Below are 144,179 nucleotides of genomic sequence, written 5' to 3'. Positions count from 1 at the left end.
TGTGAATTTTGGGGAAACCACAAATGGGGTCTCTCAGGGTCACAGAGGCGGATTTCAAATCGATCTGCACAGATATAAATGAATCAGACAACAATGATCATGCCGAGACGTATTCACTGAGCAGAAGCAAGGTTCTGGCTCATGTATTAAGAATCTCATGATTATACAGTCCAACATTTGACCTTGAAACGGGAACAAGGAGTAAAAGATAAAGCTTCACAAAGCTATAACATGGGTGATGATGGTGTGACCTGTAGTGTGTAATCAAAGGAATTATTATGCAAGTAGAAAAGTGTTGTATTACTTATTACCTCCAAGATTTGAGTTATTCTACTCTATAATCATATGTTGCCTATCCTATAACTTGTAAACATGTTCTTTATTCGAATAAAATCTGATTTACACAAAAGATAAAGCCCCAGTTTCACATCCCAGCTGGTGAGAACCAACATGTTATGAATACAATCAGTGTGTTATGAATACTTCTTTGTTCATTGTACATTTTGGCTTATTCATCTTGGTTAAGACATTCCTGAGCGCACATCTTAAAATCATATTATGGCGTCTATGCGATTGTCATACAGACATACAGATAATTATGCAATGACATCTATGCTTCAATTATATACACACACAGATTATCTTATTACATCTGGACAAACGGCCTACAGCCCAGGCCTTACCCCCACACTATGACTATGAATGAACAGTCTGGGGTATCTGCTGAATGACCCTTACTGCCAAATGGGTGTGGCTAGCGGCGTGGTTAATTCGCCATAGCATGCAGAATTTCTCTCTCTTTCTGTTCTTAAAAAGCTGGGAGGTATGCTTTAGTATGGAGCCTGTCTAATTGTCCATGGGTGGCATATAACGTACCAACACTTTGGAGTTTGCAAAGAAACCTTACCTGGGCACAATGATGATGATGATGATCTGGGGCTGGAAGGAACACACTGTCCTAAAATGAAATCTATAATGGCCTCCTCTCCCCAGAAGTTATATACCCAGTGTTTATACAGGAGGTTAATCAGTCATGATGGCAAACATTACATACATACAAACTCCCGTAATGTTGGGATCAAGGTCGCTCTGTTCTAACAAATATTTCTTACAAATCGGGTTTTGGTCACTTTCGGTTTTGCGAGTGTTCATCATTTTCTATCGATTGTAGGGTGGAAATATTTTTGACACCATTAATCAAATTGCCGGATACATTAGAGGCTGAATAGGTTTCCTTGAAATGCACAAGATCCCTGGGTCTTATCTTACCACTGATTATTCAATCCTGGGGCCTCCACTGTTCCTCCTGCCACTTATTGGCAACCTCCCACCTTTCCAAATTGAGCACCGATGCAAATTTCTTTGACCACTGGAGGCCTAACAATGGCTTCCAGATCTGCTTAGTACAGAAACCTATTAGTCTGCCTGTCAGCAGAAAAGAGACAGGCAAATATTAGTGATCAACAGGTTGCGAAGCCCATCAGATTGGCTTACTCTGGCTTACATGTTGGAGCCAAGTTTGGAACCATCCCTTCCTTCAATATTTTTACAGTTGACCCTTAATGGACTAAAAGATCCGTCCCCTTAAGGGATGCCTCCTTTTCCAAGTCAGCTTCCACAGCCCCAAGGCTGCATTTGGACACATGGTGTCACGGGTGACAGACAGTCCTGTGGTGTCTGGCTATAGAAGGTCGCAGCGTTTGGCTGCACAAACTGCTCCCTGACCTTCTATTATTCCAGTTCAGTGTATATGGTATCTTATGTATCTCCTCTGCTTGGGGTTTATCCCTTTCCCTTTAGAACCCTACGGAGTTCCTCACCCGGAGTGATTTTCATCAGCACTTTTCTTGGTGTCTTTATATACCCTCATTTCCCCTTTCTTTGTCCTGGTTATAGCTCTAATACCCTTTGTCACAAACCACCGGGGGGGTCACTCAGAAATCCCCCGCGCTGGCTACCAGTACGTCACAATCGGGGGGTAACAAGTGGGGGTCACCCCTCCTTTATACCTCCCGACCGACAGACAGAGCACGTGACGCGCTCTCTAGCGCCCCTCTTATAGTCAGGCCAATTATGGAATTGCCCGACAATAAGCAAGGAGGCCGCTATACTACTTATGCCGATTATTGAAGGGTCCCCGGTGAGAGTAAGGTATATATTCCCCCGACCTCCGCGGGCGGAATATATAAAATCTCCCCGAATCTCACTGGCCTCCCCACAATAATCCTTGGCACAATTCGCTGCCACCAACCGATTTACGGTAACTATTAGCCGAACACACAGACGTGGGATTCAAGATCGAGATAACAGAACAGCCCAAGATTAATTATATAATTTAATCAGCCTAAAGCACACTAGAACTACAATATATACAATAGGGAATCTACAGAATATACAGTTATGTCAGAGTACAGTTACAGATAAAGCATGTTTTACAAACAGGTATGCAATTAAATCAGTTACCTTGTGCGTCTGGCCACAGGGGGGCGCTGTAGACCAGGTTTCTAGGAACTCCCACAGATGTTTCCTGCATGTGACCCCCAGCGAAAGAACACTGGAAAATGGCCGAAGTAGGGTTATCAACCTGGGCAAATCCAGGTCCCCTCCTACCTTCGTGACCTCACAGGGAGCACTGCTCCACCCCTGGCTTGAGTTATGGACAATATCCCAACATGGAATATGGGCCATAACTTTGCCTGGGAGCGTCGTAGGCGGACGCCAATGCTCTCATTGTGACAGTTATGAATTTAGCCACAGAACGAGGGGACTCATGACCTGTCTGCCAGTTCCCCATTGGCTGATATCACGCCTGGGGCATTTCCCAATGTCCTGCTCCCATAAAAAGGGTGTGCCGGCATCGTCCGCATGCGGAGACACCATTTTTATGGTTGCCATATTTATCGGAAATATGGCTTGCGAGATATGAACCATTTTTTACTGGAGTCGTTCTGTCTGGCTATTTCCATAGCCTTGCTAACTAGCTAGCAGCCCCCACTACAGGGTCACGGCAGGGAGTCATCCTGTGTCCATTGTCCCTAAGCCACCTAATTTCCATATCACAGGACATGGCCATGGAGGTGTAACACCTTCACAGATGCTGGACATTGAGAACAAGAAGGGAGGGGGCACTGCCAGGGAGTGATGAGCGATTATGACTGGAGTCATAATTCATCTTCATATCCCGGGATTTGCCTCACACCTCCCCCCTTTTGAGGGCGCTAGGGGGCAGCACACTCCGGTGTTCCCCCGTGCGCCCGTCCGCGACCTCTCCTTGTCGGGACAGCCCGTCTGCGTTACCGTGGTCACGGCCCCTTTTGTGGCGAATGGTGAAGTTGTATTGCTGGAGCGCAAGGCTCCATCGCAACAATCGCCCATTCGTCCCAGAGACGGTGTGCAACCAGCTGAGGGGATTGTGGTCCGTCTCCACGATGAAGTGGCGCCCGTATAGATAGGGTTGCAGACGCTGCAGGGCCCACACTATGGCCAGGCACTCCTTCTCCATTGTGGAATAGGCCACTTCCCTCGGTAACAGCTTCCGGCTCAGGTACAAGACTGGGTGCTCTTGGCTCGCAGAGTCCACCTGGCTGAGCACCGCACCGAGGCCGAAGTCACTGGCGTCGGTCTGTACTACAAACGGCCGCGTGAAGTCGGCTGCCTGTAGCACGGGCGGGCTGGACAGGGCGTCCTTTAGGGCCCGGAAGGCTGTCTCGCAGTCCATTGTCCAATCGACTGCAGAGGGCAGCTTCTTCTTGGTGAGGTCCGTCAAGGGCTTTGCCAGGCTACTATAGCATGGAACAAACCTCCTATAGTACCCAGCGGTCCCCAAGAAGGACATCACCTGCTTCTTGGTCCTGGGGGTGGGCCAGGATGCGATGGCTTCCACTTTCTCAGGCTCGGGCTTCAGTGTTCTCCCACCTACCCGGTGACCGAGGTACTGGACCTCGCTCATGGCCAGCTGACACTTTCCCGGCTTGATGGTCAAACCTGCCCGGTGGATCCGCCTGAGCACCTGTGCTAGATGCTCTAGGTGGTCCTCCCAGGTGGGACTGAAGACGGCAATGTCATCCAGGTACGCGGCCGCGTACCCTTCAAGTCCCTTGAGCAGGGTGTTGACCATCCGCTGGAAAGTGGCAGGGGCATTCCTCATCCCGAATGGCATCACCGTGGACTCGTACAGTCCAAATGGGGTAATAAAGGCAGAGCGTTCCCTGGCCTTGCGAGTCAGGGGGATCTGCCAATATCCCCGGCTCAGATCCATGATGGTCAGGTACTGAGCCCCGGCCAACTGATCGAGCAGGTCATCGATGCGTGGCATTGGGTACGCATCGGCGACCGTGACCGCATTGAGCCCCCTGTAGTCCACGCAGAACCGAGTGGTTCGGTCCTTCTTAGGGACGAGGACTACAGGCGAGGCCCAAGCGCTGTTGGATGCCTGGATCACCCCCAGCTTCAGCATCTCGTCAATCTCCTGGCGCATGTGTTGCTGCACCTCCAGGGAGACCCGATATGCTGAACGCCGGATCGGGGGATGATCCCCAGTGTCCACGTGATGGACAGCCAAGTCAGTCCTTCCGGGCTGGTTGGTAAACAACCCCCGGAAGGGGAGGAGGGTGGCCCACAGCTGGGACCGTTGGTCTTCCAAGAGCTGGTGGCCAACCTCCACATCCTCAATGGATCCGCCTGCCCTAACCTGGGCTAGCATATCCAAGAGGGTTTCCGCTTCTCCCTCCTCGGGCAGGTTGCACACGGGGAGCGCACATGCCTCCCGCTCATGATGTGCCTTCATCATGTTCACATGGAAGGGCTTCCGCCTTCCACGGGCAGGGTCCAGGGTGACCAGGTACGTTACAGGGTTGAGCTGCTGGTACACGAGGTATGGGCCTTCCCAGGCTGCCTGAAGCTTGTCCTGTGGTACGGGGACCAGTACCCACACCTTTTGACCCACTTGGTAGGTCCTCTCACAAGCGTTCTGGTCGTACCAACGCTTCTGATCGGCCTGGGCTTGAGCCATATTGTCGTGTACCAGTTGCGTCAAGGCCTGCATTTTGTCCCGGAAGCGCATGACATACTCGATAACCGACACTCCAGGGGTGGCCAAATCCCCTTCCCAAGCCTCTTTCACCAGAGCCAGGGGGCCCCGCACACGTCGCCCGTACAGGAGCTCAAACGGTGAGAATCCTGTTGAGGCCTGTGGAACCTCCCGGTAAGCAAATAACAGGTGTGGGAGATACCGCTCCCAGTCACGCCCATGGGCGTCGACCAACATCTTAAGCATCTGCTTTAAGGTGCCATTGAACCGCTCGCACAGGCCATTAGTCTGTGGATGGTACGGGCTGGCCACCAGATGTCGCACCTGGACTTGCTTACAGAGGGCCTCCATCAGCTGGGACATGAATTGGGTCCCCCGGTCAGTGAGCATTTCCTGGGGAAAACCCACTCGGGAGAAAATCTCCAGCAATGCGGTGGCCACCTTGTCAGCCCGAATGGACGACAAGGCCACTGCTTCTGGGTACCGGGTGGCATAGTCCACTACCGTCAGTATGAAGCGTTTCCCGGAGCTGCTGGGGATGGCCAGCGGGCCGACCAGATCCACAGCCACCCTCCTGAAAGGCTCATCGATGATTGGCAGAGATACCAGTGGGGCTTTGGGGCGTGGCCCCGCCTTCCCCACTCTCTGACAGGTTTCACACGAACGGCAGTAGGCAGCCACATCGGCCCCCATTTTTGGCCAGTAGAAATGCTGGTTTAACCTGGCCTTGGTCTTAGCGATCCCTAGGTGTCCGGCCATCGGAATCTCATGTGCGATCCGCAACAACTCCGTCCGGAACGGATAGGGTACCACCAACTGTCGGTCCCTGGGCCACGCCTCCGGTGAACCCTGCTGGACCGTGGCCCGGTACAGCCGTCCTTGGTCCCAGACCACTCGCTCCGGGTCCGAGTCCGAGGGAGGCTGTGCCGCCTGCTCCTTAAGAGCTTTCAGTCTGTCGTCAGCTTCTAACGCTGCCTGAAACCCCTGACTAGATGTGGCCAGAATCGACGAGACTGTCACATCTTCAGTCAGTACCCCGGGACCTGTGTCCTGGCCTCCACCTGACTCGGCTGCCACTCGGTCAGAAGGGGAAGAGCTATCGGACCTCCGGGAGGCCCCTTGGCTTCCAGCACTCCCACTGCGGGTGACAGCGGCCACAGCCGCTGCGACCGTGGGTCGTGCCTGCTCCTCCTCCGTTCCTGACCAAGTCGCCGGTTCAGGCAGACCTACCTGGCTTCCTGACACCCCGGTTGTGGGGGAACCATGCACCGAGATCTTACCTGGGAGCACTTCCGCTCCTGGACCGGCCCCAATCTCACCTGCCTGTTCCCCTCCTGCAGCAACAGAACCCCGCTGTGAAATCTCTGGGGACCCCACATTTGCTGTGGTAGCCCCCACCCCACACACTGGTCCTCCCCCTGCAGCACCCTGCTCTCTGCTTATCCCTGCAGAGGGCAACAGATCCCAGCTCACAGGCTGGTTACTTGTAGAGGCATTGTCACACCTTTCTCTGACCCCCTCCCCTGTCACAGCTGCAGCTGAGTGTGTGTCTATGGTGTCTATGCAAGCAGAAATATCAGAGTTCACTCCCTCCTCCCTTACATCATTCATAGATAACACATTAACATTGTCCGGAGGCATGTCAGTACTGGCTGAAGGTTCAGCCCTTGGTTGGGGCCCAAACTGGGAGGTTATCTGCCCCAAATCTGTCCCAAGTAGCACGTTTGCAGGGATCCGATCAGTTACCCCCACCTCCCTCACCCCTCGCCCTGCGCCCCAGTCCACATAAATGTCAGCAACAGGCAGCGCCGGGTCAGTGCCTCCAATCCCGGAGACAGCGAGGGTTTTTCCAGGGATCAAGTCTTGGGGGGACACCATCTCCGGCCGCACCAGAGTCACCTCTGAGGCGCTGTCTCGCAGTCCTATGGTCACAGACCGGCCGACGGTGACAGGTTGGAAGCTGTCCAGGGACCTACCACCACCCCCACCCACACAATACACCTTGGGCGGCCCTTGGGACGGGGACGGAGCCGGGGCCTTGGGACGCTGAGGGCACATGGCCTTGAAGTGTCCAGGTAGGTTGCACTGGTGGCACCGTCTTGGTTCTGCCACGGGCCTGGAGAGGGGAGTTGAGGGGGACACCCCCTGCAGTCTAGGGGCAGGTGGGGCAGTCGCAGAAGTCATCTTACCCCCTCTCCAGGTGCTGCTGGTGGCTGCTCTCCTGGCTTCAGGAGCCCGATTGTTGGTGTAGTCATCGGCCAGGGCAGCTGTAGCCGTGGACCCCTTTGGCTTCTGGTCTCGGATGAACTGGCGGAGATCCTCAGGGCAGTTCCACAAGAGTTGCTCCGTGATGACCAAGTCCAGGATCTCTGGTGCGGTGGAAAGCTGCAGGCCTTGGGTCCAGTGGTCGGCAGCTCGGGCAAGTGCCCGCCGGTGGTCAGCCCAGGAGTCCTTTGGTCCCTTCTGCAGGGTCCGGAACTTCTTGCGGTAGGACTCCGGAGTGAGGTTGTACTGTTGGATCAGGGCCCGCTTGATGGTGTCGTAGCCCTGATCTGCCTCAGCAGGCAAGTCCCCAAGGATATCCAGGGCCTTACCCCTTAAACGGGGGGTCAGGTATTTGGCCCACTGGTCCTTGTCCAGATGGTGCTGCAGGCAAGTCCGTTCAAAAGCAGTCAAGAAAGAGTCCAAGTCTCCATCCTTCTCCAGCACTGGGAAGTCCTCAACACGGACCTTTGGAAGTTTGGTGTCTCGAAGGTCACGTGTGGCTGATGAGGGCCGGAGCTGAGCTAGCTGCAGCTGGTAGTCACGGTCTGCCTGTCGCTCTCGCTCTCGCTCTTCACGCGCTGCCTGCCGCTCTCGCTCCGCAGCCTCACGCTCTGCGTGCCGCTCCGCAGCCTCAGCGTCACGCGCTGCCTGCCGCTCTGCCCTGCGCTCTGCCAGGAGTTCCTTGTAGCCCTCCTGGTCTCCAGCCTGGAGAAGGGCCATAGCCATTTGAAGAAGGCTATCCGAGCCTCCCAGGCTCGGTGGAATGGCACGTGGTGATCTGCGGCCCGCTGCGGAGCCTGGTGATTCACTGTCCATTGCAGAGCGGAGGGCTGGCATCTGGCTCGTTGAGGACCCTTGGGTGAGCTGCTCCTCATCTTGTCCAGCAGTGCCAGGTTGTGCAATGTCCTCTGCAGAGCTGTTTTCTGGCGTCGAGCTCCTGGAGGACTCGTGGGCAACCTCCTCATTGCTGTCCACAGCACCGTCCTCCCTCTCTTCGGCTCCTGCCTTAGCATTGGCCAGTTGCATAGCTCTGCTCCTGGTGCCATCAGCCATTCTTGCAGACTTTTGGTCACTGACACAGAACTGACACCTGATGCCTCCACACACCTTACAGTATCTGCACTCTGACACTCTAGTGTTGAGCTAGTCTGAAGACCCCAGCAGCCACAGCTGCTGCAGGCAGTCTTTAGTGTCTGGGAGTATGGGTCTCACACTCACACACACTATTATCTCGATCCCACCGCTATGCCACCAATATGTCACAAACCACCGGGGGGGGTCACTCAGAAATCCCCCGCGCTGGCTACCAGTACGTCACAATCGGGGGGTAACAAGTGGGGGTCACCCCTCCTTTATACCTCCCGACCGACAGACAGAGCACGTGACGCGCTCTCTAGCGCCCCTCTTATAGTCAGGCCAATTATGGAATTGCCCGACAATAAGCAAGGAGGCCGCTATACTACTTATGCCGATTATTGAAGGGTCCCCGGTGAGAGTAAGGTATATATTCCCCCGACCTCCGCGGGCGGAATATATAAAATCTCCCCGAATCTCACTGGCCTCCCCACAATAATCCTTGGCACAATTCGCTGCCACCAACCGATTTACGGTAACTATTAGCCGAACACACAGACGTGGGATTCAAGATCGAGATAACAGAACAGCCCAAGATTAATTATATAATTTAATCAGCCTAAAGCACACTAGAACTACAATATATACAATAGGGAATCTACAGAATATACAGTTATGTCAGAGTACAGTTACAGATAAAGCATGTTTTACAAACAGGTATGCAATTCAATCAGTTACCTTGTGCGTCTGGCCACAGGGGGGCGCTGTAGACCAGGTTTCTAGGAACTCCCACAGATGTTTCCTGCATGTGACCCCCAGCGAAAGAACACTGGAAAATGGCCGAAGTAGGGTTATCAACCTGGGCAAATCCAGGTCCCCTCCTACCTTCGTGACCTCACAGGGAGCACTGCTCCACCCCTGGCTTGAGTTATGGACAATATCCCAACATGGAATATGGGCCATAACTTTGCCTGGGAGCGTCGTAGGCGGACGCCAATGCTCTCATTGTGACAGTTATGAATTTAGCCACAGAACGAGGGGACTCATGACCTGTCTGCCAGTTCCCCATTGGCTGATATCACGCCTGGGGCATTTCCCAATGTCCTGCTCCCATAAAAAGGGTGTGCCGGCATCGTCCGCATGCGGAGACACCATTTTTATGGTTGCCATATTTATCGGAAATATGGCTTGCGAGATATGAACCATTTTTTACTGGAGTCGTTCTGTCTGGCTATTTCCATAGCCTTGCTAACTAGCTAGCAGCCCCCACTACAGGGTCACGGCAGGGAGTCATCCTGTGTCCATTGTCCCTAAGCCACCTAATTTCCATATCACAGGACATGGCCATGGAGGTGTAAGTGGAACACTGTGACAGGAAGGGAGGGGGCACTGCCAGGGAGTGATGAGGGATTATGACTGGAGTCATAATTCATCTTCATATCCCGGGATTTGCCTCACACCCTTAAAAAGTCTTCAGTGCAAGCAGTCGGCTTGTATACATCTGGAGTAACTTTGTTGTTTTTGCAGTTCCTCTCCCTGAGTCATCTGGAGATAACTTATTTGTTACTTCCCTCTGTTTGTTATCCCTAAGTCTTCTTTAACACTTAGTGGGGTTGACTAAGCACTCATCCCATCTGCTCTCTATCTAGGACCTATTTCAGGGTCAGCTAGGGTCAGGGAACCGGCTTGGCGCATAGATGTAGAACCTACCTAGGGTGGAGAGGGAAGCTAGGGCCCAGTGGAAACTTTAGTAAGGGGGTCACAAAATCTCCCCCTTCACTGGACACAGGGTTTCCTTTCCCTTTCTCCGTTCGCTTAGTACTTCCCCGTACCTAGAGTGACACCTGAACTCTGTAAAATAAATTTCACATATAAGCTGCATCACAAAGGAATAATATGTACTTGCCAAATTTTCCACGGTGTGCAAAGATTCCTTTTTTTTTTTTAAATCCCACCTCCTCCATGCCCCCCTGAACCTGTATTTGAACCCCTGGGCTGTATCATATGACATTGTGTATAAGATTGGCCAGCTCTTCTGAGAATCCATAATGTTCCCTCTTTTTTTTGCTGCATATTCCAGGAGAGTTAGCAAATATGGACTAATGTGCAGGAATAAAGTAACAGAGCCTCCTAGGATTGAGCTGCAGTACCAGATGTGGCCACGCGACTATTGAGGTCACTGTATCAGGTACTGCTTTAAGGGGCTAGTCGTATCTTCATAAATGGATATAGTCAGAGCTTGTAAATACAAGCAATTTGCTGCCATTTTTGAGATACTAATTTTGTTTACAGCTTGTTGCCTTGGAGACCGACCACTGTTGTTGGATATCAGAACATGAGCAGTGCTCTTTGCTATCGAGCTTGTAAATCCTGTTTGGAAGCTGTCGAGGATCACTGGATCGTACTGATACCTCCTAATACCCGCCAGCTTCAGCACAGCGCTTACAAGCTAGTCAGCAGCAGTGGTCGGTCTCCTAGGCAACGAGCCATAAACAAAAGTATGAATATCTCAGGAATGACTGTAAACTGTAACAAGCAGTAAATTGCAAAAGTGCTTGTTTATAAGCTCTATCCTACAATATCAAGCTATGAAGGTGGAATTAACCCTTTACTACATGTAAATGAGCACCGCTACTCTGTTATGCTGCAATATTGGGTTCCCAGAGGAAGGTCTCCTATGACTACTCATAATTATATACTATCACTGTAAAATCCCTTTAAATCTTTTTATAAATTGCGTTCATTTCTCTCCAGAGTGTCACGCCTCCTCCTTTCTACATGGTGAGCGCAGAACCGGATTTATTCGACACTTACACGAAGTTGCCACTAGATGGCGCATTAGCACACTAGTTTGGCCCAGCGCGGACACTGTAGCCGGTTGCTATGGAGATGAGAACTCCGGAAAATGCTGCTGCACGGGAACGGGACGACACCCGGCGAGGAGGAGACCGTGTGGCACAGTGAGAGACTGTCCCAGGTGATCACAATGCCCGCAACGCTTTCCTCAGTCATTATATAAAACTCAGCAAGCGCGTTGCAAGCTATGGCAAATAGGTGTTCACCATAGCAACCAATCAGATTGCTGCTCTCATATATTACAAGTAGATAAAAATGAAAGGAGCAAGCTGATTGGTTGTTACAGCATTGTCATTTTTTTTTCTCAACCAACTTTATGTACACCTTCCAGGCTAACTGCAATAATTACCGATAGCAACCAATCAGATTGCTGCTCTCATACATTAAATAAAAGTAGATAAAAATGAAAGGAGCAAGCCGATTGGTTGTTACAATAGTATCATTTTTTTCCCCTCAATCAACTTTATGTACAAGTTTTTCTGTATACATTTCCAGCCTAACTGCAATAATTACCCATGTTATCAAGAGCAACCAATCAGATTGCTGCTCTCATATATTACAAGTCGATAAAAATGAAACGAGCAAGCTGATTGGTTGTTACAGCATTGTCATTTTTTTTTCTCAACCAACTTTATGTACACGTTCTAGGGCTAGGCTAACTGCAATAATTACCATTATGTTACCGATAACAACCAATCAGATTGCTGCTCTCATACATTACAAGTAGATAAAAAAATGAAAGAAGCAAGCTGATTGGTTGTTACAGTATGGTCTTTTTTTCTCAACCAACTTTAGGTACAAGTTCCAGGATAACTGCAATTATTAGTATTATGTTACCGATAGCAACCAATCAGATTGCTGTTTTCATAATTCAGAAGCAAAAAAAGGAATGAGAGGTGCTGTCTGGTTATATTATTGTCATTTTTTTTTTCAATCAACTTTATATGTAAACGGTTTACTGTGCATATTTAGTATAACAAATGGCCGAGTAAAAGAAAATGTGAATGAACTGAGGTGGCAAATAAAATCAGTGAAATACTTCTGTCATAATATATTGTCAGCATAAGAGTGCAGCACAGTGACAACATTTTGCCTAGTGCCGCCATATAGTGCATAAATACATATCCACCCAGCATACATACACGCCATGTACCCGTATTCAGACCGGACATACACAATAAGTCCTTGGTTCATTTTATTGCCATAAGATGCAGATTTTGGTGCAGAAAATTTAGTGCGCACATGACCTTATACCATTTTGACACTGATTGGGGCGCATGACAATGAGAGTGCACTTATGCAGCAAATACACCAACAATTCAGAAGACATCCGCAAGAAAATTCGGCACCAAATAGTTTGGGTTTAGCGCGGCTTTTCCTGTAGAAGCTACATAATCATTAGCCAGGCAAATAGGCGCTGCAGACGATCAGCAGACACCAGCTGCAGCGTTCACATCTTGTTCAAAGCGAGAGAAACCGTGTGGCCAGCTCCGTTCACACAAACGCCCTTTGGGGCACATTGTGTTATTATTATAGCGGTATCAGTTATATTCTTTCTTTTTTGCAGGTTCCTTTTAGAGTCTTAAAGGCACATAACGGGGCTGTCACCTCCTGCCACTTCTGTTTTGAGGATACAAAACTTCTGACAAGTTCTCATGATACAACAGCAAAACTGTGGGTAGGTGACCCCTGGGGTATGTGCTTGTCCTGCAAATTTGGGGACGGTGGTTCCATGACCCTAAATATGTGGGTAGGTGACCCCTGGGGTATATGCTTGACCTGCAAATTTGGGGACAGTGGTTCCATGACCCCAAAACTGTGGGAAGGTGACCCCTGGGGTATGTGCTTGACCTGCAGATTTGGGGACGGTAGTTCCATGACCCTAAAACTGTGTGTAGGTGACCCCTGGGGTATTTGCTTAACCTGCAAATTTGGGGACGGTGGTTCCATGACCCTAAATATGTGGGTAGGTGACCCCTGGGATATGTGCTTGACCTGTAAATTTGGGGACGGTGGTTCCATGACCCTAAAACTGTGTGTAGATGGCCCCTGGGATATTTGCTTAACCTGCAAATTTGGGGACGGTGGTTCCATGACCATAAATCTGTGGGTAGGTGACCCCTGGAGTATTTGCTTGACCTGTAAATTTGGGGACGGTGGTTCCATGACCCTAAAACTGTGTGTAGGTGGCCCCTTGGGAATTTGCTTAACCTGCAAATTCGGGGATGGTGGTTCCATGACCATAAATCTGTGGGTAGGTGACCCCTGGGGTATGTTCGTGACCTGCAGATTTGGGGACGGTGGTTTCATGACTGTAATACTGTGGGTAGGTGATCCCTGGTGTATGTGCTTGAGCTGCAAATTTGGGGACGGTGGTTTCATGACCCTAACACTGTGGGTAGGTGACTCCTTGGGTATGTACTTGACCTATAAATTTGGGGACAGTGCTTCCATGACTCTAAAACCGTGGGTAGGTGACCCCTGGGGTATGTGCTTGACCTGTAAATTTGGGGACGGTGGTTCCATGACCCTAAAACTGTGTGTAGATGGCCCCTGGGATATTTGCTTAACCTGCAAATTTGGGGACGGTGGTTCCATGACCATAAATCTGTGGGTAGGTGACCCCTGGAGTGTTTGCTTGACCTGTAAATTTGGGGACGGTGGTTCCATGACCCTAAAACTGTGTGTAGGTGGCCCCTTGGGAATTTGCTTAACCTGCAAATTCGGGGATGGTGGTTCCATGACCATAAATCTGTGGGTAGGTGACCCCTGGGGTATGTTCGTGACCTGCAGATTTGGGGACGGTGGTTTCATGACCCTAATACTGTGGGTAGGTGATCCCTGGTGTATGTGCTTGAGCTGCAAATTTGGGGACGGTGGTTTCATGACCCTAACACTGTGGGTAGGTGACTCCTTGGGTATGTGCTTGACCTGTACATTTGGGGACAGTGGTTCCATAACCATAATATTATTGTAGCCTGAACACCTACTGCAATCTGATAAGATAAGGTATTGCACTCGCACCAGTGTTAAGCGGGCTTTACACACTGCGATATCGGTCCCGATATCGCTAGTGTGGGTACCCGCCCCCATCTGTTGCGCGACACGGGCAAATTTCTGCCCGTGCCGCACAACATCGCCCAGACCCGTCACACATACTTACCTGCCCGACGACGTCGCTGTGACCAGCGAACCACCTCCTTTCTAAGGGGGCGGTCCGTGCGGCGTCACAGCGACGTCACTGAGCGGCCGCCCAATAGCAGCGGAGGGGCGGAGCTGAGCGGGACGTAACATCCCGCCCACCTCCTTCCTTCCACATAGCGGCCGGGAGGCAGGTAAGAAGAAGAGGTTCCTCGTTCCTGCGGTGTCACACGGAGCGATGTGTGCTGCCGCAGGAACGAGGAACAACCTCGTTACTGCTGCAGTAACGTTTTTTGAGAATGGACCCCCATGTCACCGATGAGAGATTTTGCACGTTTTTGCAACGATGGAAAATCGCTCATCGGTGTCACACACAGCAACATCGCTAATGCGGCCGGATGTGCGTCACCAATTCCGTGACCCCAACGAGTTCGCATTAGCGATGTCGTAGCGTGTAAAGCCCCCTTTACTCAATAAGTCAGTGCTGATCCACCATTTTTTTTCCTCATCGGTATTCGAGCTAAGGAAAAAATTGTAGCATGGCCACGTAAAATGCCAATGCAAGTCTATGGGTGTGATAAAAGAAACTGGACGCCACACGTACCCTCCTGTCCCTCCTGTGCCATACAATTTTTACGGATACATTTTACCAACGTAATGGGACTGATTTTTTTTTATACGCAGCTGTGCACGATGCCGATATCTTGTTTAGGTAGCCCATTTCCTTGTGCCCTATTACACCATGTTGATGTAATAGACAGCTGACCTATTGAGCTGCCCTCGATCTGCTGGATGATAGTGGCCACCATGCCATCTAATGTTAAGGTTGGTATCACCACTTGGGGTACTTTCCCAAAATTAGGGTTCACAGCGTTTTGGAAGCAGCATGTTTCAGCTGCATCCAGAAGCTGCGTTGTACAGCGCAAGCACAGTTGATGCGATTTGTAGACATTCTATGCCTACTTTACGTCTGCGGCCCGCAGCGTAAACTGACCTGTGGTGCGGCTTCCCAAGCCACAGCATGTCAATTCTTTGCTGTAGAATCGCAAGCTTTCTGCATACAGAGTACAGAGAGAGACAGCAGCGCCCCGAACCCTGATCGTGGTCACGAGCAGCTGCGGCGGAGACTCCTGGCACAGCAGGTCAGCAGCCGCCGCGTCCATGAAATAGTGAGTCCTGATCATGGGCAGGAGCCGCTGTGATCTCTGGCGGAGGAGACCCGCGGCCCCGCAGGTAAGGACCCCCCCGTGTCCAGGACGCAGCGTTTCCTGATTGTGTGCACATACCCTTATAGGGAAAACTGCAACTATGCAGAGGCGCCATAACAGAATGCGATTCTTCCTGACTTAACTTTTTTTTGTTGTTTCCTTTTTTATGTAGGATTTCTCCACCTGTTCCCCGATCTGTGATTTTAAAGATGAGCACAGCGGTCCTATCTCCGAGTGCAATCCGACAGCTGACAGCACCAGGTGACAATTTTCTTATCAGGCCCGGTTTCACACAACCAACATTCACGGTCCGAATATGAGCTAACTGGCGCTCTCGCGACCTGGACTTTGCTAACTCATATATGCATATAAAGCTGGGGTTAGGACACCCTGGCCCATACTTGGATCATGAATGTTGGATATATATACAGTGCCTACAAGTAGTATTCAACCCCCTGCAGATTTAGCAGGTTTACACATTCGGAATAACTTGGCATTGGTACATTTGGACTGTAGATCAGCCTGGAAGTGTGAAATGCAGCAAAAAAGAATGTTATTTTTTTTTTTTTTTTTAAATTGTGAAACGTTTATTCAGAGGGTCATTTATTATTCAACCCCTCAAACCACCAGAATTCTGTTTGGTTCCCCTAAAGTATTAAGAAGTATTTCAGGCACAAAGAACAATGAGCTTCACATGTTTGGATTAATTATCTCTTTTTCCAGCCTTTTCTGACTAATTAAGACCCTCCCCAAACTTGTGAACAGCACTCATACATGGTCAACATGGGAAAGACAAAAGAGCATTCCAAGGCCATCAGAGACAAGATCGTGGAGGGTCACAAGGCTGGCAAGGGGTACAAAACCCTTTCCAAGGAGTTGGGCCTACCTGTCTCCACTGTTGGGAGCATCATCCGGAAGTGGAAGGCTTATGGAACTACTGTTAGTCTTCCACGGCCTGGACAGCCTTTGAAAGTTTCCTCCTGTGCCGAGGCCAGGCTTGTCCGAAGAGTCAAGGCTAACCCAAGGACAACAAGGAAGGAGCTCCGGGAAGATCTCATGGCAGTGGGGACATTGGTTTCAGTCAATACCATAAGTAACGTACTCCACCGCAATGGTCTCCGTTCCAGACGAGCCCGTAAGGTACCTTTACTTTCAAAGCGTCATGTCAAGGCTCGTCTACAGATTGCTCATGATCACTTGGAGGACTCTGAGACAGACTGGTTCAAGGTTCTCTGGTCTGATGAGACCAAGATCGAGATCTTTGGTGCCAACCACACACGTGACGTTTGGAGACTGGATGGCACTGCATACGACCCCAAGAATACCATCCCTACAGTCAAGCATGGTGGTGGCAGCATCATGCTGTGGGGCTCTTTCTCAGCCAAGGGGCCTGGCCATCTGGTCCGCATCCATGGGAAGATGGATAGCACGGCCTACCTGGAGATTTTGGCCAAGAACCTCCACTCCTCCATCAAGGATCTTAAGATGGGTCATCATTTCATCTTCCAACAAGACAACGACCCAAAGCACACAGCCAAGAAAACCAAGGCCTGGTTCAAGAGGGAAAAAATCAAGGTGTTGCAGTGGCCTAGTCAGTCTCCTGACCTTAACCCAATTGAAAACTTGTGGAAGGAGCTCAAGATTAAAGTAAACATGAGACACCCAAAGAACCTAGATAACTTGGAGAAGATCTGCATGAAGGAGTGGGCCAAGATAACTCCAGAGACCTGTGCCGGCCTGATCAGGTCTTATAAAAGACGATTATTAGCTGTAATTGCAAACAAGGGTTATTCCACAAAATATTAAACCTAGGGGTTGAATAATAATTGACCCACACTTTTATGTTGAAAATTTATTAAAATTTAACTGAGCAACATAACTTGTTGGTTTGTAAGATTTATGCATCTGTTAATAAATCCTGCTCTTGTTTGAAGTTTGCAGCCTCTAACTTATTTGCATCTTATCAAACCTGCTAAATCTGCAGGGGGTTGAATACTACTTGTAGGCACTGTATATATATATATATATATATATTATATATATATATATATATATATATACCACAGCGCTTTACATACATCAGCAACACTGTCCCCATTAGGACTCACAAGCTAAATTTGTCTCAATGAGATAATATCCATTTTTAATGAAGCCACCATGATGATGTTATCCGTTGGGCCCTTACATGCTGGCCATTCAAATGAATTGCTGACTGTGCCTGCTGGGATCCAAACATAGGTGCAAATGGCACTATAGGGATCAATTCTCCCTATTATGGGTAATGTTCCCTTCTTCTTCTGCTGTTTTAATAATTTTCCTCCGAATACCTGTCCTCTAGGATGGTGACATCATCTTATGACAAAACTGTGAAGCTTTGGGATTTGCAGACCGGGAAAGTGCTGGTATGTAATGAACGCCATTCTCCATCTGTACATATATTCTGCATACGATGTGTCATAAATAATCTAATATTCTGTTATCAGTGGTCGGTGAGCCTGGATGGCCTTGTCACATCATGCAACGTTTCTGGAGATGGAAAGCGCGTAGTGTGCAGCGTGGATGTAGACAATGGCGTCTGTATCATTGATAGCACGTCCGCTTCCAAAGTGATGAATGTTAAAGGTAAGCCGGGTCATTAAAGGGTTGTTCCTAAGTTAGTAAGTTATCCCTGGACATATTGCTAGGAATAGTGGAGTCCTGAGTCAGGCTATCTCCAAGAGAGTGATCATGAGCCTATCCGCTCCATCTGCAGACCTGTTCTTGGGATCGCTGGGCTTCCAGTGCTCCGACCCCAATGATCAATATTCATAGTTGTATATCACACTTACAAGGAATATCGCCAGTTTCTGCAAAGCCCCCACCGCCCCAAGAGCCTAAATAGTAAGTAAAAAGTTGAGATGTCTCCATTGCAACCCACCATATCTCTGCTGTCAAACTCTGATTTGCCTCTGAGATTGACTGGAGAATGTAATTAGGTGATTTAGGGGCCCTTTGCACACTACGATATCGCAAGCCGATGCTGCGATGCCGAGCGCGATAGTCCCCGCCCCCGTCGCACCTGCGATATCATGGTGATAGCTGCCGTAGCGAACATTATCACTACGGCAGCTTCACATGCACGTACCTGCCCTGCGACGTCGCTCTGGTTCGCACCGCCTCCTTATTAAGGGGGTGGGTCGTGCGGCGTCATAGCGACGTCACACGGCAGGCGGCCAATAGAAGCGGAGGGTCGGAGATGAGCGGGACATAAACATCCCGCCCACCTCCTTCCTTCCGCATAGCCGGCATGAGTCGCAGGTAGGTGATGTTCCTCGCTCCTGCGGCTTCATACACAGCGATGTGCGCTGCCGCAGGAGCGAGGAACAACATCGTAACATCGGTATTTCCCAATTCATGGAAATGACCGACGCTACACCAATGATACGATTACGACGATTTTGCGCTCGTTAATCGTATCATAAAGGATTTGCACACTACGATATCGAGAGCGGCGCCGGATGTGCGTCACTTTCGATTTTACCCCACCGACATCGCAGCTGCGATGTCGTAGTGTGCAAAGTGCCCCTTAGGGTTAAGAAGACCGATAGGGGATAACTTACTAATTTACGAGGTGACATGGGAGTGTCTTAGTACTGGGATCCCAAACAATTCCTGAGAATAAAGGCCGCTTTACACGCAACGATATCGCTAACGAGATATTGTTGGGGTCACGGAATTCGTGACACACATCCGTTCTCGTTAGCGACGTCGTTGCGTGTGACACCTACGAGCGACCGCTAACGATCAAAATTACTTACCAAATCGTTGATCGTTGACACGTCGTTCATTTTCAAAATGGCGTTCCTCGTTCTGGACGCAGGTTGTTCGTCGTTTCTGTGGCAGCACACATCGCTACGTGTGACACCCCGGGAACGACAAACAACAGCGTACCTGCGTCCTCCGGCAACGAGGTGGGAGTGACGTACATGCGTCTGCTCTCCGCCCCTCCGCTTCAATTGGTGTCCTGCATGGGGACGTCGCTGTGACGCCGCACGAACCGCCCTCTTAAAAAAGAGGTTCTTCGGCGGCCACAGCGACGTCGTTAGGTAAGTTAGTGTGACGCATACCAGCGATATTGTGTGCCACGGGCAGTGATTTGCCCGTGACGCACAAATGACGATGTCACTACGTGTAAAGCGGCTTTAAGGCTCTGCAGAGCCCACTGTGACCGGAGCAGAGATTGAGCATGTGAACCTCTACTCCATTAATTGGCCATGGGGCAGCCGTAGAAATTGGAGATCAGCGCTCTGCGGTCCAACACCCAGCCATCAATACGTGGAGTATAACTTTTAATTGTGACTGTAATTTTGGTCCGTGAAGCTTCCCCAGTCCTCAAAGGACTACACACAGGCAGCACCTGCACCCTGTATAGTTAGCAAAACTCACATGTATGCACTTTCAAACTCACAGGGGCACAAGGCAGACGAGTGCACACAATTCCACACGGCGTCTAGTCATGTCTGTTTCCTCTGGCATAGATGTGCAAAGTCACTGATAGACATAGACTTTTTTTCCATGTGTTCAAATATAAAGCCAAATCATTCTTCCCTTCTTTCAGACCATCACTCGTCCACCGTAACAAGATGCTGTTTTGATCCGGAAAGTCGGAGAATTTGTTCTGTGTCATCCGACAGATCTGTGAAATTGTTGGATATAACTGCAAAACGTACAACTATCCAAATAAAACGGTAAGGAATGGTAATGAGCAGGCACTACCATGCTCAGGTGATCAGTGCTCGTAACTAGTGATGAGCGGGCACTACCATGCTCAGGTGATCAGTACTCGTAACTAGTGATGAGCGGGCACTACCATGCTCAGGTGCTCCGTACTCGTAACTAGTGATGAGCGGGCACTACCATGCTCGGGTGCTCAGTACTGGTAACTAGTGATGAGTGGGCACTACCATGCTCGTGGGCTCAGTACTCGTAACTAGTGATGAGCGGGCACTACCATGCTCAGGTGATCAGTACTCGTAACTAGTGATGAGCGGGCACTACCTTGCTCAGGTGCTCCGTACTCGTAACTAGTGATGAGCGGGCACTACCATGCTCGGGTGCTCAGTACTGGTAACTAGTGATGAGCGGGCACTACCATGCTCAGGTGCTCCGTACTCGTAACTAGTGATGAGCAGGCACTACCATGCTCGGGTGCTCAGTACTGGTAACTAGTGATGAGCGGGCACTACCATGCTCAGGTGCTCAGTACTGGTAACTAGTGATGAGCGGGCACTACCATGCTCGGGTGCTCGGTACTGGTAACTAGTGATCAGCGAGCACTACCATGCTCAGCTGCTCAGTACTTGTAACTAGTGATGAGCGGGCACTACCATGCTCAGGTGCTCAGTACTGGTAACTAGTGATGAGCGGGCACTACCATGCTTAGGTGCTCAGTACTGGTAACTAGTGATCAGCGAGCACTACCATGCTCGGGTGCTCAGTACTGGTAACTAGTGATGAGTGGGCACTACCATGCTCAGGTGCTCAGTACTTGTAACTAGTGATGAGCGAGCACTACCATGCTCAGGTGCTCAGTACTGGTAACCAGTGATGAGCGGGCACTACCATGCTCGGGTGCTCAGTACTGGTAACTAGTGATGAGCGGGCACTACCATGCTCGGGTGCTCTGTACTGGTAACTAGTGATGAGCGGGCACTACCATGCTCGGGTGCTCAGTTCTGGTAACTAGTGATGAGCGAGCACTACCATGCTCGGGTGCTCTGTACTGGTAACTAGTGATGAGCGGGCACTAGCATGCTCGGGTGCTCAGTACTGGTAACTAGTGATGAGCGGGCACTACCATGCTCGGGTGCTCTGTACTGGTAACTAGTGATGAGCGGGCACTAGCATGCTCGGGTGCTCAGTACTCGTATCTAGTGATGAGCGGGCACTACCATGCTCGGGTGCTCAGTACTCGTATCTAGTGATGAGCGGGCACTACCATGCTCGGGTGCTCAGTACTCGTATCTAGTGATGAGCGGGCACTACCATGCTCGGGTGCTCAGTACTCGTAACTAGTGATGAGTGGGCACTACCATGCTCGGGTGCTCAGTACTCGTATCTAGTGATGAGCGGGCACTACCATGCTCGGGTGCTCTGTACTCATAACTAGTGATGAGCGGGCACTACCATGCTCGGGTGCTCAGTACTCGTATCTAGTGATGAGCGGGCACTACCATGCTCGGGTGCTCAGTACTCGTAACTAGTGATGAGTGGGCACTACCATGCTCGGGTGCTCAGTACTCGTATCTAGTGATGAGCGGGCACTACCATGCTCGGGTGCTCTGTACTCATAACTAGTGATGAGCGGGCACTACCATGCTCGGGTGCTCAGTACTCGTATCTAGTGATGAGCGGGCACTACCATGCTCGGGTGCTCTGTACTCATAACTAGTGATGAGTGGGCACTACCATGCTCGGGTGCTCAGTACTCGTAACTAGTGATGAGCGGGCACTACCATGCTCGGGTGCTCAGTACTCGTAACTAGTGATGAGCGGGCACTACCATGCTCGGGTGCTCAGTACTCGTAACTAGTGATGAGCGGGCACTACCATGCTCGGGTGCTCAGTACTCGTAACTAGTGATGAGCGGGCACTACCATGCTCGGGTGCTCAGTACTCGTATCTAGTGATGAGCGGGCACTACCATGCTCGGGTGCTCAGTACTCGTAACTAGTGATGAGTGGGCACTACCATGCTCGGGTGCTCAGTACTCGTATCTAGTGATGAGCGGGCACTACCATGCTCGGGTGCTCTGTACTCATAACTAGTGATGAGCGGGCACTACCATGCTCGGGTGCTCAGTACTCGTATCTAGTGATGAGCGGGCACTACCATGCTCGGGTGCTCTGTACTCATAACTAGTGATGAGTGGGCACTACCATGCTCGGGTGCTCAGTACTCGTAACTAGTGATGAGCGGGCACTACCATGCTCGGGTGCTCAGTACTCGTATCTAGTGATGAGCGGGCACTACCATGCTCGGGTGCTCAGTACTCGTATCTAGTGATGAGCGGGCACTACCATGCTCGGGTGCTCAGTACTGGTAACTAGTGATGAGTGGGCACTACCATGCTCGGGTGCTCAGTACTCATAACTAGTGATGAGTGGGCACTACCATGCTCGGGTGCTCAGTACTCGTATCTAGTGATGAGCGGGCACTACCATGCTCGGGTATATAGAACGGGACCATTATTCTATCATCACTTTATTTCAGGGCGCACGACAATGTTATTTCGGACTGCGGCTTCAGCGTCAGCGGTCGCTCGTTGTGCACAGCATCTTGGGATAAAAGCTTAAAAGTCTGGGATGTGAACACTGGAGAATTCCGCCATAAAGGACCAGATCATCTCCGAAACGCTCACACGGGCTCCGTCAGCTGCTGCGTCTTCTCACAGGATGGTGAGTCATGTGGGGAAAGCCAAATATGTTGGGCTCTGTTCACACTTCAGGGAATTAATTTCATCAGGTTCACTCTGATAGATACAAGTCAAAGCATGATAATGGATCCCAGCGGATCACAATGGATCTGTCATATCCCTACCCTGGATTCTTCTAAAATCAGAAGCCATGACACCCTATGTGGTCAGAGGCTTAAATGGGTTTTCCTGTTTTGGAAAACCCTGTCCCTGAGCTTCAGATTGTTTAAAACCCACCAAAAGAGTGCACTTTACTCACCCTCCCCAGGTCCAGTCCTGAGACTTCACCGCTGCTCCCAGGGTTTTTTATTGTCTGTAGTACTAAGGTCACATCAGCCAATCAGAGAGATTTTAGGGCACTTTTTAAGCTGTGGATGTTGGATATTAATCTGATTTTCTCGGGTAGCGCATTCCAGACAAGTGGTGCAGCACAAGAAAAGTCTTAGCGATGGAAATGGGATGTTTCTATTATATGGACAATCCACAAAGAGATGATCGGAGTCAGGAGTTATGGTAGTGCCACACAAGGAAATAACAATAACTGGTTTGGTAATATTAAAGTAGAGCGTTTCTCATTATTTAGTAGTATGAACCCTGAAAAAACAAGAGGTGCAAATACTGAGCAGAGGCTCCGTGAGACGCTTACCGTGATGTTATTCTGTCTCCTCAGCGTCCGTCCTTCTCTCCGGAGGATACGACAAAACCATTGTACTGTGGGACGTGCAGTCCAACCGCAAGAAGCTCGTGCTGAAGGTCAGTGCTTATAATGCTGTCACCTGCAGCTATCACCGTATCATCTATCCGTCCGTCTGTCCCTCTATCTATCTGTCTGTCTGTCCGTCCATCCCTCTATCCGTCCGTCCGTCCATCCATCCATCCCTCTATCTATCTGTCCGTCCGTCTATCTCTGTGTCTCTCTCTCTTTCTCTCTGTGTCTCTGTCTGTATCATTCTGTGTCTCTGTCTGTATCATTCTCTCTTTCTCTGTTTGTCTGTCTCTTTCTCTCTCTGTGTCTCTGTCTCTTTGTGTGTCTGTGTCTCTTTGTGTGTCTGTGTCTCTTTCTCTCTGTGTGTGTGTGTCTCCCCTCTCTCTCTGTGTCTCTGTCTGTATAATTCTCTCTGTCTCTTTGTGTGTCTGTGTCTCTTTCTCTCTGTGTGTGTGTGTGTCTCCCCTCTCTCTCTGTGTCTCTGTCTTTCTGTCTCTCTGTGTCTCTCTCTCTCTCTCTGTCCCTTTCTTTCTCTCTGTGTTTCTCTCTGTTTCTCTCTGCCTCTCTCTTTCTGTCTCTGTGTCTTTCTCTCTGTCTCTTTCTTTCTGTCTCTCTCTATGTGTCTGTCTCGCTCTCTCTGTCTCTCTCTGTTACTGTCTGTCTTTTCTGTCTGTCTGTCTCTTTCTTTCTGTCTCTCTCTGTGTCTCTGTCTCTCTGTGTGTCTCTGTCTCTGTGTGTGTGTCTCTCTGTTTCTCTGTGTGTCTGTCTATGTCTCTCTGTGTGTCTCTGTGTCTCTCCCTCTCTATGTGTGTCCCTGTCTCTCTCTCTGTCTCTGTCCCTTTCCCTCTCTCTGTGTCTGTGTCTCTGTCTTTCTCTGCCTCTCTCTTTCTGTCTCTGTGTCTCTCTTTGTGTCTGTCTATGTCTCTATGTGTCTCTCTGTCTCTCTCTGTCTCTATGTGTCTCTCTGTCTCTCTCTGTCTCTATGTGTCTCTATGTGTCTCTCTGTGTCTCTGTTTGTGTCTTTCTCTGTGTCTCTTTTTCTCTCTCTCTATCTGTCTTTCTCTCTCTCGCTGTCTCTCTGTCTCTGTCTCTCTCTGTGTCTCTGTGTGTGTCTCTGTCTCTTTCTCTCTCTTTTTTTCTCTCTCTCTATCTGTCTTTCTCTCTCTCGCTGTCTCTCTGTCTCTGTCTCTCTCTGTCTCTGTATCCATCCATCATCTATCTTGTACCTGTAGCAGGAGGAAGAATCTGTACATTTTTGTTCCAAAACTCCTTTAATAATGAATCCTGTTGTCCCCTCATTAGGGTCACAGTGATTGGGTGCTGGATGTTGCACTGAGCGCCAATAAAAAGTGGATCATGTCTTCTTCTAAGGTAACACGCTGCCGCTTCTTCTTCGGCCATTCTGGCGGTATGTGGATTAGTGTATAGCGGTACCCGTGGACTATATTGTGCTCCACACGTGGCTGATTTTGGAGCCTGAGCCATGGACGTCCCCTGTGAGGACAGATGGCAGTGCCCATGTGCCCGTGTGTTACCGACTCTTCATCCTCACAGGACTCTGCGCTGCGACTGTGGAATATAGAGAATTACGAGGAAATCCCCGCCGTCATTGAAAACAAGAAAGCCATCGGCTCCCGGCTGTGTCGGGTAAAGACTCCTGTCAATCACTGAGAATTTAATAATGTACCGTCCCTTCATGTACATACATTGTGGGGGTGGGGGGCGGCGCGGGCCACGTCCACAGAATGTTCTGTTTCTTTACTAACGTGTTTTTTTGCTTCTTTTTCAGTGTGAACAGTGCCAGAAGCCGTTCCCTATCATGCACCGGGACAATGCAGACGTCATCACCAAATGCTTCTTCTGCCGCCTCTCTACCCCCCCGTGTAGCAGTGAGCCCCCGCTGCCCGCTGCCCCCCCCGACAGCCCCTGCGCCCCGTGATACCACGGCTAGATTACATGTCCTTTATAATGCCTCTTATCACTGCAGGAATAAAGGTCAAAGGCTCAAAAATGACAAAATAGAGATCTGTGTGTTACGTCTTCTATCTGGTGCATGTATTACTGTGCACACGTATCAGCCTATGTATATGCGAGGAGGGCGTGTATATGCCACGGGTGGGCAAACCAACACTATATCATGAAATACTTCTCAGAAAGTTTATCATCACACCGCTCCTGTTATTTACTCAGTCCTCGTACCTTGATCAGCAGCTCCCCACACACAGCATGATGCCCCCACAACCCCCCACCCAACACAGTATAATGTCCCCACATACCCCCGTACAGTGTAATGTCCCCATAACACCCCACACAGTATAATGTCCTCACAACTCCCCCACGCATAGCATAATGCCTCCACAACTCCCCCTCGCACAGTACAATGCCCCCACAATCCCCCACCCAACACAGTATAATGTCCCCACATACCCCCCGTACAGTATAATGTCCCCACAACCCCCCACCCAACACAGTATAATGTCCCCACATACCCCCCTACAGTATGATGCCCCCACAACCCCCCACCCAACACAGTATAATGTCCCCACATACCCCCGTACAGTATAATGTCCCCATAACACCCCACCCAACACAGTATAATGTCCCCACATACCCCCGTACAGTATAATGTCCCCACAACCCCCCACCCAACACAGTATAATGTCCCCACATACCCCCCTACAGTATGATGCCCCCACAACCCCCCACCCAACACAGTATAATGTCCCCACATACCCCCGTACAGTATAATGTCCCCATAACACCCCACACAGTATAATGTCCTCACAACTCCCCCACACATAGCATAATGCCTCCACAACTCCCCCTCACACAGTACAATGCCCCCACAACCCCCCACCCAACAAAGTATAATGTCCCCACATACCCCCGACAGTATAATGTCCTCACAACTCCCCACCCAACACAGTATAATGTCCCCACATACCCCCGACAGTATAATGTCCCCATAACACCCCACACAGTATAATGTTCTCACAACTCCCCCACGCATAGTATAATGCCCCCACAACCACCCACGCACAGTATAATGTCCCCACAACCACCCACGCACAGTATAATGCCCCATTAATCACCCCACCCATAGTATAATACCCCCATAATCACCCCACCCATAGTATAATGACCCCACAACCCTCTCACACATAGTACAATGTGCCCACAATTCCCTCACACACAGTATAATGTCCCCACAATCACCCCACAAACACAATATTATGTCCCCACAACCTCTGTACCCTATATGTTGTCTTTACAACCCCCTACACTTAGTATGTTGTCCCCACAACCCCCACACACAGCATGATGTCCCCATAACACCCATACAGCATGATGTAACCACAATCTCCCTCACACAGCATGATGTCTTCTTAATCCCCCACACATTATAATGACCCCACAACCCCCACACACAGCATGATGTCTGCATAACCCCCCACACAGTATAATGTCCCCACAACCCCCACACACAGTACAATGTCCCCACACACAGTATAATGCCTCCACAACCCCTGCACCTTATATAATGTCCCTACAACTGTCCACACTTAGTATGTTGTCCCCACAACCGACCCTCACTCAGCATGTAGTCCCCACAATCCCTGTCAGACATCATAATGTTATAGCAACTCCGACACACAGTATGATGTCCTAACAACAATCCACACACAATATGATGTCCCCACACCCCCCACACAGTATGATGTCCCCACAACTCTGACACACAGTATAGAGTCCCCACAACCCCCCCCCATACACAGCATGATGTCCCCATAACCCCCTTAGACATAGCAGGATGTTCCCATAACCCCCCACACATTGTATGGTGACCCCGCATAGCTCTCCACACAATATGATGTGCCACAGTTCCCCACATGCTTTGGCCACGTACCCACATGGCTTCACAAACCATACACACACACAGTATTGACTGACAGTAAAAAACAAAAAACAAACAGGCATCATCTAGTCTCAGTCGCACAGTCTCAGTCGCACAGTCTCAGTCGCACAGTCTCAGTCGCACAGTCTCAGTCGCACAGGCTGCATGGTGGAGCGGGATGCTGAAGGATCCCTGTTCCACCAGTGAGTCAGATACTGTTGAAGTAGAGAACCCGGACTTGGTGATCGTGGTCCTCCTCAGCAGCGGGCTGCCCCAACTTCCAGGTCAGGACCATTTGCGACCTATGGGTCAGGACCATTGCCGGCCTAGCCATCTACCAAATGCCAGAGAGGGCGCTCTTCTCAAGAAACGGCTACTTTTAACAACTGTAGCAGAGTGTAAGGCCATCGGCTTCATTATTACTGTGCAGGGCACAGAGGGGGCATTATTACTGTGCAGGACACACAGGGGGCATTATTACTGTGCAGGGCACACGGGGCATTATTACTGTGCAGGGCACAGAGGGGGCATTATTACTGTGCAGGGCACAGAGGGGGCATTATTACTGTGCAGGGCATAAAGGGGCATTATTACTGTGCAGGGCACAAAAGGGACATTATTACTGTGCAGGGCACAGAGGAGGCATTATTACTGTGCAGGACACACAGGGGGCATTATTACTGTGCAGGACACAGAGGGGGCATTATTACTGTGCAGAACACACAGGGGGCATTATTACTGTGCAGGACACAGAGGGGGCATTATTACTGTGCAGGACACACAGGGGGCATTATTACTGTGCAGGGCACACAGGGGGCATTATTACTGTGCAGGACACAGAGGGGACATTATTACTGTGCAGGGCACAAAAGGGACATTATTACTGTGCAGGGCACACAGGGGGCATTATTACTGTGCAAGGCACACAGGGGGCATTATTACTGTGCAGGACACAGAGGGGGCATTATTACTGTGCAGGACACACAGGGGGCATTATTACTGTGCAGGGCACACAGGGGGCATTATTACTGTGCAGGGCACACAGGGGGCATTATTACTGTGCAGGACACAGAGGGGACATTATTACTGTGCAGGGCACAAAAGGGACATTATTACTGTGCAGGGCACACAGGGGGCATTATTACTGTGCAAGGCACACAGGGGGCATTATTACTGTGCAGGACACAGAGGAGGCATTATTACTGTGCAGGACACACAGGGGGCATTATTACTGTGCAGGGCACACAGGGGGCATTATTACTGTGCAGGGCACACAGGGGGCATTATTACTGTGCAGGGCACACAGGGGACATTATTACTGTGCAGGGCACAAAGAAGGGAATTTTGTTACTTACCGTAAATTCCTTTTCTTCTAGCTCCAATTGGGAGACCCAGCCGATTGGGTGTATAGCTACTGCCTCCGGAGGCCACACAAAGTATTACACTAAAAAGTGTAAGGCCCCTCCCCTTCTGCCTATACACCCCCCGTGGGATCACGGCTGCTCAGTTTTAGTGCAAAAGCAAGAAGGAGGAAAGCCAATAACTGGTTAAACAAATTCAATCCGAAGGAACATCGGAGAACTGAAACCATTCAACATGAACAACATGTGTACCCGAACAAACCAAAAATCCCGAAGGAAACAGGGGCGGGTGCTGGGTCTCCCAATTGGAGCTAGAAGAAAAGGAATTTACGGTAAGTAACAAAATTCCCTTCTTCGGCGCTCCATTGGGAGACCCAGACGATTGGGACGTCCAAAAGCAGTCCCTGGGTGGGTAAATTAATACCTCAAGTTTGGACTGTAAAAACAGCCCTTCCCTACATGGAGGCAACCGCCGCCTGCAGGACTCTTCTACTTAGGCTGGCATCCGCCTAAGCGTAGGCATGCACCTGATAACGCTTGGTGAAGGTGTGCAGACTCGCCCAGGTAGCCGCCTGGCACACCTGCTGAGCCGTAGCCTGGTGCCGTAATGCCCAGGACGCACCCACGGCTCTGGTAGAATGGGCCTTCAGCCCTGATGGAACCGGAAGCCCCGCAGAACGGTAGGCTTCAAGGATTGGTTCCTTGATCCATCGAGCCAGGGTGGATTTGGCAGCCTGCGACCCCTTGCGCTGACCAGTGACAAGGACAAAGAGTGCATCCGATCGGCGCAGGGGCGCCGTGCGGGAAATGTAGATTCTGAGTGCTCTTCACCAGATCCAACAATGCAAATCCATTTCATATCGATGAAATGGATAAGGACAAAAGGAAGGTAAGGAGATATCCTGATTGTGATGAAAAGGGGATACCACCTTAGGGAGAAACTCCGGAATCGGGCGCAGCACTACCTTGTCTTGGTGAAACACCAGGAAAGGAGCTTTGGATGACCGCGCTGCTAGCTCGGACACTCTCCGAAGAGACGTGACCGCTACCAGAAAAGCCACTTTCTGTGAAAGTCGAGAAAGTGAAACATCCCTCAGAGGCTCGAAGGGCGGCTTCTGGAGAGCAATTAGTACCCTGTTCAGATCCCATGGGTCTAACGGCCTCAGTACGGAGGGACAATGTGACAAACCCCCTGCAGGAACGTGCGTACCTGAGGAAGTCGTGCTAGGCGCTTCTGAAAGAATACAGACAGCGCTGGAACTTGTCCTTTAAGGGAGCCGAGCAACAAACCTGTTTCCCAACCAGATTGCAGGAAGGAAAGAAAAGTAGGCAATGCAAATGGCCAGGGAGACACTCCCTGAGCAGAGCCCTAAGGTAAGAATATCTTCCACGTCCAGTGGTAGATCTTGGCAGACGTCGGCTTCCTAGCCCGTCACATGGTGGCAATGACGTCATGAGATAATCCTGAAGACGCTAGGATCCAGGACTCAATGGCCACACAGTCAGGTTCAGGGCCGTAGGATTCAGATGGAAAACGGCCCTTGGGACAGTAAGTTTGGCCGGTCTGGTAGTGCCCACGGCTGGCCGACCGTGAGATGCCACAGATCCGGGTACCACGACCTCCTCTGCCAGTCTGGGGTGACGAGGATGGCGCGGCGGCAATCGGAGCTGATCTTGCGTAGCACTCTGGGCAACAGTGCCAGAGGTGGAAACACATAGGGTAGCTGGAACTGCGACCCATCCTGAACTAAGGCGCCTGCCGCCAGAGCTCGTTGATCGTAAGACCACACCATGAAACTTGTGACCTTGGTGTTGTGCCTAGACGCCATTAGGTCGACGTCCGGCCTCCCCCGAAGGCCCCAGATTTCCTGAAACACGTCTGGGTGCAGAGACCATTCCCCTGCGTCCATACCCTGGCGACTGAGGAAGTCTGCTTCCCAGTTTTCTACGCCCGGGATGTGAACTGCGGATATGGTGGATGCTCTGTCTTCCACCCACATCAGAGTCCGCCGGACTTCTTGGGAGGCTTGCCGACTGCGTATTCTGCCTTGGTGGTTGATGTATGCTACCGCTGTGGAGTTGTCCGACTGAACTCGGATCTGTTTGCATTCCAGCCACTGCTGGAAGGCTTGCAGGGCAAGATACACTGCTTAGATTTCCAGCACATTGATCTGAAGGGTGGACTCCTGCTGAGTCCACGTACCCTGAGCCCTGTGGTGGAGAAAGACTATTCTCCACCCTGACAGACTCACGTCTGTCGTGACCACCGTCCAGGATGGGGGTAGGAAGGACCTTCCTTTTGACAATGAGGTGGGAAGAAGTCACCACTGAAGAGAGTCTTTGACCGTCTGAGAAAGGGAGACGTTCCTGTCTAGGGACGTCGACTTCCCATCGCTTTGGCGGAGAATGTCCCATTGAAGTGGACGCAGATGAAACTGCGCGAAAGGGACTGCCTCCATTGCTGCTACCATCTTCGCTAGGAAGTGCATGAGGCGTCTTAAGGGGTGTGACTGGCCTTGAAGGAGAGACTGCACCCCCGTCTGTAGTGAACGCTGTTTGTCCAGCGGAAGCTTCACTATCGCTGAGAGAGTATAAAACTCTATGCCAAGATATGTCAGTGATTGGGTCGGTGTCAGATTTAACTTTGAAAAGTTGATGATCCACCCGAAACTCTGGAGAGTCTCCAGCGCAACGTTCAGGCTGCGTTGGCATGCCTCTTGAGAGGGTGCCTTGACAAGTAGATCGTCCAAGTAAGGGATCACAGAGTGACCCTGAGAGTGCAGGACAGCTACCACTGCTGCCATGACCTTAGTGAAGACCCGTGGGGCTGTCGCCAGACCTAAGGGCAGGTCTACGAACTGAAGATGCTCGTCTTCTATAACGAATCGCAGCAAACGCTGGTGCTCTGGAGCAATCGGCACGTGGAGATAAGCATCCTGATGTCTCTTGATGCTAGGAAATCTCCTTGAGACCTTGAGGCAATGACGGAGCGGAGGGATTCCATCCGGAACCGCCTGGTTTACACTGCTTTTTGAGCAGTTTTAGGTCTAGAACGGAACGGAAGAGCCGTCCTTTTTTGGCACCACAACCAGATTGGAGTAAAAACCGTGACCTTGTTCCTGAAGAGGAACAGGGATTACCACTCCTTCTGCCTGCAGAAGAGCATCGGCTCGGTCGAGAGGTGGGGAAGTTCTGAAGAATCGAGCCGGAGGACGAGAACAAAACTCTATCCTGTACACGTGAGACAAAATGTCTCTCACCCACCGGTCTTTGACCTGTGGCAGCTAAATGCCGCCAAAGCGGGAGAGTCTGCCACCGACCGCGGATGTGGAGAGAGAGGGCTGAAAGTCATGAGGAAACCGCCTTGGTAGCGGTTCCTCCGGCTGCCTTCTTTGGGCGTGATTGAGCCCGCCAGGAGTCTGAGCCCCTCTGAGCCTTTTGAGTCCTTTTGGACTAGGAAAATTGGGACCAGCCCGAGCCTGGAAAGGACCGAAACATCGACTGTCCTTCCTTGGGTTTTGTTTGATCTGGGCTGGTGTAAGGAAGAATCCTTACCCTTGGCCTGTTTAATGATTTCATCCAATCGCTCAGCCAACAGTCTGTCACCAGATAATGGCAAACTGGTTAAGCCCTTTTTGGAAGCAGGAGCTGCCTTCCATTCCCTTAACCCCAAGGGTCTGCGCAAAACCACGGAGTTGGCGTACGCCACCGGCGTACGGCTCGTAGAGTCCAGGACAGCATGAATAGCGTAAGTCGCAATGCATGCGAGGTTAAGGACGCCACCTGCGGCACAGATGTACGTGTGACAGTGTTTATCTGCGCAAGACCAGCTGAAATAGCTTGGAGTGCCCATACGGCTGCGAATGCCGGAGCAAACGACACGCCGATAGCTTCACAGACAGATTTCAACCAGAGGTCCATCTGTCTGTCAATGGCATCTTTAAGTGAAGTCCCATCTTCCACTGCAACTATGGAGGATGGCTCGGCGGAGAAAAGCTTGTCTGGATAAGCGTAGTGTTTCTGGACTGCTCCTCTGAGTCAGAGAGGCCCAAAAAGTACTGAATTTACGCTTGGGATACCTGAAATGGAATTTCTCCTGCTGAAGCTGCCTCCTCCACTGGAGGGGCTGAGGGAGAAATATCCACCAGTGTATTGATGGGCGCTATGAGATCATTCACCATGGCGTCCCATTAGGAGCATCCAGAATGAAAGCGGTCTCAGGATCAGAAACCTGATCAGCTACCTCATCATACAGAGAACCTCTCGCTGAGACCCTGACCAGTGTGTGAAGTCGAGGGTCTCTCCCAGCGAGCTCGCTTAGGCTGTCTGGGACTGTCGTCCGTGTCAGAGCCTTCAGTCTGGGATGTATGGGACCCCCTTGGAGCACGGATTAGTTCCAACTGAGGGAGACCGGGGAGCCTTGATTCAACAATGCCCATGGTCTGAGTCACCGCCCTGGACTGCAAAGTTGCTCGAATTTTGTTCATAGTCAAAGACATTTTATCAGCAAAAAAACTGCAAACTCTGTCCTCTGGACAGTTTCACAGGTGGCCCTCTCTGGGCCACCACTAGCAGAGACTCTACCCATTAGGGGTTAGTGGAACCTGCCGGTAAAACAGCCTCACGTGCGGTACAGACAGCATAGAAAGCCTGTGCCTTGGCCCCCTTGCTCTATGCTGACGACATGCTGTTGTCTCCTCAGAGCTATCTAGGGGTATATCGCCAAGAAGCGACCGTACAGCCACAAGTCTCAGCCGCGCCGCAGCCTCCAGCGCGGCAGTTTCCCACAGATAAACTCACTCAGCTAAGCTGCAGTGAGTATAGTCCAAGCGCGCAGCGCTGTTGTCCTCGGCGCACTAACACGCCCAGCAATGCTGGCGTGTGTCTGTGTATGGTCTTGCAAATATAAGTACAAGGATAAAGTACACAAAAAAACACTGTGGCAATAGTGGGGTCAGCACCAAGGTGCTGCTTACCGCCCGCATAAGCGGGTAAGTGGTCGCCAGAATCCCTTTGCTGGGTCTCCCAGAGCCTGTGTCCGTTCTCCAGCTTAGATTGCCTGCAGGAATGGCTGCCGGCGTCCTGTGAAGAGGGGCGGGCCGTGGGCGTGCCCCAGACAAGAGCGGGAAACTGGCGTCCCCCTGTGCCCAGTGAGAGAGCTGGAGTATGTAAATAAGACTCCAGCCCTCGGCGCTGATCATTGTACAGCGTCTCGCCCCTTCCCTGACTGGCAGGGTTGGGGGCGGGAACGAAACGTAACTAGGCCGCAAAAGCCGGGGACTAGATTTATAAGCGCTGCCGTCGTAAAAGCACGGCAGCGCGAAAGTCCCCGGCGCACCACAAGTCTCAGCCGCGCCGCAGCTCCAGCAGCGGCTGGCGCGGTAGTTCCCGACACATAAACTCACTCAGCAAAGCTGCAGTGAGTAAAGACCAAGCGCGCAGCGCTACTGTCCCCGGCGCACTAACACACCCAGCAACGCTGGAGTGTGTCTGTGCATAGACTGTACGGGGACACAGAGTACCTTAACGTTGCAGGGCCTGTCCCTGACGATACTCCGCTCCATTCCAGCAGGATCTCCGGGTCTGTGGATGGAGCCCGGCCTCAGAGCCTGGAGGCCGGTAAGATCCCACTTCACCAGAGCCCTCAGGGGGATGGGGAAGGAAAGCAGCATGTGGGCTCCAGCCTCCGTACCCGCAATGGGTACCTCAACCTTAACAAACACCGCCGACAAGAGTGGGGTGAGAAGGGAGCATGCTGGGGGCCCTAGTATGGGCCCTCTTTTCTTCCATCCGACATAGTCAGCAGCTGCTGCTGACTAAAACAGTGGAGCTATGCGTGGATGTCTGACCTCCTTCGCACAAAGCTTGAAAACTGAGCAGCCGTGATCCCACGGGGGGTGTATAGCCAGAAGGGGAGGGGCCTTACACTTTTTAGTGTAATACTTTGTGTGGCCTCCGGAGGCAGTAGCTATACACCCAATCGGCTGGGTCTCCCAATGGAGCACCGAAGAAAGGGACATTATTACTGTGCAGGGCACACAGGGGGCATTATTACTGTGCAAGGCACACAGGGGGCATTATTACTGTGCAGGACACAGAGGAGGCATTATTACTGTGCAGGACACAGAGGGGACATTATTACTGTGCAGGACACACAGGGGGCATTATTACTGTGCAAGGCACACAGGGGGCATTATTACTGTGCAGGACACAGAGGGGGCATTATTACTGTGCAGGGCACACAGGGGGCATTATTACTGTGCAGGGCACACAGGGGGCATTATTACTGTGCAGGACACAGAGGGGACATTATTACTGTGCAGGGCACAAAAGGGACATTATTACTGTGCAGGGCACACAGGGGGCATTATTACTGTGCAAGGCACACAGGGGGCATTATTACTGTGCAGGACACAGAGGAGGCATTATTACTGTGCAGGACACACAGGGGGCATTATTACTGTGCAGGGCACACAGGGGGCATTATTACTGTGCAGGGCACACAGGGGACATTATTACTGTGCAGGGCACAAAAGGGACATTATTACTGTGCAGGGCACACAGGGGGCATTATTACTGTGCAAGGCACACAGGGGGCATTATTACTGTGCAGGACACAGAGGAGGCATTATTACTGTGCAGGACACAGAGGGGACATTATTACTGTGCAGGACACACAGGGGGCATTATTACTGTGCAAGGCACACAGGGGGCATTATTACTGTGCAGGACACAGATGGGGCATTATTACTGTGCAGGACACACAGGGGGCATTATTACTGTGCAGGGCACAGAGGAGGCATTATTACTGTGCAGGGCACACAGGGGGCATTATTACTGTGCAGGACACACAGGGGGCATTATTACTGTGCAGGGCACAAAGGGGCATTATTACTGTGCAGGGCACAGAGGAGGCATTATTACTGTGCAGGGCACACAGGGGGCATTATTACTGTGCAGGGCACACAGGGGGCATTATTACTGTGCAGGGCACAGAGGGGGCATTATTACTGTGCAGGGCACACAGGGGGGCATTATTACTGTGCAGGGCACAGAGGGGGCATTATTACTGTGCAGGGCACAGAGGGGGCATTATTACTGTGCAGGGCACATAGGGGGGCATTATTACTGTGCAGGACACAGAGGGGGCATTATTACTGTGCAGGGCACAGAGGGGGCATTATTACTGTGCAGGGCACAGAGGGGGCATTATTACTGTGCAGGGCACAGAGGGGGCATTATTACTGTGCAGGGCATAAAGGGGCATTATTACTGTGCAGGGCACAGAGGGGGCATTATTACTGTGCAGGGCACAGAGGGGGCATTATTACTGTGCAGGGCACACAGGGGGGCATTATTACTGTGCAGGGCACAGAGGGGGCATTATTACTGTGCAGGACACAGAGGAGGCATTATTACTGTGCAGGACACAGAGGGGACATTATTACTGTGCAGGACACACAGGGGGCATTATTACTGTGCAAGGCACACAGGGGGCATTATTACTGTGCAGGACACAGAGGGGGCATTATTACTGTGCAGGACACACAGGGGGCATTATTACTGTGCAGGGCACAGAGGAGGCATTATTACTGTGCAGGGCACACAGGGGGCATTATTACTGTGCAGGACACACAGGGGGCATTATTACTGTGCAGGGCACAAAGGGGCATTATTACTGTGCAGGGCACAGAGGAGGCATTATTACTGTGCAGGGCACACAGGGGGCATTATTACTGTGCAGGGCACACAGGGGGGCATTATTACTGTGCAGGGCACAGAGGGGGCATTATTACTGTGCAGGACACAGAGGAGGCATTATTACTGTGCAGGACACAGAGGGGACATTATTACTGTGCAGGACACACAGGGGGCATTATTACTGTGCAAGGCACACAGGGGGCATTATTACTGTGCAGGACACAGAGGGGGCATTATTACTGTGCAGGACACACAGGGGGCATTATTACTGTGCAGGGCACAGAGGAGGCATTATTACTGTGCAGGGCACACAGGGGGCATTATTACTGTGCAGGACACACAGGGGGCATTATTACTGTGCAGGGCACAAAGGGGCATTATTACTGTGCAGGGCACAGAGGAGGCATTATTACTGTGCAGGGCACACAGGGGGCATTATTACTGTGCAGGGCACACAGGGGGCATTATTACTGTGCAGGGCACAGAGGGGGCATTATTACTGTGCAGGGCACACAGGGGGGCATTATTACTGTGCAGGGCACAGAGGGGGCATTATTACTGTGCAGGGCACAGAGGGGGCATTATTACTGTGCAGGGCACACAGGGGGGCATTATTACTGTGCAGGGCACAGAGGGGGCATTATTACTGTGCAGGGCACAGAGGGGGCATTATTACTGTGCAGGGCACAGAGGGGGCATTATTACTGTGCAGGGCACAGAGGGGGCATTATTACTGTGCAGGGCATAAAGGGGCATTATTACTGTGCAGGGCACAGAGGGGGCATTATTACTGTGCAGGGCACACAGGGGGGCATTATTACTGTGCAGGACACAGAGGGGGCATTATTAGTGTTATATCATCAGTATGGTATATATAATGCTCAGTATGATGGCATTACTCGGCCACTATGTGGCGGTAATATTTATATACCTGTAAATCTGCACACAAAAATATTCTATAGTCAGTTCCAATTTAAAAAATATTCTGGATAATAAAATAAAATACTAACAATTAAAAAAACAACATTATAAGAAAAAAAAATAAAAATAAATAAAGCAGCCAATTACCAGCAGTGTCGTCCTCGGGTGGTGGAGCTGAGGGGGGCTGTTTTGAGCCTGCACCTCCGTGCGGCGCCGTGGCTTAGTTGGTTAAAGCGCCTGTCTAGTAAACAGGAGATCCTGGGTTCGAATCCCAGCGGTGCCTTTTTTTTTTTTTTTTTTTTTTTTTAAATTTTTATTTTTAATGCCCTTATTTTTCTTCTTTACTTTTTCTTTTCTTTTTCTCACTATATTGATATAATTTACACCCTAGTGTTTACTAGCAGCATCGTCAGCTTTATGACAAGCACGTGACGTCCACATTCATCATGCTCTTCGCTATAGCGGCTGCCATCTTCTGTGCAGAGAAGGGTCGTGCCCCGAGTTCTTCTTGCAGCTAATAATTAATATTATCGGTGACGTCATATAAAATTACGTCATATATTTTATAATGTGGTCGTAGGAATTATTACTGTGTGTAGCGCCATCTAGCGGCGGCGGCGCGGTATAGTTCGGCTATTGAAAGTATTGATATGTATAGCGCGCCATCTAGCGGCCGAACCGGAGATGACTGTGTGTGACGTCATATGGAGAAGGCAAATTGCCGTTTTTGTTGCCTTTTTTCCTTATATTTTTTTGTATTTTGCCTCCATTTACAGGAGCGACCCCCACAGTGAGAGTGACGAGGTAAAAGGCTGCAGTCTGTGGTGTTACATGCACGTTTACCGGCTCCTCATACACAACCGAAGTGTCACAGGCGAATTTCATTGACGTCCATTGAGCCTGTCTGAGCCCAATGCGAATTCCAGTGAGAGAGTGTCCCCCATAATCTGTGCCAGCCTCAGTACTCTATTATCATCCAGAGAGTGCCCCCCATAACCAGTGCCAGCTGCAGTACCCTATTATCATCCAGAGAGTGCCCCCATAACCTGTGTCAGCCTCAGTGCCCCATTATCATCCAGAGAGTGCCCCCCATAGCTTGTGGCAGCTGCAGTACCCCGTTATTATCCAGAGAGTCCCCCATAACCTGTGCGAGCTGCAGTACCCCATCATCATGCAGAGAGTGGCCTCCCATAACCTGTACCAGCTGCAGTACCCCCATTATCATTCAGGGAGTGCCCCCCATAATTTGTGCCAGCCTCAGTACCCCATTATCATCCAGAGAGTGCCCCCCATAACCTGTGCCAGCTGCAGTACCCCATTATCATCCAGAGAGTGCCCCCATAACCTGTGTCAGCCTCAGTACCCCATTATCATCCAGAGAGTGCCCCCCATAACCTGTGCCAGCTGCAGTACCCTATTATTATCCAGAAAGTGCCCCCCATAACCTGTGCCAGCTGCAGTACCCCATTATCATCCAGAGAGTGTCCCCACATAACTTGTACCATCTGCAGTACCCCCATTATCATCCAGAGAGTGCCCCCCATAACCTGTGCCAGCTGCAGTACCCCATTATCATCCAGAGAGTGCCCCCATAACCTGTGTCAGCCTCAGTACCCCATCATCATCCAGAGAGTGCCCCCCATAACCTGTGCGAGCTGCAGTACCCCCATCATCATCATCCAGAGAGTGCCCCCCATAACCTGTGCGAGCTGCAGTACCCCATCATCATCCAGAGAGTGGCCTCCCATAACCTGCACCAGCTGCAGTACCCCCATTATCATTCAGGGAGTGCACCCCATAGCCTGTGCCAGCTGCAGTACCCTATTATTATCCAGAGAGTGCCCCATAACCTGTGCGAGCACCAGTACCCCATTATCATCCAGAGAGTGCCCCCTATAACCTGTGCCAGCCTCGGTACCCTTATCATCATCCAGAGAGTACCCCCACATAATTTGTACCAGCTGTGAGAAGCCCACTGCTGCAGCGGTCGCCTCCGGGACACCGCCCCACCTCCAGGGACGCCGTAGGGACACCGCCCCACCTCCAGGGACGCCGCAGGGACACCGCCCCACCTCCAGGGACGCCGCAGGGACACCGCCCCACCACCAGGGACGCCACAGGAACAACGCCCCACCTCCAGGGACACCACAGGAACACCGCCCCACCTCCAGGGACACCGCAGGGACTTCTCTTTGGGAATCCTTCTAGCAACAGGTATGTCAGGTTATGTAGATCTGAGTCGGTTTGCGGTCAAGGTTATGGGTGACCGCCACTGCAGTTTTTAACGAGCGTCTGGGGCTGATGGAATCTGCAGCCGGATGTTGTGGCCTCCCGAGAGTGAGGCTGGCCCCATGGGCTCGGGTGTGTGTGTAGAACAACAGGTTCCAGAATAACTCAGTCTCAGTCCAGAAAGTCTTTCAACTTGTTTACTCACTTTCAGATGTTTTCGTGAGGTACCCGGGCGATGCTGAGATAGACCAGGTGGAACCAGGTATCCTTCAGGCTGGTCTAAGGGTAACCGTTAACTCACCTTCCTAGCACTTCTTGTTTCGGATAACCCATGACTTGAAGTACTGTGGGATTCATCCAGGGAAGTTGCTACTGCCTTTTCTCCCCTTTTTGGCCCGTTTGCTGGCAGCGTGGACCAAGGAAGATGGCTCCAGGCTCGATCCTGCTATGGGCTACCTCGTTGCTGCTGATGCTCGGACTTTGTTTGGTGTGGGACTGGTGGTTCCCCCCACCGGCAGGTTTAGCAGACCAAGTAAATGGATATCTACTCTAGGGACCTGTTCCCCGTGTGTGCTTAGTCACCAGAGTCTCCGTACACGACCAGCTGACTTCCTCAGCGTCTTTCTGTTCAACTTCTGGTCACCGTTCTCCCCCGCCAACGGCCACTACACGTGCAGGGTCTGACTAGCGCATCCGCTCTCCTGCGTCTCCACTATCAGACTGGCTACCTCCTCTTACTTTTCTGACTGCCACTGCAACCTAGCTTCCAGCCTCTCTACCGCACCCCTTGATTGGATGTAGAGGCACGCCCCCCTCCTGGATCTGCCCAGGGGTCCCCTCAAGAGTGTGGGAGACCTGGTCACTATGTGTCTGTGCGTACACACCCTATTCCAGCCTTCAGGATTACCTGTTTGCACTCACCCAGCATGGGTGCAGTACTCTGTGGCGCCTGACCAGGTCAGGGGCGCCACAGCTGCAGTACTCCATTATTGTCCAGGAGTGCCCCATAACCTGTGCCAGCTGCAGTACCCTATTATTATCCAGAGAGTGCCCCCATAACCTGTGCCAGTTCTGATAAACCAGGTACAGGGGGATCTGTCTCTATAACGTATGGGTGATCAGCGGAGGTTTTATTTCAGGGGGGTGAAGCAGCTAGCCGGTTAGGTAATGCCACTGACCGGCAAGTTGATGTCACCGACTGACTAGGTGATGTCACTGACCGGCCAGGTGATGTCACTGACACTAGGTGATGTCACTGACCGGCCAGGAGATGTCACTGACCGGCCAGGTGATGTCACTGACCAACCATGTGATGTCACTGACCGGCCAGGTGATGTCACAGTAGCTAACCTGATGGAAAGACAGATGTGATGTCACAGTAGCTAACCTGACGGAAAGACATTTGTGATGTCACAGTAGCTGTCACGCTCCCCGGGTCCTCTGCTCCCCTCCCCGGGTCCTCTGCCCCGCTCCCCGGCTCACCTGCCACGCTTCCCGCTCTCCAGCCTCCGGTGTCCGCGCTCCCCAGGCCTCCTGGTCCTCGCTCCCGGCGCCCGTCGGCTTCCCAGTCCCTGGCCGGCTCTCCTGCGTCCTCCTCTCAGCTTCCTGCCATGGCTTCTGGCACCCGGGCCGCGCGCATGCGCATTAGGGCGCGCGCGCGGTCACTGACCCTTTCTTAAAGGGCCAGTGTCCACTGACAGGAAATGAGGCACACAGGTACAGGGTATAAAGGGGGTTAATGTCCAAAAGAGCGGGGCCTGTTCTTCGTGTTTTCCCAAGCTAGGAGTCAGGTCTCCTTGTGTTCTGTGAGATACTTACCTCTCTGTCTTCTAGAGCCGATCCTGCATCGCCATCCGGTCCTGCTGTGTCTCGAACCCCGAACGCTGCCCATCTGCCATCCTGACAGTCCGTACCATCTCGGTTCCCTGCGGTGACCCGTCATCTTGCTCCAACGGTTCCGGACCCCGCCTGACATCATCTCGGCTTCCGAACCTGAGCTCCGTCACCCGGACCACCATCAGTAACCTCGTGGTCCCAGGGACTTCTCCATTGTGTTCCAGTGCACGGACTGTCCTGCTACCTAAAGTGCTCCGGCTACCGGACTCCATGTCCTCATCGGGGAGTTCGGCCCAGTGGATCCACCTCCCGGGTCTGCCCGTCCATCTGGCCCTAACAGTAGCTAACCTGACGGAAAGACAGATGTAATGTCACAGTAGCTAACCTGATGGAAAGACAGATGTGATGTCACAGTGGCTAACCTGACGGAAAGACAGTTGTGATGTCACAGTAGCTAACCTGACGGAAAGACAGCTGTGATGTCACAGTAGCTAACCTGACGGAAAGACAGCTGTGATGTCACAGTAGCTAACCTGACGGAAAGACAGTTGTGATGTCACAGTAGCTAACCTGACGGAAAGACAGCTGTGATGTCACAGTAGCTAACCTGACGGAAAGACAGCTGTGATGTCACAGTAGCTAACCTGACGGAAAGACAGCTGTGATGTCACAGTAGCTAACCTGACGGAAAGACAGATGTAATGTCACAGTAGCTAACCTGATGGAAAGACAGATGTGATGTCACAGTAGCTAACCTGACGGAAAGACAGCTGTGATGTCACAGTGGCTAACCTGACGGAAAGACAGATGTGATGTCACAGTAGCTAACCTGACGGAAAGACAGCTGTGATGTCACAGTAGCTAACCTGACGGAAAGACAGCTGTGATGTCACAGTAGCTAACCTGACGGAAAGACAGTTGTGATGTCACAGTAGCTAACCTGACGGAAAGACAGCTGTGATGTCACAGTAGCTAACCTGACGGAAAGACAGCTGTGATGTCACAGTAGCTAACCTGACGGAAAGACAGATGTGATGTCACAGTAGCTAACCTGACGGAAAGACAGATGTGATGTCACAGTAGCTAACCTGAAGGAAAGACAGATGTGATGTCACAGTAACTAACCTGACGGAAAGACAGATGTGATGTCACAGTAGCTAACCTGACGGAAAGACAGATGTGATGTCACAGTAGCTAACCTGAAGGAAATACAGCTGTGATGTCACAGTAGCTAACCTGACGGAAAGACAGCTGTGATGTCACAGTAGCTAACCTGAAGGAAATACAGCTGTGATGTCACAGTAGCTAACCTGAAGGAAAGACAGATGTGATGTCACAGTAACTAACCTGACGGAAAGACAGATGTGATGTCATAGTAGCTAACCTCACGGAAAGACAGCTGTGATGTCACAGTAGCTAACCTGACGGAAAGACAGATGTGATGTCACAGTAGCTAACCTGAAGGAAAGACAGATGTGATGTCACAGTAGCTAACCTGAAGGAAAGACAGATGTGATGTCACAGTAACTAACCTGACGGAAAGACAGATGTGATGTCATAGTAGCTAACCTCACGGAAAGACAGCTGTGATGTCACAGTAGCTAACCTGACGGAAAGACAGATGTGATGTCACAGTAGCTAACCTGAAGGAAAGACAGCTGTGATGTCACAGTAGCTAACCTGACGGAAAGACAGCTGTGATGTCACAGTAGCTAACCTGAAGGAAATACAGATGTGATGTCACAGTAGCTAACCTGACGGAAAGACAGATGTGATGTCACAGTAGCTAACCTGAAGGAAATACAGATGTGATGTCACAGTAGCTAACCTGACGGAAAGACAGATGTGATGTCACAGTAACTAACCTGACGGAAAGACAGATGTGATGTCACAGTAGCTAACCTGAGGGAAAGACAGTTGTGATGTCACAGTAGCTAACCTGACGGAAAGACAGTTGTGATGTCACAGTAGCTAACCTGACCGAAAGACAGTTGTGATGTCACAGTAGCTAACCTGAAGGAAAGACAGATGTGATGTCACAGGAGCTAACCTGATGGAAAGACAGATGTGATGTCACAGTGGCTAACCTGACGGAAAGACAGATGTGATGTCACAGTAGCTAACCTGACGGAAAGACAGCTGTGATGTCACAGTAGCTAACCTGACGGAAAGACAGCTGTGATGTCACAGTAGCTAACCTGACGGAAAGACAGCTGTGATGTCACAGTAGCTAACCTGACGGAAAGACAGCTGTGATGTCACAGTAGCTAACCTGACGGAAAGACAGCTGTGATGTCACAGTAGCTAACCTGACGGAAAGACAGATGTAATGTCACAGTAGCTAACCTGATGGAAAGACAGATGTGATGTCACAGTGGCTAACCTGACGGAAAGACAGCTGTGATGTCACAGTGGCTAACCTGACGGAAAGACAGATGTGATGTCACAGTAGCTAACCTGACGGAAAGACAGCTGTGATGTCACAGTAGCTAACCTGACGGAAAGACAGCTGTGATGTCACAGTAGCTAACCTGACGGAAAGACAGTTGTGATGTCACAGTAGCTAACCTGACGGAAAGACAGCTGTGATGTCACAGTAGCTAACCTGACGGAAAGACAGCTGTGATGTCACAGTAGCTAACCTGACGGAAAGACAGATGTGATGTCACAGTAGCTAACCTGACGGAAAGACAGATGTGATGTCACAGTAGCTAACCTGAAGGAAAGACAGATGTGATGTCACAGTAACTAACCTGACGGAAAGACAGATGTGATGTCACCGTAGCTAACCTGACGGAAAGACAGATGTGATGTCACAGTAACTAACCTGAAGGAAATACAGCTGTGATGTCACAGTAGCTAACCTGACGGAAAGACAGCTGTGATGTCACAGTAGCTAACCTGAAGGAAAGACAGCTGTGATGTCACAGTAGCTAACCTGAAGGAAAGACAGATGTGATGTCACAGTAACTAACCTGACGGAAAGACAGATGTGATGTCATAGTAGCTAACCTCACGGAAAGACAGCTGTGATGTCACAGTAGCTAACCTGACGGAAAGACAGATGTGATGTCACAGTAGCTAACCTGAAGGAAAGACAGATGTGATGTCACAGTAGCTAACCTGACGGAAAGACAGCTGTGATGTCACAGTAGCTAACCTGAAGGAAATACAGATGTGATGTCACAGTAGCTAACCTGACGGAAAGACAGATGTGATGTCACAGTAGCTAACCTGAAGGAAATACAGATGTGATGTCACAGTAGCTAACCTGACGGAAAGACAGATGTGATGTCACAGTAACTAACCTGACGGAAAGACAGATGTGATGTCACAGTAGCTAACCTGAGGGAAAGACAGTTGTGATGTCACAGTAGCTAACCTGACGGAAAGACAGTTGTGATGTCACAGTAGCTAACCTGACCGAAAGACAGTTGTGATGTCACAGTAGCTAACCTGAGGGAAAGACAGTTGTGATGTCACAGTAGCTAACCTGAAGGAAAGACAGATGTGATGTCATAGGAGCTAACCTGACGGAAAGACAGATGTGATGTCACAGTAGCTAACCTGATGGAAAGACAGTTGTGATGTCACAGTAGCTAACCTGAGGGAAAGACAGTTGTGATGTCACAGTAGCTAACCTGAAGGAAATACAGATGTGATGTCACAGTAGCTAACCTGACGAAAGACAGTTGTGATGTCACAGTAGCTAACCTGATGGAAAGACAGATGTGATGTCACAGTAGCTAACCTGAGGGAAAGACAGATGTGATGTCACAGTAGCTAACCTGAGGGAAAGACAGATGTGATGTCACAGTAGCTAACCTGATGGAAAGACAGATGTGATGTCACAGTAGCTAACCTGACGGAAAGACAGATGTGATGTCACAGTAGCTAACCTGAGGGAAAGACAGATGTGATGTCACAGTAGCTAACCTGACGGAAAGACAGATGTGACGTCACAGTAGCTAACCTGATGGAAAGACAGATGTGATGTCACAGTAGCTAACCTGACGGAAAGACAGATGTGATGTCACAGTAGCTAACCTGACGGAAAGACAGATGTGATGTCACAGTAGCTAACCTGACGGAAAGACAGATGTGATGTCACAGTAGCTAACCTGACGGAAAGACAGATGTGATGTCACAGTAGCTAACCTGACGGAAAGACAGCTGTGATGTCACAGTAGCTAACCTGACGGAAAGACAGATGTGATGTCACAGTAGCTAACGTGACGGAAAGACAGCTGTGATGTCACAGTAGCTAACCTGAAGGAAATACAGCTGTGATGTCACAGTAGCTAACCTGAAGGAAAGACAGATGTGATGTCACAGTAACTAACCTGACGGAAAGACAGATGTGATGTCATAGTAGCTAACCTCACGGAAAGACAGCTGTGATGTCACAGTAGCTAACCTGACGGAAAGACAGATGTGATGTCACAGTAGCTAACCTGAAGGAAATACAGCTGTGATGTCACAGTAGCTAACCTGAAGGAAAGACAGATGTGATGTCACAGTAACTAACCTGACGGAAAGACAGATGTGATGTCATAGTAGCTAACCTCACGGAAAGACAGCTGTGATGTCACAGTAGCTAACCTGACGGAAAGACAGATGTGATGTCACAGTAGCTAACCTGAAGGAAAGACAGATGTGATGTTACAGTAGCTAACCTGACGGAAAGACAGATGTGATGTCACAGTAGCTAACCTGACGGAAAGACAGCTGTGATGTCACAGTAGCTAACCTGAAGGAAATACAGATGTGATGTCACAGTAGCTAACCTGACGGAAAGACAGATGTGATGTCACAGTAGCTAACCTGAAGGAAATACAGATGTGATGTCACAGTAGCTAACCTGACGGAAAGACAGATGTGATGTCACAGTAGCTAACCTGAGGGAAAGACAGTTGTGATGTCACAGTAGCTAACCTGAAGGAAATACAGATGTGATGTCACAGTAGCTAACCTGACGAAAGACAGTTGTGATGTCACAGTAGCTAACCTGATGGAAAGACAGTTGTGATGTCACAGTAGCTAACCTGATGGAAAGACAGTTGTGATGTCACAGTAGCTAACCTGATGGAAAGACAGATGTGATGTCACAGTAGCTAACCTGATGGAAAGACAGATGTGATGTCACAGTAGCTAACCTGAGGGAAAGACAGTTGTGATGTCACAGTAGCTAACCTGAGGGAAAGACAGTTGTGATGTCACAGTAGCTAACCTGAAGGAAAGACAGATGTGATGTCACAGGAGCTAACCTGACGGAAAGACAGATGTGATGTCACAGTAGCTAACCTGACGGAAAGACAGTTGTGATGTCACAGTAGCTAACCTGAGGGAAAGACAGTTGTGATGTCACAGTAGCTAACCTGAAGGAAAGACAGATGTGATGTCATAGGAGCTAACCTGACGGAAAGACAGATGTGATGTCACAGTAGCTAACCTGATGGAAAGACAGTTGTGATGTCACAGTAGCTAACCTGAGGGAAAGACAGTTGTGATGTCACAGTAGCTAACCTGAAGGAAATACAGATGTGATGTCACAGTAGCTAACCTGACGAAAGACAGTTGTGATGTCACAGTAGCTAACCTGATGGAAAGACAGATGTGATGTCACAGTAGCTAACCTGAGGGAAAGACAGATGTGATGTCACAGTAGCTAACCTGAGGGAAAGACAGATGTGATGTCACAGTAGCTAACCTGATGGAAAGACAGATGTGATGTCACAGTAGCTAACCTGACGGAAAGACAGATGTGATGTCACAGTAGCTAACCTGAGGGAAAGACAGATGTGATGTCACAGTAGCTAACCTGACGGAAAGACAGATGTGACGTCACAGTAGCTAACCTGATGGAAAGACAGATGTGATGTCACAGTAGCTAACCTGACGGAAAGACAGATGTGATGTCACAGTAGCTAACCTGACGGAAAGACAGATGTGATGTCACAGTAGCTAACCTGACGGAAAGACAGATGTGATGTCACAGTAGCTAACCTGACGGAAAGACAGATGTGATGTCACAGTAGCTAACCTGACGGAAAGACAGCTGTGATGTCACAGTAGCTAACCTGACGGAAAGACAGATGTGATGTCACAGTAGCTAACGTGACGGAAAGACAGCTGTGATGTCACAGTAGCTAACCTGAAGGAAATACAGCTGTGATGTCACAGTAGCTAACCTGAAGGAAAGACAGATGTGATGTCACAGTAACTAACCTGACGGAAAGACAGATGTGATGTCATAGTAGCTAACCTCACGGAAAGACAGCTGTGATGTCACAGTAGCTAACCTGACGGAAAGACAGATGTGATGTCACAGTAGCTAACCTGAAGGAAATACAGCTGTGATGTCACAGTAGCTAACCTGAAGGAAAGACAGATGTGATGTCACAGTAACTAACCTGACGGAAAGACAGATGTGATGTCATAGTAGCTAACCTCACGGAAAGACAGCTGTGATGTCACAGTAGCTAACCTGACGGAAAGACAGATGTGATGTCACAGTAGCTAACCTGAAGGAAAGACAGATGTGATGTTACAGTAGCTAACCTGACGGAAAGACAGATGTGATGTCACAGTAGCTAACCTGACGGAAAGACAGCTGTGATGTCACAGTAGCTAACCTGAAGGAAATACAGATGTGATGTCACAGTAGCTAACCTGACGGAAAGACAGATGTGATGTCACAGTAGCTAACCTGAAGGAAATACAGATGTGATGTCACAGTAGCTAACCTGACGGAAAGACAGATGTGATGTCACAGTAGCTAACCTGAGGGAAAGACAGTTGTGATGTCACAGTAGCTAACCTGAAGGAAATACAGATGTGATGTCACAGTAGCTAACCTGACGAAAGACAGTTGTGATGTCACAGTAGCTAACCTGATGGAAAGACAGTTGTGATGTCACAGTAGCTAACCTGATGGAAAGACAGTTGTGATGTCACAGTAGCTAACCTGATGGAAAGACAGATGTGATGTCACAGTAGCTAACCTGATGGAAAGACAGATGTGATGTCACAGTAGCTAACCTGAGGGAAAGACAGTTGTGATGTCACAGTAGCTAACCTGAGGGAAAGACAGTTGTGATGTCACAGTAGCTAACCTGAAGGAAAGACAGATGTGATGTCACAGGAGCTAACCTGACGGAAAGACAGATGTGATGTCACAGTAGCTAACCTGACGGAAAGACAGTTGTGATGTCACAGTAGCTAACCTGAGGGAAAGACAGTTGTGATGTCACAGTAGCTAACCTGACGGAAAGACAGATGTGATGTCACAGTAGCTAACCTGAAGGAAATACAGATGTGATGTCACAGTAGCTAACCTGACGAAAGACAGTTGTGATGTCACAGTAGCTAACCTGATGGAAAGACAGTTGTGATGTCACAGTAGCTAACCTGATGGAAAGACAGTTGTGATGTCACAGTAGCTAACCTGATGGAAAGACAGATGTGATGTCACAGTAGCTAACCTGATGGAAAGACAGATGTGATGTCACAGTAGCTAACCTGAGGGAAAGACAGATGTGATGTCACAGTAGCTAACCTGAGGGAAAGACAGATGTGATGTCACAGTAGCTAACCTGATGGAAAGACAGATGTGATGTCACAGTAGCTAACCTGACGGAAAGACAGATGTGATGTCACAGTAGCTAACCTGAGGGAAAGACAGATGTGATGTCACAGTAGCTAACCTGATGGAAAGACAGATGTGATGTCACAGTAGCTAACCTGACGGAAAGACAGATGTGATGTCACAGTAGCTAACCTGACGGAAAGACAGATGTGATGTCACAGTAGCTAACCTGACGGAAAGACAGATGTGATGTCACAGTAGCTAACCTGACGGAAAGACAGATGTGATGTCACAGTAGCTAACCTGACGGAAAGACAGATGTGATGTCATAGTAGCTAACCTCACGGAAAGACAGTTGTGATGTCACAGTAGCTAACCTGACGGAAAGACAGATGTGATGTCACAGTAGCTAACCTGAAGGAAAGACAGATGTGATGTCACAGTAGCTAACCTGACGGAAAGACAGATGTGATGTCACAGTAGCTAACCTGACGGAAAGACAGATGTGATGTCACAGTAGCTAACCTGACGGAAAGACAGCTGTGATGTCACAGTAGCTAACCTGAAGGAAATACAGATGTGATGTCACAGTAGCTAACCTGACGGAAAGACAGATGTGATGTCACAGTAGCTAACCTGACGGAAAGACAGCTGTGATGTCACAGTAGCTAACCTGACGGAAAGACAGTTGTGATGTCACAGTAGCTAACCTGACGGAAAGACAGATGTGATGTCACAGTAGCTAACCTGAAGGAAATACAGCTGTGATGTCACAGTAGCTAACCTGAAGGAAAGACAGATGTGATGTCACAGTAACTAACCTGACGGAAAGACAGATGTGATGTCATAGTAGCTAACCTCACGGAAAGACAGCTGTGATGTCACAGTAGCTAACCTGACGGAAAGACAGATGTGATGTCACAGTAGCTAACCTGAAGGAAAGACAGATGTGATGTCACAGTAGCTAACCTGACGGAAAGACAGATGTGATGTCACAGTAGCTAACCTGACGGAAAGACAGATGTGATGTCACAGTAGCTAACCTGAGGGAAAGACAGATGTGATGTCACAGTAGCTAACCTGAAGGAAATACAGATGTGATGTCACAGTAGCTAACCTGACGGAAAGACAGATGTGATGTCACAGTAGCTAACCTGAAGGAAATACAGATGTGATGTCACAGTAGCTAACCTGACGGAAAGACAGATGTGATGTCACAGTAGCTAACCTGACGGAAAGACAGATGTGATGTCACAGTAGCTAACCTGAGGGAAAGACAGTTGTGATGTCACAGTAGCTAACCTGAAGGAAATACAGATGTGATGTCACAGTAGCTAACCTGACGGAAAGACAGATGTGATGTCACATGTCACAGTAGCTAACCTGACGGAAAGACAGATGTGATGTCACAGTAGCTAACCTGACGGAAAGACAGATGTGATGTCACAGTAGCTAACCTGAGGGAAAGACAGTTGTGATGTCACAGTAGCTAACCTGACGGAAAGACAGTTGTGATGTCACAGTAGCTAACCTGACCGAAAGACAGTTGTGATGTCACAGTAGCTAACCTGAAGGAAAGACAGATGTGATGTCACAGGAGCTAACCTGACGGAAAGACAGATGTGATGTCACAGTAGCTAACCTGACGGAAAGACAGTTGTGATGTCACAGTAGCTAACCTGAGGGAAAGACAGTTGTGATGTCACAGTAGCTAACCTGACGGAAAGACAGCTGTGATGTCACAGTAGCTAACCTGACGAAAGACAGTTGTGATGTCACAGTAGCTAACCTGACGAAAGACAGTTGTGATGTCACAGTAGCTAACCTGATGGAAAGACAGTTGTGATGTCACAGTAGCTAACCTGACGAAAGACAGTTGTGATGTCACAGTAGCTAACCTGATGGAAAGACAGTTGTGATGTCACAGTAGCTAACCTGATGGAAAGACAGATGTGATGTCACAGTAGCTAACCTGAGGGAAAGACAGATGTGATGTCACAGTAGCTAACCTGATGGAAAGACAGATGTGATGTCACAGTAGCTAACCTGACGGAAAGACAGATGTGATGTCACAGTAGCTAACCTGACGGAAAGACAGATGTGATGTCACAGTAGCTAACCTGACGGAAAGACAGATGTGATGTCACAGTAGCTAACCTGATGGAAAGACAGATGTGATGTCACAGTAGCTAACCTGACGGAAAGACAGATGTGATGTCACAGTAGCTAACCTGAGGGAAAGACAGCTGTGATGTCACAGTAGCTAACCTGATGGAAAGACAGCTGTGATGTCACAGTAGCTAACCTGACGGAAAGACAGATGTGATATCACAGTAACTAACCTGAGGGAAGGACAGATGTGATGTCACTGTAGCTAACCTGACGGAAAGACAGATGTGATGTCACAGTAGCTAACCTGACGGAAAGACAGATGTGATATCACAGTAACTAACCTGAGGGAAGGACAGTTGTGATGTCACAGTAGCTAACCTGATGGAAAGACAGTTGTGATGTCACAGTAGCTAACCTGAGGGAAGGACAGATGTGATGTCACAGTAGCTAACCTGAGGGAAGGACAGATGTGATGTCACAGTAGCTAACCTGAGGGAAAGACAGATGTGATGTCACAGTAGCTAACCTGATGGAAAGACAGTTGTGATGTCACAGTAGCTAACCTGACCGAAAGACAGTTGTGATGTCACAGTAGCTAACCTGAAGGAAAGACAGATGTGATGTCACAGGAGCTAACCTGACGGAAAGACAGATGTGATGTCACAGTAGCTAACCTGACGGAAAGACAGTTGTGATGTCACAGTAGCTAACCTGAGGGAAAGACAGTTGTGATGTCACAGTAGCTAACCTGACGGAAAGACAGCTGTGATGTCACAGTAGCTAACCTGATGGAAAGACAGTTGTGATGTCACAGTAGCTAACCTGATGGAAAGACAGTTGTGATGTCACAGTAGCTAACCTGACGAAAGACAGTTGTGATGTCACAGTAGCTAACCTGATGGAAAGACAGTTGTGATGTCACAGTAGCTAACCTGATGGAAAGACAGATGTGATGTCACAGTAGCTAACCTGAGGGAAAGACAGATGTGATGTCACAGTAGCTAACCTGACGAAAGACAGTTGTGATGTCACAGTAGCTAACCTGATGGAAAGACAGTTGTGATGTCACAGTAGCTAACCTGATGGAAAGACAGATGTGATGTCACAGTAGCTAACCTGAGGGAAAGACAGATGTGATGTCACAGTAGCTAACCTGACGGAAAGACAGATGTGATGTCACAGTAGCTAACCTGAGGGAAAGACAGATGTGATGTCACAGTAGCTAACCTGAGGGAAAGACAGATGTGATGTCACAGTAGCTAACCTGAGGGAAAGACAGATGTGATGTCACAGTAGCTAACTTGACGGAAAGACAGATGTGATGTCACAGTAGCTAACCTGAGGGAAAGACAGATGTGATGTCACAGTAGCTAACCTGATGGAAAGACAGATGTGATGTCACAGTAGCTAACCTGACGGAAAGACAGATGTGATGTCACAGTAGCTAACCTGACGGAAAGACAGATGTGATGTCACAGTAGCTAACCTGACGGAAAGACAGATGTGATGTCACAGTAGCTAACCTGATGGAAAGACAGATGTGATGTCACAGTAGCTAACCTGACGGATAGACAGATGTGATGTCACAGTAGCTAACCTGATGGAAAGACAGATGTGATGTCACAGTAGCTAACCTGACGGAAAGACAGATGTGATGTCACAGTAGCTAACCTGATGGAAAGACAGTTGTGATGTCACAGTAGCTAACCTGATGGAAAGACAGATGTGATGTCACAGTAGCTAACCTGAGGGAAAGACAGATGTGATGTCACAGTAGCTAACCTGACGAAAGACAGTTGTGATGTCACAGTAGCTAACCTGATGGAAAGACAGTTGTGATGTCACAGTAGCTAACCTGATGGAAAGACAGATGTGATGTCACAGTAGCTAACCTGAGGGAAAGACAGATGTGATGTCACAGTAGCTAACCTGACGGAAAGACAGATGTGATGTCACAGTAGCTAACCTGAGGGAAAGACAGATGTGATGTCACAGTAGCTAACCTGAGGGAAAGACAGATGTGATGTCACAGTAGCTAACCTGAGGGAAAGACAGATGTGATGTCACAGTAGCTAACCTGACGGAAAGACAGATGTGATGTCACAGTAGCTAACCTGAGGGAAAGACAGATGTGATGTCACAGTAGCTAACCTGATGGAAAGACAGATGTGATGTCACAGTAGCTAACCTGACGGAAAGACAGATGTGATGTCACAGTAGCTAACCTGACGGAAAGACAGATGTGATGTCACAGTAGCTAACCTGACGGAAAGACAGATGTGATGTCACAGTAGCTAACCTGATGGAAAGAAAGATGTGATGTCACAGTAGCTAACCTGACGGAAAGACAGATGTGATGTCACAGTAGCTAACCTGATGGAAAGACAGATGTGATGTCACAGTAGCTAACCTGACGGAAAGACAGATGTGATGTCACAGTAGCTAACCTGACGGAAAGACAGATGTGATGTCACAGTAGCTAACCTGACGGAAAGACAGATGTGATGTCACAGTAGCTAACCTGATGGAAAGACAGATGTGATGTCACAGTAGCTAACCTGACGGAAAGACAGTTGTGATGTCACAGTAACTAACCTGAGGGAAGGACAGATGTGATGTCACAGTAGCTAACCTGAGGGAAAGACAGCTGTGATGTCACAGTAGCTAACCTGATGGAAAGACAGCTGTGATGTCACAGTAGCTAACCTGACGGAAAGACAGATGTGATATCACAGTAACTAACCTGAGGGAAGGACAGATGTGATGTCACAGTAGCTAACCTGACGGAAAGACAGATGTGATGTCACAGTAGCTAACCTGAGGGAAGGACAGATGTGATGTCACAGTAGCTAACCTGACGGAAAGACAGATGTGATGTCACAGTAGCTAACCTGACGGAAAGACAGATGTGATATCACAGTAACTAACCTGAGGGAAGGACAGATGTGATGTCACAGTAGCTAACCTGACGGAAAGACAGATGTGATATCACAGTAGCTAACCTGAGGGAAGGACAGATGTGATGTCACAGTAGCTAACCTGACGGAAAGACAGATGTGATGTCACAGTAGCTAACCTGACGGAAAGACAGATGTGATATCACAGTAACTAACCTGAGGGAAGGACAGTTGTGATGTCACAGTAGCTAACCTGATGGAAAGACAGTTGTGATGTCACAGTAGCTAACCTGAGGGAAGGACAGATGTGATGTCACAGTAGCTAACCTGAGGGAAAGACAGATGTGATGTCACAGTAGCTAACCTGATGGAAAGACAGTTGTGATGTCACAGTAGCTAACCTGACCGAAAGACAGCTGTGATGTCACAGTAGCTAACCTGAAGGAAAGACAGATGTGATGTCACAGGAGCTAACCTGACGGAAAGACAGTTGTGATGTCACAGTAGCTAACCTGAGGGAAAGACAGTTGTGATGTCACAGTAGCTAACCTGACGGAAAGACAGCTGTGATGTCACAGTAGCTAACCTGACGAAAGACAGTTGTGATGTCACAGTAGCTAACCTGATGGAAAGACAGTTGTGATGTCACAGTAGCTAACCTGAGGGAAAGACAGATGTGATGTCACAGTAGCTAACCTGAGGGAAAGACAGATGTGATGTCACAGTAGCTAACCTGACGGAAAGACAGTTGTGACGTCACAGTAACCTGCTTGACAGCATGTATGTAATAGTTTGCACGAGGAATTGTATCCGCTGATTATATTTCCTTAGATGCCCGTCTCTTCGGCTTCAGGACACAGACAGTCCCTTAGCATTCCGGCTGTCATTCCCATGGCGTTCGCAGGGAGAGGTTCCCATGGTTTTAGGCACAATTGATAAAAATAGATGTACTATAATAAGTCTGTGTGCAGTGTGATACAAGAAGGCAGTGGCTCCGGGGCCCGTAGAAGTGGGTCCTCTGATCAGGTTGTCACCATTGTCCTTGGGGGAGAGAACTGAAGCAAGGCTCCTCCAAAGGACTTTCAAGATAACAAACAGTCCAAAATGTGCACGAGAGTGGTGCCATAGTGGATGAGGTGGGAAAGAGGCAAGGGACAAGCAAGGGACCACTGTCCATGAAGGAGGCTTGGAAAAACATGGCGGCTTTCCTTCCAAGAACAGCCACATTCTTGTCTGTACAAGTCCTACAACTTAAAGCAGGATTCCATGTTCAGACTTGGCACCAGTCCCTCCACTTTGTAGGATTCAGGTTTTCATCGGTACAGAAATGTGCTGGAGAGTCATACCATACTGGATGAGGTGGAAAAGATGCAAGGGACCACTGTCCATGAAGGGGGTGTGAGGCAAATCCCGGGATATGAAGATGAATTATGACTTCCAGTCATAATCGCTCATCACTCCCTGGCAGTGCCCCCCTCCCTTCTTGTCCTCAATGTCCAGCATCTGTGAAGGTGTCACATCCCATGGCCATCTCCTATGATATGGAAATTAGGTGATGTGGGAACAATGGACACAGGATGACTCCCTGCCGTGACCCTGTGGTAGGAGCTGCTATCTAATTAGCAAGCTTGGAAGTATCCAGACAGAACGACTCCAGTAAAAAATGGTTCATATCTCGCAAGCCATATTTCCGATAAATATGGCAACCATAAAAATGGTGTCTCCGCATGCGGACGATGCTGGCACACCCTTTTTATGGGAGCGGGAGCTTGGGAAATACCCCAGGCGTGATATCAGCCAATGGGGAACTAGTAGACAAGTCATGAGTCCTCTCATTCTGTAGCTAAATTCATAACTGTCACAATGAGAGCATTGGCGTCCGCCTACGACGCTCCCAGGCCAAGTTATGGCCATATTCCATGTTGTGGATTTTGTCCATAACTCCAGCCAGGGGTGGAGCAGTGCTCCCTCTGAGGTCACTAAGGTAGGAGGGGACCTGGATTTGCCCAGGTTGATAACCCTACTTCGGCCATTTTCCAGGGTTCTTTCGCTGGGGGTCACGTGTAGGAAACATCTGTGGGAGTTCCTGGAAACCTGGTCTACAGCGCCCCCCTGTGGCCAGACGCACAAGGTAACTGCTGGAACTGTGTATGCCTGTTTGTAAACCATGCTTTATCTGTAACTGTACTCTGACATAACTGTATATTCTGTAGATTCCCTATTGTATATATTGTAGTTTCTAGTGTGCTTTAGGCTGATTAAATTATATAATTAATCTTGGGCTGTTCTGTTATCTCGATCTTGAATCCCACGTCTGTGTGTTCGGCTAATAGTTACCGTAAATCGGTTGGTGGCAGCGAGTTTGTGCCAAGGATTATTGTGGGGAGGCCAGTGAGATTCGGGGAGGTTTTATATATTCCGCCCGCGGAGGTCGGGGGGAATATATACCCTACTCTCACCGGGGACCCTTCAATAATCGGCATAAGTAGTATAGCGGCCTCCTTGCTTATCGTCGGGCAATTCCATAATTGGCCTGACTATAAGAGGGGCGCTAGAGAGCGCATCACGTGCTCTGTCTGTCGGTCGGGAGGTATAAAGGAGGGGTGACCCCCCACTTGTTACACCCCGATTGTGACGTACTGGTAGCCAGCGCGGGGGATTTCTGAGTGACCCCCCCCGGTGGCTCGTGACATATTGGTGGCAGCGGTGGGATCGAGATAATAGTGTGTGTGAGTGTGAGACCCATACTCCCAGACACTAAAGACTGCGTGCAGCAGCTGTGGCTGCTGGGGTCTTCAGACTAGCTCAACACTAGAGTGTCAGAGTGCAGATACTGTAAGGTGTGTGGAGGCATCAGGTGTCAGTTCTGTGTCAGTGACCAAAAGTCTGCAAGAATGGCTGATGGCACCAGGAGCAGAGCTATGCAACTGGCCAATGCTAAAGCAGGAGCCGAAGAGAGGGAGGACGGTGCTGTGGACAGTAATGAGGAGGTTGCCCACGAGTCCTCCAGGAGCTCGACGCCAGAAAACAGCTCTGCAGAGGACATTGCACAACCTGGCACTGCTGGACAAGATGAGGAGCAGCTCACCCAAGGGTCCTCAACGAGCCAGATGCCAGCCCTCCGCTCTGCAATGGACAGTGAAGCACCAGGCTCCGCAGCGGGCCGCAGATCACCACGTGCCATTCCACCGAGCCTGGGAGGCTCGGATAGCCTTCTTCAAATGGCTATGGCCCTTCTCCAGGCTGGAGACCGGGAGGGCTACAGGGAACTCATGGCAGAGCGCAGGGCAGCGTGTGAGGCTGCGGAGCGGCAGGCAGAGCGGCAGGCAGCGCGTGAAGAGCGCCAGGCAGAGCGTGAGGCTGCGGAGCGACGGCAACAGGCAGACCGGGACCACCAGCTGCAGCTAGCTCAGCTCCGGCCCTCATCAGCCACACGTGACCTTCAAGACACCAAACTTCCAAAGGTCCGTGTTGAGGACTTCCCAGTGCTGGAGAAGGATGGAGACTTGGACTCTTTCTTGACTGCTTTTGAACGGACTTGCTTGCAGCACCATCTGGACAAGGACCAGTGGGCCAAATACCTGACCCCCCGTTTAAGGGGTAAGGCCCTGGAAATCCTTGGGGACTTGCCTGCTGAGGCAGATCAGGGCTACGACACCATCAAGCGGGCCCTGATCCAACAGTACAACCTCACTCCAGAGTCCTACCGCAAGAAGTTCCGGAGCCTACAGAAGGGACCAAAGGACTCCTGGGCTGACCACAGGCGGGCACTTGCCCGAGCTGCCGACCACTGGACCCAAGGCCTGCAGCTTTCCACCGGACCGGAGATCCTGGACTTGTTCATCACGGAGCAACTCTTGTGGAACTGCCCTAAGGATCTCCGCCAGTTCATCCGAGACCAGAAGCCAAAGGGGTCCACGGCTACAGCTGCCCTGGCCGATGACTACACCAACAATCGGGCTCCTGAGGCCAGGAGAGCAGCCACCAGCCGCACCTGGAGAGGGGGTAAGATGAATTCTGCGACTGCCCCACCTGCCCCTAGACTGCAGGGGGTGTCCCCCTCAACTCCCCTCTCCAGGCCCGTGGCAGAGCCAAGACGGTGCCACCAGTGCAACCTACCTGGACACTTCAAGGCCATGTGCCCTCAGCGTCCCAAGGCCCCGGCTCCGTCCCCGTCCCAAGGGCCGCCCAAGGTGTATTGTGTGGGTGGGGGTGGTGGTAGGTCCCTGGACAGCTTCCAACCTGTCACCGTCGGCCGGTCTGTGACCATAGGACTGCGAGACAGCGCCTCGGAGGTGACTCTGGTGCGGCCTGAGATGGTGTCCCCCCAAGACTTGATCCCTGGAAAAACCCTCGCTGTCTCCGGGATTGGAGGCATTGACCCGGCGCTGCCTGTTGCTGACATTTATGTGGACTGGGGCGCAGGGCGAGGGGTGAGGGAGGTGGGGGTAACTGATCGGATCCCCGCAAATGTGCTACTTGGGACAGATTTGGGGCAGATAACCTCCCAGTTTGGGCCCCCACCAAGGGCTGAACCTTCAGCCAGTACGGACATGACTCCTGACAATGTTAATGTGTTATCTATGAATGATGTGAGAGAGGGGGGAGTGAACTCTGATATTTCTGCTTGCACAGACACCATAGACACACACACAGCTGCAGCTGTGACAGGGGAGGGGGTCAGAGAAAGGTGTGACAATGCCTCTACAAGTAATCAGCCTGTGAGCTGGGATCTGCTGCCCTCTGCAGGGATAAGCAGAGAGCAGGGTGCTGCAGGGGGGGGACCAGTGTGTGGGGTGGGGGCTACCACAGCAAATGTGGGGTCCCCAGAGATTTCACAGCGGGGTTCTGTTGCTGCAGGAGGGGAACAGGCAGGTGAGATTGGGGCCGGTCCAGGAGCGGAAGTGCTCCCAGGTAAGATCTCGGTGCATGGTTCCCCCACAACCGGGGTGTCAGGAAGCCAGGTCGGTCTGCCTGAACCGGCGACTTGGTCAGGAACGGAGGAGGAGCAGGCACGACCCACGGTCGCAGCGGCTGTGGCCGCTGTCACCCGCAGTGGGAGTGCTGGAAGCCAAGGGGCCTCCCGGAGGTCCGATAGCTCTTCCCCTTCTGACCAAGTGGCAGCCGAGTCAGGTGGAGGCCAGGACACAGGTCCCGGGGTACTGACCGAAGATGTGACAGTCTCGTCGATTCTGGCCACATCTAGTCCGGGGTTTCAGGCAGCGTTAGAAGCTGACGACAGCCTGAAAGCTCTTAAGGAGCAGGCGGCACAGCCTCCCTCGGACTCGGACCCGGAGCGAGTGGTCTGGGACCAAGGACGGCTGTACCGGGCCACGGTCCAGCAGGGTTCACCGGAGGCGTGGCCCAGGGACCGACAGTTGGTGGTACCCTATCCGTTCCGGACGGAGTTGTTGCGGATCGCACATGAGATTCCGATGGCCGGACACCTAGGGATCGCTAAGACCAAGGCCAGGTTAAACCAGCATTTCTACTGGCCAAAAATGGGGGCCGATGTGGCTGCCTACTGCCGTTCGTGTGAAACCTGTCAGAGAGTGGGGAAGGCGGGGCCACGCCCCAAAGCCCCACTGGTATCTCTGCCCATCATCGATGAGCCTTTCAGGAGGGTGGCTGTGGATCTGGTCGGCCCGCTGGCCATCCCCAGCAGCTCCGGGAAACGCTTCATACTGACGGTAGTGGACTATGCCACCCGGTACCCAGAAGCAGTGGCCTTGTCGTCCATTCGGGCTGACAAGGTGGCCACCGCATTGCTGGAGATTTTCTCCCGAGTGGGTTTTCCCCAGGAAATGCTCACTGACCGGGGGACCCAATTCATGTCCCAGCTGATGGAGGCCCTCTGTAAGCAAGTCCAGGTGCGACATCTGGTGGCCAGCCCGTACCATCCACAGACTAATGGCCTGTGCGAGCGGTTCAATGGCACCTTAAAGCAGATGCTTAAGATGTTGGTCGACTCCCATGGGCGTGACTGGGAGCGGTATCTCCCACACCTGTTATTTGCTTACCGGGAGGTTCCACAGGCCTCAACAGGATTCTCACCGTTTGAGCTCCTGTACGGGCGACGTGTGCGGGGCCCCCTGGCTCTGGTGAAAGAGGCTTGGGAAGGGGATTTGGCCACCCCTGGAGTGTCGGTTATCGAGTATGTCATGCGCTTCCGGGACAAAATGCAGGCCTTGACGCAACTGGTACACGACAATATGGCTCAAGCCCAGGCCGATCAGAAGCGTTGGTACGACCAGAACGCTTGTGAGAGGACCTACCAAGTGGGTCAAAAGGTGTGGGTACTGGTCCCCGTACCACAGGACAAGCTTCAGGCAGCCTGGGAAGGCCCATACCTCGTGTACCAGCAGCTCAACCCTGTGACGTACCTGGTCACCCTGGACCCTGCCCGTGGAAGGCGGAAGCCCTTCCATGTGAACATGATGAAGGCACATCATGAGCGGGAGGCATGTGCGCTCCCCGTGTGCAACCTGCCCGAGGAGGGAGAAGCGGAAACCCTCTTGGATATGCTAGCCCAGGTTAGGGCAGGCGGATCCATTGAGGATGTGGAGGTTGGCCACCAGCTCTTGGAAGACCAACGGTCCCAGCTGTGGGCCACCCTACACCCCTTCCGGGGGTTGTTTACCAACCAGCCCGGAAGGACTAACTTGGCTGTCCATCACGGGGACACTGGGGATCATCCCCCGATCCGGCGTTCAGCATATCGGGTCTCCCTGGAGGTGCAGCAACACATGCGCCAGGAGATTGACGAGATGCTGAAGCTGGGGGTGATCCAGGCATCCAACAGCGCTTGGGCCTCGCCTGTAGTCCTCGTCCCTAAGAAGGACAGAACCACTCGGTTCTGCGTGGACTACAGGGGGCTCAATGCTGTCACGGTCGCCGATGCGTACCCAATGCCACGCATCGATGACCTGCTCAATCAGTTGGCCGGGGCTCAGTACCTGACCATCATGGACCTGAGCCGGGGATATTGGCAGATCCCCCTGACTCGCAAGGCCAGGGAACGCTCTGCCTTTATTACCCCATTTGGACTATACGAGTCCACGGTGATGCCATTCGGGATGAGGAATGCCCCTGCCACTTTCCAGCGGATGGTCAACACCCTGCTCAAGGGACTTGAAGGGTACGCGGCCGCGTACCTGGATGACATTGCCGTCTTCAGTCCCACCTGGGAGGACCACCTAGAGCATCTAGCACAGGTGCTCAGGCGGATCCACCGGGCAGGTTTGACCATCAAGCCGGGAAAGTGTCAGCTGGCCATGAGCGAGGTCCAGTACCTCGGTCACCGGGTAGGCGGGAGAACACTGAAGCCCGAGCCTGAGAAAGTGGAGGCCATCGCATCCTGGCCCACCCCCAGGACCAAGAAGCAGGTGATGTCCTTCTTAGGGACCGCCGGGTACTATAGGAGGTTTGTTCCACGCTATAGTAGCCTGGCAAAGCCCTTGACGGACCTCACCAAGAAGAAGCTGCCCTCTGCAGTCGATTGGACAATGGACTGCGAGACAGCCTTCCAGGCCCTAAAGGACGTCCTGTCCAGCCCGCCCGTGCTACAGGCAGCCGACTTCACGCGGCCGTTTGTAGTACAGACCGACGCCAGTGACTTCGGCCTCGGTGCGGTGCTCAGCCAGGTGGACTCTGCGAGCCAAGAGCACCCAGTCTTGTACCTGAGCAGGAAGCTGTTACCAAGGGAAGTGGCCTATTCCACGATGGAGAAGGAGTGCCTGGCCATAGTGTGGGCCCTGCAGCGTCTGCAACCCTATCTATACGGGCGCCACTTCATCGTGGAGACGGACCACAATCCCCTCAGCTGGTTGCACACCGTCTCTGGGACGAATGGGCGATTGTTGCGATGGAGCCTTGCGCTCCAGCAATACAACTTCACCATTCGCCACAAAAGGGGCCGTGACCACGGTAACGCAGACGGGCTGTCCCGACAAGGAGAGGTCGCGGACGGGCGCACGGGGGAACACCGGAGTGTGCTGCCCCCTAGCGCCCTCAAAAGGGGGGAGGTGTGAGGCAAATCCCGGGATATGAAGATGAATTATGACTTCCAGTCATAATCGCTCATCACTCCCTGGCAGTGCCCCCCTCCCTTCTTGTCCTCAATGTCCAGCATCTGTGAAGGTGTCACATCCCATGGCCATCTCCTATGATATGGAAATTAGGTGATGTGGGAACAATGGACACAGGATGACTCCCTGCCGTGACCCTGTGGTAGGAGCTGCTATCTAATTAGCAAGCTTGGAAGTATCCAGACAGAACGACTCCAGTAAAAAATGGTTCATATCTCGCAAGCCATATTTCCGATAAATATGGCAACCATAAAAATGGTGTCTCCGCATGCGGACGATGCTGGCACACCCTTTTTATGGGAGCGGGAGCTTGGGAAATACCCCAGGCGTGATATCAGCCAATGGGGAACTAGTAGACAAGTCATGAGTCCTCTCATTCTGTAGCTAAATTCATAACTGTCACAATGAGAGCATTGGCGTCCGCCTACGACGCTCCCAGGCCAAGTTATGGCCATATTCCATGTTGTGGATTTTGTCCATAACTCCAGCCAGGGGTGGAGCAGTGCTCCCTCTGAGGTCACTAAGGTAGGAGGGGACCTGGATTTGCCCAGGTTGATAACCCTACTTCGGCCATTTTCCAGGGTTCTTTCGCTGGGGGTCACGTGTAGGAAACATCTGTGGGAGTTCCTGGAAACCTGGTCTACAGCGCCCCCCTGTGGCCAGACGCACAAGGTAACTGCTGGAACTGTGTATGCCTGTTTGTAAACCATGCTTTATCTGTAACTGTACTCTGACATAACTGTATATTCTGTAGATTCCCTATTGTATATATTGTAGTTTCTAGTGTGCTTTAGGCTGATTAAATTATATAATTAATCTTGGGCTGTTCTGTTATCTCGATCTTGAATCCCACGTCTGTGTGTTCGGCTAATAGTTACCGTAAATCGGTTGGTGGCAGCGAGTTTGTGCCAAGGATTATTGTGGGGAGGCCAGTGAGATTCGGGGAGGTTTTATATATTCCGCCCGCGGAGGTCGGGGGGAATATATACCCTACTCTCACCGGGGACCCTTCAATAATCGGCATAAGTAGTATAGCGGCCTCCTTGCTTATCGTCGGGCAATTCCATAATTGGCCTGACTATAAGAGGGGCGCTAGAGAGCGCATCACGTGCTCTGTCTGTCGGTCGGGAGGTATAAAGGAGGGGTGACCCCCCACTTGTTACACCCCGATTGTGACGTACTGGTAGCCAGCGCGGGGGATTTCTGAGTGACCCCCCCCGGTGGCTCGTGACAGGGGGCTTGTAAAAACATGGCGGCTTTCCGTCCAAGAACAGCCCCAATCTTGTCCGTAGAAGTCCCAGAACTTAAAGCGGGCTTCCATGTTCAGCCCTGGCACCAGTCCCTCCACTTTGTAGGGTCCAGGTTTTCATTGCGACAAAAATGTGCAGGAGAGTCGTGGCATACTGGATTAGGTGGGAAGGAGGCAAGGGACCACTGCCTACGAAAGGGCTTGTAAAAACATGGTGGCTTTTCTTCTAAGAACAGCCCCATTCTTGTCCGTACGAGTCCCACAACTTAAGGCGGGCTTCCATGTTCAGACCTGGCACCAGTAAGTCCACTTTGTAGGGTCCAGGTTTTCATTGGTACAAAAATGTGCAGGAGAGATGTGCCATATTGGATGAGGTGGGAAAGAGGCAAGGGACAAGCATGGGACCACGGTCTATGAAGGGGGGTTGTAAAAACATGGCACCTTTCTTTACAAAAACAGCCCCCTTCTTGTCGGTACAAATCCCGCCCCTTTCTTGTCCGTACAAATCCCACACCTTCCATGTTCACACTTGGCACCAGTCGCCCCATTTTGTAGGGTCCAGGTTTTCATTGGCACAAAAATGTGTAGGACAGTCGTGCCATACTGGATGAGGTGGGAAAGAGGCAAGGGACAAGCAAGGGACTACTGTCCTTCCAAGAACAGCCCCATCCTTGTCCATACAAGTCCCACATCTTTCATGTTCAGACTTTGCACCAGTCTCTCCGCTTTGTAGGTTCCAGGTGTTCATCGGTACAAAAATGTGTAGGACAGTCGTGCCATACTGGATGAGGTTGGAAAGAGGCAAGGGACAAGCAAGGGACTACAGTCTTTCCAAGAAAAGCCCCATCCTTATCCATACAAGTCCCACACCTTCCATGTTCAGACTTGGCACCAGTCCCTCCGCTTTGTAGGTTCCAGGTTTTCATCAGGACAAAAATGTGCATGAGAGTTGTGCCATACTGGATGAGGTGGAAAAGAAGCAAGGGACCACTGTCTATGAAAGGGGCTTGTAAAAATATTGTGGCTTTCCTTCCAAGAACAGAACCATTCTTGTCCATGTAAGTCAGACAACATAAAGCCGGTTTCCATGCTCCAGTCCATCTGCATTGTAGAGTCCAGGTTTTCACCGTCACAAAAATGTGCAGGAGAGTTGTGCCATACTGGATGAGGTGGGAAGGAGGCAAGGGACAAGCAAGAGGCTTGGAAAAACATGGCGGCTTTTCTTCCAAGAACAGCCCCATTCTTGTCCATACAAGTCCTACAACTTAAAGCAGGCTTCTTTGTTCAGACCTTGCACCAGTCCCTCTACTTTGTAGGGTCCAGGTTTTCATTGGGACAGAAATGTGCTGCAGAGTCGTCCCATACTGGATGAGGTGGGAAAGAAGCAAGGGACCACTGTTTATGGAGGGGGCTTGTAAAAACATGGTGGCCTTCTTTCCAAAAACAGCCCCCTTCTTGTTGATACGGGTCCCACACCTTCCGTGTTCAGATTTGGCACCAGTCCCTCCGCTTTGTGGGGTCCAGGTTTTCATCGGGACAGAAATGTGCTGCAGAGTCGTCCCATACTGGATGAGGTGGGAAAGAAGCAAGGGACCACTGTCTATGAAAGAGGCTTGGAAAAACATGGCGGCTTTCCTTCCAAGAACAGCCCTATTCTTTTTTTCCCAAAAGTTCGCCACCCCCTGCTTACAGGTTGTATGTGGTACTGCAGCTTGGACACAAACTTTTATTGAGCTGCAATACCACACACAACCTGAAGACAGGGGGTGGCGCTATTTTTTTATTTTTTTTTAATACAGAAGCTGTTTTTCTTACTATGAACGAGAGACTTTGTGCATCTTTATGAGGCTGAACCTGTGCAGAAAAATATGGCGCTGCCACCGATCACCCACCTGTTTAATAACATGAATGCAATTATAATCACATAATACATCGTCTATGACCCACGTCTTCACATCTGCCACCATATAATTGTGCCGCCATCTGCCGTTACATGTAGGTGGGTTAATTAATTGTTAAAGTGCACTAACGATGGCGGCACGAAAACAAGCGATTATACCCGTCTGTGTCTTCTCCCGGGCGGCGAGTTCTTTTAACGAATGGTTGTTGCTAGGCAACGGGATGAAAGCTCCGATGAAAGGTGTCTCAATGTGAGTCGGTCGAAGGCTCCATGACATTACGTGTAGGAAGAGGCGGCGAGGGGGACGGGAACGTCGGGGAGAGGGGACACCGGATGACACCATTCATGACAAATCTACAAACCACAGGTGTAATGTCTCCAACTTTACAGAATTAAAGGGGTTTTCCATCTTTTATATGGTCATACCAGTAGATGGGGGGGTCTGACCTATAAAATCTTAACCATCATTTCTCACCTGTTTAATCCCCCCACCCCAGAGGCCTTAGTGGTCCCCGACAGTCTTTGTTTATGTTCCTGGAATGATGACATCACATCCATGTGACTACTGCAGCCAATCAGTGGTCTTGTCCCATATAGGTTAGCCTGTGATTGGCTGCTGGAGTCACGTGGATCTGCGTGATGTCATCAGTGTAGGAATATGAGGACAGAATGAGAAAAAGATCAGCGGGGACCATCGGAGTATCTGCTCTGGAGTGGGGAATTTTTCACATGCAGGGCCTTTCATTTTTTAGGGGTTTTTTTTTCTTAAATGTCTGGAATGGGAATCCCCTTTAAATTCTTGAAGCCTCACACCTCCTCTTTAAGCCATATTGTTACATAGCGTAATCGCTTCCCTTTTCCTCTACTATTTCTTTCTCTGTGTTAAATGGGACTTGTATATTGCAGGACGGGAATTCTGGTCATGAACCGGACTATGGTGCCCCCTTCTTAAAAAAAAAAGGGAAGTAGAGAAATTGGTCACAGTATATATATATATATATATATATATATATATATATATATAAATGAGTAGGACCTTTTTGCTTGTGAAAAATGACACCTTTTTTGTAGAAATCCGATGTGCCAGTCATGAGAAATTCACTGTAGAAATTATATGCAAATCAGGCAGGAAGTGCACTCAGGGCATGTCAGTGCACTAGGACAGCTTCCTCCTGACACGCCCCCCGTGCACTTCCAGACTGATTTGCATATGGCTTCTACATTGAATCTCTCATGACGGGCACATCGGATCTCTACAAAAAAAGGTGTCATTTTTATCAGGGGACGAGCAGCTACACAGCCATACCACTACTGTAATAAGTGATAATGTGCTGGCAGGATCCCTTTAATAAGTATGAAGCATACCCATGTTATGAGTAGGAGCCTTTTCCTCTTGAAAAATGACACCTTTTTTTGTAGAAATCTGATGTGCTAGTCATGAGAAATTCCATGTAGAAATCATATGCAAATCAGGCTGGGGGCGTGTCAGTGCACTAGGAATGCTTCTTCCTGACACGCCCTCCAGTGCACTTTCAGGCAAATTTGCATATGACTTCTACATTGAATTTCTCATGACTGGCATATCTGATCACTACAAAAAAGGTGTCATTTTTATCAGGGGGCAAGGGTCTACAAAGCCATACCACTACTGTCATAAGTGATAATTGTGGAGACACGGGGTTCAGTGGGTGCTCTCGTCCACTTAAACCCGCCGCCTTTAGAAAGACAGCGTGGCTCAGGGCTCATCCCAACTGAACACCGGCCTCCTTAACCGTGGGCGTAACACTACTCAGACAACACAGGGTGAGGGAACCACAATAATTAGACTTTATTGGATCCCCAAACAATTAACGGCACATAACACGTAACCAGCAAAACACACAAATGTAACAGGCAACAGAGTCTCACCCTTCCGCTGCTCACCAGGGATTTAGAATGTCCATGCCTCACAGGTTCCAAGCTGTCTGAGGTCTGCAAAGTCTGTAACAGGTGACTGAACTGTCCCAACCTGAGTGTCCTCCTTAGGTAGTCCTGGTTTGATGTTAAAATCCTGGCAGCCGGAGTCGAAATCCCTAGGCTGTGGATATGGTCTCCAACCGGGACCGGAGTCCCTAGATTGAAGCCATAAGATATCCTGATCCTCTAGTCAGCTCCAAAGAGCTTAGACTGGATCCATCAGCATCCATCAACCTTCATCAACCCTGGTGGCTTAAAGAAGTCCCTTTTATAGCCATAACCTTCCCTTAGGATACACTGCGTCCTCATCGATTGGTTGGACAAGATTGCTTCTCCCATTGGATGAATTTCAAGCTGCATGGATAATGTTCATTTAAATGATGTGCATAGAAAGACTCAGTATATCTACATGGAGTTGGCAAGTCACCGACTAGACAATGGCTAATAAGGTAATTACATTATCAATACACAACTACAATACAATGATTACTGGAAAAGTCTGGAGAGCAATAGCTAAGCAAACATGACTTAGCACACATAAGAACAATAGTCTGGCTGAATGTTAAGAAACTTTAACCCATGAGAGTCCATGTCGTCACAATAATGTGCTGGCAGGATCCCTTTAATTAGTATGAAGCATACCCATGTTATGAGTAGGAGCCTTTTCCTCTTGAAAAACGACACCTTTTTTGTAGAAATCTGATGTGCTAGTCATGAGAAATTCCATGTAGAAATCATATGCAAATCAGGCTGGGGGCGTGTCAGTGCACTAGGAATGCTTCTTTCTGACACGCCCCCAGTGCACTTCCAGGCCAATTTGCATGTGGTTTCTACATAGAATTTCTCATGACTGGCACATCGGATCACTACAAAAAAGGTGTCATTTTTATCAGGGGACAAGAGTCTACAAAGCCGTACCACTACTGTCATAGGTAACGATGTGCTGGCAGGATCCCTTTAATTAGTATGAAGCATACCCATGTTATGAGTAGGAGCCTTTTCCTCTTGGAAAAACGACACCTTTTTTGTAGAAATCTGATGTGCTAGTCATGAGAAATTCCATGTAGAAATCATATGCAAATCAGGCTGGGGGCGTGTCAGTGCACTAGGAATGCTTCTGACACGCCCCCAGTGCACTTCCAGGCCAATTTGCATGTGGTTTCTACATTGAATTTCTCATGACTGGCACATCAGATCACTACAAAAAAGGTGTCCTTTTTATCAGGGGATGAGCGCCTACAAAGCCGTACCACTATTGTTATAGGTAACGATGTGCTGGCAGGATCCCTTTAATTAGTAAGATGCATTATAATCTGTGGGAAAAGTTATTTACTGTTTTACTTGCTGATGCCAACGCTATTTCGATAGAAGGGTCAGTCCAGATCGATTATAGAAAATGTCTGAATACATCGTTCTCTCTGGAGTTTGCTTTTGGGAAAGGTGCGAAGTTTTGCAATTGTTTTCCCAAACAATCATGTGTGGGCCGACTATTGTGTGTCAGGAATCAGCCGCTGATGTGTTTGCTTCAGTTTTTCATCAGCCACTCTGAGCCAGAAGAATAAAACCCCTGCAAAACTGTGATTACCATCAACCCCTAGGGATTTGTCATGTGACAAATGCATAAAAAAAGCATAAAAAAATCTACACACTGATTGCAAAAAATCAACAAAAATGCCATAATATGTTACAGGTCAAATACTGCAAAAAAAAAAAAAAAAAGTGATGAGTATGTTCACATTGAGGTTGTTTTTAAGTTGAAAAATCTCAAGTGGTTTTCTAGAAAAAAAAAACAGAAATCTTTTGACAAGGTTTTGTGGAGAGTTTTTTTTTATGTGCTTTTGAAGAAAACTATGGGTAATCCTTACCTAAAGACATGTTTTTCAAAAGCGAAAAAAATCCTAAAAAACAAGTCGAAGAAATTAACGTCTTAATTTTTATGCCAAAGTTACTTGCTTCAGGACTTCAAAGACGCCAGGCGTATAAAAAAAAGTGTCCTGACCATTCTTAAGGAGTCTTCCGCTAGAAAGTCGGTCGTCTAGAAAAAACTAAAAAGATGCTTTTTTGTGTGCTTTTTTTTTTTTTTTTTTTTTTTTTTTTTTACCTTTCCGCAACAATAAAAAATGCTAGTGTTTTCATTGGAGTTCAAAAAATATCTGTAAAATGCTAGAGAATTTCTCAAAAAATATTTAAAAATCCACCCCAAAAAACACTGAGATAATGGCCAAAAATCTAAAAAAAGCTGCAAAAAACGCTCAGTAAACGACCAAAAGAAGCTCAAGAAAATAAGTTTTGTAAGAAATGTTTTCTGGAAAAAAAAAAAAAAAACAACAAAAAACACAACATTTTTAAAATTCACTGAAAAGACGCTGGATAAGATGCTTCGGAAAAAAAAGACTGCCGGCGAAAACTCAGTCATGTGCTCATACCCAAAAGTTGTGATCACAATGTCATTTTTGTCCTTTTTTTGCGGCGGTCTTCCACCTGAAAAAGACGTCTTGTGCACGTGATCACAGTGAATTTTCTTGTTTAGGTTTTAGAGCAAAACCTTTCCAACTTTCCAAAACTTGTGGCTTTTGTGGAAAGTTTCTGCATCAAAAATTCAGCAGTGAAAAAAACTCACACATACGACATCTTTTCTGGCTGAAATCTGCAGCAAAATCCCCCCAAAAACTACATTGTACACATGATCAGTCTTTTGTTACTTTTTTTAACCACTTCATAGATCGGAAACAGTGACTTGGAAGTAACATGTTCTTCAAGTGGCTTTGTTTGGAAGCCGCCCACTTCCAAGGAAAACTCGCTACCCCCAAAAAAACACCAGCAAAGACAAAAGACACCCCTGGAAAAAGATCTCTGGCTTTTTCTTTAAGCAGCTTCAACCAGTAAAACCTCGGAGTTAAATGAACCCTCATGGTGGGTTCAGGTTTTTTTTTTTATGGAGTTTGCAGCTGATTCTGCTCCAAAATCCACTCCAAAATGTTTTGCATAAATCTGCATCTCTTGGCAGGAAAAAAGCTGCTGGAAAAAAGCACATTTTTGCCATGTTTAATAAAAGCATGAAAAGTAGCATGAGAAAAAGTACAAAAAAATGAAAAGATGCATGAAAAAAGCATGAAAAGAAGTATGAAAAGAGGCATGAAAAGAGGCATGAAAAGAGGTATGAAAAGAGGCATGAAAAGAAGTATGAAAAGTGGCATGGAAAGGATGAAAAGAGGCATGAAAAGAAGGATGAAAAGAGGCATGAAAAGAAGGATGAAAAGAGGCATGAAAAGAAGGATGAAAAGAAGGATGAAAAGAGGCATGAAAAGAGGCATGAAAAGAAGTATGAAAAGAGGCATGAAAAGAAGTATGAAAAGAGGCATGAAAAGAAGTATGAAAAGAGGCATGAAAAGAAGTATGAAAAGAGGCATGAAAAGAAGTATGAAAAGAAGTATGAAGAGAGGCATGAAAAGAGGCATGAAAAGAGACATGAAAAGAAGTATGAAAAGAGGCATGAAAAGAAGTATGAAAAGAGGCATGAAAAGAAGTATGAAAAGAGGCATGAAAAGAAGTATGAAAAGAGGCATGAAAAGAAGTATGAAAAGAGGCATGAAAAGAGGCATGAAAAGAGGCATGAAAGAAACACGAAAAGAGCATGAAAAGAAGCAACAAAAGAAACATGAAAAGAGCATGAATAGAAGCATGAAAAAAGTATGAAAAGATTCATGGAAAAAGCACGAAAAGAGGCATGAAAGAAGCATGAAAAGAGCATTAAAAGAAGCATGAAAGAAGCACGAAAAGAGCATTAAAAGAAGCACGAAAAAAGCATGAAAATAAGCATGAAAAAAGCATGAAAGGCACAAAACAGCATGAAAAAGGCATGAAAGAAGTATGAAAAAAGCATAAAAATAACCATAAAAATACGCTTTTTTTCAGCAGTTGTTTTCCTGCCAAAACATGCTTTTTTTGTGCAGAAAAAAATCTGCTATGTGTGCACATAGACTTATGCTTTTTTCATGCTTTTTACATCTATTTAGATAGGGAAAACGCTGTGAAAAAAAGCAAAAACAATTGACATTCTGATTTTTTATCAGCATCAAAATCTGCAAGGTAAAAAGAAGCAACATATGCACAACACTTCAGGATTCTCATAGACTTTGCTGGGATGTGTTTTTTCCTTGCAATATTGATTAAAATCTGCAAGAAAAAAGTATGAAAAAAAGCAACAAATCTGCTACATGTTCACAGAGCCTACCGTTGCTTTTTTCATGCTTTTTTCCTTACAGATTTTAATCAGTGTTGCAAGAAAAACGTATGGCAACAAAGTTGATTCCTTTTTCCTTGCAAATTTTGTTGCAGAAAAACCAGTCATGTCAATTCTTTCTGCTTTTTTCCCTGCGTTTTCCTTATCTCAATAGATTAATAAAACATCAAAAAGCATAAAAGCGGCAAAAAATGCGCTTTTTTCGGCAGCTTTTTTCCTGCCAAGAGATACAGTTTTATGTGCAGAAAAAAATATACTACGTGTGCACATAGTCTAAATAATTTTCTCATTATTTTCAATGGCAAAATGCTCCTATAGTGCGCATGATCCTGGTTCTATTGACATTTTTCTAATGAGATTTTTTGCAAAGAGTTTTTGGAGCCTTTTTGGTTGGGATTTTGGAGCAGAATTGCTTCAAAATCCACAATTCCTTCCTTTCCTAATTACTCAAAGGTTTGGGGATCAGACCTCCCTCTCCTAAGGTTTGATTATTAACAAGTATTCCTGTAAATTCTCAGTTGCTTTGTTGCGTAGCTTGTTTAATATCTCAGTCTTTTCTTTGTCCTCTATAATTAACTGGTTATTGTTTTTTAAGGGGCCGATGCCATCCTTTATTTTCCTTTTCGCATTAATGTATTTGTAAAACAAATTGGGATAAATAAATGTCAATTTTCTGTAAAGCATTGATAAAAAACCCTATATAAATAGCGACATGGTTTGCAATACTTGTACTTGCATGCTGCAGCTTATTGACTAAAGATTTAGAGAAGTTAAAAAAAACAACTTGGCTACCTTCTTCCAAAAAAACAGCGTCATATGGGCTATGAGCTTCATTTGAGCCAATAAGGCTGAGCTGCAGTACCGCACACAACCTGTGGACAGGAGTGGCGCTGTTTTTGGAAGAAAGCAGCTATACCATTGCAATTCTAGACAACCCCTTTAAATGATGATTTAGTATTCTATTATGAACCAGGAGGCTCAGGATGTACAGAACAGTAAGAATCTGTGCACACGGTGCATTTTTTGAGAAATCTGCACCAAAATCTGCATACCTTTTAATTATTAATTGTATATCCGTTTATGGAGATTGTTCCCTAGAATATGTACGTTTGCTGCGTGAAGGGGTTAATCACAAGCAATACACCCCTATGGGTTTACTATTGATGGCAACAGGCTGTAGAAAATTGTACAAGCGCTAAATAGTATTAGGCTATGTGCGCACTAGAAATGTGAAGTTTCTCAAGAAAATTTCTCGAGAAACTTCTGGGAGTGAAAGATTTCCGGACCTCCGGAAAAAATCCGCACCAAATCCGCATGCGGATTTGACGCGGATTTGCCGCGGAATAGCCGCGGAATTGCCGTGATTTTCCCGCGGGTGGTTCCCTGCGGATTTCTGCAGGCTGTAGTGCAGAAATCCGCAGGGTACCTGCGGAAATAATGGACATGTTCATTTTCTCAAGAAAGTTTCTCGAGAAATTCTTCTCGCGGAAATTTCTTGAGAAAAATCCGCACCAGTGCGCACAGCTATTTTTTTTTCCATAGAATTTGCTGGGAAATGTCTGCACAAAGATTGCAGACATTTCTCAAGAAATTTCCGCAGCAAATCCGCGGGTAAATCCGCGGGTAAAAAGCTCTAGTGCGCACATAGCCTTAGTGCTAGACTGGAGATAATGACAGAATGAGGGCGATCTCCCGGGAAAACCAGCACCGAACGGATATTAATAATTCCACAGCTAATGCAGAAATCCCTGAATGAAAAAATAATCTATAAATAATAAATAATGGAGACAAGATCCATTTAAAAGGCAAAAGAAAAGGGACTTTCATTCTGCTGTGAGACGCCTGGGAAATCTGCATGAGTAATCCTATAGAAAAGAGAAGTAATCGGAATGTTCAAGGAAAATTAATTCCCATTATTATTATTAGCAAAATACATTAACACATTGCAAAATATAATGGATGGCTCCAATCACTGATCCTGAGTTACCTCCTGTATTATATTCCAGAGCTGCACTCACTATTCTGCTGGTGCGGTCACTGTGTACATACATTACTTACTGATCCTGAATTACCTCCTGTATTATACTCCAGAGCTGCACTCACTATTCTGCTGGTGTAGTCGCTGTGTACATACATTACATTACTGATCCTGAGTTACCTCCTGTATTATACTCCAGAGCTGCACTCACTATTCTGCTGGTGCAGTCACTGTGTATATACATTACATTACTGATCCTGAGTTATATCCTGTATTATACTCCAGAGCTGTACTCACTATTCTGCTGGTGCAGTCACTGTGTACATACATTACATTACTGATCCTGAGTTACCTCCTGTATTATACTCCAGAGCTGCACTCACTATTCTGCTGGTGCGGTCACTGTGTACATACATTACTTACTGATCCTGAATTACCTCCTGTATTATACTCCAGAGCTGCACTCACTATTCTGCTGGTGTAGTCGCTGTGTACATTACATTACTGATCCTGAGTTACCTCCTGTATTATACTCCAGAGCTGCACTCACTATTCTGCTGGTGCAGTCACTGTGTATATACATTACATTACTGATCCTGAGTTACATTTTATATTACATTTCTCTCTTTATTTAAGTATTAGACCTTTTTTATTATTTAAACATCATGTAGTATTGTTTAGTTGTTTTTTTTTTTTTTTTTATTGGGGGATTTATTTATCCATAAATATTGATATTTATTTGTCACAATTAATTTTGCATGCTGTCATTGTGTTGCACTCATGTTTTTAAGGGAGCAGTTCTAATATTACATAGGTCTCCCCTGATTTATCATATATTTTGAGGCTGTTTATTGTGTATGTTCATTTCTTTTAGATTTGTATACCTTTATATTTTTTCCCTCAAAAAATAAAAATCACGTATTTTACTAACTTTTGGCTACGCGCAGAATATTTCTAGTGCGGTTGTGTTATTGTGTCTATATATAGAGGGGTCAGACCCATCACAATCAATTGTTTAGGAAAATAATTGTCTTGGTGACAGAAAACGTTACAATTGTGAATTGCAGATGGATTCTAAAATGGATTAGTTTTGCAAATGTAAATGAAGTTGCAACAAAATATCCTATTTCCATGCAAAGTGTGGTATAAACCGTTTCTCTGATGCAGTGGAGAGGGTGTATATACCAGTAGACCTGTGTTAGTTACATATTATACACTGTAATTAATGATACATTGTTTTATAAATAAACTCTTTTACTAAACAGCAAAAATATTAACTCCTTCACCCTTGGGCGATTTTCCGTTTTCTTGTTAGTTTTTTCCTCCCCTTCTTCCAAGAGGCATAACTTTTTTATTTTTCCGACAATGTAGCCATAGGAGGCCATGTTTTTTTACGGGACGAGTTGTACTTTACTATGACACTATTTAATCTGCCACATAATGTACAGAAAAACGGGAGTGAAATTTCAAAACAAAGTGCAATTCCAAAATGTTTTTTGTTTTTTTTTATTTACCATGTTCACTTTATGGTAAAACTGAGCTGGCAATATGATTCTCCAGGTTAGTACGAGTTCGTAGAGACCAAACATGTATAGGGTTTTTTTTTTAAGCCATTAAGCCAAAATTTGAAATTTGTAAAAAAAAAAAATAATAAAATAAATGCCCAGCTCCTATAGGTTAGAGGTTTCCTCTGGTGAACAGCGATCTTCAAGTCTGACCACAGATTCTCAATTGGAGAAGGTCTGAGCTGTGACGTTTCCCCTTATACCACTCAAGTGCCGCTCTAGCAGTAGCTTCGGGTCATTGTCTTAATGGAAAGTGAACCTCTGTGACCGTCTCAAATCATTGACAGACTGAAACCGGTTTTGCGCACAAATATCCCTGTATTTCTCACCATCCATCTTCCTCTTGACTGACCATTTTCTTTGTCCCTGCTGGCGAAAAATATCCCCCCAGTATGATGCTGCCTCCACCATGCTTCACTGTGGGGTTGGTGTTCTTGGGGTGATGAGTTGTGTTGATTTGGCGCCAGACATAATGAATACCTTGGTGGGCAAAAAGTAAAATTTTAGTCTCTGTCGGGCTTAAGGGGTGCTATACACTCTGTGACATCGCTAGCATCGGCTAGCGATGTCGAGCGCGATAGCACCCGCCCCCGTCGTGAGTGCAATATCTGGTGCTTGCTGCCATAGCGAACATTATCACTATGGCAGCTTCACACGCACATACCTGGTCGGTGACGTCGCTGTGACCGCCGAACAATCCCTCCTTCAAGGGGAAGGTGCGTTAGGCGTCACCGTGACGTCACCGCGACGTCACTAAGCGGCCGGCCAATAGAAGCGGAGGGACGGAGATGAGCGGGACATAACATCCCGCCCACCTCCTTCATTCCGCATTGCTGGTGGATGCAGGTAAGGAGATGTTTGTCGCTCCTGCGGCTTCACACACAGCGATGTGTGACGCCGCAGGAGCGACAAACAACATCGTATCTCCTGATGTAGCGACATTATGGAAATGAATGACATTACACATATCAGCGAATTTTTACGCTTCTGTGCTCGTTCATCGTCGCACTTAGGATTTACACGTTGCGATGTCGCTACCGGCGCTGGATGTGTGTCACTAACGACGTGACCCCGACGATATATCAGCCGCGGTGTCGCAACGTGTAAAGCCCGCCTTAGTATTGTGGGAAGGGTCTGCTCGATTGTGCCTCGTTCCGGGACTCATACCGCTTTATTATGGTGTGGATTCCTCCGGAACACCGCCAGTAATAGTTCCTGTTCTGCAGCTTGCGCAACTGGTTCTTGTGAGTTAGCCCTGATCCGTCCTGCTACCCAGCTTACCTCTCCTTGACCTCCGTGTCCCTTGTACTGTTTGTCCGCCCTGTCTACGTGACCCCAGTCCTGTTCTGTGTCTCAGTCTCCTCCCGTTGCTTGTACTTACGTGCTTTCCCGGCATCTGACCTCGGTAACGTTTCCTGACTTCGGCTCTGCTTCTCCTGTTTGGCTTTTGACGAACTTCTCGGCTCCTGACCCTTTTTGCTTCCATCTGTTTACGGCTTTCTCACTCCCCCCTATTGACGTTACACCCCGGTTTAGATTTAGGCATGCTTGCTGACTACTCTTTTTGGTGCTTGCGCCCTCTTGTGGAATTTTGTCTAACTGCTCATTGGAGTTCCATCCCCATTCAGCTTCTGCGCCCCCTGGTGGAAACCTGATATCATCTGCTCACAGCATCTTCCTCCATACATTTTGGGGAGTCTCCCACATGTCTTTTGGCAAAATCAAAATGAGCCTTCTTATTTTTGGCTGTAAGTAAAGGCTTTTTTATGGCCACTCTTCCATAAGCCTCTTTCACACGTCCGTGTCCCCGGTACGTATTTGGTCCTTTTCCTCACGTACTGGAGACACGGGCACACGTAGACCCATTAAAATCAATGGGTGTGTGCTCACGTGCGTTTTCTGCTATGGACCGTGTGTACGTGTGGAGCATGCGAGTGCCCGTGTGCTCCACACGTCAACATGTCCGTTTTTCTCCGGCATCACGGGTGTCACACTGCCCGCATACAGACCACACGGAGGTGTTCCATGTGACACACGCTGGAGAAAACACACGTGTTTGAGAAAATAAAAAAAAAAACTTTACTCACCTTCTCCAGCGCTGCTGCCGCTGCTGTCACTTGCTTCTGACCGCCGCTCATTATGCTCATTGCATATTCACTTCACTGCAGCCGGAAGCAGAATCAGCGGGGAGTCTGCAGGACCGGAGACCGAAGATCAGCACCATGGACAGCAACGCCAGGTACAGGTGAGCAGAAACCTCCCGTTCTCCGTGTGTTATCACGGATAACACACGGAGAACACACGTGTGCCATAAACACGGCTCACGGAGGGCAAAACGCACCTTTGACACGTCCGTGAAAAACGTGCGTGGCTTTTCACGGATGTGTGAAAGAGGCCTAATGTTGTTTTGAGATCTCCTTGGCCTTCATGGTGTTGTTCGGATATCTTCTTGGTTTACATAGTGTTGTTTGGATATCTCCCTGGTTTTCGTGATGTTGTTTGGAGATGTCCTTGGCCTTTGTTGTGTTATTTGGATATCTCCTTGGTCTTCATGGTGTTGTTTGGATATCTCCTTGGTCTTCATAGTGTTGTCTGTATATCTCCTTGGTCTTCATGGTGTTCTTTGGAGATCTCCTTGGCATTTGTGATGTTGTTTGGATATCTCCTTGGTCTTCATGGTGTTGTTTGGAGATCTCCTTGGCCTTTGTGGTGTTGTTTGGATATCTCCTTGGTCTTCATAGTGTTGTCTGTATATCTCCTTGGTCTTCATGGTGTTGTTTGGAGATCTCCTTGGCATTTGTGATGTTGTTTGGATATCTCCTTGGTCTTCATGGTGTTGTTTGGAGATCTCCTTGGCCTTTGTGGTGTTGTTTGGATATCTCCTTGGTCTTCATAGTGTTGTTTGGAGATCTCCTTGGTCTTCATGGTGTTGTTTGGAGATCTCCTTGGTCTTCATGGTGGTGTTTGGAGATCTCCTTGGTCTTCATGGTGTTGTTTGGAGATCTCCTTGATCTTCATGGTGTTGTTTGGAGATCTCCTTGGCCTTCATGCTGTTACTTGGAGATCTCCTTGGTCTTCATGATGGTGTTTGGAGATATCCTTGGCCTTCATGGTGTTATTTAGATATCTCCTTGGTCTTCATGGTGTTGTTTGGAGATCCCATTGGTCTTCATGGTGTTGTTTGGAGATCTCCTTGGCCTTCATGGTGTTGTGTGGAGATCTCCTTGGCCTTCATGGTGTTGTTTGGAGATCCCGTTGCTCCTTATGATGTTGTTTGGAGATCCCCTTGCTTTTCGTGGTGTTGTTTGGTTATTAGCGCCTTTTAATGGTGTTGAAACCTCTTTGGTCTTTCAGAAAAGGCGTGTATATCCTGACAGACCCCGGGACACTTAGATTGCACACAGGGGAACTTCCTTGTAATTGCTTGCATCAGAAATTGTAGGGGTTTCATAGCAAAAGGGTGAATACATATGCACAAAGCAATTTTTATTTATTTTATCCTTTATATTTAATTTTTGCCTATCTTTTTCTCACTTCACGTCCCCAACTGATACTGCTTAGTGCTTATGCTTCACATAAAACACAGGTTGTAATATAACAAAATATGTAAAAAGCCAAGTGGGTGAATACTTTTGCAAGGCACTGTATTTGTAGACAGGTCAATGTCTGCAGATGATCTCAGTGCAGGGATAGTGGGGGCTGGCCAGTTCCCTAAGGGGCAGTACTCTGGCTGACCAGGAGGGGGAGGCAGAGAGAGGTGAGCAGGTAGGGGGGCTTCTGCTTAGCAGGTGTATGGAGGTGAGGCTGTCCTGGGGGGAGGGACAGTGGAAGAAAAGGAGGGGTTGGGGTCTTGCTTGTGTGTTTGTGAGGAAGTAGTGTCATCAGCTGCAGCACTAGGAGATGCTTCCTTTTCTCCACCTCCTCCTCCTCCAGCCTGCACTCCTCCTCCTCCTCCCATACAGCACACACAGACACCAGAGAAAAGGCTCCACTTAATGCAATGTGCTGGTGCTGCTGGAAATGACAAGTGCTCATCCCCTGTCTAACAAAAGACCCAGCTGATGTGGAGCCTCTCTCCTCCTGCACCCCCCTGGCTGCCTGACAAAGGACCACAGCCCCCCTCAACACCATGCACAGCTCTGCCAGGCTGGACTTTCTCCATCACATTTCTGTCATTTGCTTTGGTGAGTACCCAATCCAGGTGTTGCTGTACCCCAGTATTGGATGGTGCATGATATTTGGGGGGTCTCAATACAATGCAATGGTGACAACTTGTATTGTGGTCTCGGAGTTGGATGGTCTGGATGTACAGCGTATGTTGTGTTTGCTTCCAGCCCGGCAATGATAGGGGTTAATACTATGATCTCATCTTCTAAATGTGCCACTCAGGACTTGGGCTGCTCCTGTGGCCCTTCCATCTCTTCTTGCACATAGCAGCCGGCAACAGCAGACAGCAGCCGGCAACGGGTGACAGCAGCCGGCAACGGGTGACAGCAGCCGGCAACGGGTGACAGCAGCCAACACCAACGTCTTAAGATGTTATTACAGGTGGAGACCATCTGCCATTGGCTGCCAGGAGCGCCGTGCATTATTAGGGCAGGTGATACGCGGATATATATGTATACGTGCATCCAAAGCCTTTTTTTGGGAGGGACGAATCACGTTCCGATGCCAATTATGTCATATTGTTATACAGCAGAAACTGGATATAAGCATAACGGGTCAAAAAGACACCCTAATTCTGCTGATACTTGGGACCACAGTATGGAGACCCCAGCAAATAGCTCCCCATATCTCAGCTTCTTAGAGGTGGCACGGCACTGAGAGTCAGTATGGAGACCCCAGCAAATAGCTCCCCATATCTCAGCTTCTTAGAGGTGGCACGGTGCTGAGAGCCAGTATGGAGACCCCAGCAAATAGCTCCCCATATCTCAGCTTCTTGGAGGTGGCACGGTGCTGAGAGTCAGTATGGAGACCCCAGCAAATAGCTCCCCATATCTCAGCTTCTTGGAGGTGGCACGGTGCTGAGAGTCAGTATGGAGACCCCAGTAAATAGCTCCCCATATCTCAGCTTCTTAGAGGTGGCACGGTGCTGAGAGCCAGTATGGAGACCCCAGCAAATAGCTCCCCATATCTCAGCTTCTTGGAGGTGGCATGGAGCTGAGAGCCAGTATGGAGACCCCAGCAAATAGCTCCCCATATCTCAGCTTCTTAGAGGTGGCACGGTGCTGAGAGCCAGTATGGAGACCCCAGCAAATAGCTCCCCATATCTCAGCTTCTTGGAGGTGGCACACCGCTGAGAGTCAGTATGGAGACCCCAGCAAATAGCTCCCCATATCTCAGCTTCTTGGAGGTGGCACGGTGCTGAGAGTCAGTATGGAGACCCCAGCAAATAGCTCCCCATATCTCAGCTTCTTGGAGGTGGCACGGTGCTGAGTCAGTATGGAGACCCCAGTAAATAGCTCCCCATATCTCAGCTTCTTGGAGGTGGCACGGCTCTGAGAGTCAGTATGGAGACCCCAGCAAATAGCTCCCCATATCTCAGCTTCTTGGAGGTGGCACGGCGCTGAGAGTCAGTATGGAGACCCCAGTAAATAGCTCCCCATATCTCAGCTTCTTGGAGGTGGCACGGCGCTGAGAGTCAATATGGAGACCCCAGCAAATAGCTCCCCACATCTCAGCTTCTTAGAGGTGGCACGGCGCTGAGAGCCAGTATGGAGACCCCAGCAAATTGCTCCCCATATCTCAGCTTCTTGGAGATGGCACGGCGCTGAGAGTCAGTATGGAGACCCCAGCAAATAGCTCCCCATATCTCAGCTTCTTGGAGGTGGCACGGCGCTGAGAGTCAGTATGGAGACCCCAGTAAATAGCTCCCCATATCTCAGCTTCTTGGAGGTGGCACGGCGCTGAGAGTCAGTATGGAGACCCCAGCAAATAGCTCCCCATATCTCAGCTTCTTGGAGGTGGCACGGCGCTGAGAGTCAGTATGGAGACCCCAGCAAATAGCTCCCCATATCTCAGCTTCTTGGAGGTGGCACACCTCTGAGAGTCAGTATGGAGACCCCCAGCAAATAGCTCCCCATATCTCAGCTTCTTGGAGGTGGCACACCTCTGAGAGTCAGTATGGAGACCCCCAGCAAATTGCTCCCCATATCTCAGCTTCTTGGAGATGGCACGGCGCTGAGAGTCAATATGGAAACCCCAGCAAATAGCTCCCCATATCTCAGCTTCTTGGAGGTGGCACGGCGCTGAGAGTCAGTATGGAGACCCCAGCAAATAGCTCCCCATATCTCAGCTTCTTGGAGGTGGCACGGCGCTGAGAGTCAGTATGGAGACCCCAGCAAATAGCTCCCCATATCTCAGCTTCTTGGAGGTGGCACGGCGCTGAGAGTCAGTATGGAGACCCCAGCAAATAGCTCCCCATATCTCAGCTTCTTGGAGGTGGCACGGTGCTGAGAGTCAGTATGGAGACCCCAGCAAATAGCTCCCCATATCTCAGCTTCTTGGAGGTGGCACACCTCTGAGAGTCAGTATGGAGACCCCCAGCAAATAGCTCCCCATATCTCAGCTTCTTGGAGGTGGCACACCTCTGAGAGTCAGTATGGAGACCCCCAGCAAATTGCTCCCCATATCTCAGCTTCTTGGAGATGGCACGGCGCTGAGAGTCAATATGGAAACCCCAGCAAATAGCTCCCCATATCTCAGCTTCTTGGAGGTGGCACGGCGCTGAGAGTCAGTATGGAGACCCCAGCAAATAGCTCCCCATATCTCAGCTTCTTGGAGGTGGCACGGCGCTGAGAGTCAGTATGGAGACCCCAGCAAATAGCTCCCCATATCTCAGCTTCTTGGAGGTGGCACGGCGCTGAGAGTCAGTATGGAGACCCCAGCAAATAGCTCCCCATATCTCAGCTTCTTGGAGGTGGCATGGCGCTGAGAGTCAGTATGGAGACCCCAGCAAATAGCTCCCCATATCTCAGCTTCTTGGAGGTGGCACGGCGCTGAGAGTCAGTATGGAGACCCCAGCAAATAGCTCCCCATATCTCAGCTTCTTGGAGGTGGCACGGTGCTGAGAGCCAGTATGGAGACCCCAGCAAATAGCTCCCCATATCTCAGCTTCTTGGAGGTGGCACGGCGCTGAGAGTCAGTATGGAGACCCCAGCAAATAGCTCCCCATATCTCAGCTTCTTGGAGGTGGCACACCTCTGAGAGTCAGTATGGAGACCCCCAGCAAATAGCTCCCCATATCTCAGCTTCTTGGAGGTGGCACACCGCTGAGTCAGTATGGAGACCCCAGCAAATAGCTCCCCATATCTCAGCTTCTTGGAGGTGGCACGGTGCTGAGAGTCAGTATGGAGACCCCAGCAAATTGCTCCCCATATCTCAGCTTCTTGGAGGTGGCACACCGCTGAGAGTCAGTATGGAGACCCCAGCAAATAGCTCCCCATATCTCAGCTTCTTGGAGGTGGCACGGTGCTGAGAGTCAGTATGGAGACCCCAGCAAATAGCTCCCCATATCTCAGCTTCTTGGAGGTGGCACGGTGCTGAGAGTCAGTATGGAGACCCCCAGCAAATAGCTCCCCATATCTCAGCTTCTTGGAGGTGGCACGGTGCTGAGAGTCAGTATGGAGACCCCAGCAAATTGCTCCCCATATCTCAGCTTCTTGGAGGTGGCACGGTGCTGAGAGTCAGTATGGAGACCCCAGCAAATAGCTCCCCATATCTCAGCTTCTTGGAGGTGGCACGGTGCTGAGAGTCAGTATGGAGACCCCAGCAAATAGCTCCCCATATCTCAGCTTCTTGGAGGTGGCATGTCACCCCTGAATTATCAGATTATAAATGAACGTAGGCCTGTTTCCCATGAGTTATTATTATGGTTGCAACCCAAACCATCTATGATTCTACAGACATTACTTAAAGGGGTGTTACGCTCTCCATAAATCATCTGGAATAGGTTGTAGACCACCATGTGGACTCCACTGATTGCCAGAACATGAGACAAGTGTCCCAGTGTCTCTCTGGTTCTCCCATGAAGATGGGGACCAGGTTGGGTTGAATCCACCATGTCCAGGGGTGGACATTTCATAGTTGCCAAACAAGGGCCCACGTCCACCTCCAAAATTGCAAGAAGACACATTACGGAGCTGCTGAACTGCGAAGGGACAATATACTGGTCCTCTTCTGTCTGTGTCTGGCCCTGATGAGATCAAAATTGAACTTTTTGCCCACCATGCGGACTCCACTGATTGCCAGAACATAGGATCAGTGTCCCGGTGTCTCTCTTGTTCTCCCCTGAAGATCGTGACCGGAGGGTTTGAATCCACCATGTCCAGGGGTGGACATTTCATGGTTGCCCACAAGGGCCCATGTCCACCTCCAAAATTGCAAGAAGACACATTAAGTTGCTACTGAACTGCGAAGAACCCATAAACTGGTCTTCTGCTGTCTGTGTCCGGCCCTGATTTCAGCACTTAATTTTTTTTTAAGCTCCACTTAGCTGTTTGGGTTTTTTTTAATTGTCAGTGCTGTAGACCACTCATCGACACACACAAAACAGGGCCCCTGTGGAAGAAGAATATATGGGCTCCTTGCCACCCAACAGCTCATGAAAATGCACAATTGCACTTGGTTTGGAGGTAGAAATGGGCCCCCAACCTCTTGGGCCCCTGTGCTGCCGCACTGGTTGCACCTGCAGTAGACGAACAGCAGGTCTCGTGCGAACATCCATTACTTTAGTCGTCCAGTGTAGGATGAGTTTTATATGACCACATCATTGGTGCTACCTGTAGGTGCCCAAGAAGTAAAGGGGCCATTACCACCTCCAAAGCAGGAGGACTTGTGCATTATGTTGAGTTCTTGGACTGCAAAGGGCCCATATACTGTTCTTGCATAGGTGCACTTTTCTGTCTGTGTCCGCCAGTGGGCCACATTTATGTGATAAAACCATAAAAATTGGAAAGACAAGTTTTCAAACTTTGAAGCTGGAGATATAGTTGGTCTCCAGGCTATCATGTGGTGCCTCCTTCCTTGTCCCTCTTGCTCCCAAATTTGAAGTTGTATGAGGTTATGAAAAGTTTCTCCTTTATTCCGGGAGGAACCCTTGACCATTGTCTGTGTATAGTTTTGCAGTTCAGCTCCATTGTCTTGTAATACTGTGATACTGTCACAGTTCCACTGTGTGGAGCATTTTAGATTTGGAATGCTTTTGTCACAGCACCGCTGTGCGGAGCATTTTGAATTTGAAAATGCTCTGCTATGTGTCTTGCGCACTTGCTGACAGATTGTCTTTCAGCACTAGGGTCCACACTGGTTTTGGGAGGTGCCTTCACAGTTGTGCCTCATTTCTGGTGCTTGCTTTGTCTGAACTTCGCCAGTCGTACTTCATGTTTGCTCAGTGTGCTCTTGGCTTCTGTCTGGTGTAAGTGTTCTGATCTTGACTTCTGACCTCGGACCTCTTCCTGACCACGTCTCTGTCTGCTCCCTGAACCTTAGATATTGCTGTGGAGACACGGGGCTCAGTGGGTGCTCTCGTCCACTAAAACCCGCCGCCTTTAGAAAGACAGCGTGGCTCAGGGCTCATCCCAACTGAACGCCGACCTCCTTAACCGTGGGCGTAACACTACTCAGACAACACAGGGTGAGGGAACCACAATAATTAGACTTTATTGGATCCCCAAAATATTAACGGCACATAACCAGCAAAACACACAAATGTAACAGGCAACAGAGTCTCACCCTTCCGCTGGCTCACCAGGGATTTAGAATGTCCATGCCTCACAGGTTCCAAGCTGTCTGAGGTCTGCAAAGTCTGTAACAGGTGACTGAACTGTCCCAACCTGAGTGTCCTCCTTAGGTAGTCCTGGTTTGATGTTAAAATCCTGGCAGCCGGAGTCGAAATCCCTAGGCTGTGGATATGGTCTCCAACCGGATCCGGAGTCCCTAGATTGAAGCCATAAGATATCCTGATCCTCTAGTCAGCTCCAAAGAGCTTAGACTGGATCCATCAGCATCCATCAACCTTCATCAACCCTGGTGGCTTAAAGAAGTCCCTTTTATAGCCATAACCTTCCCTTAGGATACACTGCGTCCTCATCGATTGTTTGGACAAGATTGCTTCTCCCATTGGATGAATTTCAAGCTGCATGGATAATGTTCATTTAAATGATGTGCATAGAAAGACTCAGTATATCTACATGGAGTCGGCAAGTCACCGACTAGACAATGGCTACTAAGGTAATTACATTATCAATACACAACTACAATACAATGATTACTGGAAATGTCTGGAGAACAATACGTCTGGCTTTCAGTGGCCAACACAATTACACTGAGTCAACAAGAGTCTTGTAAAAACAATGAGGGACTTCTCCCCCCGTCTATAGACAATCTATCATGCTGTCTGGCTGGATTTTAAGAAACTTTAACCCATGAGAGTCTATGTCGTCACAATGCCTCCTGGCTTCTGACCTCAGACCTCTTCTTGACATGTCTCTTTCTCCTCCCTGAACCTTATACATTCCCTCCCGGCTTCTGACCTCGGACCTCTTCCTGATCATGTCTCTGTGTGTTCCCTGAACCTTATACGTTACCTCCCAGCTTCTGACCTCGGACCTCTTGCTGACTACATCTCTGTCTGCTCCCTGAACCTTATACATTGCCTCCCGGCTTCTGACCTCGGACCTCTTCCTGACCATGTATCTGTCTTCTCCCTGAACCTTATACGTTACCTCCTGGCTTCTGACCTTGGACCTCTTCCTGACTACATCTCTATCTGCTCCCTGAACCTTATACGTTCCATCTCGGCTTCTGACCTCGGACCTCATCCTGACCACGTCTCTGTCTTCTCCCTGAACCTAATATATTACTTCCCGGCTTCTGACCTCGTACCTCTTCCTGACCATGTCTCTGTCTGCTCCCTGAATCTTATAAGTTACCTCCTGGCTTATGATCCTGGCTTGTCTGACTACCCTTCTATTCATACTGCTCCTAGTGTCTAGCATCATAGATACTAGACAGACCATGGTAAAGAAAGACAGTTTTTGGGAAAAACAAGTTTTTTGTTCTTTAAATTTGGGATCAAGCTGAGCAGTAAAGAGGCTCCCTCCCTCATTGAACCCCTTTAAATTTGGGATTATTTTGGAAGGTGTTAGTCTTGTGCCATTAGTGTCAGTTCTAGTTTACTTAGGATGTGATCTCATTTCTCTTTTGTCCATTTTCTGCTTTGTCCTTACATCCACCGTAAAGATCAATGCTGTCAGTGTCAGGATCCGTCTCTCTAACATTTACCTGTCAAATACAACATGCGTGTGCACAATATAAAGACATGAATGTGCACTCCGACCCATTAAAGGGCTTGCAATATTGGAATACTAACGTATCTGTCATGTGCAGACTTATGATTGATAGATTATACTCAGCAGCCGAACGAAGGGGGCTTCAACTTCCAGGGTCCCCACAACAGCGGCCGTGCACCACCACAACAAATGTAGAGCAGCGTGGCATAAATGATGTTGAATTTGGCCACCATACTCATCCGGTCAGGCTCTGCCCCCTTACCAAAAAGTTGGCTGGAACTAGCATAATAAGCCAAAACTTTCAAAAGTTTTGTACTGTGAGATGTTGCCCAAAAATGTTAAAAAATTTTAAGCCAGAAGACTGGAGTAAAGTGCGTGATCAATCATCCCCTATGTTTGGATTTACCTTGACTACATTGCTGTCACGTGTGACAGTCCTGTGGTGTCCCGCTATAGAAGGTCACAGTGTTTGGCTGTGCAAACTGCTCCCTGACCTTCTATTATTCCTGCTTGGTATATTTGGTATCCTATGTATCTCCTCTGCCTGGTTTTCATCCCTTTCCCTTTAGGACCCTGCAGAGTTCCTCACCCTTTCAGCTGCTTTTCATCAGCACTTCCCTTGGTGTCTTTATATACCTTCACGTCCTATTACTCTGTGCTGGTGATGGGTCTAATACCTTTAACTAACAGTGCAAGCAGTCGACTAGTATTCATCTGGAGAAACTTTGTAGTTGTTGCAGTTCTTCTCCCCGAGTCATTGGCAGATATGTTATTTATTTACTTTCCCCCTGTTTGCTATCCTTGTGTCTTCTTTAGAGCTTAGTGGGGTTAACTAGCGCTCTTACCATTTGCTTCCTATCTAGGGCCCAGTTATATGGTGAGTCAGGGTCAGGTATCCAACTTGGCGCATAGGTGCGGAACCTATCTAAGGTGCTGAGGGAAACCAGGGTCAGGTATCCAGCTCGGCACATAGTCGTGGGACCTATCTAGGGTGCTGAGGGAAGCCAGGGTCAGGTATCCAGCTCGGCGCAATGGTGCAGAACCTATCTAGGGCGGTGAGGGAAGCCAGGGCCAGGTATCCTGCTCATCGCATGGGTGCGGAACCTATCTAGGGTGGTGAGGGAAGCCAGGGTCAGGTATCCTGCTTGTTGCATAGGTGCAGAACCTATCTAGGGTGGTGAGAGAATCTAGGGGCCAGGTAATCAGCTTGGTGCATAGGTTCCACACCTATATAGGGTGCTGAGGGAAGCCAGGAGCCAGGTATCCTGCTCGGTACATAGGTGTGGAACCTATCTAGGGTGGTGAGGGAAGCCAGGGTCAGGTATCCTGCTAGGTTCCACACCTATGTACCGATCTAGGGTGGTGAGGGAAGCCAGGGTCAGGTATCCTGCTCGGCGCATAGGTGTGGAACCTATCTAGGGTGGTGAGGGAAGCCAGGAGCCTGCGGTAGGCTTAGTCAGGGGTCACCATCTCACTTTTCCCTAGACACAGGGTTTCCCTTCCCTTTCGCCGTTCGCTTGGTACTTCCCCGTACCTAGCATGACAATTCCAGATAAAGAAGAAGGGATGCTCCTTTTTTAACCAGTGGAGGAGGAGACCACAGCTTGTCATCAGTAAAATCATCGTTTAGCCGATCGTTTGACCGACGACCATGTTGGCCAACTCTCCCATACACATGAGCTCTCATTTATCCGAGTCCTTTTATGTTCTCCATGAGAAAGACGCCAGATAACACGTCCGCCGGGAGAACAAACCGATCGACAGTCCAAAATCGGATGTGCACGATCAACATCTCCTCAACGATCAGTCGGCCGACACAACCATACACATACATTAGACGACTGTCGGCCAAAGTTGTCGATATCGGCCAACATGTCACACTTGCATCTGAGCTTCTGTTATAGCGATTCGGGTCCAACCTTTAACTATTCTGATACTACAACTCCTATCATGGCAGGTTGCAGCAGGGCATGCGTGGAGTTATAGGTTTATATCAGAGTATACATCTTTGCAAAAAAAAACAATTGCATTTCAAAAAGATTCCGCATTTTACACGTTTCCAATAATTCCCGTCCGACAGTCGCTGTGATGGTTTGTTTCTTATCGACCTTTAGTGAATCGACTCCTTTGTGTCTGATTTTCTGTCTGGATAAATGTGTGAAAGCTTAAATTGATGATTTCAGTGGCGGGAGGGACGGTGCGAGTGTTACATTGTATCCAGGGCTGGTGTGACATTGTATCTGTACATGCATCGGTCCCATGAAGTGTAATAAGCAATGCTGACTCAATACTTATAGCTCAGACTTAAGTCATTATATTGCTTTGTTTTTTTCCTAACGAGACCAGACAGGTTCTTTGTTGTAAGCACGGACAGACTTTGCAGATATATTTCGTTTCTCGTCACTCGTCTACCACTAGGGCCACATGTGGACGATCTGGCTTCTTTAGCTAGGACTCCATGCTCGGAGAGTGCAAGGACCATGCACTTGGTGTGCAGGGTTTGGCGTCATGTGGAATCTGCAATTCGGGTTTACACCATATGAAGACCTGTATTGTATGGGAGCATCGAGAATATGTCCAGAATGGTCACTGCTATGTGGACACTTTGGTTGTCAAAATAGAGCACTCTAGATGTCACTATTATGTGAGCACTGTGTCTATCATTGTGTGGGCACTCAGTCATTGCGGGAGTCCATAACAGTGGCAGCTGGAGTGCTCCATGATGACAGCCTGAGTGCTCACATGAGTGACCGCTGGAGTGCTCCATGATGACAGCCTGAGTGCCCATGTAAGTGACAGCTGGAGTGCTCCATGATGACAGCCTGAGTGCCCACATGAGTGACCGCTGGAGTGCTCCATGATGACAGCCTGAGTGCCCACATGAGTGACCGCTGGAGTGCTCTATGATGTCACTGCATGAGTACCCACAAAAGAGTGACAGCTGGAGTGCTCCATGATGACAGCCTGAGTGCCCACATAAGTAACAGCTGGAGTGCTCCATGATGACAGCCTGAGTGCCCACATAAGTAACAGCTGGAGTGCTCCATGATGACAGCCTGAGTGCCCACATGAGTGACCGCTGTGCTCCATGATGACAGCCTGAGTGCCCACGTAAGTGACAGCTGGAGTGCTCCATGATGACAGCCTGAGTGCCCACATAAGTGACAGCTGGAGTGCTCCATGATGACAGCCTGAGTGCCCACATAAGTAACAGCTGGAGTGCTCCATGATGACAGCCTGAGTGCCCACATGAGTGACCGCTGTGCTCCATGATGACAGCCTGAGTGCCCACGTAAGTGACAGCTGGAGTGCTCCATGATGACAGGCTGAGTGCCCACATAAGTGACAGCTGGAGTACTCCATGATGACAGCCTGAGTGCCCACATAAGTGACAGCTGGAGTGCTCCATGATGACAGCCTGAGTGCCCACATAAGTGACAGCTGGAGTACTCCATGATGACAGCCTGAGTGCCCACATAAGTGACAGCTGGAGTGCTCCATGATGACAGCCTGAGTGCCCACATAAGTGACAGCTGGAGTGCACCATGATGACAGCCTGAGTGCCCACATAAGTGACAGCTGGAGTGCTCCATGATGACATCCTGAGTGCTCACGTAACAATGACAGCTGGAGTGCTCCATGATGGCAGCTTGAGTGCCCACATGAGTGACAGCTGGAGTGCTCCATGATGACATCCTGAGTGCTCACGTAACAATGACAGCTGGAGTGCTCCATGATGGCAGCTTGAGTGCCCACATGAGTGACAGCTGGAGTGCTCCATGATGACAGCCTGAGTGCCCATGTGAGTGAGAGCTGGAGTGCTCCATGATGTCATCCTGAGTGCCCACGTAACAATGACAGCTGGAGTGCTCCATGATGACAGCCTGAGTGCCCACATAAGTGACAGCTGGAGTGCTCCATGATGACAGCCTGAGTGCCCACATAAGTGACAGCTGGAGTGCTCCATGATGACAGCCTGAGTGCCCATGTGAGTGAGAGCTGGAGTGCTCCATGATGTCATCCTGAGTGCCCACGTAACAATGACAGCTTGAGTGCTCGGCAATGATACCCTGTAATTTGGGCACTCTGGCGGTCACTGTTGTGGGCGCTGAGTCTGTGACTATGAAGTCCTCCATCTGTCACTGACACAGACCTCATTAGGACACGTTCCTTACAAGTTGGCCCTATACTTTTGACTTGATGGGTTTTACATGTGTCGTAGCCGCTTGTAAGTCTCTTCTATGCCTTGTCTGGAGTTGCTAGGAAATAACCTCTCAGATGAATTCTGCAATCCACAGCCGATTCCCTTTCATCTTCAATGCACTCTGCTCAGCGCGGAGCTCGCAGGGACCTGTTTACCAGAGCGGACCAACCTCTCCGAATGCGGCTTGCATCATAATTGTATTTATAACTAGAAAGTGCAAAACTGATCCCAGCCTGCTGCGCGCCCGCTTCATGGTTATCCCCAGAGGGTGGCTTTATAGACCTTCACACCTGCATTGGGTTTTTTTTGTTGTTTTTTTTTACCGGTTGGTAAGTCATTACATGATTTGTAACGTTAAAAAATGCAGAAAAGAACACTACAAAAAAATGTCAAATTTTTCACGGTGGTTCATGCTGGATAATACATTTTCGGCATCTTCAGATACTTATTTTTGTATCTTTAGACCAATTCTTAACTTTTAAACCAACTATTGGCGCCGGAACTAAAGCCATGCCCCTCTTTAGCTAAACCACGACCCTCCCTGTGAATCCCCGACCCTTTGAGAGTTTTAAACAGATAATAAATAACTCTAAAGCAGGCTTTACACGTTGCGACATCGCTTCCGAAATATCGTCAGGGTCACATCGTTAGTGACGCACATCCGGCGCTGGTAGCGACATCGCAACGTGTAAATCCTAGGTGCGACAATAAACGATTGCAAAAGTGTCGAAAATCGGTGATCTGTGTAGCGTCAGACATTTTCATAATGTCAGGTCAACCGCAGGTACGATATTGTTTGTCGTTCCTGCAGCACCACACATCACTGTGTGTGAACCCGCAGGAGCCACAAACATCTCCTTACCTGCCTCCCGACGGCAATGCGGAAGGAAGGAGGTGGGCGGGACGTTATGTCCCACTCATCTCCGCTCCTCCGCTTCTATTGGCCGGCCGCCTAGTGACGTCGGTGTGACGCCGCACGCACCTCCCCCTTGAAGGAGGGATTGTTCGGCAGTCACAGCGACGTCGCCGAGCAGGTATGTGCGTGTGAGGCTGCCGTAGCGATAATGTTCACTACGGCAGCAATCACCACATATCGCATGTGCGACGGGGGCGGGGACTATCGCACTCAACATCACTAGCCGATGCTAGCGATGTCGCAACGTGTAAAGCCCGCCTAAGGCTATGTGAAATTGATACGCTAGGAACAGGGAAGTACTAACTGAACGGCAAAAGGGAAGGGGGAGATGGTGACCCCTGACCAAACCTACTGCTGGCCCCTGGCTTCCCTCACCACCCTAGATAGGTTCCGCACCTATGCACCGAGCAGGATTCCTGACCCTGGCTTCCCTCACCACCCTAGATAGGTTCCACACCTATGTGCAGAGCTGGATACCTGACCCCTGGCTTCCCTCACCACCCTAGATAGGTTCTACACCTATGCACCGAGCAGGATACCTGACCCTGGCTTCCCTCACCACCCTAGATAGGTTCTGCACCTATGCGCCGAGCAGGATACCTGACCATGGCTTCCCTCACCACCCTAGATAGGTTCCACACCTATGGCTATATGAAATTGTCACGCTAGGTATGAGGAAGTATCAAGTGAACGGCGAAAGGGAAGGGAAATCCTGTGTCTAGAGAATGGGGAGATGGTGATCCCTCACCAAAGCTACTGCTGGCCCCAGGATCCCTCAACACCCTAGATCAGTTCTTCACCTATGTGCCGAGAAGAACACCTGGCCTCTGGCTTCCCTCACCACCCTAGATAGCTTCTGCACCTATGCACTGAGTAGGATACCTTACCTCTGGCTTGCTTCACCACCCTAGATAGGTTCTACACCTATACGCCATGTAGAATACCTGACCCTGGCTTTCCTCACCATCCTAGATAGGTTTCACACCTATGAGCCAAGCAGAACACCTGACCCTTGGCTTCCCTCACCACCCTATATAGGTTCTTTACCTATGCGCTGAGCAGAACACTTGACCCCTGGTTCTCCTGACCACCCTAGATAGGTTCCACACCTATGCGCCGAGCAGAAAACCTGACCCCTGTTTCCCCTCACCACCCTTAATAGGTTCTGCACCTATGCACTGAGCAGGACACCTCACCCTTGCTGACACTGAAATAGGCCCTAGGTATGGAACGGATGGGATGAGCGCTTAGTCAACCCCAATAAACTCTAAAGAAGACACAGGGATCACAAATAGGGGGAAATTTAACTAATAACATATCTCCAGATGACTCAGGGAGAGGAACTGAAACAATGACAAAGTTTCTCCAGATGAATACAAGCTGACTGCTTGCACTGAAGACTTCTTAATGGTAATAGACCTGTCACCAGCACAGAGTAAGGGGGAATGAGTGTATATAAAGACACAAAGGGAAGTGCTGAAGATTAACCCTAGAACGCATACCTAGGGCCTCTCAGGCCTGCTAGGTTACTTGTTTTCTATTGTAGATTTCTATGGTTGCACGTTCTAGGATTAATAGCTGAAAGGTGAGGAAATTCGTAGGGTCCTAAAGAGAAAGGGATAAACCCCAAGTAGGGAAAAAGGGAAAGTCAGAGAGCTTGTGTAGTCAAACACTGCGACCTTGTACAGCCGGAAACTACAGGACTGTCTGTCAAGTGTGACACAGCTGTGACAAAAATATGCAAAAAAAAAAGCTGTAAAATATGATGTGGTTTTATTGTGAATTGTAGGGGGCAAAATGTGCCTTCGAAAACCGCAATAAAATCACCAAAGGTTGGCTGCAAAGGGCAACATTGTCCGTTTTTGCTGACACATTTTGAAAGTGATGCACAAAAAATGGCTCATGATGGTGGACTACTATGTAGAACAAGTGCAATGCAGTTTTTTTTGGGGGGGTGGGGGGGTGCGATTGTTGGCCTAAGCTACACATGTAAGTTATGATCTGCATTTGTTTGGGGATGGCAAGGTAAACGACTACATTTGCGGTCTTTGTGGTCTCTGGACGTGGCTGGGGGGCAGCTTGCTGCAGCAGAAACCCCCCTCCTGACTTCTCTGTCTGCAGCAGGATCCGTCTCTGCAATGAATCTGTACAACTGTTGTTACATTTGATTGGGTCGTTCTCTTGCCCTAATGGGTTATAAATAGTGAATTCTCTCCGGCAAGTCAGGTCGCAGAGCATGCCTATTTTTATTTTTGTACACCAGTGCAAAAATTTCTATATGCCAAGCAAAAAAAAAAAAGCAAATGTTGAGCTGGATGACAGTCAGTCTGTGTTCTGACGATTCTTGGGGCCGCACATTGTCTCTGGACACAAGTGATTTGTAGCCTTCAAAGTTGCTTCATTATTAGTTCTTACTGGAAGGGGTTTGCAGAAAGCTACACTATGACCGCAAGGGAAAACACTTTATGGTTTGAGAAGAAAAAATTACAGGAAATGTTGCCTTTCTTGTGATTTCTGGGTCTAAAATAGCAGCCCGCAGCCACTCAGAGTTGTCACATGCTTTTGATGCAACAATCCAAGCACTTTACCTGGCTCATCCCATTTTCCTTACTGCGGTGGCAATCAGGGTAATATAAGGGGTTACTGACAGCTCACAGCTACCACTAAGCCCTAGATTAGTAATGGGAGGCATCTATGAGACCCCCCCATTACTAATCTGTAAGTGAAAAGAAATAAACACAAAAAAATCCTTTATTTGAAATAAAATACAAAAAAAACCCCTCTTTCTCCAGTTAATTAACCCCATACACCCAGTTCTGAAGTAATCCATACAAGGTCCCACAACGATTCTGCTACATACTGAAGCCACAGCGCTCTGGCACTGAATATGTCCGCACGCTGTGGCTTCAGGAAAAGACTGACAGAGCTGCAGCTCTGAGCGGTGATGTCACTCAGTTTATCTGAGGTCACAGCTGAAGGTTCCCACGGTACAGCACCTGTGACCGCACGTAAACTAACCTCAGGTGACCTCATTGAACTCAGTGACCTCAGCTTAGGTGAGTTCACAGACCTGCATCTCCTGGCTGAAAACTGTGTTTGTTTTGTTGTTTTGCCAAGAGATGCAAATTTGGTTTTGAAATTTATGCACCATATTCTGTACCAAATCTGCATCTTCTGGCAAAAAATGCATCAAAACCGCATCGTGTTTTGATAGATTATTTTTGACAGGAGATGTAGATTTGGTGTTTTATGCACCATATTCCTGCACCAAATCTACACCTTTTGACAAAAAACCACATCAAAACTGCATCGTGTTTTGATGGATTATTTTTGCCAGGAGATGTAGATTTGGTGTTGAAATTTATGCACCATATTCCTACACCAAATCTACATCATCTGGGAACAAAATGCATCAAAACATGATGCAATTTTGATGTGTTTTTTTTTTCCATAAGATGCTGAAATTTATACAACATATTCCTGCACCAAATCTGCATCTTCTCATAAAAAAGGAACACATCAAAACCTCATCAAGCTTTGATGCATTTTTTTGCCAGGAGATGTAGAGTTGGTGCTGAAATTTATGCACTATATTCCTGCACCAAATCTACATCACCTGGCAACAAAATGCATCAAAACATGATGCAATTTTGATGCGTTTTTTTTGCCATAAGATACTGAAATTTATACATCATATTCCTTCACTAAATCTGCATCTCCTCGTAAAAAAGGAACACCTCAAAACCTCATCCTGTTTTGATGCGTTTTTTTGCCAGGAGATGTAGATTTGGAGCTGAAATTTATGCACTATATTCCTGCACCAAATCTACATCACCAAATCTACATCACCTGCGTTTTTTTGCCATAAGATGCTGAAATTTATACACCATATTCCTGCACAAAATCTACATCTCCTCGTAAAAAAAGGAACACATCAAAACTGCATCGCGTTTTGATGCATTTTGTTGCCAGGTGATGTAGATTTGGTGCAGGAATATGGTGTATAAATTTCAGCCCCAGATCTGCATCTTCTGGTAAAAAAAAAAATCGTCAAAACCGCATCATGTTTTGATGCATTTTGTTGCCAGGTGGTGTAGATTTGGTGCAGGAATATGGTGTATAAATTTCAGCACCAGATCTGCATCTTCTGGTAAAGAAAAAAATCGTCAAAACCGCATCGTGTTTTGATGCATTTTGTTGAAAGGGGATGTAGATTTGGTGCAGGAATATGGTGTATAAATTTCAGCACCAAATCTACATCTCCTAGCAAAAATAATCCATCAAAACACGATGCGGTTTTGATGCGTTTATTTTGGCCAGAAGATGCATATTTTGTGCAGGAATATGGGGAATAAATTTGAGCACCAAATCTACATCTCCTAGCAAAAATAATCCATCAAAACACAATGCGGTTTTGATAAGTTTTTTTGCCAGGTGATGTAGATTTGGTGCAGGAATATGGTGTATAAATTTCAGCACCAAATCTACATCTCGTAGCAAAAATAATTCATCAAAACACGATGCGGTTTTTGCCAGAAGATGTAGATTTGGTGCAGGAATATGGTGTATAAATTTCAGCACCAAATCTGCATCTCTTGATAAAGAAACACACAAAAAATGGTTTTGGTGCGATTTTTTGCCAGGAGATGAAGATTTTGCAGGAGCTCAACAGGTTTGCTGGAGATATGTGCTTATACTCCAACTGCCCCAGAAAAGCATTAAAAAGACTGTTATTGTGATGGTATCGTATTGACACCTGGAGCGAGGGGAGAGGTGTTTGGGTTTTTTCGCCTTGCGGTGTGTCTTTTATCATTATGCAAGTCTCCATTCTGACATCCCCCTCCGCACCTCACGCCCCAGCTGCTTCCACTTCTGCAGGTGGGCCCCAGACGTCTTCCATGAAGAGATAGAACAAGCAGTTGCTTAGTTGCTCGAAATCCTTCAGCAAGTTGGCAAGTGTCTTCTTGCTGGCAATGCTGTAAAGTCAATATTGAGACAGCTTCTTCCTTCCATCTCCTTGTAGTCCTCGGCTGTTGAGGAATGAATTCAGACTGATCATTATCCCATTGATGGGAAGAATTAGCTCACTTTGTGAGCAGATCGCAGAATATTTACTGGCTTGATGCAGCGATGGATTCTGCGGATTAGCCTTCGGGGCGCACTAATTAAATTCAAATACAGATGAAAGAACAGGATGGGAAGATGAGAGCTGGCTGGCTCGCCAACGTCTGCCCACACCGCCTCCAAATGTCACGGTGGATTGTAAAGGCTTGCCATCCGGGGCTCTCAGGGTGTTCCAACATATTTGGGACTAGTCCCCCTCCTCTAGGAATTACCTGTTAAAAATTTTCACAAGTGGAAATACGATTGACGTAATCTTGTACATAGGGGCAGTATTATAGTAGTTATATTCTTGTACATAGGGGACAGTATTATAGTAGTTATATTCTTGTACATAGGGGCAGTATTATAGTAGTTATATTCTTGTATATAGGAGCAGTATTATAGTAGTTATATTCTTGTACATAGGGGCAGTATTATAGTAGTTATATTCTTGTACATAGGGGCAGTATTATAGTAGTTATATTCTTGTACATAGGGGCAGTATTATAGTAGTTATATTCTTGTACATAGGAGCAGTATTATAGTAGTTATATTCTTGTACATAGGGGACAGTATTATAGTAGTTATATTCTTGTACATAGGGGCAGTATTATAGTAGTTATATTCTTGTACATAGGAGCAGTATTATAGTAGATATATTCTTGCACATAGGGGACAGTATTATAGTAGTTATATTCTTGTATATAGGAGCAGTATTATAGTAGGTATATTCTTGTACATAGGGGGCAGTATTATAGTAGTTATATTCTTGCACATAGGGGACAGTATTATAGTAGTTATATTCTTGTACATAGGGGCAGTATTATAGTAGTTATATTCTTGTACATAGGAGGCAGGATTATAGTAGTTATATTCTTGTACATAGGGAACAGTATTATAGTAGTTATATTCCTATACATAGGGGGCAGTATTATAGTAGTTATATTCTTATACATAGGAGCAGTATTATAGTAGTTATACTCTTGTATATAGGAGCAGTATTATAGTAGTTATATTCTTGTACATAGGGGCAGTATTATAGTAGTTATATTCTTGTACATAGTGACAGTATTATAGTAGTTATATTCTTGTACATAGGAGCAGTATTATAGTAGTGATATTCTTATTTCATCGGGGCAGTATTATAGTAGTTATATTCTTGTACATAGGGGCAGTATTATAGTAGTTATATTCTTGTACATAGGGGCAGTATTATAGTAGTTATATTCTTGTATATAGGAGCAGTATTATAGTAGTTATATTCTTGTACATAGGGGCAGTATTATAGTAGTTATATTCTTGTACATAGGGGGCAGTATTATAGTAGTTATATTCTTGTACATATGGGCAGTATTATAGTAGTTATATTCTTGTACATAGGAGCAGTATTATAGTAGTTATATTCTTGTACATAAGGGCAGTATTATAGTAGTTATATTCTTGTACATAGGAGCAGTATTATAGTAGTTATATTCTTGTACATAGGAGCAGTATTATAGTGGTTATATTCTTGTACATTTGGGGCAGTATTATAGTAGTTATATTCTTGTACATAGGAGCAGTATTATAGTAGTTATATTCTTGTACATTGGAGCAGTATTATAGTAGTTATATTCTTGTACATAGGGGGCAGTATTATAGTAGTTCTATTCTTGAACATAGGGGGCAGTATTATATTAGTTATATTCTTGTACATAGAAGCAGTCTTATAGTAGTTATATTCTTGTATATAGGAGCAGTATTATAGTAGTTATATTCTTGTACATAGGGGCAGTATTATAGTAGTTATATTCTTGTACATAGGGGCAGTATTATAGTAGTTATATTCTTGTACATAGGGGCAGTATTATAGTAGTTATATTCTTGTACATAGGGGCAGTATTATAGTAGTTATATTCTTGTACATAGGGGCAGTATTATAGTAGTTATATTCTTGTACATAGGGGCAGTATTATAGTAGTTATATTCTTGCACATAGGGGCAGTATTATAGTAGTTATATTCTTGCACATAGGAGCAGTATTATAGTAGTTATATTCTTGTACATAGGGGCAGTATTATAGTAGTTATATTCTTGTACATAGGGGGCAGTATTATAGTAGTGATATTCTTGTACTTTTATGTCTGAGATGTCTTTATTTTGCCTTTTCTCTCACTAAAGAACATTTTTTTATTCTGACGGCCGCTCATTCCTTAATCCCTTGTTTTTCGCTTGGTCATAGTCATAAATAATTTGGCAGATGTTTGTGTTGACCTTGTATGTGTTAGGAATAGTAATTCAGTCGTTTTGGATCGCTGTTTTCCAGACATCGATACGTTCGGTTTCTCATCCCCATGAAGTATTTATTTGCTGCCTCCAAACTTTTATTACAGTATTTGTTTTGCATTCAGTGAATTATAGATTCAGTTGTACAAATTTACCAAACCCCGTATATTCAGATATCAGTCTTCTTTTGAGTCATTCATTATATTAATGGTTTTATGGAAAAATACACGTCCCCAGTGTGTGATTTTTCCACCCTACTAATTACATTGGCACAAAGCCCCATTTCTAGCAGCCATGTGACAAACATAATCATAATCCTGTCATGTCCTACACAAAGATTTCTATCACAGACATATGGTGTTTATGCTTATTTTCCTGGCAAATTTACAGCATCAATGTGACCTGAGAGGTTCTGCAATGCCACCGACATACTGTATATGCAGTCTTCTTTCTGTACAGGCCCATATTGTTATCTATAGTGTGCAGTATTATAGTAGTTATATTCTTGTATATAGGGGCAGTTTTATAGTAGTTATATTCTTGTATATAGGAGCAGTATTATAGTAGTTATATTCCTGTACATAGGGGCAGTATTATAGTAGTTATATTCTTGTACATAGGGGCAGTATTATAGTAGTTATATTCCTGCACATAGGGGCAGTATTATAGTAGTTATATTCTTGTACATAGGGGCAGTATTATAGTAGTTATATTCTTGTACATAGGGGCAGTATTATAGTAGTTATATTCTTGTACATAGGGGCAGTATTATAATAGTTATATTCTTGTACATAGGGGGCAGTATTATAGTAGTTATATTCTTGTACATAGAGGGCAGTATTATAGTAGTTATATTCTTGTACATATAGGCAGTATTATAGTAGTTATATTCTTGTACATTGGGGGCAGTATTATAGTAGTTATATTCTTGTACATAGGGGGGCAGTATTATAGTAGTTATATTCTTGTACATAGGGGCAGTATTATAGTAGTTATATTCTTATACCTAGGGGCAGTATTATTGTACTTATATTCTTGTATATAGCGGGCAGTATTATAGTAGTTATATTCTTGTACGCAGGGGGCAGTATTATAGTAGTTATATTCTTGTATATAGCGGGCAGTATTATAGTAGTTATATTCTTGTATATAGCGGGCAGTATTATAGTAGTTATATTCTTGTACGCAGGGGGCAGTATTATAGTAGTTATATTCTTGTATATAGCGGGCAGTATTATAGTAGTTATATTCTTGTATATAGCGGGCAGTATTATAGTAGTTATATTCTTATACGCAGGGGGCAGTATTATAGTAGTTATATTCTTGTACGCAGGGGGCAGTATTATAGTAGTTATATTCTTGTATATAGCGGGCAGTATTATAGTAGTTATATTCTTGTATATAGCGGGCAGTATTATAGTAGTTATATTCTTATACGCAGGGGGCAGTATTATAGTAGTTATATTCTTGTACGCAGGGGGCAGTATTATACTAAGCATATTTTATTTCACAGTTGTCATTTTTTTGTTATTTACAGAATGTAACATGAATATGTGATATTGTGATAATATCTCATCTGTTGTTCTTCCAGTTAATGCACTTGGATGGGCAGACTCCACCTTTCCGTTTACAGGTAAGACATTTATATTTAGATTTTCTCTGCAGCAGGTAGATGTCATTTCCTATAATCCATCCACTGTGTCGATTCTGTAGTACGCAGTGGATTTTCCCTTGCGTATGTCAGAGGGAACATACCCTTCCCATGTGAACATACCCTTATCCTGCAAGAGGCGACTACAACGGCTGCACCTAATAAAGTCCTAAGACACTGAAGAATGGAAAACAGGAGACGTTGTCACACAGAATCCGACCATCCCGTCCTAGTTTCCATACTTGCACTAATTATACACCTCTTGTTGCCTCGTTATCTGTTGCAGAATGTGAGCTTGCGTTTTGTATCTCAGCAGCTGCGTGCAGCGGTGAACTGGAGCAACATACAGAGCGGAGAGGCGTCATTTACAGCCCCGGGTGGCCCCTGAACTACCCCCCCACCATGAACTGCAGCTGGTTTATTCAAGGAGACCACGGAGACGTCATAACAATTAGGTGACTCGACAATCGCCGGACACGTTCATCACCGACGCGTTTCAGCGTTTTCACTTCGTCGTTGCATGTACTGTCACATTGAACTTCTTTGGAGTTATCCACCAACTTATATCACCGACGTATCCATAGGCCAATGTGCACCCAGCGTATGCTTTCAGCATATGCGGGGCCACTACGTGTCCATATATACAGTGGGGAAAATAAGTATTTAGTCGGCCACTAATTGTGTAAGTTCTCCCACTTATAAAGATGAGATTTGCCTGTAATTAACATCATAGGTGACCACAACAATGGGACACAAAATGAGAAAACGAATCCAGAAAATCACCGCGTCTGATTTGGCAAGATTTTTTTTTGCAAATTATGATGGAAATTAAGTATTCTGGTCACCTAAAAACATGCAAGATTTCTGGCTCTCACAGACCTGTAACTTCTTCTGTAAGAGGCTCCTCTGTCCTCCACTCATTACCTGTAGCAATGGCACCTGTTGGAACTTGATATCAGTATTAAAAACCCCTGTCCACAACCTCAAACAGTCACACTCCAAACTCCACTATGGTGAAGACCAAAGAGCTGTCGAAGGACACCAGAAATAAAATTGTTGCCCTGCCCCAGGCTGGGAAGACTGAGTCTGCAATAGGCAAGCAGCTTGGTGTGATGAAATCAACTGTGGGAGCAACAATAAGAAAATGGAAGACATAGAAGACCACTGATAATCTCCCTCGATCTGGGGCTCCATGCAAGATCTCACCCCATGGGATCAAAATGATCACAAGAACAGTGAACAAAAATCCCAGAACCACATGGGGGACCTAGTGAATGACCTGCATAGAGCTGGGACCACCGTAACAAAGGCTACCATCAGTAACACACTACGCCGCCAGGGACTCAGATCCTGTAGTGGCAGACATGTTCCCCTGCTTAAGCCAATACATGTCCGAGCCTGCCTGAAGTTTGCTAGAGAGCATTTGGATTATCCAGAAGAGTATTGGGAGAATGTCATATGGTCTGATGAAACCAAAGTAGAACTGTTTGGTAGAAACACAACTCGTTGTGTTTGGAGGAGACAGAATGCTGAGTTGCATCCAAAGAACATCATACCTACTGTGAAGCATGGGGGTGGCAGCATCATTCTTTGGGGCTGTTCATCTGCAAAGGGACCAGGACGACAGATCCGTGCACATAAAAGAATGAATGGGGCCATGTATCGTGCGATTTTGAGCGCAAACCTCCTTCCATCAGCAAGGGCATTGAAGATGAAACTTGGCTGGGTCTTTCAGCATGATAATGATCCCAAGCACATCGCCAGGGCAATGAAGGAGTGGCCTCGCAAGAAGCATATGAAGGTCCTGGAGTGGCCTAGGCAGTCTCCAGATCTCAACCCCATAGAAAACCTTTGGAATGAGTTGAAAGTCTGTGTTGCCCAGCGACAGGCCCAAAACATCACTGCTTTATAGGAGATCTGCATGGAGGAATGGGCCATCATACCACCAACAGTGTGTGCCAACCTTGTGAAGACAGAAAACGTCTGACCTCTGTCATTGCCAACAATGGATATACAACAAAATATTGAGATTAATTTCTGTTATTGACCAAATACTTATTTTCCACCATAATTTGCAAATAAAATCTTCCAAATCAGACGCGGTGATTTTCTGGATTTGTTTTCTCATTTTGTCTCTCATAGTTGTGGTCACCTATGATGTCAATTACAGGCCGAGCTCATCTTTATAAGGGGGAAAACGTGCACAATTGGGGGCTGAATAAATACATTTTTTATCCAAACCGTAAGGGAAATACATTTAATAATGATTTTTTTTTATGTTTTTACAGTTTTAAGAATTTTGATATTCAGGATTCTCACAAGTGCACTGTCGACTGGTTACTGATCGGTCCATCCTCTAAAAGGGAAGGATATAAAGTCTGTGGATCCACTATCCCCCCGGCCTTCATGTCTTTGAGAGATCATGTCTGGATGTTCTTTCATTCCGATCCTTTAAGTTCGGGGCAATCTCAGGGATTTCGGCTGTCGTATATAAGAGGTATGTACAGGGGGAATATCTTTGTCATACTTTGGGGAAATGGAAAAGTTTTTTTTAGATCAAATTGTTTAGTTAATAGATGATTTCCTACACTGGATACAATTGTAGCAAACCCTCAGCTGTGAGACAGCAGCGTTTTTTAGCTTTTGGATGACAGTATTATTCACTGACAGCAAGCAGAGATAATTATGGCGGCTCTTGTATTGTGTAAAGATAAAGACTGATGGCACTTCCTAATATGCAAGTGTGAACAGGTGCATACTGAACAAGAGATATATTATGACAAAGTCACACTTGCATTCTGAAATGCTAAGATAGGAATATGAACATGCACTAATGCTAAGAAAATACATCTAAAAACCCAAAGAGAGGCATTAGACAAGATAGGGACCAAACATTAAGAGATACGCCTTGACGTTGGCTGTTGGGCTCACATAAAACTGCCTTTTGCTGTGTACTGGCCGCTCTGGGTACTGCAGGTCAGATCACATTCACTTCAATTGATGCTGCAGTACCCAAAAATAGTTACTACTCTGTATCCGGAGGTGCGCTGTTCCAGTACCCAAAAATGGCCATTACTCAGTACTGGAGGTGTGCTGTTCCAGTACCCAAAAATGGTCACTACTCGGTATCCAGAGGTGTGCTGTTCCAGTACCCAAAAATGGTCACTACTCGGTATCTGGAGGTGTGCTGTTCCAGTACCTAAAAATGGCCATTACTCGGTATCTGGAGGTGTGCTGTTTCAGTACCTAAAAATGGCCAATACTCAGTATTTGGAGGTGTGCTGTTCCAGTACCCAAAAATGGCCATTACTCGGTATCTGGAGGTATGCTGTTCCAGGACCCAAAAATGGCCATTACTCGGTATCTGGAGGTGTGCTGTTCTAGTACCCAAAAAGTCCATTACTTGGTATCCGGAGGTCTGTTGTTTCAGTACCCAAAAATGGCCATTACTCGGTATCCGGAGGTCTGTTGTTTCAGTACCCAAAAATAACCATTACTTGGTATCCGGAGGTGTGCTGTTTCAGTACCTAAAAATGGCCATTACTCGGTATCCGGAGGTGTGCTGTTCTAGTACCCAAAAAGTCCATTACTTGGTATCCGGAGGTCTGTTGTTTCAGTACCCAAAAATGGCCATTACTCGGTATCCGGAGGTCTGTTGTTTCAGTACCCAAAAATGGCCATTACTCGGTATCCGGAGGTCTGTTGTTTCAGTACCCAAAAATGACCATTACTCGGTATCTGGAGGTGTGCTGTTCCAGTACCTAAAAATGGCCATTACTTGGTATCTGGAGGTGTGCTGTTCCAGTACCTAAAAATGGCCATTACTCGGTATCTGCAGGTCTGCTGTTTCAGTACCCAAAAATGGCCACTACTCGTTATCCGGAGTTGTGCTGTTCTAGTACCTAAAATGGCCATTTCTCGATATCTGGAGGTGTGCTGTTCCAGTACCCAAAAATGGTCACTACTCGGTATCTGGAGGTGCGCTGTTCCAGTACCCAAAAATGGCCATTACTCCGTATCTGGAGGTGTGCTGTTCCAGTACTCAAAAATGGCCATTACTCGGTATCTGGAGGTGTGCTGTTCCAGTACTCAAAAATGGCCATTACTCGGTATCTGGAGGTGTGCTGTTCCAGTACCTAAAAATGGCCATTACTCGGTATCTGGAGGTGTGCTGTTCCAGTACCTAAAAATGGCCATTACTCGGTATCTGGAGGTGTGCTGTTCCAGTACCTAAAAATGGCCACTACTCGGTATCTGGAGGTGTGCTGTTTCAGTACCTAAAAATGGCCACTACTCGGTATCTGGAGGTGTGCAGTTTCAGTACCCAAAAATGGTCATTACTCGGGATGCAGAGTTGTGCTGTCCCAACTTTAAACACTGAGAACTTCCACAATCTGATTTTGGCAACCGCATCAATATTATATTATTGGTGATCCAACTTACGGTGCTCCCAGCAATCAGCTCAATGAAGGTGCTGCCATGCGCACTGTATCTCGTTCATCATTTACCAGACAAAGCGCCGCACATTCTGTTGTAGCTGTGTCCTCCTATTGCAATACCAGTTACAGCCACTACAAAATATGTGGCGCTGTGCCTAATAAACAATCGATAAGGATAAAGCACTTGGTAGGACCCCTTAACTCAGCTGATTGGTGTGGGTGCTGAGGTTCGGACCCCCAGTGATCATGAAAATTGCTGTACATAAACAGCATCAGGTCTGTGTATAGCACTGTAGCGCCGATATGGATAAAGCACTTGGTAGGACCCCTTAACTCAGCTGATTGGTGTGGGTGCTGAGGTTCGGACCCCCAGTGATCATAAAAATTGCTGTACATAAACAGCATCAGGTCTGTGTTTGGCACTGTAGCGCCGATATCCATGATGGGACGCCGACTTGCTCACCGCCACGGCTGTGTCGCGTCCTCCCCCGCACCTCTCCGGTCATCCACGTGCGCTTCTGCCTCCTTTTCTTCCCAGGGCCTGTGCACGCAGCAGCAGGTCTCTCATCTTAAAGGGCCAGCGTGCTATTTCCAGCAAATGCCACTGAGTAGCTAAGGCACCTTCCCATTAGGGGAGGTGCCTGCGCAATGCATTCAGTTAGATAGTATACCAGTCTGCTAGCTAGCCGGGTCCTGTTACCTCTGTGTCCATTGCCTGTACTTGCCTTCCCATACCTGTCGTGGCCACCACTCCTGTTTTTACACACCTATCCAGCCTGCACCAGTTACTGCGCTGGTACTAGTCTATACCTGAGTCCGTTTCCTGTCCTGGGGGGTCAGCTGCTACAGTCCTAGTCACTGCCCTGGAAGTGGTACCTGATGTCCGCCTCGCGGTAGGCGCGTAGCTAAGCCTTTCCCACTTAAGGGTAAGTCCGGGTTCCCCCTGTGGTCCAATGTGTCCACTAACCCCAATCGCTACAGGCACTCCTCGATTCCACTAAACCACTGGTCAATGAGGGTTTTTTCTAATCTCTGATCTGAAAATGTTGACTTATTTTCCTTTGTATTCGGAGAAGTGCGAGCGGTGTAATTATGTAATTGCATTCTTTTTTACTTCTTCCCTTTTACTTTGCACGCGCGGCGATCTCTTGTGTATGCCCCGACGACGCGCTTCTGTCCATTTCATATTCCATTACCGTCTCCTTCTTTGACGCTCTGTTCCACGCGTCTCCTCTTCTTCCGCGTCTCTCGCATTTCCCGTTAATATCCATCTGGCAGAGGAGCGGAGGTGTTGTAAATCACAGGACGTGACTGCATGAAATCTCTTTAAGTGAAGTGGAATTTGATAGAAATCATCTCTCAAGCCGTGAAGATTAAGCAAAGTACTCTGAGCAATTGTCATTACAGTGGTAACTACAGCGCCGCGGTTCAGCTAATGGGATCGCCTCTCGCGCTAAACGCTTTTTCCAATTTCTCCACTGAAAGTTGTTACCTTCGTCCTTCTGAGCCGCGAGGATGAAGGTGCAACAGTTTCCAACAAAGATTAGCATTTATCTATAGATTAGAGCAATTTTCCCGCCATTGTAAGTTTTGGCATATCGCTAGGATCCAATCGTTGGGAACCTCAGTCATCCGGAAAACGTAGGGACGGTTGTGACCAGTGACTTTGGTAATGCATTGTTGTATTTCTCCGGAGCTAAGTGTTGTAACGGCCGGTCCCGCTCCCAGGCTCCAGCGGTGGCGTCGTCCCTCTCACCTGCCCGGTACCGGTCCCAGCGTGGTATTCCCGCATGCTCCCACTCCCAGGAACCAGTGGTGGTCAATTTTTACGGACAGGTATAGTCTCTTAATGTCAGATGCTGGTGTTCTTGGTTGTGGCAGCACGGTGATGGTAACTCGGACGTGGCAGCACGGTGATGGTAACTCGGACGTGGCAGCATGGTGATGGTTCTGATATGGCAGCACGGAGGTGGTGGCTCTGATGTGGCAACACGGAGGTGGTGGCTCTGACGTGGCGGCACGGAGGTAGTGACTCTGACGTGGCGGCACGGAGGTAGTGACTCTGACGTGGCGGAACGGAGGTAGTGACTCTGACGTGGCGGCACGGAGGTAGTGACTCTGACGTGGCGGCACGGAGGTAGTGACTCTGACGTGGCGGCACGGAGGTAGTGACTCTGACGTGGCGGCACGGAGGTAGTGACTCTGACGTGGCGGCACGGAGGTAGTGACTCTGACGTGGCAACACGGAGGTGGTGGCTCTGACGTGGCGGCACGGAGGTAGTGACTCTGACGTGGCAGCACGGAGGTAGTGACTCTGACGTGGCGGCACGGAGGTAGTGACTCTGACGTGGCAACACAGAAGTGGTGGTAGAGAGCACGTTCTAGGACGAGACAGAGGTTAGGCACACAAGACTGGAACTAGAAATCAATAGCCGGACTAGACACAGTAACGTACAGGGACCTGAGAACTAGCAATGCACTAATAGGCAACGTTGCTCAGGCAGCACCTGTAATGGAAGACAGACTAACAGTGCTGGCCAAAAGTATTGGCACCCCTGCAGTTCTGTCAGATAATACTCAGTTTCTTCTTGAAAATGATTGCAATCACACATTCTTTGGTATTATTATCTTCATTTATTTTGCTTGCAATGAAAAAACACAAAAGAGAATGAAACAAAAATCAAATCATTGATCATTTCACACAAAACTCCAAAAATGGGCTAGACAAAAGTATTGGCACCCTTAGCCTAATACTTGGTTGCACAACGTTTAGCCAAAATAACTGCGCACAACCGCTTCCGGTTCCATCAATGAGTGTCTTACAATGCTCTGCTGGAATTTTAGACCATTCTTCTTTGGCAAACTGCTCCAGGGCCCTGAGATGTGAAGGGGCCTTCTCCAAACTGCCATTGTGAGATCTCTCCACAGGTCTTCTATGGGGTTCAGGTCTGGACTCATTGCTGGCCACTTTAGTAGTCTCCAGTGCTTTCTCTCAAACCATTTTCTAGTGCTTTTTGAAGTGTGTTTTGGGTCATTGTCCTGCTGGAAGACCCATGACCTCTGAGGGAGACCCGGCTTTCTCACACTGGGCCCTACATTATGCTGCAAAATTTGTTGGTAGTCTTCAGACTTCATAATGCCATGCACATGGTCAAGCAGCCCAGTGCCAGAGGCAGCAAAGCAACCCCAAAACATCAGGGAACCTCCGCCATGTTTGACTGTAGGGACCGTGTTCTTTTCTTTGAATGCCTCTTTTTTTCCTGTAAACTCCATGTTGATGGCTTTTCCCAAAAAGCTCTACTTTTGTCTCATCTGACCAGAGAACATTCTTCCAAAACATTTTAGGCTTTAGGTAAGTTTTGGCAAACTCCAGCTTGGCAAGTGGGATTTAGTTATTGCCAACACCTGTTAGGTGCCACAGGTAAGTTACAGGTGCTGTTAATTACACAAATTAGAGAAGCATCACATGATTTTTCAAACCGTGCCAATACTTTAGTCCACCCCCTTTTTTATGTTTGGTGTGGAATTATATCCAATTTGGCTTTTTGACATTTTTTTTTTTTCATTGAAGACAAATTAAATGAAGATAATCACAAGAATTTGTGATTGCAATCATTTTCAGGAAAAAACTGAGTATTATCTGACAGAATTGCAGGGGTGCTAATACTTTTGGCCAGCACTGTGAATACCTTAGGTTAATAGAAGACCTCAGAGATCACTTCCGGGTAATGGAACGCTGGCCCTTTAAGAAAGGGGGCGTGGCCGCACACACGCTATGGGCACTCACAGAAGGGCTGCGAGTGGCCTGGAAGCAGGAGGCGGCAGACCCCGGGACAGGAGAAGAACGTGTGGAGCTGCCGGTCAGGTGAGAGGGAGGACGCCTCCACTGGAGCCTAGGTGCGGGAGTATACGGGAATATTGTGCTGGAACCGAGACCAGGCAGGTGAGAGGGAGGGCGCCCCCACTGAGGCTTGGTGTCATGCTGCACTAGGAGAAGCTGAAGATACAAGCAGTGTAACCTCAGAGTGCAGTTAGCAGGTAAACCACCAGAGGGCAATACAGTAGTCAGGATACTGGGTTAGCAGCAGGAGATCTCATCAATAGCACAGGGATAAACAAATCGTGGTCAGGTGAGAGCCGAGAGTCAGAAGCCGAGAAGTCACAGATACAGCCGAAGGGAGAGACGGAGGTCAGGGTCAGGAACGTGGATACAGGTCAGATGCCAGGAAATCCAAGTACAAACAAGTGTTGAGGACAAACAGGTCAGGACTGGGATAAGACAGATAGGGAAGGATACACAATAGACAGGAATGGGTAGTCAGGGAGCGGGACAGACAGATGAACGGAGGAGGGTACCGGTCATAAACCAGGTAGCAGAACAGATCAGGTAACTCACCAGAGCCAGTAATACACGCTGCAGAGCATAAACTATCACTGGCACTGAACCGGAGGTGCAGCACCAGGATATAGTGTCCCGGAAGCCAGAGTGAGGCAGGGAGGAGTTAACCCCTGACATGACCAGGCTAGAGCTGGGGAAAACCACAGTGGCAGATACCGACCTGGATCATGACACCTGGGAGCGAGAGCGTGCGGGAATACCACACTGGGACCACGACCAGGCAGGTGAGAAGGAGGACGCCCCCCCCGCTGGAGCCTGGGAGCGGGATCGGGCATTACGGCTGTGCAGAAAAAGACTATGGCACCTCATCCAGAGGGGTCCCAGACATAAGACATGCATCAGTCAAAATGTTATGGCATATCGTAGCAATATATCATAGCATAACTATTCAGGAGAAGCTGCATTACTTTGCATAGTGACAATCATAAGTTGTATATGGCGGCATTAAAGGAGTATTTCCTTCCTTTGAAGTGGATATGTCATCTCAGTGGGGCCTCCAACGATCCTGAAAATTAGGTGATGCCTCCATATAACTTACAAAATTCACTTTAATGCCTCCAGGCTTCAATTTCCTGCATGCTGAGAACCTAAAACCCAGTTGTTTAATTTGTAACACATTCAATTTATATTGTTTTAATAATCTATTGTTTCTTTTTTTTTTTCAATGAGGAAAAATGGGGCTAACCTCGTGTCCGACCGATGAATTTCTGTGCGGGAACGGGAAATGTATCCCGAATAATTGGCGGTGCAATTCCGTAGATGAATGTGGAGATGACTCGGATGAACAGAACTGTACGAACCCTTTCACCGAGATACGGACCAGCCTGTGTCCCATGGGAACCTTCGCCTGTAGCTCGGCTCACTCTACACAATGCATGGCCAACGAATTGAGGTGCAATTCGGTAAAAGACTGCGTCTCCGGTGTCGATGAAGAGAATTGTCCCGAACTGACCTGCGGTGGAAAACTCAGCAACTTTTATGGCTCTTTCGCTTCACCAGACTTTTTCCGCCCAGATCACAGCCGGTCAGATCTTCGTTGCGTTTGGTACGTAGACACCCAAGACAATCGCCACGTCATTCTTCAGATTGACCTGCTGCTGGGCTACAGCGATTACGTGAAAGTTTATGAAGGAATCGGCGAGAGGAGCGATAAACTCTTGCAAACCCTCTCCTTCCGCAACAACCGGCACACGGTCAGCGCCGAGTCTGCCAATGGCCAGCTCACCTTGTCATATCATGCGCGTCCAAAGAGCATGGGCCACGGGTTTAATGCCACGTACCAGGTTAAAGGTTACTGCTTGCCATGGGAGCAGCCCTGTGGAATTGATGACATCTGTTACTCTGAACGACAGACTTGTGATGGTTGGTGGCACTGCCCCAACGGCAAAGACGAAGAGAACTGTAAACCCTGTCAAAGCAAAGAGTATCCCTGCGAGGGAGGAAGCGGCCTGTGCTACTCTTACCTCGACCGCTGCAATAATCAGAAAAACTGCCCAGATGGATCTGATGAAAAAAACTGCTTCACGTGCCAACCGGGGAACTTTCACTGTGGGACCAACTTGTGTATTTTTGAAACGTGGCGTTGCGATGGCCAAGAAGATTGCCAGGACGGAAGCGATGAACAGAACTGCCTGGTGATTGTACCTCGAAAGGTCATCACTGCTGCCCTGATTGGCAGCCTGGTGTGCGGTCTGCTGTTGGTCATTGCCTTGGGCTGCGCCTTCAAACTATATTCCCTTAGGAGCCGGGAGTATAGGTAAGACTATGCGTTCCTCCACCATACAGTGCGAATCACATTGGCTTAGGGATTGAAGAGCAAACTTGTTTTGCGTTCCCCAGTAACGACCTGTTTCCTACTTGTTCTAGTTTAATTGGTTGTTTGCAAAGGCGCAGGCAAAAGGAGGCACAGGGGCATCAAACACTATAGGTGTGTCCGGGGCATGCGCATGAGTCAACACCGACTTCATTCATTGCTAAGAGCAGCTTTTATGTTTTTGCACTTATAACTAAGGTTAGTGCAAAGTATAGTATTAGTGCTAGTGTTAGTTATAGGGCTAGTGATTAGGCTGAGGTGAGGGATAGGGCAAGGCATAAGGCTAGAAACAGAGATAGGGATAAGGTTATGGTTAGGGATAAGGCTAAGGATAGGGGTATAAATAAAGCTAGGGATAGAGATGAGGCTAGTGATAGGGATAGAGCTAGTGATAAGGCTAGGTTTCAAGACAAGGGCTAAGGATAGGGCTAGGTAAGGCTTGGGTTGGCGATAGGGCTAGGTATTGGGGTAAGAATAAGAGTAGGGTTAGAGATAAGGCTAGAGATAGTGTTAAGGCTAGGGTTAGGGATAAGGCTAAGGTTAGGGATAAGGCTAGAGACAGAGAGAAGACTGGGATTAGGGTTAAGGCTATGGATAGGGTAAAAATAAGGCTAGGGTTAGAGATGAGGTTAGTAATAGGGATAAATAGATAGATAGATAGATAGAGGGATAGATAGATAGATAGATAGAGGGATGGATAGATAGATAGATAGATAGATAGATAGAGGGATAGATAGATAGAGGGATAGATAGATAGAGGGATAGATAGATAGAGGGATAGATAGATAGAGGGATAGAGGGATAGATAGATAGAGGGATAGATAGATAGAGGGATAGATAGATAGAGGGATAGATAGATAGAGGGATAGATAGAGGGATAGATAGATAGATAGATAGATAGATAGATGGATAGATAGATAGATAGATAGAGGGATAGATAGATAGAGGGATAGATAGATAGATAGAGGGATAGATAGATAGATAGAGGGATAGATAGATAGAGGGATAGATAGAGGGATAGATAGAGGGATAGATAGAGGGATAGATAGAGGGATAGAGGGATAGAGGGATAGATGGATAGATAGATAGATAGATAGAGGGATAGATAGATAGATAGATAGATAGATAGAGGGATAGATAGATAGAGGGATAGATGGATAGATAGATAGATAGATAGAGGGATAGATGGATAGATAGATAGATAGATAGATAGAGGGATAGATAGATAGATAGATAGATAGATAGATAGATAGAGGGATAGATAGATAGATAGATAGATAGAGGGATAGATAGATAGATAGATAGAGGGATAGATAGATAGATAGATAGATAGATAGATAGAGGGATGGATAGATAGAGGGATAGATAGAGGGATAGATAGATAGATAGATAGATAGATAGATAGATAGAGGGATAGATAGATAGATAGATAGATAGAGGGATAGATAGATAGATAGATAGATAGAGGGATAGACAGATAGATAGATAGAGAGATAGAGGGATGGATAGATAGATAGAGGGATAGATAGATAGATAGATAGAGAGATAGTGATAAAGCTAGGGTTGTATATAAGGGCTAGGGCTAGGGCTAAATAAAAGGCTTGGGTTTGTAATAAGGCTAGGTTTTTGTTTAGGAATAAGGGAAGGGTTAGAGATAAGGCTAGTGATTGGATAGGGCTAATAATAAGGCTAAATTTATGAATAAGGTAAAAGATAGGGATAGGGATAGTCATAAGGCTATGGTTAGGGATAAGGCTAGGGATTGGGCTAGGCATAAGCCTAGGATTAGAGATAAGGCTAGTGACATGGATAGGGCTAGTGATAAATCTAGAGCAAAGGCCGGTTTACACACTGAGATCTGTACCGATATCGCCAGCGTGCATACCCGCCCCCATCGGTTGTGCGACACGGGCAAATCCTCTGCCCGTGTCGCACAACATCGCCCGGACCCGTCACACTACTTACCTGCCCGGCGACGTCGCTGTGACCGGCGATCCGCCTCCTTTCTAAGGGGGCGGTTCGTTCAGCGTCACAGCAACGTCTCTGAGAGGCCGCCCAATAGAAGTGGAGGGGCGGAGATGAGCGGGACAAACATCCCGCATACCTCCTTCCTTTCGCATTGTGGCCGGGACGCAGGTAAGGAGAGGTTCCTCGTTCCTGCGGCGTCACACGGAGCGATCTGTGCTGCCGCAGGAACGACGAACAACTTCGTTACTGCTGCAGTAACGATTTTTGAGAATGGACCCCCATGTCACCGATGAGCGATTTTGCACGTTTTTGCGACGATGCAAAATCGCTCATAGGTGTTACACGCAACGGCATCGCTAATGCGGCCGGATGTGCGTCACAAATTCCGTGACCCCAACGAGTTCGCTATAGCGATCTCGTAGCGTCTAAAGCCCCCTTTAGGGATAAGGCGAGTGATAGCATTATCAGTAGTGCTAGGCATAAGGCTAAGGTTAGAGGAAGAAGGCTAGTGATAAGGTTAGGGTTAGGGATAAGGCAAGGGTTAGGGCTAGGCGTAATGCAAGGCATATGGTTAAAGGCAAAACAATAATTAAATCAGTATATTCCTCAAAATATATTCCATGTTCTTGGGAGATCAATACCAATGGAAGGGCCTCAGAGGTTCAATTCTAGAGCAATGGAAGGGCCTCAGGGGTTCAATACTGGACCAATGGAAGGGCCTCAGGGGTTCAATACTGGACAAATGGAAGGGCCTCAGGGGTTCAATACTGGACCTATGGAAGGACCTCAGGGGTTCAATACTGGACCAATGGAAGGGCCTCAGGGGTTCAATACTGGACCAATGGAAGGGCCTCAGGGGTTCAATACTGGACCAATGGAAGGGCCTCAGGGGTTCAATACTGGACCAATGGAAGGGCCTCAGGGGTTCAATACTGGACCAATGGAAGGGCCTCAGGGGTTCAATACTGGACCAATGGAAGGGCCTCAGGGGTTCAATACTGGACCAATGGAAGGGCCTCAGGGGTTCAATACTGGACCAATGGAAGGGCCTCAGGGGTTCAATACTGGACCAATGGAAGGGCCTCAGGGGTTCAATACTGGACCAATGGAAGGGCCTCAGGGGTTCAATACTGGACCAATGGAAGGACCTCAGGGGTTCAATACTGAACCAATGGAAGGGCCTCAGGGGTTCAATACTGGACCAATGGAAGGGCCTCAGGGGTTCAATACTGGACCAATCGAAGGGCCTCAGGGGTTCAATACTGGACCAATGGAAGGGCCTCAGGGGTTCAATACTGGACCAATGGAAGGACCTCAGGGGTTCAATACTGAACCAATGGAAGGGCCTCAGGGGTTCAATACTGGACCAATGGAAGGACCTCAGGGGTTCAATACTGGACCAATGGAAGGGCCTCAGGGGTTCAATACTGAACCAATGGAAGTACCTCAGGGGTTCAATACTGGACCAATGGAAGGACCTCAGGGGTTCAATACTGGACCAATGGAAGGGCCTCAGGGGTTCAATACTGGACCAATGGAAGGACCTCAGGGGTTCAATACTGGACCAATGGAAGGACCTCAGGGGTTCAATACTGGACCAATGGAAGGACCTCAGGGGTTCAATACTGGACCAATGGAAGTACCTCAGGGGTTCAATACTGGACCAATGGAAGGACCTCAGGGGTTCAATACTGGACCAATGGAAGGGCCTCAGGGGTTCAATACTGGACAAATGGAAGGGCCTCAGGGGTTCAATACTGGACCTATGGAAGGACCTCAGGGGTTCAATACTGGACCAATGAAAGGGCCTCAGGGGTTCAATACTGGACCAATGGAAGGGCCTCAGGGGTTCAATACTGGACCTATGGAAGGACCTCAGGGGTTCAATACTGGACCAATGGAAGGACCTCAGGGGTTCAATACTGGACCAATGGAAGGGCCTCAGGGGTTCAATACTGGACCAATGGAAGGGCCTCAGGGGTTCAATACTGGACCAATGGAAGGGCCTCAGGGGTTCAATACTGGACCAATGGAAGGGCCTCAGGGGTTCAATACTGGACCAATGGAAGGACCTCAGGGGTTCAATACTGGACCAATGGAAGGGCCTCAGGGGTTCAATACTGGACCAATGGAAGGGCCTCAGGGGTTCAATACTGGACCAATGGAAGGGCCTCAGGGGTTCAATACTGGACCAATGGTTTATTGCATTCAAATTAATAGGCAAAAATAATGCACGGCCACTGAGCAGGAGTGGCGCTGTTACTGGAGGAGACCAGCAATAAGTATTGGGCTGAGCTGCAGTACAACAGCAGTACTTTTTCTGGAACAAGTCCGCCATTTTAACCTAATTAGTAAACTTCAATATGTTTATGAGCATATTCGATAGGTAGCCTTGAGCTCTCATGTTTTTTATGTTTAATGAATGCTTGTATACTTTTTATTTTTCAGGGCTTTTGAAACACAAATGACCCGTTTAGAGGCGGAGTTTGTGAGACGCGAGGCTCCTCCTTCTTACGGGCAGCTCATCGCACAGGGGCTCATTCCTCCCGTTGAAGACTTTCCAGCTGTCAGTGACTCCCAAGTAAATACACTTCCATGTTTTATTAAACTGTATTCTTTCTGCAGCACAGAGTGTTTCGGTTGAGGAGTGTGTCAGCGGTGACCAATCTCACGTTAAGGGGGTCATAGACATCTGCCAAAAGCTGTGATTTCAGAAGAACCAGTCAACTGTCTCATGTTTATGTGGGCTATTGTGGCTACCCCTCCAAAAAAGTGCCAAAGAAAGAAGGGTCATGCCTATTTAGGTTCAACCCCCGATCCTTGGTGCTCATAGGAGATAAGCTGCCGCCAGAGGTTTCTGACAGCAGCTTATTCCCTTCTCCCTACTGAAAGCACATGCACGCTCAACTGAGCTGAGTGTGCATGTGTATGGTTAGACATGTAAAGTTTGTAGTCACCCCCGGGCGATTTTCTGTTTTTCATTTTTGTTGTTTCCTTCCCCTCTTCTAAGAACCCCAACTTTTGTATATTTCCTTCAATCTTACCATCTAAAAGGCTTAGTTTTTGTGGGATGAGTTGTGCTTTTGAAAGAAGCCATTACTTGTACCATACAGTGTACTGAAAAATGAGGAGAAAAAATCCAAGTGCGGTGAAATTGCAAAGAAATTGCGATTGAATGATTGTTTTTGGGATATTTGATTCACGGTGTTCACTACATGGTAACTGATGTGTGGGTGTGATGCCTCAGGTCAGGACGAGTGCGTAGACACCAAACATGTATAGGTTTACTTTTATCTAAGGGGTTAAAAAAATTCAGAATTTTGTCCAAAAAAAAGTCTCCCTTTTGGCGCCATTTTCTGAGACCTGTAGTGTTCTCATTTTTTGGGATATGGGGCTCGGTGATGGCTTATTTTTTGCGTCTTTTTGCAGCGACCAAAAAACTTAATTTTAGCTTTTGGAATTTTTTTCTCGCCACGATCAGATTAATTGATTTGATATTTTGATAGATCGGGCATTTTTGAACGCGGCGATACCAAATATGCATATATTTATTTTCAACTGTTTTTTTTTTCAATGGGGTGAATTTGAACTTTTAGGGTTTTTATATTTTTTCAAACTATTTTTTTACATTTTTTTTATTTTACTTGTCCCCCTAGGGGACTATAAGGATCAGCAGTCTGATTGCTCATTCATTTCTGTTGATCAGAGCTGCACAGCTCTGATCAGCAGAAACGCTGCATTCTTGTTACAGCCGCTACTCTGCTGGCTCTAATAGGAAATACAGTTAGGTCCAGAAATATTTGGACAGTGACACAATGTTCGCGAGTTGGGCTCTGCATGCCACCACATTGGATTTGAAATGAAACCTCTACAACAGAATTCAAGTGCAGATTGTAACGTTTAATTTGAAGGTTTGAACAAAAATATCTGATAGAAATTGTAGGAATTGTCACATTTCTTTACAAACACTCCACATTTTAGGAGGTCAAAAGTAATTGGACAAATAAACCAAACCCAAACAAAATATTTTTATTTTCAATATTTTGTTACGAATCCTTTGGAGGCAATCACTGCCTTAAGTCTGGAACCCATGGACATCACCAAATGCTGGGTTTCCTCCTTCTTAATGCTTTGCCAGGCCTTTACAGCCGCAGCCTTCAGGTCTTGCTTGTTTGTGGGTCTTTCCGTCTTAAGTCTGGATTTGAGCAAGTGAAATGCATGCTCAATTGGGTTAAGATCTGGTGATTGACTTGGCCATTGCAGAATGTTCCACTTTTTTGCACTCATGAACTCCTGGGTAGCTTTGGCTGTATGCTTGGGGTCATTGTCCATCTGTACTATGAAGCGCCGTCCGATCAACTTTGCGGCATTTGGCTGAATCTGGGCTGAAAGTATATCCCGGTACACTTCAGAATTCATCCGGCTACTCTTGTCTGCTGTTATGTCATCAATAAACACAAGTGACCCAGTGCCATTGAAAGCCATGCATGCCCATGCCATCACGTTGCCTCCACCATGTTTTACAGAGGATGTGGTGTGCCTTGGATCATGTGCCGTTCCCTTTCTTCTCCAAACTTTTTTCTTCCCATCATTCTGGTACAGGTTGATCTTGGTCTCATCTGTCCATAGAATACTTTTCCAGAACTGAGCTGGCTTCATGAGGTGTTTTTCAGCAAATTTAACTCTGGCCTGTCTATTTTTGGAATTGATGAATGGTTTGCATCTAGATGTGAACCCTTTGTATTTACTTTCATGGAGTCTTCTCTTTACTGTTGACTTAGAGACAGATACACCTACTTCACTGAGAGTGTTCTGGACTTCAGTTGATGTTGTGAACGGGTTCTTCTTCACCAAAGAAAGTATGCGGCGATCATCCACCACTGTTGTCATCCGTGGACGCCCAGGCCTTTTTGAGTTCCCAAGCTCACCAGTCAATTCCTTTTTTCTCAGAATGTACCCGACTGTTGATTTTGCTACTCCAAGCATGTCTGCTATCTCTCTGATGGATTTTTTCTTTTTTTTCAGCCTCAGGATGTTCTGCTTCACCTCAATTGAGAGTTCCTTAGACCGCATGTTGTCTGGTCACAGCAACAGCTTCCAAATGCAAAACCACACACCTGTAATCAACCCCAGACCTTTTAACTACTTCATTGATTACAGGTTAACGAGGGAGACGCCTTCAGAGTTAATTGCAGCCCTTAGAGTCCCTTGTCCAATTACTTTTGGTCCCTTGAAAAAGATGAGGCTATGCATTACAGAGCTATGATTCCTAAACCCTTTCTCCGATTTGGATGTGAAAACTCTCATATTGCAGCTGGGAGTGTGCACTTTCAGCCCATATTATATATATAATTGTATTTCTGAACATGTTTTTGTAAACAGCTAAAATAACAAAACTTGTGTCACTGTCCAAATATTTCTGGACCTAACTGTACGTCATGATAGCGACAGGAGTTATCACATGGCCCTGTGCTACCATGGCAACCGTCAGCTCCCAGTGAACGCATCACAGGGCCTCCGATGGCGGCGGGGAACGGCACAATCCCCACTTCTGTCATTTAAATCGCTCTGTCACATTTTGACCGCACGATCTAAGAGGTTAACAGGCGCGGATGGATCGCGGATCCACCTGCGCCTGTTAGCCCCACATGTCTGCTGTTCAAATCAGCAGACATGTGCAGGGATCACTGCCAGCTCACTGCAGCAGCCAGCAGTGATTACCCCAACATGACAAAGGACGTACTGGTACGTTCTTGGTCGTAAAGGGGTTAAGGGCAGAGCTGCACAAGAGGCCGTGTCATAATCTTCAGAGATTACAGACAGAATTAGGAGCCGCGTCCTTCAGCAGCGCAGAGTATTACAGGATACAATGATCTGTCCAGTTATTCCCCTATATTTCTTTTTTTTCCCCAGGTGTCCATGCTACAGAACATCCGTACGGCAATGCGACGGCAGATGAGGCGACACTCTTCAAGAAGGGCTTCCTCCAGAAGACGTCTTGGAAGACTTTGGAACAGATTATTCCATCGCCCCCGTGCAAGAGGACAAATCCCCCTACTGACGTCATCGCTCCTCTCACAGGCCCGGTTCGGGGAGACGGACCCCGGCAGAGGTGAAGACACCTGGCCGAGCCCTATCACCCCTCCCGAAACCTTAAACACAGAAACACAGACTTCTAGCCAAGAGGGCGACAGTTCTGATTCTGCGGACCACCAGGTGGATCCGGAACGGGGGGTTCCTCTAACCGTCCTGCCACAGACTCGCGCAGAGACGTCTTCTGCGTCGTCGGACTCTGAAAACCCTTGCCATGGGTATTTTAATCCAGCCATAAGGGAAGACCCCGGAGAGACGTCTTCGGCTGAACTCTTGGGGGCTTTTTATTTGGTGCCTGTACCGGAAAGGACCCATAGCCATAAACAATTGCCTTTGAAAAACTCCGGCCACTTAGACAGCTCAGCGAATGTCCAAATTCAGGGGTTGGCGCAGCCGCGTAGCTGTGCATCTTCTTGCCATGAGGAGCCTTTGGGGGTACACGTCCATTGTGAACGACCGACCCCACACCCGCTCTCGGAGAGCAGCACTAGTGACGACGAATCCTTATTACTTTGCTGATTGCTTCCTACCAGTGGCTTAGGTTTTTGGGGTTTTTTTGTACTTTTTTGAAAAAGGCCATATTTCAACACGAACCATATATTTTTATATCATATGTGTCCGAATCCATGCGAGGATCTTGTGTGCCGAGTCAGGGCAGCGTCCTCCAACCTGCGGCTATATTGCTATTGTAGAACTACAACTCCCAGCAGGTAGACCATAGCCCTGGACTCCCATTGTCCCATTGATGACGGTATATGATGGCATATAAGCCTTCAATTAAAATGTATTATCAGAAAATGACCTGAAATTATTTTTTTTCTGTGTGACGTATTTTTAAACATTTTTGGCAATTTTTTTTTCATATCATAATCTATGTTAAAAACAGCAATTTTCACACTTTCCACCAGGACTATTTTAGACTCATATTTCCTATTCTTTCTGAGTTTTCAGCAGCCTCATTATCATCACAGACAGGATTAGAGTGATTGATAACACCTCTATACACAGCTGATAACACAGAATCTTCCAATCACAATGGGCGATGTCACAGATCACCTCTTCCTCCTCCAATACAGTAACATAACACTTCTGTATACAGTACAGTAAGTGATGTCACAGCTCACCTCATCCTCCTGTACAATGACTAATAACACCTCTATATACAATAGATAACACAAGATCCACCATTCACAACAGGTGATATCACAGCTCTCATCCTCCCCCTCCTCTACAACGACTGATTACATCTCTATATACATTAGATAAGACAGGATCCACCATTCACAATAGGTAATGTCACAGCTCACCTCTTCCTCCTACTGTACAATGACTGATAATACATATTTACAGTAGATATACAGGACCCAACATTCACAATAGATGATGTCACAGCTCACCTCCTCCCACTCCTGCACAATGACTGATAACACCTCTATATACAGTAGATAACAGGATCCACCAATCACAATAGGTGATGTCACAGCTTACCTCATTCTTCTCCTGTTCAATGACTAATAACACCTCTATATACAGTAGATAACACAGGATTTACGGTTCACAATATGTGACGTCACAGCTCACCTCCTCCTTCTGTACAATGACTGATAACACCTCTATATACAGTAGATAACAGGATCCACCATTCACAATAGGTGATGTCACAGCTCAGCTCATTCTTCTCCTGTTCAATGACTGATAACACCTCTATATACAGGAAATAACACAGGATCCACCATGCACAATAGGTGATGTCACAGCTTACCTCCTCCTTCTGTACAATGACTGATAACACCTCTATACACAGTAGATAACAGGATCCACCATTCAATAGGTGATGTCACAGCTCACCTCATTCTTCTCCTGTTCAATGACTGATAACACCTTTATATACAGTAGATAACACAGGATCCACCATGCACAATAGTCGATGTCACAGCTCACCTCCTCCTCCTGTAAAATGACTATTAACACCTCTATATACAGAAGATAACACAGGATCAACCAGTCACATTAAGTGATGTCACAGCTCACCTCCTCCCACTCCTGCACAGTGACTGATATCTCCTCAATATATAGTAGATGACAAAGGATCCATCATTCACAATAGTCGATATCACAGCTCACCTTCTCCTTCTGTACAATGAGTGATAACACCTCTGTACACAGCTCATAACACATGATCCACAAATCATAATGGGTAATGTCACAGTTCACCTCTTCCTTCTCACTTCATACTGACCCTTGCACACGCTCATTAGATGCTTCAATACAAAAAAAAAATAAAAATAGGGTCACATTATTGCTGCTAATGTACATGTGCATTTCCTGAAAGAAGAGGAAATATGAGGAAAAAACCCTAGTGGCTGTTGTGAAAATTGAAAGATTTTTTTTTTTTTTAAACACAGATTGTCTTAAGAGTGTGTGCACACAGCGTCTTTTTTAGGTAGATTCCGTCTGAAAAAGAGCCGCCAAACCTCCGAAAAAAATGAATACAATATACCGCAATGTAAAAGCGACCCTGCCAGGAAGATGCTTTAGAGAAAAAAAAAAAAGTTGTTTTCAAAAAAGCCACTTCACCTACAAGAACGCTGCGCAAATAAGACGTTGTGTGCACATACCTTTAAACCGTAGGTCATTTTCTGGTGACACATCCCCTTTAATACCTCACTGGATGAATGATGGGGGTTTCAGTCTTACAATTTGATTTACTAAAAAAAAAAGGTAAATAATTTGCTAATTTTTTAAGAGAGAAGATGGTTTAGTTGCAGGGACAATGCCGACCATAATCAATGAGCGCCATATTTTACTACTGTATTAGTTTCCCCAAGCTCACTGGATATTAAGGGCTAAAGCACAGATACAGAACCAAACGTACCAGCAGAACTGAAGACCACCTGCAGGATACAATACAGCACTCGAGAGCCACCACTTGGGGTCCCTAAAAAAGCTTGTCTTTCTTTCCATTGTTTCCGCTTATGGAGTGTCACTTTTTTTTTTTGCTTTTGCCCCAGGAGCACGGTTCTACCCGGACCCAAGCCTGAGATGTAAATCGGTACTTCTTTTGTGTCTGTATGATCTTTTAATTTATCATCTAATTTTAATCATATTTATTTATTTATTTATCCCAATATATTGAGTCTTTGTATAAATCTGATTTTGTTCTTATTTTATTATATTCTCTATGAAGGAATTATCGAAAACCTTATAAAAGTTTATGTCGCTACCTGTGGATGGTAATAATAGGGTCAGGCCGTGACAACCGCTTGCTTTATTAGGTTTGGTAGGTGACATGATTGCAGAGGGACCCTGAAGAAGAGCAGAATATGGGCCACTTCTCCGGTGTCTCAACATTGAGTGCCCCCTTATGTACCCTGTAGAAGAACAGAATATGGGCTACTTCTCTGGTGTGTCAACATTGAGTGCCCCCCTTATAAACCCTGAAGAAGAGTAGAATATGGGCCGCTTCTCCGGTGTCTCAACATTGAGTGCCCCCCCTGTATGTACCCTGCAGAAGAGCAGAATATGGGCCGCTTCTCCGGTGTCTCAACATTGAGTGCCCCCTTATGTACCCTGTAGAAGAACAGAATATGGGCTGCTTCTCTGGTGTGTCAACATTGAGTGCCCCTTTATGTACCCTGAAGAAGAGCAGAATATGGACCGCTTCTCCGGTGTCTCAACATTGAGTGCTGCACCTTATGTAGCCCGAAGAAGAGCAGAATACGGATTGCTTCTCTGGTGTGTCAACATTGAGTGCCCCCTTATGTACCCTGAAGAAGAGCAGAATATGGACCGCTTCTCCGGTGTCTCAACATTGAGTGCCCCCCCTTATGTACCCTGAAGAAGAAAAGAATATGGGCCGCTTCTCCGGTGTCTCAGCATTGAGTGCCCCCCCTTATGTACCCTGAAGAAGAGCAGAATATGGACCTCTTCTCCGGTGTCTCAACATTGAGTGCCCCCTTATGTACCCTGTAGAAGAACAGAATATGGGCTGCTTCTCTGGTGTGTCAACATTGAGTGCCCCCTTATGTACCCTGAAGAAGAGCAGAATATGGGCCTCTTCTCCGGTGTCTCAACATTGAGTGCCCCCCTTTAATTACCCTGAAGAAGAGCAGAATATGGGCCGCTTCTCTGGTGTGTCAACATTGAGTGCCCCCCTTATGTACCCTGAAGAAGAGCAGAATATGGGCCTCTTCTCCAGTGTCTCAACATTGAGTGCCCCCCCTTATGCACCCTGAAGAAGAGCAGAATATAGGCCGCTTCTCTGGTGTGTCAACATTGAGTGCTGCACCTTATGTACCCCGAAGAAGAGCAGAATATGGATTGCTTCTCTGGTGTGTCAACATTGAGTGCCGCACCTTATGAACCCTGAAGAAGAGCAGAATATGGGCCGCTTCTCCAATGTCTCAACATTGGATGCCCCCTTATGTACACTGAAGAAGAACAGAATATGGGCCACTTCTCCGGTGTCTCAGCATTGAGTGCCCCCCCCCTTATGTACCCTGTAGAAGAACAGAATATGGGCTGCTTCTCTGGTGTGTCAACATTGAGTGCCCCTTTATGTACCCTGAAGAAGAGCAGAATATGGACCGCTTCTCCGGTGTCTCAACATTGAGTGCTGCACCTTATGTACCCTGAAGAAGAGCAGAATATGGACCGCTTCTCCGGTGTCTCAACATTGAGTGCCCCCCCTTATGTACCCTGAAGAAGAAAAGAATATGGGCCGCTTCTCCGGTGTCTCAGCATTGAGTGCCCCCCCTTATGTACCCTGAAGAAGAGCAGAATATGGGCCTCTTCTCCGGTGTCTCAACATTGAGTGCCCCCTTATGTACCCTGTAGAAGAACAGAATATGGGCTGCTTCTCTGGTGTGTCAACATTGAGTGCCCCCTTATGTACCCTGAAGAAGAGCAGAATATGGGCCTCTTCTCCGGTGTCTCAACATTGAGTGCCCCCCTTTAATTACCCTGAAGAAGAGCAGAATATGGGCCGCTTCTCTGGTGTGTCAACATTGAGTGCCCCCCTTATGTACCCTGAAGAAGAGCAGAATATGGGCCTCTTCTCCAGTGTCTCAACATTGAGTGCCCCCCCTTATGCACCCTGAAGAAGAGCAGAATATAGGCCGCTTCTCTGGTGTGTCAACATTGAGTGCTGCAATGTACCCCGAAGAAGAGCAGAATATGGATTGCTTCTCTGGTGTGTCAACATTGAGTGCCGCACCTTATGAACCCTGAAGAAGAGCAGAATATGGGCCGCTTCTCCAATGTCTCAACATTGGATGCCCCCTTATGTACACTGAAGAAGAACAGAATATGGGCCACTTCTCCGGTGTCTCAGCATTGAGTGCCCCCCCCCTTATGTACCCTGTAGAAGAACAGAATATGGGCCACTTCTCCGGTGTGTTAACATTGAGTGTCCCCCCCCCCTTATGTACCCTGAAGAAGAGCAGAATATGGGCCGCTTTTCTGGTATCTCAGCATTTAGTGCGCCCCCCTTATGTACCCTGAAGAAGAGCAGAATATGGGCTGCTTCTCCGGTGTCTCAATATTGAGTGCCCCCCCCCTTATGTACCCTGAAGAAGAGCAGAATATGGGCCGCTTCTCCGGTGTGTTAACTTCGAGTGCCCCTCCTTATGGACCCTGAAGAAAAGCAGTATATGGGCTGCTTCTCTGGTGTCTCAACATTGAGTGCCCCCTTATGTACCCTGAAGAGGAGCAGAATATGGGCTGCTTCTCTTCTCTGGTGTCATAACATTGAGTGCCCCCTTATGCACCCTGAAGAAGAACAGAATATGGGCTGCTTCTCCGGTGTCTCAATATTGAGTTCCCCCCCCTTATGTACCCTGAAGAAGAGCAGAATATGGGCCGCTTTTCTGGTATCTCAGCATTTAGTGCTCCCCCTTATGTACCCTGAAGAAGAACAGAATATGGGCCGCTTCTCCGGTGTCTCAACATTGAGTGCCTTCCCCCCTTAGATACCCTGAAGAAGAGCAGAATATGGGCTGCTTCTCCGGTGGCTCAGCATTGGGTTCCCCCCTTATGTACCCTGAAGAAGAGCAGAATATGGGCCGCCTCTCGGTGTGTTAACATCGAGTGCCCCTCCTTATGGACCCTGAAGAAAAGCATAATATGGGCCGCTTCTTCGGAGTGTTAACATTGAGTGCCCCCCCTTATCACCCTGAAGAAGAGCAGAATATGGGCCGCTTTTCTGGAATCTCAGCATATAGTGCCCCCCCCCCTTATTACCCTGAAGAAGAGCAGAATATGGGCCGCTTCTCCGGTGTGTTAACTTCGAGTGCCCCTCCTTAGGGACCCTGAAGAAAAGCAGTATATGGGCTGCTTCTCTGGTGTCTCAACATTGAGTGCCCCCTTATGTACCCTGAAGAGGAGCAGAATATGGGCTGCTTCTCTTCTCTGGTGTCATAACATTGAGTGCCCCCTTATGCACCCTGAAGAAGAACAGAATATGGGCTGCTTCTCCGGTGTCTCAATATTGAGTTCCCCCCCCTTATGTACCCTGAAGAAGAGCAGAATATGGGCCGCTTTTCTGGTATCTCAGCATTTAGTGCCCCCCCTTATGTACCCTGAAGAAGAACAGAATATGGGCCGCTTCTCCGGTGTCTCAACATTGAGTGCCCCCCCCCCCCCTTAGATACCCTGAAGAAGAGCAGAATATGGGCTGCTTCTCCGGTGGCTCAGCATTGGGTTCCCCCCTTATGTACCCTGAAGAAGAGCAGAATATGGGCCGCCTCTCGGTGTGTTAACATCGAGTGCCCCTCCTTATGGACCCTGAAGAAAAGCATAATATAATAATAATAATAATAATAATTTTATTCATTTATATAGCGCTATTAATTCCACAGCGCTTTACATACATTTGCAACACTGTCCCCATTGGGGCTCACAATCTAGAGTCCCTAACTGTATGTCTTTGGAGTGTGGGAGGAAACCGGAGTACCCGGAGGAAACCCACGCAAACACGGGGAGAACATACAAACTCCTTGCAGATGGTGTCCTTGGTGGGATTTGAACCCAGGACCCCAGCGCTGCAAGGCTGCAGTGCTAACCACTGAGCCACCGTGCCGCCCATAATATGGGCCGCTTCTTCGGAGTGTTAACATTGAGTGCCCCCCCTTATCACCCTGAAGAAGAGCAGAATATGGGCCGCTTTTCTGGAATCTCAGCATATAGTGCCCCCCCCCCCTTATTACCCTGAAGAAGAGCAGAATATGGGCCGCTTCTCTGGTATCTCAGCATTTAGTGCCCCCCAGTAAGGATACCCTGAAGAAGAGCAGAATATGGGCCGCTTCTCCGGTGTCTGAACATTGAGTGCCCCCCTTATGTATCTCTACTGAGACCCCAGTAATTGTGAGCCAGGAAATTAATTCTGCAGAGTAATAGACAGAAGCTGATTTGTAGATGGTTGTTGGACCACCAACCTCCCGCACCCTTGCATAGGTGCACAGGTTGGAGACAACGTACATCCACCCTTGGAGCAAGGGGTACACTGTGTCGCCCCACTTTACTCTGGTTATTAGAGGGGCATCCTATACCTTGGGTGTCCATATCGAGGGTGGACATTTACCGTAGTACTACATATGCACTTGCATAGGGTGCCGCAAGCTATGGGGGCAATGCCGCTTCAAAAGTAGCTTTCCCCTGGTGGTGCATTAGGTTAAGCTAGTGAGGACCAAGGCATCTGTATAACATTTTGCTCTATACAATACATAGTGGACATCTGCTGTGTCCTCCCCCAGTCCATATATGCCTAATATACTGGTGGCACTGCAAAATTGAGCGAGGGCGTCCATATTGGGTCACACCCTAAGAATAAGGGGTACTTTGCACGCTGCGACATCGCTAGCTGATGCTAGCGATGCCGAGCGCGATAGTCCCCGCCCCCGTTCCATTCGCGATATCTTGTGATTGCTGCCGTAGCAAACATTATCGCTACGGCAGCTTCACATGCACTTACCTGCCCTGCGACGTCGCTCTGGCCGGCGACCCGCCTCCTTCCTAAGGGGGAGGGTCGTGCGGCGTCATAGCGACGTCACACGGCAGGCGGCCAATAGAAGCGGAGGGGCGGAGATGAGCGGGACGTAAACATCCCGCCCACCTCCTTCCTTCCGCATAGCCGGTGGAGGCAGGTAAGGAGATGTTCCTCGCTCCTGCGGCTTCATACAAAGCGATGTGTGCGGCCGCAGGAACGAGGAACAACATCGGACCTGTCGCTGCACCGACATTATGAAAATGAACGACGTGACACAGACCACCGATTTGTGACTGTTTCACGCTCGTTCAGCTTCTCTACTAGGCTTTACACGTTGCGACGTCGTTACCGGCGCCGGATGTGCGTCACTTTCGATTTGACCCCGACGATATCGCAGGTGCGATGTCGCAACGTGCAAAGTACCCCTCGCTCACACGAGCGTATAACAGGGACGAGGGCTATCCGACCCAGTGTTATTTTTCGTGGGTTTTTTTCTCATGCCGATTTGCTGCACGCTGCGAGTGGTAGCGTATACCAGACGGAACGTGGAAAACATTGTACGGCACTCAGATGACATCCGGAACAGGCAACGGAGAAGATGGAGAAATGAACCTCTCCATGCGGGAGAATCAGATCACAGTAAATATCACTCGGGTCACACTCTGAGCAGAATTTGAGCCACGTCTTTTGCTCAATCAATCCGATTGTCTCGCAAGAGACAACATACGCCAGTGTGAACGCAGCCGTAATCTAATCTGTGGATTTGCTACAGTTCAAAAGTTTTGGGGTCCCCCAGACAATTTTGTCTTTTCCATGAAGAATCCTACTTTTATTTATCAGATGAGTTGCGTAATGAATAGAGAATATCGTCCAGACAGTGACGAGGTCAGAAATAATGATTGTTACGTGAAATAATAATTTTCTCCTCACACTTGGCTTGAATGCTCCTCTGCAGCAATTCCAGCTTTGCAGAGCTTTGGCATTCTAGCTGTTAATTAGCGGAGGTAATCTGGAGATATTTTGCCCCATGCTTCCCCCCTCCACAAGTTGGATTGGTTTGATGGTCACTTTTTGCTGCTCCCACAACAGCTCTATAGGGTTGAGGTCTGGTGACTGGGCTGCCACTCCATTACAGATAGAATACCAGCTGCCGGCTTCTTCCCTAAATAGTTCATGCATAATTTGGAGGTGTGCTTTGGGTCATTGTCCTGTTGTAGGATGAAATTGGCTCCAATCAAGCGCTGTCCACAGGGTATGTTATGGGGTTGCAAAACGGAGTGATAGCCTTCCTTATTCAAAATCCCTTTTACCTTGTACAAATCTCCCACTTTACCAGCACCAAAGCAACCCCAGACCATCACATTACCTCCACCATGCTTGACAGAAGGCGTCAGGCAGTCTTCCAGCATATTTTTAGTAGTTCTGCGTCTCACAAATGTTCTTCTGTTTGATCCAAACACCTCAAACTTCGATTCGTCTGTCCATAACACTTTTTTCCAATCTTCCTCTGTCCAATGTCTGTGTTCTTTTGCCCATATTAATCTTTTCCTTTTATTGGCCAGTCTCAGATATGGCTTTTTTTGCCACTCTGCCCTGAAGGCCAGCATCCCGGAGTCGCCTCTTCCCTGTAGACGGTGACACTGGCGTTTTCTGGGTACTATGTAATGAAGCTGCCAGTTGAGGACCTGTGAGGCGTGGATTTCTCACACTAGAGACTGTAATGTACTTGTCTTGTTGCTCAGTTGTGCAGCGCGGCCTCCCACTTCTTTCTACTCTGGTTACAGCCTGTTTGTGCTCTCCTCTGAAGGGAGTAGTACACACCGTTGTAGGAAATCTTCAGTGTCTTGGCAATTTCTCGCATGGAATATCCTTCATTTCTAAGAATAAGAATAGACTGTCGAGTTTCACATGAAAGTTCTCTTTTTCTGGCCATTTGAGAGTTTAATGGAACCAACAAATGTAATGCTCCAGATTCTCAACTAGCTCAAAGGAAGGTCAGTTTTATAGCTTCTCTAATCAGCAAAACTGTTTTCAGCTGTGCTAACATACTTAAACAAGGGTTGTCACTGGTTTTCTAAACATCCATTAGCCTTCTAACACAGTTAGCAAACACAATGTACCATCAGAACACTGGAGTGGTGGTTGTTGGAAATGGGCCTCTATACACCTATGTAGATATTGCATTAAAAAACAGACGTTTGCCGCTAAAATAGTCATTTACCACATTAACAACGTATAGAGGGGATTTCCGTTTCATTTAATTTAGCTTCATTGGAAAAAAGTGCTTTTCTTTCAAAAATAAGGAAATATCTAACTGACCCTAAACTTTTGAACTGTAAGGTATATTCTTCAGTATTGTATATGAGATTTTTTGAAATCCAATATACCATGTTGGCACTGTAAAAAAAGAGCGCAAATACACAGCTGAAAAGCCGATTGGCTCCTACCTGCAAGTTGAAAAAACACCTTTTGCACCATTTTAACTCCCTCTTTCCCTTTTCCATACTCCCACTTACTGGGCTCGATAGCACCTGTGCTTCCTTCCTCAAAGGCGCCGGTCCCCGACTTTTCGTAGGTTGCAGCCACGTTGGTGAAAGCCATATACACGTGACATAATATATGTCTCCAAACCCCCCCATTCCTAGCGTCACTGCTGCACAATAGTGTCTGCAGCCTTTAGCAGCTCGGGAAGCGCCAGCAGGGGTCCTGAGAGCCACATGTGGCCCCTGAGCCATAGGTTTGGGGAACACCAGTGATTACATGTCGTTGTCCTGGAGTCTAATGTATTACTAGTAACGATGGGTGATATAAGTGGGTGGAAGAAAAGGGTTAATCCGCGCTGCCAGAAGGAGATTGCTGGAGATTGATGAAGATTAAAAGTATCTGATTTTATTGTTCTACGCGTTTCAGAGTCATACGACCCCTTCTTCAGGAACAAAATCAATAATATACAATCAATGGTACTCGTAACAAGCAGTTGGACGCTCGGATGGCCTCGAGTATAATGGAAGATCTTCTGGAATACTTGAGTTCCCCATTGTCTTCCATTATACTCGTTTATTGGAATCGCGCCCATTCAAGCGACCAACAGCTCGCTACAAATACTGAGCACTCGAGCATGGTAGTGCCCGCTCATCACCAGTTACAAGTACTGAGCACCCGAGCATGGTAGTGCCCGCTCATCACTAGTTACCAGTACCGAGCACCCGAGCATGGTAGTGCTCACTCATCACTAGTTACCAGTACTGAGCACCCGAACATGGTAGTGCCCGCTCATCACTAGTTATGAGTACGGAGCACCCGAGCATGGTAGTGCCCGCTCATCACTAGTTACGAGTACTGAGCACCCGAGCATGGTAGTGCCCGCTCATCACTAGTTATGAGTACTGAGCACCCGAGCATGGTAGTGCCCGCTCATCACTAGTTATGAGTACTGAGCACCCGAGCATGGTAGTGCCCGCTCATCACTAGTTACGAGTACTGAGCACCCGAGCATGGTAGTGCCCGCTCATCACTAGTTATGAGTACTGAGCACCCGAGCATGGTAGTGCCCGCTCATCACAAGTTACCAGTACCGAGCACCCGAGCATGGTATTGTCCGCTCATCACTAGTTATGAGTACAGAGCACCCGAGCATGGTAGTGTCCAGGGGCGGGCTGGGCCGGGAGGCAGGGGGGCAATTGCCCTCCGGGCTGCTCTCCCAGCTATTGTAGAGGGTCAGCCGCCTGCTGCATAATGTCATTATAGCACATGGCCGCGCACAGTGAATTGCGCGCGGCCGTGTCTCCTGTACTGTGATGCGGCCGGGCACACTGACATTACAGGTGCACACAGTACTGACCGGCCGCATAGTACAGGAGACACGGCCGTGCGCAGTTCACAGTACGCGGCCATGTGTGTTATAATGGCTTCCTGCAGCGCGCGCTGCCTCCGTTCAGCCGAAGAGCATCAGACAAGTGTTGCGGCTACATCCCAGTGGCTAGACGAAGCTGCCTGGGTAGTGGGAGTGACCAGCTTGGTTAGTGGGTGTGGCCATGCTTCCTCCCATCCACTGTAATCATGCAGGCTTCCCATCCCCCTCTCCCCCTGCGGCCCCCTCCCCCATTTGGGGATCTTACCTCAGATCTTACCTCGCTTCTATTATAAACAACTCCAGGATCACCTGGAGTTTCTTTCTGGTATCAGCTGTGTTGCTGAAGCCCCGCCCCTTCTGATCACATGGGCAGGACGTCACCACAGGTCCTTTAGCCCGTGGGATTTACCATCAAACAAGTGGAGCGCACGGGAGACAAGAAGAGGAGAGAAGTGTCCCCCAATCATCAAAAGTAAAAGCCCCCCAATATGTGTGTATGTATAGGATTGTGTCTGATTATTTATATGTGAATGTTTTCAAATATGTATACGCTTCTATGTGACTATATCTGTATATGTGTCTGTATATGTATGTATATATAGCTGTACGCTGTGCTTGTGTATACGGCTGTGTGTACATGTATACAGCTGTACGCTGTGCGTGTGTGTATACGGCTGTACGCTGTGCGTGTGTGTATACGGCTGTACATGTATGTATACGCCTGTGTGTGTGTGTATATGGCTGTGCGTGCGTGTATACGGCTGTGCGTGTGTGTATATGGCTGTGCGTGCGTGTATATGGCTGTGCGTGTGTGTATATGGCTGTGCGTTTGTGTATATGGCTGTGCGTGTGTGTATATGGCTGTGCGTGCGTGTATACGGCTGTGCGTGTGTGTATACGGCTGTGCGTGTGTGTATACGCCTGTGCGTGGGTGTATATGGCTGTGCGTGTGTATATGGCTGTGCGTGCGTGTATATGGCTGTGCGTGTATATGGCTGTGCGTGCGTGTATATGGCTGTGCGTGCGTGTATATGGCTGTACGCTGTGCGTGTGTGTATACGGCTGTGCGTGTGTGTATACGGCTGTGCATGTATGTATACAGCTGTGCGTGTGTGTATATGGCTGTGCGTGTGTGTATATGGCTGTACACTGTGCGTGTGTGTATACGGCTGTGCGTGTGTGTATATGGCTGTGCGTGTGTGTATATGGCTGTACACTGTGCGTGTGTGTATACGGCTGTGCGTGTGTGTATATGGCTGTGCGTGTGTGTATACGGCTGTGCGTGATGATTAAGAATGTTCCAGCGTTCGAAACGCGTCTCTCTTGTTCATTAATGGACTTTTTAATGGAATTTTAACCTTCTCTAAATAAAGGAGGAGTTTTATTTTTATAAAGACATGGATGCTGGAGTTTTTCCTTTGGGCTTTGCGTGTGTGTATACAGCTGTATGCTGTGTGTAGGAGTATAGGGCTGTGCGTGTGTGTATACAGCTGTATGCTGTGTGTAGGAGTGTAGGGCTGTGCGTGTGTGTATACAGCTGTATGCTGTGTGTAGGAGTATAGGGCTGTGCGTGTGTGTATACAGCTGTATGCTGTGTGTAGGAGTATAGGGCTGTGCGTGTGTGTATACAGCTGTATGCTGTGTGTAGGAGTATAGGGCTGTGCGTGTGTGTATACAGCTGTATGCTGTGTGTAGGAGTATAGGGCTGTGCGTGTGTGTATACAGCTGTACGTTGTGTGTAGGAGTATAGGGCTGTGCGTGTGTGTATACAGCTGTGTGTAGGAGTATACGGCTGTGCGTGTGTGTATACAGCTGTATGCTGTGTGTAGGAGTATACGGCTGTGCGTGTGTGTATACAGCTGTATGCTGTGTGTAGGAGTATAGGGCTGTGCGTGTGTGTATACAGCTGTATGCTGTGTGTAGGAGTATAGGGCTGTGCGTGTGTGTATACAGCTGTATGCTGTGTGTAGGAGTATAGGGCTGTGCGTGTGTGTATACAGCTGTATGCTGTGTGTAGGAGTATAGGGCTGTGCGTGTGTGTATACAGCTGTATGCTGTGTGTAGGAGTATAGGGCTGTGCGTGTGTGTATACAGCTGTATGCTGTGTGTAGGAGTATAGGGCTGTGCGTGTGTGTATACAGCTGTATGCTGTGTGTAGGAGTATAGGGCTGTGCGTGTGTGTATACAGCTGTATGCTGTGTGTAGGAGTATAGGGCTGTGCGTGTGTGTATACAGCTGTATGCTGTGTGTAGGAGTATAGGGCTGTGCGTGTGTGTATACAGCTGTATGCTGTGTGTAGGAGTATAGGGCTGTGCGTGTGTGTATACAGCTGTATGCTGTGTGTAGGAGTATAGGGTTGTGCGTGTGTGTATACAGCTGTATGCTGTGTGTAGGAGTATAGGGCTGTGCGTGTGTGTATACAGCTGTATGCTGTGTGTAGGAGGGCTGTGCGTGTGTGTATACAGCTGTACGCTGTGTGTAGGAGTATAGGGCTGTGCGTGTGTGTATACAGCTGTATGCTGTGTGTAGGAGTATAGGGCTGTGCGTGTGTGTATACAGCTGTATGCTGTGTGTAGGAGTATAGGGCTGTGCGTGTGTGTATACAGCTGTATGCTGTGCGTAGGAGTATAGGGCTGTGAGTGTGTGTATACAGCTGTATGCTGTGTGTAGGAGTATAGGGCTGTGCGTGTGTGTATACAGCTGTATGCTGTGTGTAGGAGTATAGGGCTGTGCGTGTGTGTATACAGCTGTATGCTGTGCGTAGGAGTATAGGGCTGTGCGTGTGTGTATACAGCTGTATGCTGTGTGTAGGAGTATAGGGCTGTGCGTGTGTGTATACAGCTGTATGCTGTGTGTAGGAGTATAGGGCTGTGCGTGTGTGTATACAGCTGTATGCTGTGTGTAGGAGTATAGGGCTGTGCGTGTGTGTATACAGCTGTATGCTGTGTGTAGGAGTATAGGGCTGTGCGTGTGTGTATACAGCTGTATGCTGTGTGTAGGAGTATAGGGCTGTGCATGTGTGTATACAGCTGTATGCTGTGTGTAGGAGTATAGGGCTGTGCGTGTGTGTATACAGCTGTGTGTAGGAGTATAGGGCTGTGCGTGTGTGTATACAGCTGTATGCTGTGTGTAGGAGTATACGGCTGTGCGTGTGTGTATACAGCTGTATGCTGTGTGTAGGAGTATAGGGCTGTGCGTGTGTGTATACAGCTGTATGCTGTGTGTAGGAGTATAGGGCTGTGCGTGTGTGTATACAGCTGTATGCTGTGTGTAGGAGTATACGGCTGTGCGTGTGTGTATACAGCTGTATGCTGTGTGTAGGAGTATAGGGCTGTGCGTGTGTGTATACAGCTGTATGCTGTGTGTAGGAGTATAGGGCTGTGCGTGTGTGTATACAGCTGTATGCTGTGTGTAGGAGTATAGGGCTGTGCGTGTGTGTATACAGCTGTATGCTGTGTGTAGGAGTATAGGGCTGTGCGTGTGTGTATACAGCTGTATGCTGTGTGTAGGAGTATAGGGCTGTGCGTGTGTGTATACAGCTGTATGCTGTGTGTAGGAGTATAGGGCTGTGCGTGTGTGTATACAGCTGTGTGTAGGAGTATAGGGCTGTGCGTGTGTGTATACAGCTGTATGCTGTGTGTAGGAGTATACGGCTGTGCGTGTGTGTATACAGCTGTATGCTGTGTGTAGCAGTATAGGGCTGTGCGTGTGTGTATACAGCTGTATGCTGTGTGTAGGAGTATAGGGCTGTGCGTGTGTGTATACAGCTGTATGCTGTGTGTAGGAGTATAGGGCTGTGCGTGTGTGTATACAGCTGTATGCTGTGTGTAGGAGTATAGGGCTGTGCGTGTGTGTATACAGCTGTATGCTGTGTGTAGGAGTATAGGGCTGTGCGTGTGTGTATACAGCTGTATGCTGTGTGTAGGAGTATAGGGCTGTGCGTGTGTGTATACAGCTGTATGCTGTGTGTAGGAGTATAGAGCTGTGCGTGTGTGTATACAGCTGTATGCTGTGTGTAGGAGTATAGGGCTGTGCGTGTGTGTATACAGCTGTATGCTGTGTGTAGGAGTATAGGGCTGTGCGTGTGTGTATACAGCTGTATGCTGTGTGTAGGAGTATAGGGCTGTGCGTGTGTGTATACAGCTGTATGCTGTGTGTAGGAGTATAGGGCTGTGCGTGTGTGTATACAGCTGTATGCTGTGTGTAGGAGTATACGGGCTGTGCGTGTGTGTATACAGCTGTATGCTGTGTGTAGGAGTATAGGGCTGTGCGTGTGTGTATACAGCTGTATGCTGTGTGTAGGAGTATAGGGCTGTGCGTGTGTGTATACTAGCTGTATGCTGTGTGTAGGAGTGTAGGGCTGTGCGTGTGTGTATACAGCTGTATGCTGTGTGTAGGAGTATAGGGCTGTGCGTGTGTGTATACAGCTGTATGCTGTGTGTAGGAGTATAGGGCTGTGCGTGTGTGTATACAGCTGTATGCTGTGTGTAGGAGTATACGGCTGTGCGTGTGTGTATACAGCTGTATGCTGTGTGTAGGAGTATAGGGCTGTGCGTGTGTGTATACAGCTGTATGCTGTGTGTAGGAGTATAGGGCTGTGCGTGTGTGTATACAGCTGTATGCTGTGTGTAGGAGTATAGGGCTGTGCGTGTGTGTATACAGCTGTATGCTGTGTGTAGGAGTATAGGGCTGTGCGTGTGTGTATACAGCTGTATGCTGTGTGTAGGAGTATAGGGCTGTGCGTGTGTGTATACAGCTGTATGCTGTGTGTAGGAGTATAGGGCTGTGCGTGTGTGTATACAGCTGTATGCTGTGTGTAGGAGTATAGGGCTGTGCGTGTGTGTATACAGCTGTATGCTGTGTGTAGGAGTATAGGGCTGTGCGTGTGTGTATACAGCTGTATGCTGTGTGTAGGAGTATAGGGCTGTGCGTGTGTGTATACAGCTGTATGCTGTGTGTAGGAGTATAGGGCTGTGCGTGTGTGTATACAGCTGTATGCTGTGTGTAGGAGTATAGGGCTGTGCGTGTGTGTATACAGCTGTATGCTGTGTGTAGGAGTATAGGGCTGTGCGTGTGTGTATACAGCTGTATGCTGTGTGTAGGAGTATAGGGCTGTGCGTGTGTGTATACAGCTGTATGCTGTGTGTAGGACTATAGGGCTGTGCGTGTGTGTATACAGCTGTATGCTGTGTGTAGGAGTATAGGGCTGTGCGTGTGTGTATACAGCTGTATGCTGTGTGTAGCAGTATAGGGCTGTGCGTGTGTGTATACAGCTGTATGCTGTGTGTAGGAGTATAGGGCTGTGCGTGTGTGTATACAGCTGTATGCTGTGTGTAGGAGTATAGGGCTGTGCGTGTGTGTATACAGCTGTATGCTGTGTGTAGGAGTATAGGGCTGTGCGTGTGTGTATACAGCTGTATGCTGTGTGTAGGCGTATAGGGCTGTGCGTGTGTGTATACAGCTGTATGCTGTGTGTAGGAGTATAGGGCTGTGCGTGTATGTATACAGCTGTATGCTGTGTGTAGGAGTATAGGGCTGTGCGTGTGTGTATACAGCTGTATGCTGTGTGTAGGAGTATAGGGCTGTGCGTGTGTGTATACAGCTGTATGCTGTGTGTAGGAGTATAGGGCTGTGCGTGTGTGTATACAGCTGTATGCTGTGTGTAGGAGTATAGGGCTGTGCGTGTGTGTATACAGCTGTATGCTGTGTGTAGGAGAATAGGGCTGTGTGTGTGTATACAGATGTATGCTGTGTGTAGGAGTATAGGGCTGTGCGTGTGTGTATACAGCTGTATGCTGTGTGTAGGAGTATACGGCTGTGCGTGTGTGTATACAGCTGTATGCTGTGTGTAGGAGTATAGGGCTGTGCGGGTGTGTATACAGCTGTATGCTGTGTGTAGGAGTATAGGGCTGTGCGTGTGTGTATACAGCTGTATGCTGTGTGTAGGAGTATACGGCTGTGCGTGTGTGTATACAGCTGTATGCTGTGTGTAGGAGTATACGGCTGTGCGTGTGTGTATACAGCTGTATGCTGTGTGTAGGAGTATAGGGCTGTGCGTGTGTGTATACAGATGTATGCTGTGTGTAGGAGTATAGGGCTGTGCGTGTGTGTATACAGCTGTATGCTGTGTGCAGGAGTATACGGCTGTGCGTGTGTGTATACAGCTGTATGCTGTGTGTAGGAGTATAGGGCTGTGCGTGTGTGTATACAGCTGTATGCTGTGTGTAGGAGTATACGGCTGTGCGTGTGTGTATACAGCTGTATGCTGTGTGCAGGAGTATACGGCTGTGCGTGTGTGTATACAGCTGTATGCTGTGTGTAGGAGTATAGGGCTGTGCGTGTGTGTATACAGCTGTATGCTGTGTGTAGGAGTATAGGGCTGTGCGTGTGTGTATACAGCTGTATGCTGCGTGTAGGAGTATAGGGCTGTGCGTGTGTGTATACAGCTGTATGCTGTGTGTAGGAGTATAGGGCTGTGCGTGTGTGTATACAGCTGTATGCTGTGTGTAGGAGTATAGGGCTGTGCGTGTGTGTATACAGCTGTATGCTGTGTGTAGGAGTATAGGGCTGTGCGTGTGTGTATACAGCTGTATGCTGTGTGTAGGAGTATAGGGCTGTGCGTGTGTGTATACAGCTGTATGCTGTGTGTAGGAGTATAGGGCTGTGCGTGTGTGTATACAGCTGTATGCTGTGTGTAGGAGTATAGGGCTGTGCGTGTGTGTATACAGCTGTATGCTGTGTGTAGGAGTATAGGGCTGTGCGTGTGTGTATACAGCTGTATGCTGTGTGTAGGAGTATAGGGCTGTGCGTGTGTGTATACAGCTGTATGCTGTGTGTAGGAGTATAGGGCTGTGCGTGTGTGTATACAGCTGTATGCTGTGTGTAGGAGTATAGGGCTGTGCGTGTGTGTATACAGCTGTATGCTGTGTGTAGGAGTGTAGGGCTGTGCGTGTGTGTATACAGCTGTATGCTGTGTGCAGGAGTGTAGGGCTGTGCGTGTGTGTATACAGCTGTATGCTGTGTGTAGGAGTATAGGGCTGTGCCTGTGCGTATACAGCTGTATGCTGTGTGTAGGAGTATAGGGCTGTGCGTGTGTGTATACAGCTGTATGCTGTGTGTAGGAGTATAGAGCTGTGCGTGTGTGTATACAGCTGTATGCTGTGTGTAGGAGTGTAGGGCTGTGCGTGTGTGTATACAGCTGTATGCTGTGTGTAGGAGTATAGGGCTGTGCGTGTGTGTATACAGCTGTATGCTGTGTGTAGGAGTATAGGGCTGTGCGTGTGTGTATACAGCTGTATGCTGTGTGTAGGAGTATAGGGCTGTGCGTGTGTGTATACAGCTGTATGCTGTGTGTAGGAGTATAGGGCTGTGTGTGTGTGTATACAGCTGTATGCTGTGTGTAGGAGTATAGGGCTGTGCGTGTGTGTATACAGCTGTATGCTGTGTGTAGGAGTATAGGGCTGTGCGTGTGTGTATACAGCTGTATGCTGTGTGTAGGAGTATAGGGCTGTGCGTGTGTGTATACAGCTGTATGCTGTGTGTAGGAGTATACGGCTGTGCGTGTGTGTATACAGCTGTATGCTGTGTGTAGGAGTATAGGGCTGTGCGTGTGTGTATACAGCTGTATGCTGTGTGTAGGAGTATAGGGCTGTGCGTGTGTGTATACAGCTGTATGCTGTGTGTAGGAGTATAGGGCTGTGCGTGTGTGTATACAGCTGTATGCTGTGTGTAGGAGGTATAGGGCTGTGCGTGTGTGTATACAGCTGTATGCTGTGTGCAGGAGTATAGGGCTGTGCGTGTGTGTATACAGCTGTATGCTGTGTGTAGGAGTATAGGGCTGTGCGTGTGTGTATACAGCTGTATGCTGTGTGTAGGAGTATAGGGCTGTGCGTGTGTGTATACAGCTGTATGCTGTGTGTAGGTGTCACAAACCACCGGGGGGGTCACTCAGAAATCCCCCGCGCTGGCTACCAGTACGTCACAATCGGGGGGTAACAAGTGGGGGTCACCCCTCCTTTATACCTCCCGACCGACAGACAGAGCACGTGACGCGCTCTCTAGCGCCCCTCTTATAGTCAGGCCAATTATGGAATTGCCCGACAATAAGCAAGGAGGCCGCTATACTACTTATGCCGACTATTGAAGGGTCCCCGGTGAGAGTAGGGTATATCTTCCCCCGACCTCCGCGGGCGGAATATATAAAACCTCCCTGAATCTCACTGGCCTCCCCACAATAATCCTTGGCACAACTCGCTGCCACCAACCGCTTCACGGTAACTATTAGCCGAACACACAGACGTGGGATTCAAGATCGAGATAACAGAACAGCCCAAGATTAATTATATAATTTAATCAGCCTAAAGCACACTAGAAACTACAATATATACAATAGGGAATCTACAGAATATACATATGTCAGAGTACAGTTACAATCAAAGCATGGGTTACAAACAGGCATACACAGTTCCAGCAGTTACCTTGTTGCGTCTGGCCACAGGGGGGCGCTGTACCCAGGTTTCTAGGATCCTTCCCACAGATGTTTCCTACACGTGCCCCCAGCGAAAAGAACACTGGAAAATGGCCGAAGTAGGGTTATCAACCTGGGCAAATCCAGGTCCCCTCCTACCTTAGTGACCTCAGAGGGAGCACTGCTCCACCCCTGGCTTGAGTTATGGACAATCCACAACATGGAATATGGGCCATAACCTTGCCTGGGAGCGTCGTAGGCGGACGCCAATGCTCTCATTGTGACAGTTATGAATTTAGCTACAGAACGAGGGGACTCATGACCTGTCTGCCAGTTCCCCATTGGCTGATATCACGCCTGGGGCATTTCCCAATGTCCTGCTCCCATAAAAAGGGTGTGCCGGCATCGTCCGCATGCGGAGACACCATTTTTATGGTTGCCATATTTATCGGAAATATGGCTTGCGAGATATGAACCATTTTTTACTGGAGTCGTTCTGTCTGGCTATTTCCATAGCCTTGCTAACTAGCTAGCAGCCCCCACTACAGGGTCACGGCAGGGAGTCATCCTGTGTCCATTGTCCCTAAGCCACCTAATTTCCATATCACAGGACATGGCCATGGAGGTGTAAGTGGAACACTGAGAACAAGAAGGGAGGGGGCACTGCCAGGGAGTGATGAGGGATTATGACTGGAGTCATAATTCATCTTCATATCCCGGGATTTGCCTCACACCTCCCCCCTTTTGAGGGCGCTAGGGGGCAGCACACTCCGGTGTTCCCCCGTGCGCCCGTCCGCGACCTCTCCTTGTCGGGACAGCCCGTCTGCGTTACCGTGGTCACGGCCCCTTTTGTGGCGAATGGTGAAGTTGTATTGCTGGAGCGCAAGGCTCCATCGCAACAATCGCCCATTCGTCCCAGAGACGGTGTGCAACCAGCTGAGGGGATTGTGGTCCGTCTCCACGATGAAGTGGCGCCCGTATAGATAGGGTTGCAGACGCTGCAGGGCCCACACTATGGCCAGGCACTCCTTCTCCATCGTGGAATAGGCAACTTCCCTTGGTAACAGCTTCCTGCTCAGGTACAAGACTGGGTGCTCTTGGCTCGCAGAGTCCACCTGGCTGAGCACCGCACCGAGGCCGAAGTCACTGGCGTCGGTCTGTACTACAAACGGCCGCGTGAAGTCGGCTGCCTGTAGCACGGGCGGGCTGGACAGGGCGTCCTTTAGGGCCCGGAAGGCTGTCTCGCAGTCCATTGTCCAATCGACTGCAGAGGGCAGCTTCTTCTTGGTGAGGTCCGTCAAGGGCTTTGCCAGGCTACTATAGCATGGAACAAACCTCCTATAGTACCCAGCGGTCCCCAAGAAGGACATCACCTGCTTCTTGGTCCTGGGGGTGGGCCAGGATGCGATGGCTTCCACTTTCTCAGGCTCGGGCTTCAGTGTTCTCCCACCTACCCGGTGACCGAGGTACTGGACCTCGCTCATGGCCAGCTGACACTTTCCCGGCTTGATGGTCAAACCTGCCCGGTGGATCCGCCTGAGCACCTGTGCTAGATGCTCTAGGTGGTCCTCCCAGGTGGGACTGAAGACGGCAATGTCATCCAGGTACGCGGCCGCGTACCCTTCAAGTCCCTTGAGCAGGGTGTTGACCATCCGCTGGAAAGTGGCAGGGGCATTCCTCATCCCGAATGGCATCACCGTGGACTCGTACAGTCCAAATGGGGTAATAAAGGCAGAGCGTTCCCTGGCCTTGCGAGTCAGGGGGATCTGCCAATATCCCCGGCTCAGATCCATGATGGTCAGGTACTGAGCCCCGGCCAACTGATCGAGCAGGTCATCGATGCGTGGCAAGGGGTACGCATCGGCGACCGTGACCGCATTGAGCCCCCTGTAGTCCACGCAGAACCGAGTGGTTCGGTCCTTCTTAGGGACGAGGACTACAGGCGAGGCCCAAGCGCTGTTGGATGCCTGGATCACCCCCAGCTTCAGCATCTCGTCAATCTCCTGGCGCATGTGTTGCTGCACCTCCAGGGAGACCCGATATGCTGAACGCCGGATCGGGGGATGATCCCCAGTGTCCACGTGATGGACAGCCAAGTCAGTCCTTCCGGGCTGGTTGGTAAACAACCCCCGGAAGGGGAGGAGGGTGGCCCACAGCTGGGACCGTTGGTCTTCCAAGAGCTGGTGGCCAACCTCCACATCCTCAATGGATCCGCCTGCCCTAACCTGGGCTAGCATATCCAAGAGGGTTTCCGCTTCTCCCTCCTCGGGCAGGTTGCACCCGGGGAGCGCACATGCCTCCCGCTCATGATGTGCCTTCATCATGTTCACATGGAAGGGCTTCCGCCTTCCACGGGCAGGGTCCAGGGTGACCAGGTACGTTACAGGGTTGAGCTGCTGGTACACGAGGTATGGGCCTTCCCAGGCTGCCTGAAGCTTGTCCTGTGGTACGGGGACCAGTACCCACACCTTTTGACCCACTTGGTAGGTCCTCTCACAAGCGTTCTGGTCGTACCAACGCTTCTGATCGGCCTGGGCTTGAGCCATATTGTCGTGTACCAGTTGCGTCAAGGCCTGCATTTTGTCCCGGAAGCGCATGACATACTCGATAACCGACACTCCAGGGGTGGCCAAATCCCCTTCCCAAGCCTCTTTCACCAGAGCCAGGGGGCCCCGCACACGTCGCCCGTACAGGAGCTCAAACGGTGAGAATCCTGTTGAGGCCTGTGGAACCTCCCGGTAAGCAAATAACAGGTGTGGGAGATACCGCTCCCAGTCACGCCCATGGGAGTCGACCAACATCTTAAGCATCTGCTTTAAGGTGCCATTGAACCGCTCGCACAGGCCATTAGTCTGTGGATGGTACGGGCTGGCCACCAGATGTCGCACCTGGACTTGCTTACAGAGGGCCTCCATCAGCTGGGACATGAATTGGGTCCCCCGGTCAGTGAGCATTTCCTGGGGAAAACCCACTCGGGAGAAAATCTCCAGCAATGCGGTGGCCACCTTGTCAGCCCGAATGGACGACAAGGCCACTGCTTCTGGGTACCGGGTGGCATAGTCCACTACCGTCAGTATGAAGCGTTTCCCGGAGCTGCTGGGGATGGCCAGCGGGCCGACCAGATCCACAGCCACCCTCCTGAAAGGCTCATCGATGATTGGCAGAGGCCTTCCCCACTCTCTGACAGGTTTCACACGAACGGCAGTAGGCAGCCACATCGGCCCCCATTTTTGGCCAGTAGAAATGCTGGTTTAACCTGGCCTTGGTCTTAGCGATCCCTAGGTGTCCGGCCATCGGAATCTCATGTGCGATCCGCAACAACTCCGTCCGGAACGGATAGGGTACCACCAACTGTCGGTCCCTGGGCCACGCCTCCGGTGAACCCTGCTGGACCGTGGCCCGGTACAGCCGTCCTTGGTCCCAGACCACTCGCTCCGGGTCCGAGTCCGAGGGAGGCTGTGCCGCCTGCTCCTTAAGAGCTTTCAGGCTGTCGTCAGCTTCTAACGCTGCCTGAAACCCCTGACTAGATGTGGCCAGAATCGACGAGACTGTCACATCTTCAGTCAGTACCCCGGGACCTGTGTCCTGGCCTCCACCTGACTCGGCTGCCACTTGGTCAGAAGGGGAAGAGCTATCGGACCTCTGGGAGGCCCCTTGGCTTCCGGCACTCCCACTGCGGGTGACAGCGGCCACAGCCGCTGCGACCGTGGGTCGTGCCTGCTCCTCCTCCGTTCCTGACCAAGTCGCAGGTTCAGGCAGACCTACCTGGCTTCCTGACACCCCGGATGTGGGGGAACCATGCACCGAGATCTTACCTGGGAGCACTTCCGCTCCTGGACCGGCCCCAATCTCACCTGCCTGTTCCCCTCCTGCAGCAACAGAACCCCGCTGTGAAATCTCTGGGGACCCCACATTTGCTGTGGTAGCCCCCACCCCACACACTGGTCCTCCCCCTGCAGCACCCTGCTCTCTGCTTATCCCTGCAGAGGGCAGCAGATCCCAGCTCACAGGCTGATTACTTGTAGAGGCATTGTCACACCTTTCTCTGACCCCCTCCCCTGTCACAGCTGCAGCTGTGTGTGTGTCTATGGTGTCTGTGCAAGCAGAAATATCAGAGTTCACTCCCCCCTCTCTCACATCATTCATAGATAACACATTAACATTGTCAGGAGTCATGTCAGTACGGGCTGAAGGTTCAGCCCTTGGTGGGGGCCCAAACTGGGAGGTTATCTGCCCCAAATCTGTCCCAAGTAGCACGTTTGCAGGGATCCGATCAGTTACCCCCACCTCCCTCACCCCTCGCCCTGCGCCCCAGTCCACATAAATGTCAGCAACAGGCAGCGCCGGGTCAGTGCCTCCAATCCCGGAGACAGCGAGGGTTTTTCCAGGGATCAAGTCTTGGGGGGACACCATCTCAGGCCGCACCAGAGTCACCTCCGAGGCGCTGTCTCGCAGTCCTATGGTCACAGACCGGCCGACGGTG

General features: G+C 48.2%; 2 protein-coding genes and 1 non-coding gene across 5 annotated transcripts; all 3 read left to right on the top strand.

Annotated features, from left to right (window-relative positions):
- The first annotated feature begins 11,126 nt into the window (after nt 1-11,126).
- WDR88 (WD repeat domain 88) lies at nt 11,127-25,730 on the top strand. 2 transcript variants are annotated; one of them, XM_075325193.1, is made up of 11 exons: nt 11,127-11,345; nt 12,792-12,902; nt 15,746-15,834; nt 17,912-17,975; nt 18,057-18,195; nt 20,171-20,300; nt 22,825-23,009; nt 23,697-23,779; nt 25,035-25,103; nt 25,287-25,379; nt 25,522-25,730. In XM_075325193.1, exons 1-11 carry the CDS (start codon nt 11,274-11,276, stop codon nt 25,669-25,671), a joined length of 1,185 nt encoding a protein of 394 aa, XP_075181308.1. In that variant the 5' UTR covers nt 11,127-11,273; the 3' UTR covers nt 25,672-25,730. The 2 variants fall into 2 exon arrangements, with proteins under 2 accessions (XP_075181308.1, XP_075181310.1); XM_075325195.1 differs by lacking the exon at nt 25,287-25,379.
- Nucleotides 25,731-37,819: 12,089 nt separating this feature from the next.
- TRNAT-AGU (transfer RNA threonine (anticodon AGU)) lies at nt 37,820-37,893 on the top strand. The gene has a single exon. It is a non-coding gene; the product is annotated as a tRNA-Thr (tRNA).
- Nucleotides 37,894-79,115: 41,222 nt separating this feature from the next.
- LRP3 (LDL receptor related protein 3) lies at nt 79,116-122,498 on the top strand. 2 transcript variants are annotated; one of them, XM_075326106.1, is made up of 7 exons: nt 79,116-79,434; nt 100,621-100,662; nt 100,997-101,135; nt 102,969-103,177; nt 110,188-111,274; nt 115,748-115,880; nt 119,213-122,498. In XM_075326106.1, the coding sequence occupies exons 1-7, from the start codon at nt 79,380-79,382 to the stop codon at nt 119,909-119,911; spliced, it is 2,364 nt and encodes a 787-aa protein (XP_075182221.1). In that variant the 5' UTR covers nt 79,116-79,379; the 3' UTR covers nt 119,912-122,498. The 2 variants fall into 2 exon arrangements, with proteins under 2 accessions (XP_075182221.1, XP_075182220.1); XM_075326105.1 differs by having other exon boundaries at nt 100,994-101,135.
- Nucleotides 122,499-144,179: the final 21,681 nt, after the last annotated feature.

Source organism: Anomaloglossus baeobatrachus, chromosome 10, assembly GCF_048569485.1.
Source record: "Anomaloglossus baeobatrachus isolate aAnoBae1 chromosome 10, aAnoBae1.hap1, whole genome shotgun sequence".
Taxonomy (NCBI): Eukaryota; Metazoa; Chordata; class Amphibia; order Anura; family Aromobatidae; genus Anomaloglossus; species Anomaloglossus baeobatrachus.
This window is presented reverse-complemented; position numbering and strand designations above follow the sequence as displayed.

What these genes read in the sequence shown, in the direction of transcription:
- WDR88 (XM_075325193.1), top strand. Translation starts at nt 11,274, where the DNA reads ATGCTGCTGCACGGGAACGGGACGACACCCGGCGAGGAGGAGACCGTG. An exon ending in TGCAGACCGGGAAAGTGCTG is followed by an intron (nt 17,976 to 18,056) that starts GTATGTAATGAA and finishes TTCTGTTATCAG; the next exon opens with TGGTCGGTGAGCCTGGATGG. An exon ending in GCAAGAAGCTCGTGCTGAAG is followed by an intron (nt 23,780 to 25,034) that starts GTCAGTGCTTAT and finishes TCCCCTCATTAG; the next exon opens with GGTCACAGTGATTGGGTGCT.
- LRP3 (XM_075326105.1), top strand. Translation starts at nt 79,380, where the DNA reads ATGCACAGCTCTGCCAGGCTGGACTTTCTCCATCACATTTCTGTCATT. An exon ending in GGAGACGTCATAACAATTAG is followed by an intron (nt 101,136 to 102,968) that starts GTGACTCGACAA and finishes ATGTTTTTACAG; the next exon opens with TTTTAAGAATTTTGATATTC. An exon ending in CAGCTGTCAGTGACTCCCAA is followed by an intron (nt 115,881 to 119,212) that starts GTAAATACACTT and finishes TTTTTTCCCCAG; the next exon opens with GTGTCCATGCTACAGAACAT.